The 119,106-nt window shown below is 43.2% G+C and overlaps 5 protein-coding genes across 6 annotated transcripts; 2 read left to right on the forward strand and 3 right to left on the reverse strand.

Moving 5' to 3' along the window:
- Positions 1-15,540: 15,540 nt before the first annotated feature.
- tbx18 (T-box transcription factor 18) lies at positions 15,541-24,383 on the reverse strand. Its single transcript, XM_068753596.1, has 8 exons — positions 24,167-24,383; positions 22,813-22,981; positions 22,396-22,497; positions 21,193-21,364; positions 20,801-20,968; positions 19,701-19,765; positions 18,442-18,536; positions 15,541-18,020 (listed from the first exon to the last, which is right to left on the reverse strand). Exons 1-8 carry the CDS (start codon positions 24,381-24,383, stop codon positions 17,479-17,481), a joined length of 1,530 nt encoding a protein of 509 aa, XP_068609697.1. The 3' UTR covers positions 15,541-17,478.
- A 26,500-nt stretch (positions 24,384-50,883) lies between these two features.
- LOC137909604 (hormonally up-regulated neu tumor-associated kinase homolog) lies at positions 50,884-58,781 on the forward strand. The gene is made up of 10 exons (XM_068754068.1): positions 50,884-51,129; positions 51,805-51,927; positions 52,034-52,203; positions 54,529-54,584; positions 54,701-54,839; positions 54,955-55,082; positions 55,681-55,816; positions 56,696-56,873; positions 57,652-57,946; positions 58,027-58,781. The coding sequence occupies exons 1-10, from the start codon at positions 50,884-50,886 to the stop codon at positions 58,779-58,781; spliced, it is 2,226 nt and encodes a 741-aa protein (XP_068610169.1).
- A 5,648-nt stretch (positions 58,782-64,429) lies between these two features.
- Positions 64,430-69,791, reverse strand: selenoi (selenoprotein I). The gene is made up of 10 exons (XM_068753776.1): positions 69,735-69,791; positions 68,535-68,603; positions 68,063-68,171; positions 67,345-67,419; positions 66,165-66,427; positions 65,857-65,965; positions 65,723-65,771; positions 65,458-65,638; positions 65,188-65,367; positions 64,430-64,537 (listed from the first exon to the last, which is right to left on the reverse strand). The coding sequence occupies exons 1-10, from the start codon at positions 69,789-69,791 to the stop codon at positions 64,430-64,432; spliced, it is 1,200 nt and encodes a 399-aa protein (XP_068609877.1).
- Positions 69,792-70,204: 413 nt separating this feature from the next.
- Positions 70,205-71,224, forward strand: ost4 (oligosaccharyltransferase complex subunit 4 (non-catalytic)). 2 transcript variants are annotated; one of them, XR_011105997.1, is made up of 3 exons: positions 70,205-70,296; positions 70,819-70,957; positions 71,104-71,224. XR_011105997.1 is itself a non-coding variant. In XM_068753991.1 (2 exons), the coding sequence occupies exon 1, from the start codon at positions 70,820-70,822 to the stop codon at positions 70,931-70,933; it is 114 nt and encodes a 37-aa protein (XP_068610092.1). In that variant the 3' UTR covers positions 70,934-70,957; positions 71,104-71,224. The 2 variants fall into 2 exon arrangements, 1 of the variants encoding a protein (XP_068610092.1); XM_068753991.1 differs by lacking the exon at positions 70,205-70,296 and having other exon boundaries at positions 70,820-70,957.
- An 840-nt stretch (positions 71,225-72,064) lies between these two features.
- Positions 72,065-79,702, reverse strand: agbl5 (AGBL carboxypeptidase 5). The gene is made up of 16 exons (XM_068754069.1): positions 79,488-79,702; positions 79,215-79,386; positions 78,958-79,124; positions 78,642-78,819; positions 78,352-78,530; positions 77,187-77,712; positions 76,863-77,032; positions 76,450-76,585; positions 75,921-76,138; positions 75,545-75,747; positions 74,906-75,082; positions 73,211-73,341; positions 73,045-73,097; positions 72,637-72,827; positions 72,214-72,338; positions 72,065-72,142 (listed from the first exon to the last, which is right to left on the reverse strand). Exons 1-16 carry the CDS (start codon positions 79,700-79,702, stop codon positions 72,065-72,067), a joined length of 2,919 nt encoding a protein of 972 aa, XP_068610170.1.
- Positions 79,703-119,106: the final 39,404 nt, after the last annotated feature.

The raw sequence follows: 119,106 nt of genomic DNA on the forward strand, positions 1-119,106 counted from the left end.
TGGTGGTTTACCTTTTCAAACTCCACAGATCACATTGTGTTAATAAACTCAAACAGATTCTGCAGCTCAAGCGAAACCTGACAATAGGTTCTGTTTTTTAAAATCTTTGATGGTGTTGAACATGCATGTAGTAGGGCTGCATTGTGCGTGTTTACATGATGATAGTGCGATGGTGGTTTCATAATATTACACCCCAAAACGAAAAGGTTTGCACAAACAAATGACAAAAAGACAGTGTAATTTTACCCTGTTTGGGTAAAACAGTTGTCTAAAACTAAAACTGACTGTATGTGTGTGAAGTGATTGTTTGACAACACGCCCGCCGCTCTGATGAGCCTCACAGAATTGACGAACCTGCAGCCAGACAATGACGGCATGACTCGACTTTAAGGATTATGATATCCTGCAGCCTTATAACCAGCAGCCGTTTGCGCTTGCTCAGATTAAATAGCTGCTCCGGACAGAATTGTTCTTCCCTAATAAGAAAGACGTGATAGATTTGTTGGCCTCGGAGCGAATCAGAGTATTTTGCTAACCTGAAATGGACCCTCAGGCTTAAGGAAGAGTGGCATCTGGAGACTTCTGGAAACGTGACCTAATTCATTACATGTGCCTGTTGAAATCTCCTGCCCGCCTCTCCTCTGGTCACTCTGTGGGCCCCCGTGGTCTTACAGAGCATGAAGCCTACAACAGTCGAGGGAGTCGTAGCCGAGCGCCTAGATTAAATACAACTCTCACAGGGGAGAGTGCTCACGGCCACACACACGCTTCTACCATTGTCAGACGAATCTGTGTCGAGGGTACACTGTAGTTGAGCACACACACACACAGATAGGGAAGTACAGTTTGTCTATGAATGGGCGTCTTTTCTGTTTGTGTTAGGGGAAAACCACTGGATTTATCTGTTAGCGCTCTGAGGCCAGTGTGTGTGGGATCCGAACACAGTGGAATTATGGGAGATGAGGCCAAAGGTCAAGGCCAGTAACACACTATGGTGTGTATTGTGCACAACTATCTGTTTGTATTGGAGGACTGATGAAGCTTTCTCATCAGGGAGGGCGCCGTGCACGGATCATCAGGCCTGTGATGGAAGGTGTTCACGAGGAATTTAGATTAGCGCTCAGGGAAAACAAGTGAGAAGGGAGAAAAGAGTGAGGAGGGAGACGGGGAGTGTAAGGCGACCAGATCAGTTCCAGAAACGACCATTTCAGCACGGCGTTCGACCCGCTTTCCAGTGCCGAGGAGTAAATAGGCCCGCTTTGATATCTCCACCAAGGCGGTTGTGTTTCTACGGCTCTTCAAATCTGTTTGTTTTTTTAATTTTTGCATGATTTGTCAAAGAAATTATAAAAGGTTTTCAAAGAAACTTTGAAGCGAGGTGGTTCCTTGAACGGGAAAGAGACAAATAGACTTTGAGGTGGATCTGAATCAAGCCGCCCATCCAGGGAATTCTTTACATCCTTTGCAGCATGCTCTTCTGGTTTTGTTGTTTTCCTAATTTTTGGTCGGCACTATTTACACAAAAATGACCCAACCCATGTCACTTTGGTGGAAGGGACGGACCTGAGCCGAGGAAGAACCCAGTAAAGTTTGGTGTGATCCAGATGCATGGGGTTTAAATAGGAATCTTTAACATTGTAAGATTTGTTTGCACAAACTACTGAAGTGATTTCCACATTTTTATGGAGGGGTGGGGCAATGGCAATGCAAGATAAATGGAATCACCCAGCCTTGGCGGTTGTATGCACATGCATCCTCCCAAGTAGATGTGTTGTCATTTAACGGCTTGGACTAAACAGTGTTATCATTTATCAAATGTTCGTGTGTTAACTGTGCAGAAGCTAATGCCATTTTCTGCTTCGTTATAATGATAACCGTGCAAAGGGTGCTTATTTAGCAGTTCTTCTTGCTGAAGTTTTTAGGTTTATTCTGGAGAAGATTGATCAAAAACATCTTATAAGCCATATCACTGAGTAGATCTCTTGGAACATAAGCTGTATTTTGCAGAGGAAATGCTCACATTGCACACTTATCAGCTAAAAATCACAGCAATAACATTTCCTCTGTACAGCATCCAGGTGATTAAAAGCATTTTTCTTTGTATGTCTGTTATGTTGAGCCCTACAGGTTGATATCCCATTACACCATCCTGTAGTTAAACACACAAATGCTTCAAGTGAAACCGGATGAATTTTGAGGCTCATAAAAGTCCAGCAACAATTCACACACAAGACATGGATATTTTCATTGCACACTAAATATACATGTAAGAGGTCGAAATCATGTGAAAAGATGTGTGTGTGTGTGAGAGGGAAGGAGAGAGAGACCATGACCATGACTTTTGGTTGAGTTGGATTAATAGTGCATCACCAGAACCGCCAGGTTGTGACCTCGGCTCACACTGTTTTATTTCAATTACACACACAAATGTGTGTGTGTGTGTGTGTGTGTGTGTAGATGTTGTTTATTTGGTCATGGATCTAAAGCGGATCAGAAGGTGTGGGTTATTGCAGCGCTGGGAGATGATATCGTTAACATACATTCACTCACACACACCCCACATGCATGTGCAGCCATCGGTAGCGTAGCCTTGCCGGGACTGGACCTCATGCTACATTGGCGTCCGAACGCCGTGTCCTTCCCAGCAGTGTCTCCTGCAGCGGGACGGTCGTGGGAACAAAGCACGCTCAGACGCGGCTGCTGTTAGGCAGGCGTCTGTCTCAAACATGATCTGAGACTTGATTTTTAATATCTTCCCTCTGCTTTTATTTTCTCTCACTTTGGAAGAGCCTTTACAAGTTTTTTTTTTTTTGGGTCACTCTAGAATAAACAATCAAGATAATAAAATCTCACTTGACATAAAATGCATGCATATTATGCTATATATAAGTATGTTTTCAAAGGTGCCTTTAATTTCCTTCAGCTTTTCGCTCTAATTCCACTCTTCCTTTCATTATAATAAATACTAATATCTTTCTTAGCTCAATAAACAGGTTATTCTCTGATTACAGACACAGCATATAAGATAAATGAGTTACCTTCTATCAGAAGCTTAGTATGTACTTGATGCCAAGAAACCCAGTGTCACACAAACAACCTCAATAAACTCAACATCTTATCAAGAAACAAGAAATCAGCCACATAACAAACTTGCTATGGATGAAGCAGATGAAGTCATGAAGTCCCCCCCCCCCCCCAGCTGGCCTCATCGATGCTCCTGCCTCCGTGAAGATCCCGACTTGGATAGTCCTGCCTCGCTGCAGGTGTGAGTGTGAGGTGTGAGTGGAGGAACCCAGAGCGGGAGCGGCACACACCAAAGTAGAGGGGGGGGGGGGGGGGGGAGATTTGTGATCAGATTAGGATCATCCTTGGCGCCTGTCTGTGGTTCCAGTTAACTGACGTGTCCTCCGGATCTGGAGGGCGATGACAGCAGGGAAGGGAAAAAGAGGTTGTTGATGCTACTTGGAGCTGTTTTGCTTTTTTTTTTTTATTGATGTGGGAATCTTGGCGAATGTTTTGTCCTTTCAGTCAGAGGAAGAAGAAAGTAGTGCAGCTATACTTTATAACAGAAAGTTGTCAATCTTACCGCAGAAACAGCCAATGAATTGGCTTTGATCAAATTTTATTTCATAGCCTTGAATATTTTATTCTGATTGGTTGATGACTTATGCCTAGAGGCTGATCCTCTGTTCAGCCAAGTGGATGTTCATTTTCAGCACAGATTGCGGTCAATTTGTATATTTTTTAAAAGTCACGTATCTTTCAAGCCTTTTGACGCTGAGACAGAAGTCGTTCTGACAAATCCGGGGAAAACTGTGCATCGTCAACGCCCTCAGCAGCACACGTTGGTGAGCGTTTCGAGCTCAAATTAAATCGGCTGGCAAAATAAGGGTAGACTCTTGCCTGTTTTTTTTTTTCTGTATCCTGTCTTGATTTGCTTTGACATGGACAGACAACATCCCTCATTGATTTGCGTTAAAAATGCCCAGTGGGGATTAGCGGAAGAGGACTATGTATAATCATATCAATCCATTGCAAGTAGTCATGTTATTTTACATTTCCTCACTTGGCAACAGCTTGTGGGAAAAAACAGCAAAACCCTAGTAAGGAGGAAAAGTAGAGATAAATCAGGACAGTGATGTTTTTTTTATATCAAATATCCCTTTCACCATGTTCAAGTTTGTTAATGTCCACCATGAAAAAAAGGAGTAGGAGGAGGACATGAAAATGGGTTTCTGTTGTCCATCACAGTTGGTTTCCAGAACACAATTTTCACACACCCGTGTGTGCTGAAGTGTTGCTTTTTGATATTTAGGCTATTTAAGGTTGAGCATTTTTACATTTTAGTTTCACGGCGGGCACCTGATTCCTATTGTGATGCCAGTTTGAATCATGGTGGAATTCAAAAAGGACCTGAAGTGTGCTTCGCGATAAAGTAAGATGCATTCAGGTGCATGTGAAAAATCCCAGATTTGACCTTTTCTTTACGCCCATGTCTGTTTCTCCTTTTGCTTCTAACTCTTTCTCCTCATCACCTGTGCCATATGTGCACATGGTTGCACAAGTGTAAGGGTGTAGATATGTGTGAGAGTGTGTGTGCGTTCCTGAGTGACACACACATGGTTTTCACATAGCTCCCTTTACAGCCTTTTGCTGTGTAACTCTGACCAGTGTTTAACCATCTGTCCTGCTCTCTGGATGCCTGTAATAAGCAGTTACCCTCCTCCGTCCACTCTGCCCTCCCCCCATCTCGGACCCCCATCCCTCATCCTCTCATATATGACAGGCCAGAAAGTTCAAAAACAGAAAGATCCTGGTGACTTTTAATTGACAGGTGACGTCTTAAAAGTCAGCGGTGAACACAGATGGTGCACAAATTAAAAAAGAGAGCACACAAACAATAGACCTGCACAACAATTTTGGGGTATTTTCTCACACACACTTACTTCCAAAGGGTCTCTCTCTCTCTCTCTCACACACACACACACACACACACACACACACACACACATACAAGTGTTGGGAGGCAGTTTATTTCATTTCCTTCACACCTTCACACTTGCAAGGCTGACACTGACCTTGGTAGATGGTTCACACAAACACACATACATATGCTTTCTATAGCTTGCAGTCATGGAGACAAAGACGTGCATTCACATCCTCTGAGTTATCAAAAGGAGCCGACCAGGAGAAGTAACAGCTGTAGGGAGGCACCCACAAGTCTCCTTGAAGAGATAAAGGCCAATACGGACACCCGGATCCCGAAGCTGATGTTTGAGAGTCTCAGTTTTCTGTGTGCTGCAAGTGTATCGATTTAAAGGTTGCATCGTATTTTACAGTATCCCTAATTCAGCTGAAAAAACGTAAATGAGTGCAAAATAGCTCTGAATTAAATACAGACCCACATTCAGGAGCAAAGTAAGTGTGAACGGCTTGGATGTGTGAACATGTCACATAACTCTAAAGATAAGTGTAATTTAAGTCAGCCAAACAAAAAGTCTCAGTATTGCTGCTATTTACTACAGCCAATTAAACAGCTTGGAGTGAGATGTTGCTTGGCAACAATCTAAATAAATGGTGCTGTTGTGTACAACTGTTTTGTAGTTGGGTGTCGAATTGCATCATCTGATCCCAACCAGGATACTGGACATACTTTTCTGTATCTATTTGTGGCCACACAGATGTGTGTTTTGCTGGGGCAGGGGGGGGGGGGGGGGATGTGATTCCAATGGAAGTCAATGGGAGCAAAAATCTCCTCTTCACACCTCGCACTGGAAGGACAAAAACAAAATTCCTGACCACAGTAACCTTTTAAACTATTTATAGACGTATAGATATTTAGAATACAAAAATAATTACATCTAATAAGCAGTTAATAACACACGGGACTACGATGGACATTTTTTATGCTCATTTTATTTCATGTTTTGTCATGTCAGTTGAGGAGAATCTTTTTCAGTTTGACACCAGAGGAGTCGGTTCCAAAGAAAGGAACCGACTCCTCGTCTGATATGTACACATTGAAGCAAAGTTCACTTCTTCTTCTTCTGTGGCTTCTCTTCAGGTATTGGCCTCTGAAGATCTTCCAGGGTCCTCCTGGCGTTGTCTTCCTCTTCTTGCTCCTCTTTGTCTTTCTCTGAATGAAGCTCCTCCTTCAGAGAGTCTTCCTCGTTCTCCTCCGGAAGGGGAGCCTCATTAGAACCCGAGGTTCTCTCTTTGTCATTTTGCTGGGGTGTGGAGGCCACGTCTTTCTCCTGTAACTCTGGACGTCTCCATCTCCTGTAGCAGGGAGGCGGTTGTTGTTACAGGGTTGATAATTTCCCCGCCCCCCACTCTTCTCAGTAGCAGAAATGTGAGGTCATGCCTAATCTCGTGTCATGAAATTGTGGATTTAGCCCCCCGTCAATGAGGCAACGACTCACCAGATTGCCCTTTTTTTGTTTTTTTCATGCCTCCATTGTAAGTAAATGGGGAAATCCAGATTGTTTGTATCCAGACGGGTATCTGGATCACTCTCAATATTTAATGCATTCAAAATATAATCAGATTTTTTTTTCCCCCCATCAAGTTCCATCCAGCAGTTTGTCAGTAATCTTGAGAACAAACAGACAAACAAACAAACAAATAAATGCCATCAAAAACATAACCTCCTTGGCGGAGGTAAAAGTGGATTAAACCTCCACAATCCATGGATCATTATCAGCTGTAGACAGCCAGATGAATATCCCATTTATTCTTTATATAAGTCATCCTCCTTACGCTTCAGTTTAAAATGCCGGAGCACGCTCCTAAATGGACGAGCTTTGCTAAAAGCCAATCACCCAAACACCTCCAAACTAATGTTCTGAACAGCCATCCATTAAGTGAAAGAGGCTTTTTAATTAAATGGACACAATAGGACACACACTCAGACAATCTGTGTTTGCTGCAGCAGAAACACTTCATCCCCCTTTCATGTCCCTGCATTGTTTAACCCGCGTCTCGTCCTACACTCATCTCCGGGTCATACGGTCAGTCAGTGCGATCTCCTTCAGGCTCTTTGATGATTAAGTTCCTAATCTGTGATTTTTTTTCCCCCTCCTGTGAGCGGTAGATCCCTCAGTTGTATCTCCCAGTTATTATCAATAACCACGGCATCTTTAATAAACTGATGAAATGTTGAAATGTAAGTGCAGGTTTTGGGTGGAGTTGCTGCAGGGAATGAATGTCAAATGTCAATATACAATGGCTGATGAGAACCGGGGCAAAAACAAAAGACAAACAGGACGCGAGCAACCTTAAATAACAAATTAGACACTGATTGACATATAAATCGATGTGGTGTAAGAAGTTATAATAAGATATCAGATATCAGTGTACAGTGGAAGAAGATAGGTCGGCCCTCTCTTTGTGAGTTTACATGTGACTTAAATTAACAAGCAGGCTTTGTTTTCGTCCCATTTAAAAGTTCTACGGAAATCCAATCTCCTTTCTTTCTGCAAATCTCGCAGTCAAAATACACTTGTTTAGGCTTCGTAGGGATTATACGACGGTTAGCCAAGACCAGAAGACTATTAGCAGATGGGTCAAGGTTGATGAGGTGCCTGGAACACTTTGGGGGGTGGGGGGGTTAAGAAGTTGATTTTAGGCTTCCTCATGCTTCCTCATCCCATCGAGATGGATTTTTCAGGAGTTGCACTGAAAACTTGGAGCTCAGAAAAATATTATCTCCTTAGCTAGCACTCGTGATATTTGAGGGAGGCTCACATTAAACCTGGACCTAAAGAAATAACGTGTAAATACAGCAGGGGGCGGGTGTTGCGGTGTGAGCGAGTGGCTGCTGTTCTGGCCCCAACAATGAGCGGTTGGGTTAATTAGCCGTATCAGACACTAATCCCTCTCCGGGGTTCCTTCTGCTGGGGTCAGGCCTAAAAAGAGAAAGGTCACAGCAACATCCGGCTCAACGCATCAATGATGGGTTCATTCTGTAAAAGTGTGCGCGCCTGCTACTGTATGTGTCAACACGTGCGTGCCGTCACTCAAATTCATTCATATTAAAAATGTATTTAATAATAATAAATTAATTAATAATCCACAGTGAGGATTTTGTTGTTGGGTTTGTTGTCTTCACGCTATTCAATCACGTTGTGCATCCACAGTCCACGTGTGTGTGTGTCTGTTTACATTCCTTAAATGGTAGCAGATGGCACAGTATTGATGATTGGGCTTTGATCACTATTATTGATCAGTCATTAACAGTGAAAAGGCTTGACTGTATTCAGCTGAGCAGAGGGGAGCATACTGATGGAGCTACTGTAGCCCACGGGGGACACACTACTCTGTGTGTGCACAGCAGTGTGTGTGACCACTGGGCAAGGGCGGGGATTAGCACAAAGCACATACAAATGCAAACACACACACAAGAAAACGAATCCACAACAATGCACATGATTTACGAGACCAAAGGCTGCTGTGTAAAAATCTATGTAATCATTATTAAGATGTAAGTATGAGGTTATTGTTAAAAAATAAAATAAATATAGTCTCTTCTCTGTTTGTGTAGTCAAACACATCAAGACGTTTAATGAAAGTGATCAACTCGGGTGGCGAACGCCACAACTGTCCCACGCAAATGGATGAGTAATTCATTGACAAATACGAAAGCCCTGATTGGCGTGTCAGATATGCCTCAACTCTAAAATATAGCCTCTCAGTATTTGTGTTTGCACCAGGACCTCAGGGTCTAACCCTAACCCTTTGTCAAAAGCCTAAAGTAACTCAAATTATTACTTGTTTAAATGAAAATGACGTTCAAAAAACATGCTGCATATACTGTGCTAAAACGTACTTACTGAAATGTGTCATAATGATAGGCTGGGTTGAAGGAAGAAATAGATTGAACAGCCGCAAATGAAGCATCCACGAACTGGATATGACCGACCGTCTTCAGGCAAAAACAATTGCTGGTTGAATAATTGCTGTTTTGGATTTTAACATTGAAATATTTCCATGGGGTGATGTTTATCTACTGCACAGGACAAAGATCCTTCGATCTCAGTCTCCACTGAAAAGTGTGAGTGCTGAAGACTTTCTGACAGATCACATATCACCTGATGTAATAATCAGTCATGGATACTCCAACCTCTAGTCTCTCCTGAAATCTATACAGAGTGTGCTTCACACATAATCTCCCCTGGTTTTTCTCTTTTGAAGCCAGATTGTCTTTGTTCAATCTTTTCTCAAGCCATTGTTGCTTTCCAGCTGTTTAGCTGTTTTCCAGGTGTTGCAGCTTTGTTCTCTGTTTTTTTCTTTGAACTTCACCTTTTGTCCTGACTCATTCTCTGTACCAGAGAAACCGGTGTTGTTTCCAACATAAAGCAGACGCACTATAAACGTTCTTTTATTTCTAGTAAAAGAAAAAATATTTTTTTTCCAAAACATTCTTTCTACTTTCCCGTATTATGATCAGACTATTGGTAATTTCTCATTCCGTCTTTATTAGGATTGTTTTAGGGTCGGGCCTGCGTGTGGTTGGCCGGCAGCCAGTGTGATTGACAGCTCGACCTGGGTGGTAGAAGGCAGTGACAGCTCTGTCACTGTGGAAACAAACACAGCAAGCCGGCCAGCCAATCGGAGCGGAGTGAGAGCCCCGGGGAATCTTTGAACACATGCTTAAGATTTCCTCAGGTCCAAAACACACATAAACACACACACACACATACTCACAATCTTCTATTTGCTCTCGTTTGTGTTGGGTATATGGGTGGATTTGTGTTAAAGTTTATTTGTGTGTATCAATGTGTGTATTAATGTGTGTGTTCTCCCCGTGTGGTGTGGTCTTCTGTCGACACCGTCTCTGGGTCGTTAATGTAGTTGTCATGGGAGAGTGCTCTCTGGACCTGTGTGCGCGCGCACACGCACACACACACACACACACACACACACACACCTCGGGACAGAGGTTAGCTTATATTAAAAGAACAAAAAAGCAAAGCTTTCCACACGACCAACCCAGCACAGACAGAAATAAGAAAATGCAACAGGAGGAGGCTAGTGTGTGTGCGGGGGTTGGCATGGATGTCCCCTCCTTAGAGGGGTCAGGCACACACCTGCATTGGTGAAGGTGCCATCGACCTCGCCATCAGTCCAGTTGTTTACCACAATAAGCGCTTTCATTAAACCATCAGAAGGACGCTGTTGTGTTCTGGTGTGCAGCCGCTGCCTACTTTGCTTATTGGCTGCAGATTTATTCTGCTATTTGCTCAGCTGCCCGTCTTGATCGCCCCCTCAGGCGTGACCTTGGAGCTGGTGAATCTGACAGTGTTCATCAAGCAGACGATCATCTGCGTGCATTGTGGACGGGAGCATCAGGATCATACATGTGTGTGACGCACATCGAACAATATGCAGATGTGTTGCCATTTAATTGTTATCCTGATATCATATTCTAAAAATACTCCAGCCTGCCATCTTGTTCTCTTTATTTTTTCATCACTCTGCCTTTTCTCCGTTTATCTTTCTTTCTTCTTTCATTTTTCTTTCTTCTCCTAACCCTAACCCCACACCTCGTTTCAGCTAATCTCTATTTACTCCTCTTCGTGCTTATTTTATTCCTTCTCCCTCTTTTTGCATGTTTACTTCACCTTTTCTTCTGCATCCTGCTTTCTCTCTGTCCCTTTCTCACCCTCTCCCGCTGTCATAAATTGCTGTCTTGTTGGCTGTTGAAGTGTGAGGAATGGCTGATCCAATGGTTTCCCACAGCTGTTGCTGGTTTTCCCAGGTTCACCTCGCCACACTTTAGCTATTTTCTGACCTGTTCCTTTATTTATCCAGGCTTGCTCCCCATCACCTCTCTCTCTCTCTCTCTCCGCTAGATCTGCTACAACAGCTCTGTCTGGATCACATGTCCAGTTGTATCTAAACTGTTTTTGTTCTCCCTATTTAATTGTACGTTCTATGCTGATTGTAAACAAACCTATTCTTAGTGCATTTTTGTCTCGAGAGATCAAAAAGTAGCAAGAGGCCAAAGGAATCTGAGCTGTAGGCGTCCTCTAAAGTTTGGTGCAAATACCCAATTTGAAGTTTGCAATAAACAATTTGGAGGATGACTCGATCAGATTTAGATTTGTCTGGTATAAACAGTAGGAATGATTACCGTGACCAAAACGGTTTGAATGCATGTGTGGGTAAAGTTTAAGATGTGGTGGAGTCATTGGATTTACATTTTAAGCACATATTGTTTCCGCAACGGATCCAAAATGTTTTTTTTTAACCCCCCTTGATGTAAAATAATACCAAACTCCAAAAGACAGACCTAATCTGTGAATGATTAATGTAATTAGAGGCCTCTCATATCTTGTCCACTGCAATTGCTACTTGCTTAGCCTTATTTGCCGAGCAGTGTCAAGATTAGCAGGTTAGCACCTTATCTATTAGCAAGTATAAATGAATAAATCTCTCATGGTCTTCTTGCTTTGACGCGTGACGGCGCTGCTGTTGTATGAAGATGCGGTGTCCTGTGTCAGAACTGTCTTGCAGCACATTGCCAAATATCCTCTTGCCATTCCTCGCCTCTCAGCAGACCTCCTACCCCCACTGCCCACTGACACACACACACACACACACACACACACACACACCCATTCCAGGTCAGGTCTCAGAGCACACTGTGATCTATTTAATGCCTGCCATGTGACCCATTCAGCACTGTGGTTGACATTAGAATGCACCAGTCAACAGACTCTCTGCAAACTTTAGGCTTATTATAATAACAAATAAAAGGCTAAGAGTGTGTATGACATGCTCATGCGCTCTCACCTCGGCCTGTTCAGCAGATTTCATGTGACCTTCAGCTGTCGAAGGAACTCCTGGTTTGAAGACATTTTCGACGGATGTTCTTCCTCTTTGAATTAGGGGCCAACGGCTTGTTAGCTCCTGGGGTTGTTCTCGGTCTTCTCACCTCTCCTTCATACGGAGGTCTGATCTGGTGGCGTTACCATCCCCCTGACCCCACCACTGTCGCAGGAGCGGAACAATACAGATCAGGGTGTATAAAAGCTCCTACACGCAGTGACGAGATCACATCATTATAATCACCAACAAGGATAAACAATTCATGACCTTTCTCTTTCTCACCCCATTCTTCCTGCCACTCCCTCCCTACTTTCACTCCCTCTGTGCTCCCTCACCCAGCCTCTTCCATCTCCACTCCTCTCATCCCCCCCCCCCCCCCCCCCCCCCCCCGTTGAGTGAATAGTGATCATGTCTTGCATTTCGTCAGCTCTTTGCACTTCTCTCCTCTATTAAGATTGATGGGCTGCTCTGCTATAAATGAGTATGCTAAGACTTGGACTGGGCCTTGGCCGGGAAGGGGGTACACACTCACACACACACACACACACGTCAATGATATATTTCCTTACGTTTGAAAATAACTCTTTTTCAACTCTCTACTCACACACATATCCACACAAACAACAGCTTCAGGACCCTTCAGTCTATGGGAAATATACATGACCTCTGTTCAAGGACATAGCTAGCCCACAGACACAAGTCAACATGGGGGGGCTCTGAAAAGCCAAAATGAAGAGGAGTGTGATCAGTGTCAAGCAAGAGATGAAGTGACTCAAAATTGCAACCAAAAATATATTTTCTAAACAATATGTGCCAGAGAATTTATCTCCACACTTACACATTACAAAAAGCGCGTGCTTCTTACTGATGACGTGTTCATGATGACTTCATCAGCCCTTGACCTTCAGGGTGCCCTGGAAGTGATTCGCAGCTGTGTGGAAGCAGCCAGCATGAAAATTAGTCACTCAACATCTGACAGGATTCCCTGCTTGGAAATGATCAATTGCCTCCAAAGGAAGTGTCTGGGGATCTCATCCTCTGATGATTTGAAAACGAACCATGACGCGGAGAGGACGTCCGTCAGTAATTATGTAGACAGTTAGACAATTCTTGAACTGTTAATTGAAAACACACTAATTATGTGTAATACAGTGTCCATTCAAGTTCCGCCTAAAACAATCCTCAGTTCTTAAGCCTGTCCTTCCTAAGGCAGCTGTGAATAACTGTCCTGCACTGGGTTATGTGTTGACCGGAGGGCTCATGAGGTGCGTCGCTCGTATCACATGGCTGAACGACTGATGGACATTTACAAGGCATTTGCACGCCTGCATTTTCCTTTTGGCTCGACACTCAGTCTGTGAGCCCATCTGTGGGTTTCACACAAGAACACCATTACTGAGTATGACGTGCACGCTTGTGCATGAGCATTTGTGTGTCTGCGCATTGCAAAACTAGAAAGAGGCATTAGTGGTGCTCGTGCCCTTTTTGTTGACATGGAAAGATTACAGGAAAATATTGTGTCATAATTATTTCTCAACGCGTCCCTCGTAGATCAGAGTTCATGGGGTGTCGAATACGGGGGTACCGAGAAACGCGTCCCACGGAGCCGCCCATAAATCAGCTTGGCAAGGAAGATTTGATGACAAAGATTTAGCGGCTGTAAAAGGACACCCTGAGCATCAGATTCTTGCAACTGTCATCAAATACTCACTAGGCCGTTAACAGGTCACGCGGCAGTAGCTGAGCTGAGGCTGCAAGATCATCACCAGCTGACCCCCCCCACCCCACCACCAGAGGACAGGTGCAATTTCTGGAACAACAGGGGCAGAAGATCCTTTAAGTTCCAGTTTTCAGTCCTGTCCTCTCTCCTCCATGGAACTCGTGTTGGAGAGAGGCAGGAAACATGAATGGAGAAACTGCGCAGCATTAAAGCTTTAGGGGAAATGTTAGTTTTAATAGCCATCTTTCACTGATATTAAAAATCAAGTGTTTACAGTGTTTAAGAGAAGAAACTATCTTGTTATTCTGCCTTCAATAAACCCGAGCATTTTCTTTCTTGGAAGTGAAGTTCGTCATAAGTATTTCAAACATTTGGGTCATCTGACACTTTTGCTTTAGTACTTATATTTTGAAATGATTTCTTTTGCTTCTTAAAGCAGCAGGATTTTGTGCCAAACTTAACTCTGGGCTCTCGTGAACTTTCCTGTCACCTGCGGACTCCCCAGCTCGTATGTCTCGTCACGTACAGCAGGCCACAGCTCCCCTCTGAGCAAGAGCAGTCATTCGGTCGCGTTGTCGGCCCATATGTAAATGCCCACTTCAATCACATAGCGTGCAAGAACCGCAAAATTGGTTCTTCTGTGCTGAGAGCCCGGTGTAGCCAAGTCTCAGAGGGAAGAGGGGAAGTGGGTGGAAAGACATGGTAAAGAGGTTTATTCCAGTTTTGCCAAGACTCACAATTTGAAAATGCCAGAGTCCATCATTTTATACATGAGGAACATTGTGATTGAACAGGTTTGGTTCAATTTAGCGCTACTTCTCTTGCATTTATCAGCTGTAGTCATTGTTGTTTATCTGCTTTAAGCAAGGGAAGAACAGTTCAGAGCAATTTCATTTCGTGTCCGAAGGTTGGAGGGTTTTACGAACTTCAAAATCTGTAATTGGATTGAAGCTAAAGGACTGACGAAACCTGCCTAATCTCAAAAGACTGTTCCTGCCCTCTGACATCCTTCCTCCTCTGTCCTTGTCCTCGTCCTCGGGCTGGTAGCGTGACAAATCTGTCACTTTGGCACCTGGTCGAACACAAGTGTTAATGTCTCCACCTCAGCTGAGAATCCCTGGACCCCTGACACCATGCTTAAATGTGTGAATATATGAGTGTGCGTTTTTCTGCTTGTGCAGCTTCAATCGATTTGTTTTCTTTCTAAATCCTCAAATATAAAATCACAGCAACACTAACCTTTAAAACAGATTGGGATTTAGCTAGTGTTGCGTTTGCGTGTCTCTCTGTGTGTGTGTGTGGTACGGATGCATCAGGCGGGGGGTCCGTCTTCTGTCACTCAGAAACAACAGGCCAATCATTCCTGTGTTCTAAAATAAGCTCTCCTCCCCCCCCTTCACTCCTCTCTCCCCTCGTCTTCCCTCTCACATGTGCTCCTCTCGTCAACACCTCTCACCTTCAGAGTGACAGGAGGCAACAGAGGAGGAGCCAGGGAGCTAAGGAGAAAATGGATGACGGTGGGATGGTCAGGATCCTTTGGAATGAAAATGCCTACTGGCAAAATGCAGTTCATTAGGAAACAGTGGTGGCACAAGACATTTTGTTTTGCTGGTGCTATGGGGTTCCTCGAGCCTTCAGAGAAGGTGGTCTGAATTTTCTTCATGTTTCATCATTGTGTCTGTTGCTGGGGGGGTGCTAAGTGGGTTCTGTGGTTATCCAAGGGGTAGCTACAGCCTTACAAGCGGCGCCCATGTTGGAAAACTGCAACAACACGCCCCCACCTCTCACGTGGTTATTGTGTTTGCAGCCTTATAATTTATGCATGGCCAGAACACAAAGTGTTATGATGTTGATTTTGAAAAGTTACGCTGCCAACTAGTGGCCTGGCATGCATACTACAGGGAAAACCCTTTTACTCAAACCCTTGTCATGCCAATGTGCTAAAAGGAAACCATCAACTTTTTGCGTAATTTTAACAGCAAGGAGTTTACAAATTAGCAAGTTCTTCCTGGAAAATCTCCACTATGTTGCTCATTTGTCAAAAGGTTAATTTCATCTCACATAAAAACAACAACACTTGCACACGGAGCAACGCTTTATGAAAGTCTTATGTCACTGAATCACAAGAGACTGAGATCATTATTTGCAGGCTCACATACAGTAAATACCTCTTTTCTGAGTTGTGTCAAGTCAAAGCATCATATTTTATTCCAAAGCAATGTTTTAATACAATTTCTCAAGTCTCCATGCAGACAAAAGCTCTGTCTACTGTCAGTGAAAAGAGATAAAGTTTGGTGCACTTGACTTTTTTTTTTTTTTTAATTCTTCTTCTGGAGTCTTTATAGTCAGACACTGTTTGAGGTGGTAAAATAAGAAAGATAGAAAATAACGGCTTGTGCTTTCAGCAAAGTAGTGTGACTTTGGATAGGTGCTGTTTTGGGGGGGGGGGGGAATCTCAAAGATCTACATGAACTTTGGGACTGTGAGGTCATACACTCGCTGACAGCTCAACCACCTGTTACCACACACACACACACACACACACACAGAGGCATGTAACACATGTCTTCATTGTGTAGTGACCAAGCAAACTAATACCTAAAACACAAGGCAGGGTGTGTGGTGAATGTAATTACCGTACTGTGTGTGTGTGTCCACCTGCTAGAAGTCCGTTCTCCTTTAATATTCTTAATTTCTCGTCCAGAGTGTGACCGATATGCCTTTATCAAACCAAAACACACCATCAACACACACTTGAATGATGATACTAAAGCATACAGTCCTCTATCCTTCGTTTTTTTAACAAGGAAATATTAAATTGTAAACATTATGATTTTTATGATTAAAAAAAAATCTGTTCACAATCTCCTTAATAAACAATACAAAATCAGTTCAATTAGTCGATGCTGATTACATACTGACATGAAAAAAATGAATGTGTTTTATTTGGCTGTGGAAGGTGAGAGACGGCCGTGCTGATTTAGGGTTTGTGGTGTTTGCAGAGAAAAGCTTTTCAGTCCCAGTCTAAAGAGCGGAAGCAGGTGCATTGGGGTTTATAAGTATGAAGGGTCACACAGCCCTTTATATACACCCCCCCCCCGCCCCCCCCAACTATATACAAACGTCTATGTCAAGGAAATATGGCCTGACATCGAGTTGCATCAAGTAAGCATCTGTCAAACTACACATAGCTTCTGTAGCTCAGTTCATCGTTTGTCTTTCTCGTACTGCTTTCACCTCATCGGTTCTTAACTGTCACTGGGAAATCTGCCACAGACGCGGTGTTATCACGCCAATATGAGACGGGATTTAAGCTACATGTCTGTTCTTCCAAAATCATAATGGGGAGAACCATCAGGCATGTGAGGATAATGAATTTAATTTAGTCAGTATATCCTTTAAAATAGGTTTTAAAGTCGTGTTCCAGTAATTCCAGCCGAAACGGGCCGGATCAAGGAGGTGACGCCGACTATTTACTGTGTTCAATAGTTTCGTTTAGGGTTGGAAGTGCTTTGTTTAAGTGACTGGGCCAGCCCAGTTTCTGCCCAATCCAGTCAGTTCCAGATCAATCACTCAATCAATCAGATCAATCAATCAAGTTCTTTCATTTTGGACTCCTTCATCCAAAGCCCGTACGATGTTTCTTCCTTAAGTGACCACTGCAGCTGCACGAGCATACCTGGATAACACACGTAAAAATATTCCCTTCAATTAAAGAAGCTGTGACGAGCTCTTCGTGCTCACAGATGCTGCGGCTCGATCTGTCACTCGTTTCTGTCCGCAGCTCAGCCTGATGCTGGTTCAGGTGATTGATTCTGGATGATTGATTATCAGAATCTCCTGAACCAAAACCAACTTTACACCGTTTCTAGGGTGTCATTTCAGTTTTTTTTTTTCGTGACAACCCTAGACGTCCAGAGTCTAATTCAGCCCATGTGGGCGGTAACTTGTGAGACTCCGCCTCCTATCTGACTACCTGCCAGTCCAAAAGTCCGAGAGTCAAACAAGAAGCCTTGCTGTCCTCCGCTTAGCACACCCAGACTGTCTGTTAGAGTCCCACTGGGAGACGAGCCAAGAAAGGGGCTCTGATGATTGGCAGTGGCAGCGGCAGCCATTTTATCAGGGCTGGCAGCGAGGCGCGGCGAAGTAGGGAATGTGTAACCGTACAGGCTGTAGGGCGGAGAATGAAGGCGAAGCCCAGCGTAACCCTGTGGGGTAGCGTTGGATAGATAACCGAGTTGGGAACCAGAGAGAGGCAGGGAGCAGAGTCCTTCGCTTTCATACATTGACGGCCCTCTGGGTGGGGGGAAAGGCTCCGGGGGGTTTCCATAGCGATGGAGGGGGTGTGTCGGTCGGCTACAGGTGTAATCAGGAGGGCTGAGGGCGCAGACCTGGAACGGCGAGGAGCACGGTGACGTGGAGAGAAGGTGAGGTGATGCTGTGACCCCTCCATGAGGTCCTGGGACCCCTAAAGAAACAGAGCCAGAAAAGTGAAAAACTAAATTCTCTGGAATCGTTTGGTTATTGGTTCAAATGCCAAAATCAAGCAGGGTTGCACTGAACTAATAAACAGATCCAGAGTAGATGCTGCTCCTCTGTTTCTCATTAAAGTAGAACTTGATCATTTCTCTAAAACTGACATGCTGTAATCCTACAGGGGTATAAATATGTTTTGGGGATTGGAGCATTGTCAAAAATCAACCAATGGCTCTGTTTTCTTTGAGGGTGTAGTTGTAGTAAAACATGGGCGAACAAGGCCCGACTTTGACGTGGATAAATGTTTTAGCCTTTTCCCATAAGTTACGTCGTACTCTGCCTCCCCTAACCGATCCGTCACCATAGCGATGACAGATCAGGATATTGGTGCCAGAGACGTGCGTTAAATCTACCTTGCTTGGCCATGCCAGGGATGTCCTCAAATGTGAGCGTTCGCAGAGACGGACGCCAGAATGCATAAGATTCAACCAGCGCCTCCAGACCCATCCTGTAAAAACACACAAGCACCAGTCAGTTGCTGCCGCTCTCTCCCAGCATGCCTCGGTGCATTTGCACACCGCTCTAACAATCCTGGCGGCCATCTTAGTTCCCCGCGGGGCCTCTTTTGCCATTTCTACAGAGGCCGCAGGTAATGAAGGGGCATAAACGCCACGTTGTGATTGGCCGCTGCCAGCCGGGTGCTTGGATGTAATTGCTTTCACACGGCTTTTACGGGCGAATCAGGACGAAGGAGCAGGAAGCTGCAGCAAGGATTTATGAGGTGGGACTCCCCATCCCCCTGAATTGCATCTCCCTCCTCCCTCTAGGTGGGGCAGAGGGTTACTGTGGCGGGGTAATGCGAGCGCTCTGTTACCTCTCGTTAGCATGAGGATAAAAGTCTTCCCCCCGTGGGGCTGTAGTCACGGTGATAATTTAGACAAGCTGCCCGGCGTGGTTCTGTGTGTGCCGAGGCAGACCAGCTTATTTAGCAAACTGCTTAACTCTTCCTGTAATATTTAAAGGGAAATTTTTTTTTTTTTAACCTTCCTGAGCTTAACTTTTATAGGGTCAACTGTTAGGGTTACCCAGTTTGCCATGCTCTCTCTCTCTCTCTCTCTCTCTCCAATGATTTCTGTGGGGCCTCGGGGCAGTGGCCGTTTGGAGACTGTTGGGAGTTTCACTGCTGTGTTGTTTTAATACTGTGTTTATACATGTTTAAAAATGTGTTTATTATTATTTTGCTGTTGATGTTTATGTTTCCGAGGCTGGGTGGAATCTGATGCTCCGTCTAGGGTTTGCATGTAAGGTTACATTTCCCCCCCTCTCCAGGCCTTTTCCTGTAGCAGTGCCAAATGCAGGAGTTGATGAGCCTTTTAGTGCATTAGCGTGTTTAAAAATGAAGATGAGTCACGATTGCATGATGATGAACTCAGAATGCGTCCCTTGTCTGCTCAATTCAGCAGATTCCTTGTTTATACTTTGAGGGCAGATTTGTCTGGAGACTTTTCCATTTGAAGAAAAATAAATACACCGCTTTACTCCCCGTAAAATCAAAATGAACTAGCTAAAACAAAAAACCACAACCAAGCTAGAATATAAGGCAGGCATGCATCCCACATTACCCCTAATGCACCAGATAATGTGACAATCTCTGTGGTTTAAATCAACTTACCGGTTTCTGCCAGAGTCTCTGAAACCTTTTGCGAATGGGTTTCTGTCAATTTTCAGCCTCGTAATCTGTAAAGTGAAATAATACAAATTATTTAGGAGGGTCTACTTATTAATCAAACCACAATAAATACTCCCCATATATATATATTATATTATTTATATATAATACTATTATATTATATTGCTTAAACTGATTATATAAATGCTCTATGTGTGTACTGTCAATTTTGTATTGCTGCGTCTTGTTGAGTGGAGCAATAGATAGAATTTCCCTCTGATGGGATAAATAAAGTATTCTGATGGATAATGGATAACACATGCAGTATGATGACCCCCCCCCCCCCCCCCCCTTCTTTGCTCACTTTTTAGCTGCATTTGTTCAGTCACATGTATAAATAAACACATAATATACATAATAAATACAGAATGCTGCATGGTGTTTAATGTCTGTGAGGCGTTCCTGGGACTGGCCAGGCTGTGGGTGGTGGCGGTGAAGGCCCAGCTCTATGACCCGCATCCAAAGCAGCTTTTATAGGCGCCGCTGCTCTGACTTTAGCCAGCTAGCTTCCTGCTTTAAGGCTCACATTGGCTAAGTCGTTGCAAAATAAGAAATAAAAAAAATCCAGAGAAACTCTCCCCCTGGTAAAACCGTAGAAAAATTCCCAAAATATGAGCCTCTCAATAACACAGAAATTAAGATCTTAAAAAATCCACAACCATTATTTCTTAACAATCACCCCAGTAAGCGTTACATTTGGGAAAACCTATTGGACAGAGTGCAGGACTGCTCTCTCTCTCTCTCTCACACACACACACTCAAAGAGCTTTTAAAGAGCAGACCTGACTACAGCTCAAAACATAACATTCTTAAGATTCTCATTTTTTGTCTTATATAAAGAAGTCACATCATATATCTGAAGATGTGATCTGTAGAAACTGTTAACATCATTATCAGCCGTCACTTTCTGTACAAAAAGGTCAAGAGAATCTGGATACTGCTGTATACGTGTGTGGGTTTGTTGCCCATGGTGTTTGGGATGTTTCCTTCATGGTGTTGGTTTTAAGAGTAAACGTGGTGGCGTGGAGGCCAGCAAGCCTTACCTGTTGATTCTGGTATGCTGTGACGGTGGTGAACACAGTCTCAGGGAAGGAAAAGGTGCGAATGCCTTCCCCAGCCGGGACGGCTCTCACCGGGGATAACTCCTCTCCACACTCCTTACGGATCACGTGGACACGGGGCTGGTACTTGTGCATGGAGTGAAGGATGATCTGTGCAGGCATGGGGGGGGGGGGGGGGGGGTATTGTTCCTGAAATCTTGTTGCAACAATTTCATACTGTTCACATTTATGTGAATACTGGCCATGCATCGATGCATGAACCCAAATATACACTTTTATCCGAATTATACTGAAAATTTAGAATTAAAAGAAAACAAAATAGAACGTGCACACTTGAGATGTAGAAATATATTTACAGTCGTTGCGGCTCTTACATGCCCCTGGTCGTCCAGCTCGTTGTTGGTCAGTTTCAGTTTGTCGAAGCTGACCACCTGACGCATCCACGTCTCTCCCGAGGCCGGGGAGTCCGGGTGGATGTACACTCTGGGCGGCACAGGAGAGTCCGCGTTCCCCGCTACCATCCACTTGGAGCTGTGGTACACGTACCTTCACAATGCGCACATGAATAACGCTTTGAATAGCCAATAGAGAACTAGCGATGGGCTTAGATAATAATAATAATAATAATTCCCTCATTCATCTCAGAATTGTAACATCACTTGATTTTATTTTTATTTTGATATATTTCGCAAATTTAGCTATTTATTGGAATAAAAACGGAGGCCTGGCGTACATTGTCCCACAAATTCCACGTATCACGCACATATTTTTTCCCTCTCTCTCTCCTGTATTTTACATTTCGTGGGAATTTGTTAAACGACTTGCCTGCCAAGTCCAATATTCGCACACAGGCTTTTCAAACAGGCCTGGAGGGCGTCGCACTATTGTCGTAGTTTAAATCGACACGTCTGTGATGGCCTTCAGCTAAACACACACTAATGAGTTGACTGAAGGTGTGTTCAAAGCCTGCTGTTAAACGGCCGGTTAAAAACTTTCTCCGCGGCGCTTTACGCAGAGTACACGTGATGGAAACAACGCCGCGCTATATATACAGGCCGGGTATATCAGACGGGTTGAATAACATGCCCTCATGGGCGGCCACTATAAAGGACTTCGCGTGGGTTTGAACGTGTGAAATGATTGACCCACACGGTGTGTGTGTATGGCGCACGTTCTTGGCAGCGTTGACGCCGCGCAATAAGACGCGCCTTTTGGCTTGACCTTCCAGGCTGGAGAGGTCAGGCGTCCAAAAGGCCGAACCTCCAAACGGCACGGCAAACCCGCCGTCACACGCACGACAGTGCACGGTGCCAAACGCCATTTGTGGAGCCAGAATGATTGGAGAATCTTGTGTTGCAGCAGGAACGGCGGAAACGTGGAGACTGAATTAAGAGAGTTGCTGAAAACTCCCATTGCTGTGGGACGCGCGCGCGTGCGTGAGGTCTTACACCAATCACAAACTCTGATTATATTTCGTTTTCATTATTAGCTGGACAAAGTTCTGCAGCCGAGCATCCCCTGTGTGTGTGCGTGTGTGTGTGTGCGTGCGTGCGTGCGTGCGTGTTTGCGCGTCTTACCTATACCGTTTGTTGTCCACGGGGATTATATCCATAGCGATGTAATACTGCTGATGCGGGTCCAAACCCGAGATCTTGACGCGCATCGCGGGGAACATCCGTCTGCAGAGGAACAGCAAATCAATCACCCGCATAGATTTCAGATCAACCGCAGGTTACAATTTATTTAATGCACGGTCAGGTTATTAGAAAATTAATAATGATAATTAATAAATCCACATTAACATGAACGAGACAACAAAAATCCGTCGCTTGGATTGGGTTTATTTTATAATAAATCGCCCAATCAGCTGCTTTATGTTGTCTAATATTTTACACTTGGAATAATATTCTTAAACTAATATTCTTTTTTTTATACACGTTTCGTTTGATATCACGCCACTTGTTTCCCCCTCTTGCATGTCTCCGCCATCCTACCGTCCGGCCTTGGTAATGATCATTTCCGTGCCAATCTCGTGGAACCGTTTCCACAGGTCCGATCCCTGCAGGTCCACTCGGGTCTCCTCTTCTACGGTGCCGTCGACCGGAGCCGCGCACAAAGCTGCGGGCGGCTGCGGGTTCTCCAGCAGCGCATCTTCGATCTCTGCTGCACGGATAAAAAGGAAATGAGCACGATTTCAAAGCGACAAACCCAATCCGAGCATCGCGTAATAAAAAAAATAAAACGAGTTGTCGCGCTGCAGACGATCTGACTCACAGAGAAGAATAATTTTAAAAAGCGCAGTAGTAGTTTATTATCAGGTGTATTATTGTAACGGTCCTTTGCAGTAAAATGTGCAAGTCTGGAACACATGTTTAAAATTAATTTTGCAAGCATTATTCTGCAAGTTATTTTATAGTCATTATTACAAAAAAACGTATAGTAATATTCTCTTTAATAGTTAATTGGTACGATTATTATATTGTATATATAAGGTCATTCCGCACTCATTGCTGACGAATATACTCAGAGCACAATAAAATAGTTAATATACACATGAATACAGTTTAATTTAATTCCAGTAAGCAAATGTATGACATTAATCACTTGTTTAAATAACACTTTGTGCCCCACGACTGTTGTTATTTGGCCTGTCCCACGCCGGCCTCGCCAGAAGGTGCAAATTTATGGATATTCGGCATGGACCTAACAAGCCAAACCAACACACAGACCAGTCCCGATCAGCCAAACGCGTTTGAAACGTGCAGCACGTTTTAAATCCGCATGTCAGGTCCAATCGGATTCTGCTTTGCGCAGACCTCTGAGCATCCCTTTCTGCTCCCTGCTTTCAAAGGCTGTTAATTGGCGTGTTTATGATTGCAGCGCAACTCATAAAGAGTCTCATATGAGCCACACGCATATGTTTACCAGACCAGGGCCCCGGCACCATATCACATTTCCGCTGTGTGCATCTGACCAAACCCTATATATAATTTATTGCTGTATTTCTGTCGGGAAGGAGGTAAGCATCACGCAAAATTACGATTACCCCCCCCCCCCCCCCCGCCCCCACTTCTCATTAAACAAATAAATAAAGGCCTGCTGTTGAGTATATTTTCTTTAAATTCTTTATGGTTGTGGGATACAGAATGCGTGTGGTGACTATTACAGGTAAAAATCATTTTCTATAACCTCGTAAAAGCATTTAAAAACAATTACAGCCTATGATAAGAGGTTAGTGATCAATTATTTGGTTAAAATAAATAAAGGGTATTTGTGTTGTTTAATAACTTTAAACGCCTCAGTGGGGTTATTAGTTATTATAGTTTTTTAATGGTTTTATTTACTTACGGGATCCGTCGCTTGCGCATTCTGCCTCGCTGCCCCGGTCGGGTTGAGGCCCCGGGCTGCTTGTCAGATCAGACACATCTGTCCGGTTGTCGGAGCCCGGGGACGCCGCGTCCTCTCCCGCCGTCCTGCGTCTCTTTCCCTCTCCGATCAGCGCTTCTACGGAGAACGCGTGCGCTTTGACGCTGAGCACGCACGGGGAACGCCGCTTCTCTGCCATTTCTCTGCCTCTGGAAGGAGACGGCGACGCGACACGAGCGCGCAAGGAAAGTTAACAATCGAGTCAAACACAAATCCACAATGACAGCCCGGTGAATGGCCGTCCTCCAGCCGGACGGAAGGGACCGGGACGAGGCGTAATAAAGTCGTTGTTATCCTGCAGACTTTTTGGAGAGTGTCAACACCCGGAGCTTAGAGGGAGAGCTGGAGAAGAGGAGCTGTCAGTCACAACGCGGAGCAGCCAATCACGAGTAATCACAGCCCTCATAAGTTCCCCCTGGTCCCGCCCGCTATGGGGGGCGCTCGTGCCGCCTTATGTGGTAAAAGTCAAGCCTGGTGATTGAATCACGTCTTGAGGCGAAGGCGCACGAGGAGCGTCCGTGAAGCATTGCGCGCATTTTCACGCAGCGGCGCGACATGTTTTGCATATCTGCCCCCATTAGTGCCTCCAGCACGGTGAACACTTGTGCCCCCCCCCCCCCCCCCCAATCTCGGAAATGAGTATGTCTTACATGCATGAAGGTGTTTCTCTTAAAATGCCTCGAAACGTCGCGCATGTGATAATCATTAAAACCACGAGCGGCCAAAATATACACGCAGTTAGGCTGCTGCTATTCATTATGGCCGCGGGGCCTATAGAAGGGAACTATATGTTTGAAGTTCGATTTTCCTTTTTGTGCCCTTTAAAGGACATTAAAATCCGAGCTCTGGGCAAATAGGTTTTGTGTGCACGAATGCTCTGTGCGTCCTCCAAACGCTGCCATCCAACTTGTGGCATGTCAGAAGGACAGTAGGTTATAAACCACGGGGGATTAATTTAGAACTCAAGCTATACTAATTTCAAAATAAAAAATAAAATACAATAAAAACAGAGCTATTAGTGACATTGACTTCAATGCACAAAGTCCAGTGTTTTATTGCAGACATGACGAATATTCAACTGAAAAAAGGCATGAAAATAATTGGGAAAAAAAAGTACAATAAAAGACAAATCAAACGTTTAATGATCTAATGAAGGTAATGTATTTGGCCAAAATAGAATTATTAATTAAAGATGCTAAATAAATAATTAAAATTTGATCTATTGAGTATAAATTGTAATTACATATTTCGAGTGTGCGTGAGTCAATAGATTCTCCATGATCAAGCAATCACGTGACGTGAATTGAGAGATGAGCTGGATTGTCACGATTGGAAATAATCTTCCGCACTTCCGAACGAATCCGAAGCCGTGTAAATGACCGTGCGATTACGCGGGGAATGCGTGTCGGCGCGCGTGGAGTCTATAACATATGGAGGGAGACAGCCTGGCTATAAATAAACAAGGTAGAGACTGCGCGCATGTGGTTTGCGCTTGTGCGGCTTGTTGTTACGGGCTCCAATGAACACACACTGACCACCATATATTGGGATCAAGGACACTTCAAAAAGCAACGTTTTAATTGGAAAAACTTGTAGTCAGGTGTCGAACAGGTTCATGATCCAATCACTACAATTTATGTAATATCAATAGTGCCATCAAATTATTATTATCATTATTATCATTATTAATAATACCGTTTTCTATTTGGTTCAAGGATGAAAGTCAAAATTACAAAAGCCATGGCCTCTCGTTATTTGTTGGTCACATAAACAACACGTCACTATTGTTTATTGGAAAAAAAATTCAGATCCGGATCCGCGTGGGTTATCAGATCAAACGCGTTGTGGTTTACTTCCCGTGGGGTTTTAAAAATGTGCTGTTTCAGTAACCCCACGAGAATTAACTCAGGATGAAAAGGATTTGAGATTAGATTTAATTTAACTGAAATCTAAACATCTAAAATCGATGCATGTCATCAAATGTATAGATTAAAATACATGTTTGGTGGACGCACGTAAGATGTTTCTGCTTTCTTTTCATGACTTACGTTATTATAATCATCATTTACCAAACACTGATATTATCAGTTTATTGATAATATAGGTGCATTACTTCTATCTTGTATTACGAGAGCTGAGTTCACATTATTATCGGGTTTCAGGCCTTAAGTTTCACTGTTAAATTAATAAATCTTATTTTTTTTCATGTTCAGTAACACGACACGGAGGAAAGAGTGAATAATAATAATAATAAAAATGTATTATTGGTATTTGATTACGCCTACGATATTAATTGACCTATCATTGCCTAACTCACTGAACAGTTAAAACAACCTAATTAAAACATTTAACATATAACTATCGCGGCCTTTTCAGCTTTCACCAAATAAAACATTTTCGTTGTAATCCAGTTCTGCTTTATCAATCAACGGATCTTTGAAGTCAAATCTCCTCCATTGTTCCACATAAATCCCCTCCATTCATTATTTTTACGCGAGCAGGTGCATCGATCCCCGCAGCATCCCCGCGCACCGTGTCAGCGGCGCACCATCCTATAAGAGGCCTATCCTATACACATTTGCACTATAAATGTTCTAACACCTATAATCAAGACGCATCTATAGGCCTGTGAGTGGAAAGTGTTTGTCGAAAACGTTCATCCGGCCTTCTAGGAGATGTTTGTGTCTGTGGTCGGGTGATCTGTGTAAATCCGTGGACCAGAATAAAAACTGTCGCCGAGGCGCTCTCTTGTAGATTTGCAGTCTGGACTGACCGTTGCGTTTTGCACATAATTAACTCGAAAATATCCTGCGGGCCTTTTGGGTGCAGTGTTTCACGTCGCTGTGCATTTTTCCCATTCCGCGAGTGTGCGTAAAAGACGCTCCACGGTGTCATTTGTGTGTTTCGTGTCTCAATTTGTCAGCACTTGAAACTGCATTGAAGGATTTCGAAAAAACAGAAAGAAAGGCCAGTTTTCAGTCTATAAAAGGTGAATATACCCCCGTGCGTCAACGACAAGGCTGGATTGGTGTAAAAAAAAAAAAAAAAAAGAAAAGGCAAACGAGGTTTTAAACCTCGTTTGTTTTGTATTCAACAGTCATAACGATAATAAATTCATTTAGGCCTAATAAAAAAAACAAGTGCAGTCTATCAATCCAATGTTAATCTGAGCAATATGCTCGATTTATTTATTAATTATTGATCGCGTTAAAGGTTATTTCTGCATTAGTCAGTGAATTATACCGACCGTCACGCGTAACTGCGCGTTTTCCTGCCGATTTTTGTAAATCAGCCAATCAGAACAGGGCAATGTTTGTAGTAAGTCACTTCGAAGGTTGATGTAAACCACTGCACGCGCACGCAATAGGCTGTTTATTAAAAATCCTTTGGCACGATTACCTGTGCGCTTTGATGGGGACGCGCTGAAGGGTGGACTGCCAGAATGGGGGGGTTCTGGGTAATACATTGTTAACGGTTCTTTAGCTCGTGCTAATGTGCACGTGGATCACTGCCAGACTTTTTATGGCGGAAGTGGCATGGGCGGCAGGGAAGGTGCGCAATGCGCAGCGCGCAAGTGCGGATGTGTGAGCGGGGGAAGGAGTGTTGGTTTCCATAGCGATCAGTGCCTTGGTTTTGTAAAAGGCCATTTTGATCTTTACTCAGGAGGTTTTAGATGGAAGACAGAGGAAAGAGAGATATTTTCATATAAACAGCTTCGGCCATCTGCCTCCCCCCAGATCCCCTCCTTGAAGCGTCTTGGGGGGGGCAGAATCTCAGACAATAACTGCCGGATCCTCTGCATGGCTCCACTGGAAAAGTCATAACTTGAACTCAGTGTCTGTCTGCAGTTGTGCCAACACTGCAAAGCAAATGTGCCGGGGCCCCTGATAGCACATCCTGCTTATACTGGCCGAGAGTCACTTTTCATCCAAGTGAAGTGACCCCTACTGCCTTTCATAAAGTTAACCTTCCATTGAAAATGTGCTATTTTCTGACACGCTTGATAGGAATTGATGGATGGATGACATTTATTGATTTTTTTTTTTTTTTTTTACGAGGCAGTCCTGGTCATGAAGCCGTTTGTTCAGGCCTCCATGCGTCTCGGATGTTATTCACGTTGAACTCCTTGCTCTGCTCTGACTGACAGAGATTGTCTCAAATTCACAAGACAGACGGAAAGAGAGAAGCGCTTGTTCATGACTCGAGCTGCAGCTCCAAGTTACGGGCTGGAACGGCTGAAATGGTGTTTAATCCCCTTTTTCACAGATCAAAAGTGTGTCGCTGATAAAAACCAGTTCTCGTCATCGTTTTGATGAGATCCGAATGAAACAAGGCGACTTTTTCATGGAGCGTAAATATGTTTTATTTTTAAATCAATCCCACATGTGTCATTGTTTAGAACTGGAACATGGAAGCTGAATGACGGAGAGAAGAACATGCAGGAACTGTGGCAAAAACTAGTCAGTCCATAAGCAGCTCATGTTTTAATCCTTCAGATTTGACACCATTAAATTGACATTTGCTGGGCGTTAGACCGTGGTGTGTGCTGCCAGTAAACAGCCACAGTTAAGCTGCAGAGACTGTCATTAACACACAACCTGTCATTTATTTGTCACACAATCAAGCTGTGGCATTTTCATTTCAGATAGATCTTCTCATCTCCAGTGTCTCTCTGTAAGTTTTTTTTTCCGTGTTTTGTTATTCTGCTTCTTTGGCTTTTTCTTGTTTTTTTATTTGGATTTCTTTCATTTGACCTTTTGTTTTTTGAAATTTATTTGCGCATTTTTGGATTTGTTCTTATTTGTTTCCTCTCCATTGTTTGCTTAGGCTTCAATCTGTTGTTAACTCCTTACTCACCGTCTCTGATTGATTGAGCTGCAATTGGGCCGTCATCTGATTTTGCTACACTATTAGCCTATCATGTTTCACCATCAAACATAATTCTCCAGTTCATTCATGCTGGTGTTATGTGCACCCCTCCTCCCCATCACCACATAGATGCTGCAGCTTCATCACATTTTTTTTATTCACCTCCAAAGTCTCAGCAGAGCCATCAGCCACCACCACAAGTTTCTGTTCCTCATATCTTGAAGCTGCTCACTGAGGAGTCCAAGCGCTCGTCCTGCAAGACTAATTATCACACATCAACCTGCTGTAAGAAACAATTATGGGTTGCTTCATTCACTTTTCTCTAACTATTATGAATACTGGTCTTGGCTGGTGAGGAAGAGAATTGGGGTGATATAAATATTTTCAAAACTCTAGTGTAGATTGTGACGTATTTAAGGGGTTTTCTGGATCTTGTATGCGGAGAAAAGTCTGTGTACATTTTCCGATCGAATACTAGCGGTAGAGCTTTTATGACAAAGCATCAAAATGTTGTTTTTCTTTTAGAGTCAAAAAGAGGTTGAAACATCATTTGCAAAGATTATTTAGAAAATCTGGATAAAAATTACTGTAGTAAGTGTCAACTTCTCCTTAAAGATAAAGGCGCTACTGTGCCCAAATGAAATGGCTATCATGGGTTCCAGGAAAACGAATCTGTGTTTGCTGCCTGACTGTGCTGGGATGCAAAACTAACTACAGAGTCACACCAAGAGGGTTTTGGTTGTGCAGCAACTGTGTGCAGTTAAAGGAGCGGATGAAAGATGTGAGGAGTCTTTCATGATTATCTAGTTATGTAGCTGCGCTGAATGTAATTGACTTTGAACTTACATCAGGTCAACAGAGGTCAAGCGCTCTGCAGGATCGGCTCCAGCCATATTTACCCGAGTCAGCAGGAGACACAGTTAAACACATTTCTCTGGCTGATCTAAGGTCTATTCATTACTAATAATTTGCGGAAGTAAAACATTAAGCTGCTGGCAATGGCCACGCCATAAAACAGGTTCATTGTTTCTGCCAGGCCCAGAATAAGTTCTGCTCTATATGCTGCAGCCAAAGTAACCTGCTTATTTCATCAGCTCCTTCACCTGGATGATTTACACACGGGTGGTGACTGGTGGCAGGGTGGCCCACCAACTGAAGGTGCTATAACTTGGCAGGCTCGACCCCGTTCTGTCCTTGAGAATGTGCCAAAACCCTAACCCTAATCATTTTAAGATGCTTTGGATGAAAATGGGTTATAATTCAAATGTAATGGGTTTTATGCTCTTACACTGGAACAAAACATCTAATCTCATTACCTCACCGCCATTTTATTCTCTCTCCCTTCAAAGACATGCAGAGAGAAGGGGTGGTCAGGATGGGGTGGGGGGTGGGGGGGAGCGAACCAACGAGCAGGTGCTGTTTTTATGGCTTTCTCCATCCAGCGAAGAAGAGGTGAAAACATTTTCTCCCCTCACAACTAAAGAAACCACAAGATTTCATCTGAAAGGTGTGTGCATGAAGCAATTAGCAAGAGGGCTGTTTATGCTGAAGTTTCACCGTATTGTTCACTGCCAGGAAACATGCAAATTCATAGGTGTATACATATACTGTATGTGTATACTGCATGTGTATACTGCATGTTGTGTGTAAGCACCTCCACAGTTTCCTGCCGCTCAGCTGCATAATGAGCTGCTAAAAGTTGCTCATGTTATAACCATGGTAAGTTAAGCTCAATTTTCTTCATGTGTTCCTCTCCATGCATGCAAGCGCACACACACAGACACACAGACACACACACACACACACACATACACTCAAACAAGTGCAAATCTCATCACGGAAACACTGCGATGTGAAAATAACAACAATCATAAAAAAGGCATACAAACATCTGCAGCTCGTAACCGACGTCTCGGACCAACCCCAGCGCACGTGCCTCTTAAAACTGGAGAACAACGGTTATTTTCATCTCTTAGAAGTTGGCGTCTTATTTCTTCTCTCCTTTGGCTCAACTGGAAGCATTTAAGCATTTTTCCCCCTTTTTTTTAATCAAAGAACAAAGTCGTTAAATCAAGAATTGGCGTTAAAGGCGTCCGGTGAGCCCCGCCTCTCTTCCCCGCCTGCACTCAGGGTCCAGCCCAGGTCTAACTAGCACTTAGTGCAGATTTAAGGAATCCTGTTTTATTACCATATTTAGGCAACGTCTTCATTAAATCAGGCATAAAAGACAAATGTATATCCAAAATGTTATTACCTCATTACATGAAAGTGCTTCAATGTTTTCTGTGTTTTCTCGCCAGTGACTGTCTATCTTTAAGACTTTAAGAGGATCTAATTGGTTGCAATGACACGGCTTTAATTGTGGAGATTCTTTTTATTTTTTTAAAGCAGCGACTCTGAGACTCAGGATATCTGAAGTTTCAGGAGCATTCTGCAAACGGTCACAATAATGCACAAACTACTCCAAAAACGGGATTCATGTCATCATCAGTGGCCAACTGTGAGGAATGAACTCTTATTACATTTTAGATTTCATATTTCTGTAATATAGACACTATACGCACCTTCACACACATTGATTACTCACTTTTTACACACAAACAAAGATGTACAAATATGATTGATGTTAAGACATTCTTCTTCTTCCTCTTCTTCGGCTTGTCCCCATGGCTATATATATATATATGAATATATATGATCAGGTGATCAAAACCATGCATAGAGGGATGAAATACAGGCATGGAAAGTAATCATTATTATACACTATCCTGGTCCAACGTTGGAGATCTGCTGTTTCTTCTTAAATCTTTATAAGGTGTGAAAACATGGCATAAATAGTTTGTTTTTTTGCATGTTTTTAAAGTAAAAGAGTTCCATGGATATCATTTTTAGCAGATTGATAACCAACATGCAAACTAACATTTGACAGCAAAAGCAGGATTAAGTTTGGCCCTGTTGCTTCCTGTACCTGTTAATGATTGCTCAAGTCTGTCAGTGTCGTTTGCAGATACGCTCAGCCGCATTCACAAGTGTGTGTTCGTGTATATACTGTGTGTGTGTGTGTGTGTGTGTGTGTGTGTGCACATGTCTTTATTTGTAGTCGTATAGCTGCAGTGATACAGCCTCGGGCTGAAATGTGTTTTTGATATAGAGTCTCTTCCTCTCCCGGCATGCCTCTAATGCTCTCCCTCTTCCCAGGATAACAGGGTCACAGCATGGAGACCCCAACGACTCCACACCTGGAATAACACCACCCAGAATATCCGCTCTGCTCCGCCTGTGAGCTGGTTTGTGTGTGTGTGTGTGTGAAGGGGGGGGGGGGAGAAGCGAGGGAGGCTTTATGAATGACAGGGAGATGGAGACTGTGTGGTGCAGGCAAGTCATCCGTCTCACTAATTTCTTTTTCTCTGCCTGTCTCTCTCTCTTTGACACATACTCAGGCACAAATGGAGCGCTCTGCTGTTTTTCTGCAATGGCCTGTTTTGCAGCGGTGGAAATATGAAACACCCCGAGGTATTTGTCAGTGGTCAGTTGGATGTTTTTGCTGTTGTGTGCACTTTCACTTGAAGCTCACAGACCCTTGTGCATCACTTCCACCCCCCCAACTGAAACTCTGCTGAGGTCTGATGAATAAAAGATGAGTCTAGGGGAAGTAGGACTGTTTTGATTCCCCCCCCCCCCCCCCCCCCCTTGCCCTGCGACGAAAGGAAAAGATGGGGATGAAAGATGGGAAGAGAATGAACGCGGAGAGGGCAGGGTCCACTCTGATCGCTCCAGGATCACACTGTGAATGGGCCGTTCATCCGGAGAGAGAGAGAGAGAGAGAGTGATAAACAGCAGGAGAAAGGAGAATTCATGCAACCACCACTGTTTGATGCCTGCAGATTGCCTCTGTAACTATAGCCCTCTTTCTTTAGTTTGCTCTCGCTCTTTCCCTCCCTCCTTCAGATCCCCCTTCACTCCCTCTTTTTTTATATCCCTCTCTTTGCCCTCTTCCTGCTGATCTGTGCCAACCACCATGAAACCACCGCCACATTAGAGCCTTTAACGGGCACTGCCTGGCATCCTCCTCTGTCCAAATATATTATAGCCTGGACGCGGACGCACACGTAAGTGTTGTGTGTGTATGTGTTTCATACACTCTCTGAATTCACAACTATGGGGTTTTCACCATATATTAAAGACCAGTGGATATTTCTTTTTTATCCCTTCAAAACTGCCACGTGTCATTGTGGCTCCAAATAAACTGCAAAGATGTTGACTGCTTGTAACAGCTTGTGGATGGAGGCGGCGGCAAATAAATGGTTCGCATATATATACCGACAGAATAATTATATTAGAGCTGGAAAATTTACTGGGAATATGGCTTGGGCTGATGTTTATAAGGCGGAATATTATTAGAACATTCCTGCTTTATTCTGTTGGAGTACAGCAGAGCTGAGAATTAGGCCAAGGTTTGTCTTGCATGGCTTTTAGTCCTCTTTTCTTATTCTGTGCATCTGCACATTCGTCATTACGCATCCATCCCTCTATCAATTATGTTTATTGGCCATCTGTGTATCCATCATCCATTCATCATTTATATATTTTCGAAAATTAAGAGCTGCTGACTTTATTTTACCCGCACACCAGCTGAGGCGCTGGCAGTCCTTCACTCAAACCCTCTAATTGCACCACAAAACTACACATTTTGACACACTCGAGCTGTTAGTGTGTACGATTCTGAGTACTCAGCTGGCTGAGTCGCTTACTCTTTCATCTTTCACATCAATTGACCATCTGAACATTATCTCACGGGTACAGCACACATGCCCATGCGAGCATTTTATGATTTGTTAACGAGACAGCAAGGATGTTGCTCACACCTGCAGGGGAGGATGCATCTGGACGACGGCGCACACACCTGGTGACATCACGCCGAGGCGCTGCTTGTTCATTGGCCTGTTTTGTTTTTCCTCTTTTGATTGCCGGAGATGAGATAATGAAAATTATTTTTACCATGTGGAAGCAGCAGGCCTCTTAACGCTTTCAATGCCATTGGCGTATATCTAAACCCAAAACATTCACTGCCATCCCTGACATTGTATTCTGATTCTCTTCAACGGCCCAAAACTCCAGAACGAAAGATGGTAGGGACACACTTTTCTTTTCCTGATGAAAGAAGAGACTTTAATCTTTAAACATGGCAAAACCGATCATTTAATAACCCTGTTCCATGCATGGCGGTAGATCTCGTCCTCTGTTTGAAGGTTACGAACACTGAGTTGCTTATTGCTCGTGGCTGATTTGTCATTCTCATGGTTGCAGGTCATTCGCACGGCTTTGACAGCTTTATACATTTATTAGTGGTGTAATCGCCATTGTTACGACCTCAGTAATCATCAGTCCTGCCTCGGACAGGCTTTGTGAAAGAGACAGCGTCTCATCATGTCTTGAGCCGCTTATCCGAATCTGGGTCATGGGTGTACACTGGAGTCGAACCTTGCTGGGTGCAGGCGAGAGGAGGGGTACACCCCGGACGAGTCGCCAGTTCATCGCAGGGCCCCATATGAAGACAAGCGCCCACTTAGGCTCACATTCATACCTACGGATAATTTTGGAGTCGCAGGCAAGACGGCCACTTATCCGCCTTGCGGGTCACAGGTCTGCTGGAGCCTATCCCGCTGGCTATGTCAAACACACAAACAAAAACAGTGTGTATATAAATGTACACGCCATCTTTTTTACAAATGGATCATGACACAAAGCCACAGCATAACGGCATGGAATGAGATGCTCTTTGCTTAAATCCATCCTGACTGTGTGCAGCAATGAAAAAGGCTTCTAGCAGCGCTGAGCCAAGGAAAAGTCTTTTGGTTTGACACACACATATTATCAGCAGGAATTACTGTCAGGGAGCATCAGTGTCCTCGCCTTCTGACTTTATGTAAACAGCATTTCTAGGTTTATTAGAGACACGCCTGTAACTACTGGGGGCTGTAGAAATAGTAAATGGTGTATGTGACAGTTTTTAGTTTTTGCCCTTTCAGAATGGGCTCTGAGGCGAGCAGGTAATTATAACGGGCAGTCAACTGGTCCGCAGAGGGATTAATGTTGCCTGGGCACAAGTGATGTTGGAACCTCAAAGTGTGTGATACAGTAATAACAAATATATCAAGCATATCTGACAATAGAATAATGATATTCACTGTGTAAACAGCATACTGCATGTCTTTATGTTTGTCTGCTTTTGCCCTCCTGCATCTGTTTGTTTACCTCTCGATGTTTCAGGGGTCTTCATTAATTGGTGTTTTTTTTTTTGTGAGTGTGTCCGGTGCAGGACAGGAATCTAATTTCATAGATCGTGTTTTTCCCGTGCATTTCTATGCAATAGTTTTCTCGCATAAAAACATATTTGAAAAGTGTAGCTCATAGACAGATCACATTGGTGGGCAGAGCTACAGAAAGCCCTTTTGTGTTGATGTAATTACCTTCTATTGGGTTCTTGACATTGGACATTCTCAACTCTAGTAAACAACATTAAAAAGGTCATGCCCAGCAGCATGAAATATTTTTTTTTATGAGCTGAATGTTTTTTTTTTAGAACTGTGATTTTATGATGCACTTCAACTATTCTAGGATCGGCTTGCAACACAACTGACAATGGCAGTCTTGTTAGAAGTCATATTGAAAGACAGTCATAGACACATCTTCACCATGGAAAACTGCGTGACTGATGGTAGCAGCTAAATATGATGAGGTGGCGAGAGGAGCAAATCCGTTGAGCGAGCAAAACAGTGAAAGGGGGCGACAATGGGAAAGAGAGAAACAACTCTGTGGACACAGCAAATCTCCTCCTAATAGACTATGACAAGGACCCATTTTTAGTCCAGTGGCTTTGGTTTTGAGTGTGTAGACAGTCCAGGAAAAGAGATAATTGTCTTGTGATGAAAGATGAAGCCTGTGTGTGTGTGTGCGTACACGCGCGCGCGATACGGTCACGCTTAACCTCAGTCACATGTTTATCCATGAGTTCAAATTTTTATATGGCGCTTTGAGCAGCTCCCATGTCTTTTTCTTCCACGATACGAGGGGATTTCTCAACAAGCTTGACGGAGATCTTTTTTCAAGCATAGTTTCCGTTGTTAAACAAACTGTTCAGCCCTGCCTTGAAGCCATACTCTCCTCTTTTTATTCCCTCCTCTTTTGTCCTTTATTTTGTCAACACAGTCTGCTAGAAGAGCAGAGGAACGAAGCACAGGAAGGCTTTCATACAGACATTTCTCATTTGCCCCCTTTTGAAAGATTTTACACCCTTGCCTGCATCTTTCTCGCTTTCCTCCCCCTCCATCTTCTGCCCTCAACCCTCCCAAAGTTTGTTGAAAGCATTTATGCATGATGGTCTGAATTTAATAGATGCTCAGAAGTCATCGTGTGAGCATCAGCATTTATCCATGCATGTGAATGATGAAAGAGATTAACTGTTCCCCCTGATTCGGTTTCATATGTGTTTTTATTTATCTTTAATATTGTGTTTCATATATATATATATGTGTATATAAATATATCTCTCTGATCTTTCTGACTTTCATCTCCTGCTCTCACTTAATTCTCATCGACGGCAAGGAATGTGTTAGTTTTATACGAAGTCAGCACAGATGCCAGCAGGCCTGTGATGTGGATGCCAAACCATGACAACTTTCCTCGGACTAACTGTCCAACATTAACTCTGGCTAGACATGACTTTGTAATTGAAGGGAAGTAAAAACCTGGACAAAGAAAATGAGACAGGGACAAAGTACGACATTTGTTTCATATGCAAATCAACTCTGTTTGGAGAATCCCCATGCCCAGCTACATACTCCTGATGTAAAGGGTCTCCATCCCGAGCTGACTGAGGATGTGGATAGATCCTTAGGACCAGTCACGCCAGCACATAGACACACTCTACTGTATATTTGGTGACAGTGTGTATGATCACTTTGAAACTTGTTTATGAGTACGCCCCAAGTGAAACATACCCGATTGGTTATTCCATATGTACCGGAATGACTGTGGGACACCACAGCAAAAAGGCAGAGTAGTCTCAGGATCCTGGAGCCAACACCAATCCATGACGCAAAAAGAGCTATGTAGAAATACACAACAATGTGCAGATCTCTGGCCTCACGAGACTTCCGGTCACCCAACGCTGGCACTGTGTGTTTGGGAGTGCGACACTACCTCCTAGAGCCTCCCAGATCCAGCATTATTGATCACTGGTTATGTGACAATGGACTAGCATGCAAAACAAAACTCTGTGAAGGAAGTAGATGTCACATAATCTGTAGGTTCAAGTCAGGTCGCTGTGTAGACAGAGCTTATCACAGAGTTACTATGCAGAACTCAGACACAAATACCTCTTTCGCAGATCTCCATGGGTAGAGTAAGCCCACATCTTAGGAGGCGCAGATGTACCCACTCCTCTCGACATGCAACATGCAGCACTGGATAGTGGTTTATCTTGACACTTCTGTGCATGCACACAAGGAACCAGTCAGTAACCGTATGGCCTGCTTGGCACAGATGTATGACACAGTGTCATAAACCCAGAAAGGGACAGACTGTTTGATACATACAACAAAACCACAGTGGCCCGAGTTCCACGCTCATCCAATACATAATTGGAAAATGATGTCCTTGCAGGTCCAGAAACAGTCTCTGACTTTGTTTTGATCTTTCAAAGCTGGAAACAACCAATGTGAAAGTGGGCCCTCGCCACCCATCAACACGACACAACGCTGCCATTTGTATTAGTGTGGTTTCTTTCCACTGCGTGTAGCATACACAGGGGAGATGCTTTTATCGACAATGGAGTGAGCGCCACAACACTTCCCAGCTGCCAACATTGTGAGCAACAATGATGATTTCCAACAAGGATTCTTTTTCTGTATTTTCTTTGGACTATGGCCCTGAGCACATTCTGCACAAACCCTGATACATGGTTAGGACTGTAGAGCTACGCTGAAAGCACATAAATAGAGACACACACAAAAAAAGGAATTCCAGTGTGCTCAAGACTATATTACATTTCTTATTTAATTCACAACTGTATCAGCCTGACAATGGTGCATGCACAGAGCTCTCAACTGAAATGTGTAACCTGGAAATATATTTCAGAAGCACACAGCATGTGATTACTGCGTCGATGTGACCAATAGTTTCACTGAAGCATACCGGTAGTTAATCTAGAGATGTACATTGCATAAGCTGTAACAGTCAGGCTCCTCCAATGCATTTTCCATCCTGCTGGGAACAACACAAATAAGACATACAACGGCACACCAAATGAAGCAAGACACCATCCTTTCACATGTCAGTGTATCTTGTTCTGTTTTTCTGTATCTCTGTTTTTGTCACCCAACGGTACTCCGTTCAATGCATGCTACAAATAAGCTCTATTTTCCTTAGTTATGCTAAATCTTCATTTTTAAATGAGCAAAATATAAGAAATTTCACCCCAATACAGTTTTCATGTAGTGAGGAATTGGGTCTACCGACCAAGACCATTTTCTTTTTGTTTTCCGCAGTATATCTGAAAGTTTACAGTTTAAGGAGTTCATAAATGCCGGCGTAGTGCAGATGTGTAACAGCAAAAGTTATGTGGTTTATAATGAAAATGTTTCAGTGTGTATGTGGCCTAAGCCTGTCATTTCCTAATAAACATTAGCTTGGTTATCCTGTGTGTGTGGGGGGGGGGGGGGGGGATAAGACGGGAAGACAGAAGGGTGGGTTGAGCTTGGGCTGTGTAATTTCGACAGGGTGATTTTTTAATGAGGGGAGATCTCTGCAGGTAACTTCCTCTCCTTCCTCCTCTGCCTCTCCCAATTTTCCACCAGTAAAGGGGGTAGAAGCCCATCTGGTTGGACTAAACAGCAGATTAGCACATTAGCACCGAAAGACAGGCAGGCAGGCACCGCAGGAAAGGCCCAAGATAGCACAAGACTCATTAAAGGCAGACATAAAAGTTGCACTAAATTAAAGGCAAACTCCATCCGCCTTCATTAGCAGATGCTAAAAGTTTGACTCATGATTAATGCTTTTATAAACGACTTGTCCGCAAGCGAGCTGTCTTTAAGCAGCTCACCTCTAAAAGCTCTACTGTTGACATCAAGCAAACACAGCCCGCGGGACAGTAGTCGCACAGTTTCACCTAGCACGGTGAAGCGTGTGGGGTTTCCCGTCATGTTCAGCGGTGTGAGATTTGGAAAACCATGCCACCTGTTCACGTAGGAACAAAGATTAGCCAGTAAAACAGCCACATGTGAGGTTTCAGGTGCCTGAATATATAATTTTCTTTGTTCCGGGTGATTACTGGGATCAGGGACACGACTGCCGTCCTGCCTTCCAAAATCTGCTGCTACATGCTCCATGTCCGACACCTTTCTGACCACATTGGGTCAGATGCATGTATGAGGTGATGAATCGACGGTTATCACATGTCACTGCAGCTCCTCTCAGAGTTACGCACCACTCGGCTCGTCATTTGCTCTTACAGCTTGCAGCTTTATGGTCTGATTCAGTCGCAATGGTTTCCCACAAAATCATTTTTGGGGAAGTCATATATATACCTTAACACACCTATAGCTCTACCTTCATCTGTGAAAGCCTGATGATGCCTGAGTGCCCATCTTCCTCATGATCTGCACATTAATTTGCAACCCTCACCTTAATCAATAGGCTGCTGTTAGCCCGGTTTAGCGAAGAGGGGAACAAAATTCACAAAGTAGAGCTGTGTATAATGCTGAAGTCTCTACTGCTGAAACACAGCTGTGTGAAGGTGAAGCAGTTCTCCCTCACACACACACACACACACAGATCTGTCTTTAAGATATAGTACACAAGCATAGTTGTACACCAGTTTAACAACCTCATTTTGCCTGGCCAACGAGGTGCGCTATTAACAACATAACACATGCTTATTAAATAGACTCACACGTACACACACACGCTGTCTCAACACACAAAATATTACCTAGTTAACACAAACAGTCAAATTCACCCCCCCCCCCCCCCCCCAACACACACCAACACAAACTAATTTTATTTTTCTATGCTGCTTCAACACACTAATGAAAGGGAACAGTTTTTATTAGCTGATTTTAACGGCCAACACCCCACAAACCTAATTACAGTCACACGCACACACGTGCGCGTACACACACACACAGAGAAACACATGCTTATTTTTAAGTGAGTCAAAAGATACAGACATGTAAGCTGAGATTTGATGCTGCGAGGAGTGTGAATAATTGCCTGAAATTCCATTTCCTGTTGGTTGAAGTGAAGGAACTCATTGACATCCAGGCATCTGTCAGGTTTCCATTTGAGTCTTGGGACACTTCTTTGCAGTGATACCACTAACAATTCTACATGATGCATACTATGAACAGCTCCTTTAGACCATGGACAGCAATTTAAACGTTTTTTTTTAATGGTATGCGTCTTATTCAAGTGATGCAAAACATGCACATCATTAATTCAATATTTGCTCGGCAGTATTTGTGTCTTTTTCTCATGCAACTGCACAGTTTCCCTCCAGGAATTGCTTTAATTCCATGCAATCATGTTTTAGCTTATCTCATCCTCAGGCAGAGTCAGAGGTGCTGGTAGCCAGCTGTCAGCTGGGACAGCAGAGGGCCTGGAGGGACGGACGGACGGAGGGACGGATGGGGAGGGATGGGAGGGGGGGGGGGGGGAATGAATGGGACTAATCAAATTCAAGCTCTCACAGAATAAGTCATTTGAACTTCTGGCTCAGATGGCCAAAATGCTTTTGTGCAAATAATGGAGGAAAAAAACACATGAAAGCATAAATATAAAAGCACCATTGTTTTTGACAAATGTACAGGTTGAAACCCCATCAGAATTTAAATTAACCAGATTTTTGAACATCAAGTAGGTTAACAAAAATGTCCAGTATTTATTTTGTGATTTTGAGGTTACGAAAGTAGCACAGCATTAGTTTATAACAGCATATTTTTTGTGTTTCATTTGCTCTGACTTTTCTTTCATGTATTTTAGACTTGGTCCTCATTGCAATCCTTCCACCTGATTTTAAATTTTTATTTTAGATCTTTCTTTTTTTTTTTTTATCAGGACCTGGCATTCAACGCCAGGTCCTGCAACACAAACCTCTTCGCTGTTCCTCAGTATAAAGTTAATTGTGTGCTTGTCGTCGTGCTTACCTTGGAGACATGCTTTTATGGCTCTACTAAGAGACAGAAGTGATTGAGTAATCTTTTTGCAACCATTCTTTTAAAAAATATTTTTGTTTAATAGGTTTATATTCAGGGACCTGACTTCTGTGGATTGTGTACACAAATAAGGGCTATAATTACCTCTGCCAGAGCGGTTATGTTAGCCCGTGTGTGTGTGTGGTTGTTTGGTTGTGTGTCTGTAGGATTATAAGAACACTTCTGATTTCCATAAAACCTCATCGAGGGTTGGGGTGTGTCAGGTAAAACCTGATCCAGACTGACATTCTTTGGCAACTGTCAGACAGACCATTTTTAGACATTATCCCTAATTACGCAAAGATGAATTGATTTCCTTTAAATGTTGTGGAAAGTGGGGACTAAAAGAAGTCTTACATTTTTGTTGTGGATCCTGAGAGAGGAGCCTGTCCCGGAACCTTTATACTAACTTTCCACATTTTGATTATATTATTATTTGCTGAATTAAAGGTTTTTGTTTAGACTAGACTGCTGTATATTTTAAAACGTGTGACCACCTCAATTAAGTTGTTTAAATCTTTATGTTCTCCCAGCATCAGTACTGGTTTACTAAAGCACTGCAGAAAATGCAAGGAAGAAGAAGAAGTGCATTGAGTTTGGTTTTACAATGCATTAAAAGATTATTCACACCCTTTAAACAAAGACTCCTCATTCATGGCGCATTTTGATCTTGGAAAACAAATTATGAGTTGAGCTTTTACGGCCAAGATTCGTAAAACAGTGTGTGTGTATGTGTGTGTGTGTGTGTGTGTGTGTGGAGCCTGCGGGGCTGTTGTGCATGGGGATGAAGTTAACATTGTTAAGTGGTCACGACATCACTGTGGGTAGAGCTAGCAGCGCCTTTACTGTCCAAATTAAAAGAGCAGAAATCACCACAACAATTGAGAACAGATTTTCACCAGGTGCCTTAATGACATATCTACCCCCAAAAAGACGGACAAACACATGCTCACACTCACGTGGAAACGCAACACATACGAACCCTAATGATCTTCTAGCCCAACGCTTCAGTCGTATCTCATCAATGAACAGGTTGTAATTCACAACACACTCGCTCTGAAGTTGTCCTCTGTCTCTGAACATGTGTACACAGATATAAGTACATGTGTGTGTTTCGTAGGCATCAGAAAACACACACACACACACACACACCCGCTGTTCCAGTCTGTTTCCTTCCCATAAAAAGCAACACTTAGCACTTCATTCTCAAGCAGTTCTGACAACATTATGCAGGTTCGTTTAAGAGAAAAGAGGAGGAAAACAAAGCCAGGGAGAAAGAACGAGGGAAGAAGAAGAAAAAAACGGAAGCCTGGTCACTCACGTGGGACTCTTCAGAGAATTGTTTTTAATGAGTTAAATAAATAGGGGGGGGGGGGGGGGGAGGGTGATGGGGAGAGGTAGAGAGTGAGAGAGAGAGAGAGAGCTAAGGAGGGAGGTGAAGTTGTGTCTTTGGCGTGGTGTTGGGAATATTTTACAAGCTGCATTAATAGCCGTTCTTAAAACACTGCTATTAAGGAATGACCATAATGTTGTATATCATGTGTGATTATGTTTATGAACACAGGCTTACACAGCTAAACACTCTCTCGTTACACACTCACAAAGACACGGACAAGCCAAAGCCGTAAATGTGTGCCGGTCCAACACCTTTTTTTTTTGGTAAATATCAGCTTCCTCCTGCCCAAACAAGCTGCACCTCTTCTGCAGCAGCACAATGTGTCCATTGACATTGCGCTGCTGCTGCTGCTGCTGCTGCAACATATTGTGGAGCCATTTCTGGCTTACTAAATATTGCATTCATATGCAGCAGCTGACGACACAAGTCTATCAAAGCCCTGATAGTCCTCTTGTGGTTGAGTGTCTGCACATGTAGCTGTGTTCTGAGAAAAAAAGAAGAGCAAGTGTTAGCATGTTTGTGGCTCATTTACGGCCACTGGAATCGATTGTGATTTGGGGTCGTGAAAATGCAAGCTGGGCTGTAAGCGTCGACCTCAGTTAGCAGCATTAAAACAAGCTCTGGGCCTGTACTCTGGTGCACTAGCGTACTTTTATCCGTTGCCGATTGAATAATAAACCTATTTTACATACAAGATTTTTTTGGGCATCATGGGAATGCAGGATTAGAGTTTAGTTTAGATTATTTAAAATCATGGATTCTTATTTAATTAAGTTGCAGTGAATTTCTGCTGTTTATCTCTCCAATCATTGTGATCAAAAATAAGTCATCGCCATGGTAACTGTAGTGGCAAAACAACATCTAGAGTTTAAGGTGAATTAAAAATAAAAATTGAGATGAAAAAAATGGAACTTGTGAGTTCTTTTTTTTTAATGGCCAAATAAAATAAATATTTCTGCAAGTGACAAAGAGAAACAAAAGAGATCGACGTGGTTTATTAACTGTGTGTTCTCTAACATGGACATGATATGTAACAGATAACAGAACAGACATTCTGGAGCCCGTAGTATGCGTAGAACACAGTGATCATATCAATGTGTCATGGTAAAAGTATTCAGCTGCGAAGTCTGCCCGATTCATTAAATGATTTTATATGGTAAAGCAGCTAAGAAAATATAGTGACAATAAAAATAATAAAATTGGTGTAAATATAAAAAACTTCCCAGCGTCTTCCTGTCTGTGATTTTTTAATCTGCAGATGGGGTGAGCTGTATTTTACTAAGTGTTAAGTACAAACCTGCAGTCAAAGGGGGATTATCTTATTTTAGTTTATATTTTCACAATGACAGGAAATGAAAGTATAAAAATCTGTTTTCCAACACCTCTGAAGCTCACTCATCAGGATAATGTAACCCTAGTCTGGGCTTTTTAGCATCTTAAAAGTGGCAACAACACTCAAGGGAGAAGAGAAAGAATTGTAGCTCCGCTTAAAATGGCATATTAATTACTCCTTAGCTAATTTAATGGTTTAAACTTTAAACAATGGAGGCATAGTGTGTGAATTGTGAACTTGAGAGGATCCATGTTTGACGCTTCCCCCCATTTCCAGTCTTTATGCTAAGCTAGGTTAATCACATCCGTACTGTAGTTGAGAAGTAATTGGAGTGATGCAGATTGTTCTCATCTAACACTTGGAAATAAAGTGATTACGTACTTCTATAAATATGAAACTTTATATAAGCTTTTATAGACTCATAAAAAAAAAACACAAAATATTGTTTACCAGCTCATAATGTGTTACCAATCCAGTGTTCTGTTGATTTATCCCAGGTCTCTGTAGGGGTTGCTATTAATATTATTATATTCTTTCAAAAAGGAAGAACAAAGTGTCTGCGTACGCCATTATGACAAGATGGCGTGGAAACGAAACAATAACGGCAACAAATAATGATGCTCAAATGTGCTTTCCATCTCCCTGCAGAGCAATTGCTTCATTATGCTTTGAGGATTTTCAAAATTGTTTCATCCGTCCAACTTGCATTGAGCTTTAACAATGAATTGACTGTCTGCCCAGTAAATATACTGGACCCACGCTGGCCTTTGACAGAGTCTGCTACATCGCGCTTCGTTTAACAAGCAGAGGGTCGGCGGAGCAGGATCGAATTGTGTTTCTAGTCCGTGGATCATTTGTGCATGAGAACAGAAGGACTGGAAATATTAAGACATCAGAGAGTATGGAGCTGAATATTTTCTTTGTTATTCTGGGCGCCAGGGCTTGCTCCTGGAGGAAGTGGTGGGCATTGTGGTCAGTAGCTAAGTACAATATGGAATAGGCCCAGTGTGTGTTTGTGCGTGTGTGTGTGCGCGTGTGTGTGTGTTTGCATCCCGAGTGGTGATGAGAATATATGAATGTGGCAATCAGCCTGTCAAGCTTCGTTTCCTCACTTTCTCCAGTGCTGCAATCTGAAAACCTCCAATAAAAAAAAGAAAACCCCACACACCCCATCCTCCTCCAAAACACACACTCACCTTCATTACCCCAGCAAACACAAACATGCAACATACACATTTTTGTTCGCACAGGTAAGCACACATGCACAAAAAAAAACCCATCCACCTCCTTTTCCCCCGCCTCCCCTGGTTAAATATCCTTATTAAAGAGAAATGTGCTGCAGGTTTCTGAGGCTCTGTGTGCGACACATCTGGCCTGGGCCCTCAGGATACGACTGGTTCACTTCACTCTTGTCATCACCTTCCAACACGTTTCTTTCACATTTCAATCTGAGAGCAGTGCAGCAGCCTGCTCCAGTGTGCGCACGTGCACGCACACATGCACACACGCACACACACCCACACACATCTGCACTCAGGCACAGAACCACACACGGTCCACATTAGCGACAGTGGGAGTGGTGTTACAACACGGTTTTCAGCCTCTCGGCTCAGAGGGGTGGGTTCTTTCTTTTTAATCCCCCTCTTTCCCTCTTTCTGTATTTTTATCTGAGCTCTCTCTCTCTCTCTCTCTCTCTTTCTCATCAATGTTTTGTTGACAGCTCTAAAGCAGTCGTAACAAACTCCCATCTCAGGGTCCAACAAGATTGTGTGGGATTAGCAAAGAGTGGTGGACTGAAGCTGTGGGAAAGACGTTCTTTATGGAAATGTGTGTGTGTGTGTGTGTGTGTGTGTGTGTGTGTGTGTGTGTTATTCACAATAGTCTACAGACAGTACATTTTATGCAGCAAACATTGACTTCACAAAGCCGAAAAGCTCACATTTTTCAGGATCTGTCAGAGATGGTGTTGAGATTCAATGTGTGTGTGCCCCTGCCATGAACTGGCGGCTTGTCCTGGGTGTGCCCCGCCTCTCGCCAGTTGACTGCTGGGAGCACGACCTGCGACCCGGTAATGGACAAAACGGTCCAGAAGATGAATGAATGAATGAAATTACATTTTTGTTGGTGTGCAGAATTCTCTGACAAAAATGTGTAGGGAGAAAACATGTCTGGAAAAAATAGATAGATAGATCACAGCGTTAAGTTTCAATGCTCTTATAAAGCAACCAGATCTCATTGAGTTGTTGCGGTTTTGGTCTTTAGGGTGTCGTTTTTTTTGTCTGTTTAGAAACCACGGAGAGCCATTTCTAATCAGCATCTCTGAGGCAGAGACCACAGAACAGCACGCAGGCGCTGACTGACGACACGAAGCTGCTGACTGATGAAGACTCCGAAGAGACAGCGTCTGTCAGACACTGACAGACGATGACACGTCGAGGAGGCCACGTGGACACGGATGATGTCATCAGGGATCGACAGCCAACTAACAGCCCTTCAATCGTTCCCAATCCGGATGAGTGAGCAGACAATGACAGTAATATTACGAGATTAAAGTGGTAATATTACGAGAATAAAGTAATAATATTACGACTTTAATCTCGTTATATTATGAGATTAAAGTCATAATATTACGAGAATAAAGTCATAATATTACGAGATTAAAGTCATAATATTACGAGAATAAAAGTCGTAATATTACGGGAAGAACATTGAAGAAAGAGAGCCTACGCCCCCTTCGTCAAAATGAGTAATGTTGAGCATTCTTTGAAGCTTTAGTTTGGTAAAGTTGCAAAGTTGGTTCTGTAGTTTTTTTTTTATTGATCTGTTTCCAGGTCTCCTGCATGCCCTCACCTTAATATAATAACCGGACAGTTCAAATGTGTCATAAACTGCATTCCTTGTAATGGTCAGCAGAGGGCGACGACACTGATCCAATTCTGAATAACAGTAGGGTATGCTCCTTGTATTTGACATCAGTATCTAGGTCAGATACAATAATTAAGTATAACAGTGCATCATAGGCCTCAGTCCGATGCGAGCCAAAGAAAACTACATAATTTGAAATGAAAGAATGACAACAATTAAGTGCCACAAGCTTGTTGCTTTTATTTGTCCCTGTTATGTCCTCCAACCGTACTACGATATGTATAAAATCTCGTAATATTATTAGAATAAAGTCATAATATTACCAGAATAAATTCATAATATTACAAGAATAAACTCATAATATTACGACTTTAATCTCGTAATATTACAAGAATAAAATCAGAATATTACAATAATTAAAGTTGTAATATTCCGGGAAGAACACTGAAGAAAGAGAGCCTGCGTGCCTTCGTCAAAATGAGCAATGTTGAGCATTTTGTGAAGCTTTAGTTCAGTAAAGTTGGTTGTATAGTTCTTCTTTTATTGATCTGTTTCCAGGTTTCCTGCCTTCACCTTTATAATAACCGGATAGTTCAAATGTGGTGTAAAACTGCATTCCTTTTATTGGCCAGCAGAGGGCGGCGACACTGTTTTCAGAAAGAAGTATTGTATATCAGTTTATGAGAAAATGACTACATTTCTCACTTAGTCTGCAGCCACACTTAACAGAAGTGATGTGCAGTACTGATCCCATTCTGAGTAGGGTATGCTCCTTGTATTTGACATCAGTATCTAGGTCAGATACAATAATTAAAGAAGGATAACAGTGCATCATAGGCCTCAGTCCGATGCGACCCAAAGAAAACTACATAATTTGAAATGAAAGAATGACAACAATTAAGTGCCACAAGCTTGTTGCTTTTATTTGTCCCTGTTATGTCCTCCAACCGTACTACAATACGTATATTATAATCATGTTATTTTCAGCTCAAGTATTTTATTAGTATTTCATCATCTTCAGATTTAAAAAGTGCCTTCTATGTCATCACTATAAAAAAAAAATGCAGAATCAAATTTGCAATGAGAAAAAGCTCAAATGCCTCCACTGAAACATTGAAGAAGGCGTGAGGAAGGCCGGCTTTAGTAGTCAGTGCTGCTGCCAAGAGTTATAACTCTCATTAAACATTCCAGCAGACTACAAAGTGCGACTGTGAAGTACATCATGCTGTGGCTCCAAAAGGATTTCACTCCAACATTTAGCTTCATGCACTTTGTGTGTGTGTAAAGGCATGAAGACTGACAGAGAAATGAAGGAAACAGAGCAGAAGACAGAGAGGGTGAAGGAGATGGTGAGAGGCTGGGGGGGGGGGGGGGGGTCAGCTGCGTCTGTTCTCGTGTGGTTTCGGGGAGTTATTTGGTGTTAAAATATGCCTTAATGGTTGCTGGGGATCCATTTATTACAGGCAGGAAGCAGAAGGGGGTTTCTCTTCTCATTTAATGTGACCGCCGAGAAGGTCGCCAAGTCCTACAGGCAAGCCAGCATTCCTCTGCGCCAATGCAACGCGCGCACACACACACACACACACACACACTAATTAAACTATAAGGTATGTGAGTGAAATATGCACGTGTTGATGCACACGTCACACTGCTTATAGAAACAGCTTTCATGTGTGTATGCAGAAAAGACAACTAGAATGAGATCTCCGCTGGTGAGAATGACCTTTTCTGAACCATGGAAACACACATTAACGCGTGCACGCGCACACACACACACACACACACACACACACACACACACAGAGAGAGAGAGAGAAACCTCTGCAAAACATTGGCAATGCCAAGGTTATATAAAATGCCCTTGAGGTCTTATTAATCCACATTTGTTTTTCCCTTGTGAAGCTCGCTTTCTCTCCTTTTCACTCATCCCATCCCAGCGGTTTCCAGTTTTCCCGCTCTCTTCCCAACACTCATCCATCGCATGGCCGGACGTGGACGGCGCACACCTCTTTGTCACGCTTCGTTCCTTTTCTCTTTCTTCTGCTGCTTCCGTCCAGTGCATAGCCAGATACAGCTTGACAACCTTCCCAGCACTATGGAGGCTGTGTTAACACCTCCTCCTCCCACACACACACACACACACACACACACACACACGCACGCCAGGGCCTTAAGACCTGTTTATGAAGTGTAGGGCTCCTGGTGTATGAGTTGGCGTGCAGACATAAAGAAGAGGCGGGAAATAGAGCTTGAATAAGTGATTTTCACGGTTGGTTGCAACTCAGCTCACAACGTTGTCATGGTGAACAAAAAGGAGAAGGACTGTCATGGCTGCTGCCACTCTGCCTCTGCAAAATTAGATTCTACAATATGTGAAATATTCCAGGAGCTCCACTTGGCTGGTGAAATCACCCAGTTAAAGGCTGCAGGAGGGTGTGTGTGTGTGTGTGTGTGTGTGTGTGTGTGTGTGTGCGCGAGTGTGTATCGAGTTACACGGCGGATATGAGCCTATATCCCCCTTTTCACCAGCAGAGTGAGGAAGAATTGGGCAACAACTCATTGCAATCTGACCCTGCCGGACGCACACGCACGCTTTAATGCACGCAGTAGCTGTAAAACTGTCATACTTCGATGGTGGTCGCCGGTCGTCATCATTAAAGCCTCGCTGCTTTCCAAAGACCGCAGCTAACACACACACACACCTCTGTGCCTCAATCCCATCTCGCCGGTACTATGTCATATCATTAACGGCATTAAAAGCTAAGAGTGTGTGTTATCATGTGAAGCCAACATTCCAGTGACGTCACGGTAATCGCATCATAATGAAGACGTTTTTGTCCCGCTGAAGCCTCACAGGACATCCTTTCCTTACAGACGATAATACCTGAGACAGTGCAAAGGGGGCGGAGTCTCTGCTCCCCTCATCGACCTACGAAACCCATTCATGTAATATATATTATTGTTGCATGAGCTTATTGGCAGGATGGGGGTTCAATGAGGAAAATAATACAGCTCTTAAGCTGGTACAGTAAATGTGATATTACAATTAGCAGTTTAAGATGTGCATTAAAAGGAGAAATAAATGTTTAGTCCAAATGGAATAAAATCTTGAAACTCGGATTAACTTCTCTCACTTGTGTCTTAATGATCTCATGTTCTCACTGATAATGTGTACAAAGGAGAATTTGCTTTTTGTACATGGTTCTTGTTACCTTTGGGACAGGCCAGCTGTTTTGCTCATTTTCAGCATCTGTGCTAAGCTAACGTCGGCTACCAGCTGCTGGTTGTTATTTTTATTTTTATTTTTATTGCGAGTGAATTTTCAATATAAGGTAAACATTTACAATCCCGGGTTGAAATGATTAAAAGCTCTATATTTTCAGTCCTCGTCCTCTTCTGTCTTTTACAAAGACCGGAATGCATGATAGCAACCCTGATTCTGTCAGCGGCCAGCTGAAATGGACAGAACTAGAAAATAAGATTTGAAAGAAGTCAAGTAAGGGTTACTGTGTGCACCTTTAGCGAGTGCAAAGGGGGGGGGGGGGGGGGGGGGGGGTAATTACGGTGTAGAATATCCTCTTCTTCGCTGAAGCTCACCTGAGTACACAACAGTTAATCATCCACTAACCAGCAGAGAGAGACAGAGCCAGCGACGGAGAGAGGAGCCAGCGTTGCATGCTGCACAGCGGGGTCGGAGGAGAGGCGTTCAGGCACCTGCATTTGTTCAAACTGAAAGAAGAGAAGGAAACTGTTCCATCAGACGGTCTGGAATAAAGGATGCTCACTCCTGAAATTGGAAGTAGAAAAACCTCTGCGTCAGCATTCTCTTCAGCCGGCCGGTTTGTTTTGCTTCTGTTTGTGTTGGTATGAGCAGCACTGTCCTGTCTGTGAATCTGATTGTATGTGAGTGAGAGGCGGCTGCATGGGGCCCGGGGCCCCGTCCGGGATGCCGGCTGCTGCAGTGAAGCCCTCTCTGGAGGACACGGTGGTAGAGGGAGGGGGCCGGTCCCAGGAGCGGCTCCCGCTGCCCTCCCTGAAGGTCCCCAGGGAGCTGCTGAGGAGCTTCCCCCACTCCAAACGGGTGGGGTCTTACCTGGTGGGGAAGATGATTAACAAGGGGTCGTTTGCCAAAGTGATGGAGGGGCTGCACATCGGCACGGGAGAAAAGGTCAGTCGAAGCGAGACGCCTGAGACGGATCAGGATCACACACACACACTACATTAGGATTACATGCTTACAATTTGGGCCTGGAAGACACGCATCTGATCATTACAGCCAGTTGTGATTGGATAAGAGGGCGGACTGTTATTATTCTCGCCATGTGTGACAAAATAAAATCCAGTCAGACGCATCTGTAATTACTTCATTTATCCAACTCTTAAAGGAACAGAGTCTCCTCCTGCTCATCTATGAAGACAAAATGTTGAAATGACATTTTAAAATTGTGATTTGATGCCGATCAATGTTATGCGTGGTATGCAAATAAAGACAGGCGAGGACCCTGCTTTCTTCAACAGACTGGAAGACACAATGCTAATGTTTCAGTTTGCTGAGTGTTGGAGACGTGGCGCAGTGTGAACCTTCTGTCACCGACTCCCTGACCCCGATTCATGTGTACCTGACCTGGTTGTCTTGGTAACGACAAACTCATCTCCGAGGGGGGGGTGTTTGCTCCTCTTAGCCCTTGTTAACCTCTGGCAGGTTTGAGAGCTGCTGAAGCAGAAGTCTGGCGATATTTCCGCACTCGCTGTCGACCTTTAAGAACTGGACTTTCATTTTTTCATCACGCATCACCTTTTATTCCACGTTGTGTTTTAACACTAAGTGAAAATGACTTCACAGGTGGCCATTAAGGTGATCGATAAGAACAAAGCACGGCAGGACTCGTACGTGCTGAAGAACATGAAGAGAGAACCTCGAATCCATCAGATGATCCGACATCCGAACATCGTAGTCCTGCTGGAGGTTGAACAATAATATACAAACACATGCATTCAAAACCAAAAAGAATGCAAGTACATTTTTACATCATAAAAAAGGAAATGAAATGTACTTAATGAATGCATGTCAGACTCTGGAGACAGAGAACAGCTACTACATGGCCATGGAGCTCTGCGCAGGAGGAGACCTGATGGACAGGATCTGTGACAGGAGGAGGCTGGAGGAGAAGGAGGTGCGGCGCTACACCCGCCAGATCCTCTCCGGAGTGGATCACCTGCACAAACACGGCATCGTACACAGGTGAGACCGCACACACACACACACACACACACACACGGGCCCTTTGGCTGACCTGATATTCATCAGGAAATTCAACAGTTCAGTTTGTTCCAGGTCCTTTTTAAAGCAGCCAAATTAATCAAATTAGTAAACTTGAAATTAAAAGTATTTTTTTTCCCAGGCCAAAATTAGAAATCATGTAATTTTATCGATAAATAATAATTATAGGGAAATTATTTCAAGACATTTGTTTATTTTAAAACAGCCTGACCCTTGCTGTAGGAAGACAGCTCATTGTATTATGTACAGCCCAACTAAAAAACGAGTAATTATCACATTTCTTCTGTTGTGGGGAAAAAAAACCCAGATGACAAGGGAAGTCCAGAGAAATGATTTAAAGGAAACGTTGGCTATTTGGACATCCTAACATCCTAGAGAAATGAAACCTACCAGACACAATCTTGGATCGCTCCTCTTTTCAAGCATCATCGTCCTGTTATTTAGTGAGCGTTAGAGGTGCTTGGAGGTTGCGTTTGTTTCCTTTGGATTGAGTCAGACTACCTAATTCCTCCTGTTGGGAGACTTTATACTAACCCAAATATCCACTGGATAGTAACACACTTTACAGGCTTTAAAGGGGTTTTCAATCCAGTCACCAAATTCTCACTATGAAAGTGGAGAAATGTATTTCCCTTTGCTTGATGAATTTTCAGATCAGATAAAACTCGGGTCATTCTAAACTGTAGACATTTAGACATCAAGGCTACACAGAGAAATAATTTAAATACCTTTGGATCTGTTCTTTAACCCAATGAAACACCATTCAACTAGCAATCTAGGACGCCTTCTCTTTACAAATCCTGCACAGGTGCTGGCAGGAAGTCTGCACATCTTTTCGCGTGCCATATATACCAAACCGCCGGCGAGCTTTAGCCAGAAAATCAAGCACGTGAGCTGCTGAGCCCAGAAAGAAAAGCACTAATGTGTTATATTCCTTAAATTTCGCGGCCCAGTACGGTGGAGCCAAATCTGCCTGCCATCGGTAGCTGTTTGTTGTATGTTTGAGTCTGACTTCACACACACACACACACACACATGCACACACACTCAGTTTACAAGGCATTAACAGCTTACATGGGAGGAAAGGGCGCAGTGCAGCGTGGGAGTTCAGAGAGTAATTTTATTGACATTTTAATATGTGTAGGTGTCAAAGACTCCATGCTCAGTGCGAGCCCCACAAACGAACACGAACATGCACAGCGCTGGGCTTTGGGTTTAGAACCTCGGCTCCTCTGTAGGTGGGAATGTGAGTACCAGGCAATGACCTCATCATCCTGCGCCGCTGCCATGATTCACACATCATCACAACATCATGGACTTCCTCTCTAACGAAGTCCCTCAACGACGCCATTCTCAACTCTTCAGTAGCACCTCTCTCTGTCACACACACACACACACACACACACCCACACACACCCACACCCACACACCCACACCCACACCCACACACACACACCACTAGTCCCACCCAGAGATTATTAAGTTGTACATAAATGGAACATTTTCACTTCAATGAACCGTCATGCCGCCCACATCCAGAAGGTTTACCGCATGCATTCTATCCTCGATAACAATGTCTGCTCTCACTCTTTCTTGCGCTCCTTCCCCTCCTTCCCCTCTTTCTACCTTCCATCCATCTTTGAAATCTCCTCTCGTTTTGCAAGTGGGGGCCCTTCTGGATTTCCTGAAACATTACGTGTCTGTTTGTTAGATGACGGCGGATGAAAGGAACATGGCTATAGTTTATAGGGGATCTCTCTCTCTCTCGCTCCCGACCGCGTATTTTCATTTAGCTGGGTACTCCCAGAGCAGGCCGCGTGGTTGGCGGTGAGGCCGGGGAGAAGGGGAGTCGAGCTACTTTTCCAGGTGAACTCACAGACGTTGCTTTCGTGGAGAACAGCGAGATCGAGATCGACGCTGGCCTGAGAATTTCACTCTGGCCCGATTTGGAAATCATGATAATTCCAAAGCAAACTAATTCCAAGTCATTATTTAAATGTTCATCCACATAAACCCTTTATAAAGTTTGAGCTGCACCCAAATCCACAGCAAACTTAGCTATTCATTTTCTTCTGTGGCTTCCTCATCTGCTCGTGAATAAACAGGCTTAGTAAGTCTATTCACACATTGCAGGAGTTTTGCACCGACTGACCTCCAAATTAAATTGCTCAGAAACAATAAATCTCCAAACTCTTGCGTGATTAAAGTCAAGGGCCATGAAAGTCAATACAGCAAATAATTTGCATCCTATGTGACCTGACGCCTCGCTCTTCCTTCTGTCTGCAGGGATTTAAAGATTGAAAACTTCCTGCTGGATGAACACAACAACATAAAGATTGTGGGTATGCTGGCGTTGTCTGACTGAGAGCGTAAAAGATGATGAATGAGGGACGGATCAGATCAGTGTGTCGGTGTCTGTACATGTGTGCCACTGTTAAAGTGATTATGCGTCCAACAGACTTTGGCCTGAGCAACACTCTGAAGGCTGAATCTTTGTCTCTGGAGCTTCTCAGCACGCAGTGTGGAAGTCCCGCCTACGCAGCCCCAGAGCTGCTCGCTCACAGGAAGTATGGACCCAAAGTGGATGTCTGGTCCATGTAAGTCATAAACCCTGCAGGCTGCAGCATGTCTGCTCCATCATTCCCCAATAAAATGCATGCTGCATTCATGTTGCACACGTGTGTTTGCTTCATACTCTGCTTGCGTGTGCAGAGGCGTGAGCGTGTTCGCCATGCTGACGGGGACTCTTCCCTTCACGGTCGAGCCTTTCAACATCAAACAGCTTCACCAGAAGATGGTCAACGGAGACATCAGCAGCATCCCTGGCGACGTCAGCAAAGGTAGCACAACACATCGGCTTGCAAAAGAGAAAGAAAGCATGAACATGAACGTGAAGCAAAACCGCGGAAAAGTCATAAGATATGTGATGAAGGCGGCAGATAAATGATTAACAGCATAAAATGAAGCTTAATAGATAACAATTATCGGCGACCAAATGGTTTCCAGGACATTCTCGGTCTCACAGTGTGAGTAAGACCTGGGCTCATCCTGCTCATGCACTTCTAAATCAGTCTTTAAAACATAAACTCAGACATAATCCTCCTACTTTCTAGACCTGCAGTGAGCTCAGTCCAGGTAGGAGGTGTGAAAAGTGGTGCCTATCGTAGTTGTCCTGAAGAGACACCCCTGCCGCTCTCCGTGATGTCATCGCTGATACAGTTTCACTGAGGTCACGATGAGTGACATCAGTCCAGCAGTCTAGACAACTGTTAGTTTCAGTCAGGCAAGAATAGGACAAACAGTGATAATGCAGATCGTCACTGCAAACTCAAGTAAAGCATAAACTAGTTGATAATTCCTTTTAATTTTGTTAATTCGCCAAACTATATGCAGAAATAGCAATATTTTAAATGAGATGCGAATGTGTTTCTGCTTCAGGGGCAGAGGCCTTTGTTTTGTCTCTCCTGGAGCCAGACCCGGCTAAAAGGCCCAGCATCAGAGCTGCGATGGAGGAGAGATGGATCAACGAGGGACATGCCAAGAAACCGCTGCACACACTTTCTTATAAGAACAGGTAGAGATCCACAGAGCTACGTAGCACAACTCTGTAAATGCTTTCTTTATTTCAACATTTCCTCTCGTATAATTGAGTCATGAGTGTTGAATGAGACCAAAAGCTGTCCTCCATAAAAGTTCTGCAGTAAACATTATACTGTCTGCAACGGAGCCGAGTTGGAAATCGCTGAAGGTTTTCTAGCAAATAGAACATTTTTGTGGTCGGTGGGGGAAGTTTTGTCTTAACTTAAAAGCTTTTCGTCACTTCATGCAGTGTGGAAATGAAATCATGTTCAGCTCTTCCTGGCAACAATGCATTTTCTGAAATCCACATAAATGAAGCAAAGCATGACTCGGTTCTGTTTTCCTCACTGTTGGAATATTTTCAAACCCAAATTGTTCACTTCATTTAACAGCAACCTCTGAATGGTGTCTTTGAGCTTCACTGTAAGAACGCCGTTTGTCTGTCCGTCCGTCTGTTAACGAGATAACTCAAAAACATCTTGACGGACCTTGATGACATTTTCAGGAAATATTGGGAATGTTACCAGGAACAGATGATTACATTTTGGAGATGATCCAGAAGATGGATTATGGATCACTTAGAAATGTTCTGTACCATTGCGGTCAATGGAGCTTCAAAATATTTTCCTCAATCTGACCAATGTTTATTGAATTGGATACAGTCATGCAGGGTGGGGGTCTCTATCCCACTGAATTCCATCTGGATTGGATCCAGAATGACTTCAGGAAAAAATATTTTAAAAAAATATTACATTTTAACATTGAAAAATGCACATAAAAAATACACCTCAACTCCGATGTTATGAGGGGAATGAGCTGCTCGGTGGAGGCCTGCGTTCTCTGAATGATTTTCTAGTTTTATATGCCATCGCAGGTTGAGTCCGGAGGATCTCAACTCATCTGCACTAGCGTACATGACGGAAACGCTGGGCTACTCCCTCTCTGACATCACTCGCACGCTCATCGCCAACCGGCCCTCCGCCATCATGGCCTCCTATCACCTCCTGCTCGGGCAGCTCAGCAGGAGTCAGAAAGGAGTCAAGTCCAGCAAGGTTCATATCTCATTGTCAAATAAGGTCTGTAGCTCTTAACATCATTCACACTTCATTTTCAGGCACAAGATTTATCGGCTAAAGATGGCCGATTTGTCAGATGCTGCATAACACATGGTTACACACAAATGTATACTTTTTAAATTCACAAGTAGGATCCCACACACAGCACAATGATGCGGAGTTCCTGATCCTTCATCCGTTGTCGAGAGGCCATCTTTTAGTGTGAGGAGGAAGTAGGTGGAAAAATGTTTGGTAATTACTTCTACCACAACTATGTTTTGGGTAAACTGATGAGCAGTCAAGTTAGAATTAGGATTGTATCATTTGTCCTGTGGTAGGGCTAGATTTAGGAAACTGTGGTAACCCAAACCTGGAAACAATTGACACAGTTTAATAGCATTTCAACATATATATCTATTTTTTATAACCCAAATGACCAATGACATTGCGGTTTCGAAGCTCTATCTTTTATTACATTCTTTACACATGTGGTTTGTACTTCTTCACCGACCTGATGTGACCGTGTCAGATTTGCTTACCAACCGATTCTCTTACTTTACTAAGGGTTGGAGCTGTTGTGTTCAGCCATGCATTCATTTGCTTCGCATGTATGTAACTATACAGTTTTTAATTGTAGATCCTCTTTATTTAAGTAGCTTCTAAGTGTAAAAGTAGATTCAACCGTTGCTTGCACTCCAGCCGATGCTTTGAACGGTGTGCAAAGAGAGAAGGTGCTCTATCTGTGTTAGGGCCTGTAATCCCTGCTTGTTTTTAGAATGAGCCGACCAGCGATAAAAGCTCAAAGCCGCCAGGCAGGCCTCTGAGAGCCCAGAAGACGACGACCGACTCTAAGAGCAACAGGAAGAGGCCTGAGGACATGCACAGGAAGGACCGCCATGAGGACGTGGAGAACCGCCCTCCCTCTCCCTCTCTACCTCGGCTTCCTCACGTTGGCTCCTCTTCAATACCCCATCGCTTTCCTCCCCCCTCCCCCCCACGCCTGTCTGCGGGGAATGGAGCCACTGATAAGGAGGTCGCCGTGGACACGAAAGAGACGCTGTTCCCTGAAGGTAAGGATTCATAGCACAGACGGAAACACAAGCTGCAACGCGTTGCCGTGTCTGACGTCTTCGTGGCCGTGTGTTTCCAGTGACTGTGTTTGGGGACGGGGAACATGTCCGACTCTCTCCTCCTATAAGCTCTGCGTCTCAACTCTGTGAATCCGCCCCTTGCCAAGTCCTCTTGCCCACTGAGCCAATGAGAGATGTCTGCACGTCCAGACCGACCCATCTCAGGACAACTCAATCCGACGGGGCGGCAGACCCCGGATCAGACTGCTTTCATGACATCCACCGCTGGGACGACCATTCCCGTGAGCTGAGCGTCAACGAGCGTCTGGAGACGCTGCAGACGTTTTACTGCTTGGAAAAGAAAGAGGCTTCTCCCAGGATGCTCTTGGAGGCCGGTGCACGATCTCCAGACAAAGATCACCTGGAGAGGACAAAGACTTCGCCTGCTGCCACACTGCCGCGCTTGCGCAACGTTGGGTTAACAAATGGGCGAGGGAAAAAGATGACATGGGTCGGGATGACTCGGCCTGGGCCCCCGGGAATCTCGGCGAACGGGGCAAAACCTCCTGTCTTCCCCATGCAGAGGCAGAATACTTTGGCTTTTAAGAGCCTCCGGCAGGAGCGGGCCAAGAGTAAAGATCTGGCAGCAGGAGACAAAGAGACAGCAGCAGGAGACAAAGAGACAGCAGGAGGGACAAATGAACCAAAGAGGAATTCAGTTCAGTTGCGTTCATCTCTCGATCGCCGGGTGGCGGATCTGAATCTGCCGTTTCTCCCTGCAGCTCTGCAGGGGAAGACAGACAAGAAGAACCAGCTCCACAGCCTGGACTGCTGATACCTAAACACAGAAACAATTAGAGCAGGATGTGGAAACTGCATAGATTTTGTTGTAAATGGCAGCTACAAGGAGATGCTAAAGTCATTTCCACATAATTCTACTGTTCATTTAGTTGTTGCATTGCCAAAAGAAATTCCTACTCTGATTAGATTAATCTGGCCTTTGGTAGCGAGGTTCTAGTCAGGATACTATCAACATTTGTCCTCGGCAGCTTCAACACTAGACTCAACCCATCGTAATGTGAAGTGCAGGACGGCTTCTATTTGTACTAACCGTTCTACAAATGTACAAAATAAAAACAATGAACAGTTTTCTGTATGTCTTCAGTTAACTTAACTGGCCATAATAAATCCTGATATTGTTCCTGCTTCTAGTTAAAGGTATTTCATACATGCCCAGCCATCATCTCTGTTTGGTGTGTTTATTTGTTGGTTGGTCGGTTTGACAGCAGGACTAACAAAAACTAAAGTCATGTTGATAATCTGGATTATTATCGAGATCAAGAACCTTTAAAACGATGCTCTGCCACTATGGGATGGCGACAACGCCATGATGGCTGCAATGCATAGGAGAAGATTTAATCGGAGGCATCGCCTACAAGAGCGAGGAAACATGAAAGTATTATGAGCATCCAAGAAAAACTTCAGATCTGGTGATCCAGATTAATCACACTGCTATGGTGGAAATGTGAACTCCAATCAAAAATGTAGCTGAAACGGTTCTGATTCTCCGAGGTGTCAAATCGGAATCACAGCCCAGCTATTCTGGTGTTTCATCTTCACTCTTCTCCTTACATTTTGCTTTATATGATCTGTTTGCTGTGATCGTGTAAAATCTGGTTGCTAAATCATTACCCCCCCCCCAATCTCTGCTTCCTGTGGCGTATAAACTCATCTGTCCTTGCATCACTGTCTGTGGATTATTATCAGTCAAGATGTGCTGCAAAGAGGTCCAGGAATCTGGCTGCTCTGTGTGGCTGCTGAATAATTTAAGAAATGCTATCTGATATTGTATGTGTGTGTGTGTGTGTATGCGTTGTTATGCATGCGCTAAATGAGGACAGATTGAACCCACTGAGGTGGATACACCCCCCCCCCCCCCCCCCCCACTTGAGTTACCTCTCTGGCTACTTGACACAGTGCACAATGGTTAGCTGTTAACGTGATCAGAATACGTACAGCATTTTTACTTAAAATACACTGACATAAACATTGATAACAGCAATCTGGATCCATAAAAACATTGAAAGGAAAGGAAAAAGAGAAAGACAAAAGAGACGTAGAGACATATTGATGGCAGAGATGCTCCCAGATTCCAGTCTGAAAGATGAAACCATCCTTTGATGTGTGTGTGTGTGACACATGACTATCCATGCCATCCTTTGATGGATTAATCCCTGTTATAATGACCGCTGAAAGACATTACCTTTGTGTCAGTTAGGAAATGAAACGAAAAGATGAATGGACAAGGGCATCAGCTAAAGAGATAAGATGTGTAGGAATGTCTTATTGTGACAAGATAAATCAGAAGTCGTGTAATTAGTTTAGTCTGGTTTAATGATTACACTGGTATTTATTCATACTGGTGGTCACCTGGAGGGCTTGCGGGTACATTATGGGAGGCAGTGTGTGCGTGTGTGTGTGCGTGTGTGTGTGTGTGTGTGTGTGTTCATCCGTCTGGGGTGTCCGGTTTCTAACGATCGACATCCATAATTGAGGTTCACCTCACAGCGGGAGCTCTCCAGGGTGGCGAGCTACAGTCTCCGCCCACTCGCCGTGTGCGGCAGCGCGTGTCTGCGTCCACGCGTCACGAGGGTCAGTGGCGCGGAAAACGTCCACACACACACACGCACGCAGAGAGCAGCAACTCGAGCCGAGCGCTGTTTAATTGATGTCACCTCTGATTAACTGTCAGCTCAGGATCAACGGCAGTTAATTCACTAAAAGAACATTCACCTTTCAGGAGGCCAGAAACGGAGACTCTCCAGATCACCCGCCCCCCCACCCCCTACCTTGACCCCCCCTTTTTTCCCCACCTCCATGTGTCTTTTTATTTTATTGTTATTTTGCATCAATGGAGTAATTTATTTTATACTTTATTGGTATTGTTAAATGTCGATGAATTATGTACGAAGGACTTTCAACGAAAACAAGAACCCTTTTTTGAAATGCTCCTCTTAGACAGGTTGTTTGACTGTACTTGTACTGTAATACATACTATTTTTTGACTGTACTTGTACTGCTCTAATATTCTATCTAATAAATGTATTCATCATCACACCCGGAGCGGAGGGACGCTGCGCCACGCTGCGCCACGCCACGCTCCAGAGTTTATAAATCCGTCACACTCACATTATGTCAGTATATTTAAGGCTTGTGAATCTTAGCTGAATCTTAAGTCACTTCTTAACACAATATGTGCTCTCTTGTACGTCATTGCACAGTTACTGCATATTATGTCGTTTCTTCATAATGCACTTTAATTTACTGAAATTAACTACAATCACATAAAACGTTTAAACTCTTATATAAAGGCTTTTAGCAGGAACATGAAACGTTTGAAATTCCAGATGAACATAGTTGTATTCATTTAAAATCAGCGCAGAATATACACTGTGGAGGCATGGTCATGTTTATTTAGGCTTGAAAATAATTCCCAACTCTATTTAACTGGTTTCAACGATCGGTTAACAGTTCCCGAAAATATAACATAAATAAAATATTAAGATATAAAACTGTTCTTTCAATAGATGCATGAAAATCTAAATTCCTAGAAGGAGCTGCTGCACAATCTGGCTATTTTCACAGGCGAAACTCCGCAGCCACACTTTCATAATAGAAGACATGCGGGGGTCTTTGCGTTCATACAGAACCTAATGACAAAGTCATTTAACAAAGGGCAAGCCTTCTTACTTTGGCATCTTATAGTTCACTTGAATAATCCCGATTTCTCTGTTTGAAACGACTCTCCCTGCAAAACGATTCAATCTCTGCAGTTGTCGTGAATTTCTGTGAAAGTGTAAAGATGATAAAAACAAACGCATGCTTCCGCTTGTGAGGAGAGAATCAATAACTAATGAAGTCTGTAACAGAAAGCAGAGCCAGGACTCAAAGGTGAGACGTTCAAGCACGCGTGAAGCCTGTAAAAATCCAGACTGTTTGACTTGTGAAACTTATTTTCATGAGAAATTCGTGCAGGAACATTTCTTATTCCTCAGGCCCGAAACAATCATCTCATAGCAAGAAAGTCAAGTAAAATGTAGTTCCGCAGCGACATCTGATGGACGATCTGTGTAATACAGCTCGTTTTTTTTTGATTCTCAAAACGTTTGGATTTTTTAATATTGTGGTTACATGAACTGCATGAAAAAAATGCTTGTATATTACAAATGTTACATCATAACAGTTCAAATTTCTGACAACGACACAGTCCAGTGGTTAAAGAAAAACAATGTCATTTATTTGTTTCCGGACACTCCATTCTTTCGCAGGTTAAATACAACATCATGAAACAGTCACGCTGGAGCCCTGGAGTTGAACGGCAGAGCAGCATTTATACAACAACTTAGTCACCATTTGAACAGTTTGTGTTAATTGATCTAGAGGGGCTGATGCCTGAAGCTGCGAACACTGCAAAAAATATGAAGAAAAAAAGATCTCAAAGTGAATAAACTGAATTAACAAAATTGTTTTCCCCCTAACATAGAACCGTTACATGGATAGTCTGGTAGCCCATTTCTGATCTGCACTTTACTCTGAAAAATCAGTGTCTGGTAAAACTATTTCATTTGCAGTTAAAAAAAAAAAAAATACATATATACATAGATATAAACACATTCAGGGCATGAGTACTACCCATACACAGACAGATATGCAGACAGCGCTATGAGCCCACCAGTTACGGTCAGGAAGTTGTTCTTGTCTTGGGTATCCAGAATTCCTTAAAATTGTGTTAATACATAAATATGTATTTTTTGTGTGTTTACGACCACATACAAGCAGAAACAAATGGCTCATTCAGACTATTACGGCAGTAGAGTCACATTTTTGCATCGTTTCTCCCACTGGTGACAGCACTACAGGGACGCGATGAGGCTGATCTAGATGGTCAGAAGTTCTCTGTAAATTGAGGGATGAAACATTTTTGGTAAACCACAAATATCGGTGTGTTTTCCTGTCGGTGTATCAAAACATTCCCTTCCTTTCAAGTCTTCAAGTATCATCACACTTCTTGCGACACAAATCTACGATGTGTGATAAATACATTCAGTTCAGCTACGGAACTGATACACACGATTCCTATGAGAAATTGAAAGTTTCCTGAACTGTTATTCTGGTCCTTTTCCTCCAGAACAACAAAGAGCCAGACATTGGATCAAATGGTTTAGCCAAAAACATCCACCCATACTTAGCTAAAAGTGCAGAGTGACCGGTTTATACGAGTGTTGGAGCGGACAGACTTGGCTCCGCATCCATCATTTACGTTTCCATCAACCGTCAAGTCTTTTGTGCAGCTGAAGCAGCTACCTTCAGCGTCAACAGATAAGAGAGAGAAGGCGAATCACTTTCAACAGCAAGCACGAAAGGATTAATTAAAGCTAAGCTCACGCATTAAAGAATATATTTCTCCCGGACCAAACTGCCCGTGCTGGAACACGAAGTCTGGGAGACGCGATAGATGATTAAGCCCCGTCAAATGTTCACTGGCCTGAGCGAGTCTGCAGACGCCGCAGAGTGGTCATCCTCACCGGGGAAACATTTGAAAGACACAAACGAAGACCTTAACAGACTGAGAAAAAAAGAAAAAAAAAACCCAGACAAGTTATATGACAGTCAGTATAAAAGCTGTGATATCTGTATAGCGGGCAGGAGAGTGACGCCAGGCGGCGCCGTGCTGTTTGTGGCGTCCTGTGCGAAGGCTTGTTCCCTCAGAGTGAGTCCGCTCCGGTTATGGCTTTTGGACGCACTCTTCATTCAGGCACAGCGCAAACTCACCACAAGCAGATGCCATGGCGAGACAAAACAAAAAAACCAAAAGGATGTATCGGCATGAAAACACGACACCTCGATGGAGGGCGAGCCGGGAGGCCAGCGCTCAGACACAAGTCAAAGTTAGCAGAGTTCGAAAGCTCGGACGATTTCGTTTTCCTTCCATAGATTTTCTGACCTGGAAGTCATCAGATCTACAGGACCACTCACATTTGAAGAAGAAAAAAAAAAACCCACATCTTTGAGGCATTCCTGTTAATATAATAAAAATTAAAAAGATTTGTTTTGCCCAAGGCAGATCGTACATTCATAACACTATGTGAGTTCAATTGTTTATGTGCGGATGCATTTTATGTCCGAGATAGAAACGTCCATGAAAGCAGAAACACACTCTCCTGTCCTCGTGACTGAAGCACATTTCCGTAGGAAACAATTGCACCTCATTGGCTCAACCAAGTCGGCCAATCACCAATTACGGAAGCCAGAGCCCCCTAGGCCCGCCCCATTGTTGGGACCAGAGATTGTTTTCATCTGTGCGTGTGTGTGTGTGTTTCAGGACAGTGAAATAACGGTCCATTTCATTGTAGATGGAGGGGAGGGGATGCAGTTTCCGTGGTGATGAGTGTGACGTGTTGATGAGCAGAGGAGGGGAGGAGCCTAAACCTCTGCTTCTTTCAAGCCGATTCGTTCCTCCTCCTGTCAGTCAGTGCCGGGCTTTTTCAGGGAGAAGGTGCAGATGTTGAAATGTCTGCTGAGCTGTTGTACCTAGAAATAAAAAAAAAAACCCAAACAAACGATGATTTAATACTTCATTCTTTGGATTAAATAACCAACTTGAAAAACGGTCGGACAGCTCAAACCTCCGCCAAGCAGCTCATTCCCCTCCCAATTAGATTTACACCGTCCACATGGTGATCTGGATAATCATCAAAAGGTTCTAAATTGTTCTTGGCGAATCGGCGTTTATGTGTATTTTTAACTGATTTCTGAATCCATAATTATTAATGCTAAAATGTATAATTTTTTCCTGACCACATTCTGGATCAGATCCAGAAGACATTTTACATGATAGTTCATATCGGACCCCTCTATCACTGCTTTTTGGTGAGTAAACTAAATGTGTATTTTACAATATATATATATACATATTAAAACTTCTATTATAAGTAAATGGGAAAATCTGGAGACATTTTTTTTTTTTAAATCCAGACAGGTATCTGGATCGCTCTCATAATTTAATGGTCAACAGACAGCAAAAAAACAGCCAAACAAAACCTCCTTGGCGGAGGTAAACATGTGGCCACAGATGTACATCCTGACTGATTTTTTAAATGGAGATGCGTCAGAGACATGAAGAAAATCTTCATCATTTGAACAGAGATGCCGCGAGCGTCTGTGTGTGTGTGTGTTCTCACCACTGATACACCGTAGTGCATGTGTGCTAATATGACAGCAGCTGTCCACAGATACAGCAGCAAGCGCTCGTTGGCGACCACCCCGGTCACCGCTAGCAACACCACCGGCGTCATGGGCAGCAACAACCAGCTCAGTGGTTGACAACGCGTGTTACTCATCTGACACACGATCAGCTTACACTGCGAGACACGCACATCCACACACATAAAATAAGGATTAGCACCCATAAGGAAGGAAAAAAATATAGTGAAGACTCGGCCGATGCTCACCGTGACATTAGCGAAGGCCGTCCCCACCATGAGGTAGAAGACCCTGGGCTGCAGCTCAATGATGTTGGATGGAGAGAAGACGACCCAGACTGTGGACAAGACGAAAAGGAGGACGGGAGAGAGGAAAGGCAGGAAGGCTTCGTACAGGCTGCTGTGCTTCAGACTGCCGCTACGGTGAGCCCTGCAAACCCAGAGAGATGAAAAGGTCAGCGTGCTGCGTGAGACGCTAGCACAATATAGCAATGGCGTTGAGAGGCTGACTTACTTCAGCACGTTGTAGAGGCTCATGGGTAAGGTCACGGTGAAGGAGCAAACTGGACATTTAAAGACATTTATTATTATGCTGCCAATCTGGTGAATAAATGGATAAATAAACAGCGTGGACCAATCGCAGCTCACCGATGATCATAAAGGTGAACAGGTCTCTGTAAAGGAAGTGCCACAGGATTTCATTATACCACGTTTCCACGCCGACCACGGCAGTGACCAGGTAAACAAGGGAGATGGTCTGGAAGGAGATGAAAAACAATGTCATCGAGACATTCAAGGCTAGATTGAAAATACTATTTCATCAAAGGTTGAGATTAGCTAGCTAGCTAAAGCATACATGTGTCTGGATTCAAAGAATTACTAGTAACAGTTTTTATCACAGGTGCAGTGTTTAGCCATCAATGCATTTCATTTCCTGTTCAGGCGTGTGTCCTTACCACTTGGCTGATATCGTATCCCCATGGCAAAAACAAGATGCCGGTGTTATATTTCTCCCAGTGAGACAGAATGAACGAGAACAGCACCACCCACAGGAAGTAATACAGCGTAGCAACATCTACGCCAATTTCCTCACGCCCAAATACGGAGTAAACAGTGGCCACAAAGAAGATGCAGGCCCAACTGTCAAGGCCGTGGTCAAACAGCTCCCCTAGAGGTGTGGAGGAGTTGGTGCGACGAGCCTGTTTTCCATCAACACCATCTGAACAAGGCGAAATAATAAAAAAATCATTACATGTAGTTCATGTCTTTGATGGTTAGCTTTAATATAAGAAACAAACACAAGTCATCCCATTTTAACTCAGTCAAGGCTGCAGCCCACTTTCACACAAGTGGACAAAGTCTTTCAACAGTCACATTCCTGCTTCCTAAAGTAACAGCAGCAGATCTATATTCAAAAGAAACACCACGAAGGAAGCTCATATTTTAACCATTCACAAAACGGTTGCCAAAAAATGTTTCCCGACCTCACTGTGGTTCACAGAGTACATGTCGACGTCACAAACAGAAGGAATATAACAGTCAAACTTTCTATTCCAGAGAGTCGGCTTGGACTGTGGAAAAGACTTTGGCACACTCGGTGAATGACCTATAAACAAGTATAAAAGCCCCATAAAAACCCATTCACTTGCAGGCACTTTATTTTTTATAATAGCTGAAGGGTCAATAAATAATTCTGGATCAATGCTATAAATGCATAAAGAAAGTTGTTTTTTAGAAGACGTGTCTAATCATTCATTAACCTGACTGCGTGAATCCTGGAAAGGTTTGCCTGGGTCATTAGGACAAGGATTAGTCCCGTTTCTACACCACATGCAACTGAACGTACATGAATTGACTCATCAGAAAGAGGAACATATTTACAGAACGACCCTTTTCACATTACACACCTTCATGATAGCCACAATCAATATGATTATTATTTTTTTTTTATATGCGCAGCATTTAATAACTTTTACACACGTGCATCCATGTTAGCTGTCAGTTACAGGTATTACAAAGATTAGCCTGGACCGCGTTCCGCTCCCACAGCTGAAACAAATCACGGTACAGAACACATTCCACGAGGAGCAGGGCTTGAAAGGATAACAGACGGGAGCCGCAGGGGTTGGAACTCACCGAGTGTATAGGCCAAGAAGTTGAAGATTCCTGCAGCAACCCAGACCCAACTCGGCACATGTTCATGTCCTGCGGCTGCGACACAAATCATGTAAACGTACAGCACATCACACGCAGAGCCACAGATAAACAGCAAAGCTCCATGTTTCCTCAACTGACCCAAACACCTTGGTAAAACATAAACAAATATATGTATATAAAAAAGAAGGATACACACAAGCAGCTCTGTAGCGATGTCCGGTGAACCATTAACATGGGTAAATATGTTGATTTTTGACATTCCTGCCGGTCTAATGTGTGTTTTGGCCTCCCTGCAGGGACTCTAGACTCTCACATCTACCTTGTTTATATCTTTCACTTATCTTAAGCGTGCAGAAGAACAAAATGATAGAATCTCTATGTTTACACCCGTCGTTTTTGTTGACGTCACAGAGATAGTGTTGCACGTGTAAACAGCAGTAACTCAGTGTGTGTTCGCAGGATGCAATGGATCACTCATTACCCCGAGCAGTCACAGACAGCCATGATCTGCCGAGTGATGGACTTTGCTTTGCATAAATCAACTGACCAACAGTAATGTCGGCGGCTTTTTTTTTTTTCTTCCTTTATCCGATGATGCCCATTTAACCGCGTTATAGGACGGTGGGGGAGATTCTAAAGTGCACAACGCTCCTAGCAGAAAAGACGAAAAGGAAAAAAAGGGTCGCGGGAGACTTACCAGAGGCCGTGAAGTCAAAATCGTAGAAGGCCAACATGAGGAAGTTCAACACAAGGAACATGAAGCCTGTAAACGTGATGAGGTTCGGAGCCAACCATGTGGGCAGATACTGGTGGTGAAAGAAATAGTGAGTTACAGTTAATGAACATCTCATCATAACTATCTGCTCTAATTACCCCGGAATTTGTTAAACAATGCAAATTTCGTCCAATCAATAAATATCAGCCTGCAGTTAACGTAAAGAAAAAGACTAAATAAAAAAGGCGTGTACGCGAGGAACCCAGAGTCATGTACTGTATCTAAAAAAATGTATTGTAATGACAACAAAACTGAACTGATGGGTTCAGACTGTTCAGACTGTTCAGTTCTGTTGCTGTGTCACGGCAGAAATCTACAACTGAAGTACGCACACTCGACACACACACACACACACACACACACACACACACACAGGCTAACAAGTCTTCCTCACCTTCACCACACAGTTCCAGAACGGGTGCATGACGTATATCGAGAGGGGATTCGTGTCCACTGCATTGTACTGCAAAGAGAGACAGTCCGATCAATCAGGACGGGGTTATAAAAACACAGATTTGATTGTCACGTAGGATCCAGTCAAACTTCAGGGGCATCTCGTCACGCTGCCTATTCTTTGTTACTGAGAAATAAATAAAGTATATTGATGAGTTTTTATTTATTGGTTTGTCCCAATAATCTTTGACGATCAACAGAACTACAAAGCAATCTCACGTGTAGACAAGTTTGAAAATCCTCCAATCTCTCACGAATTAACACAACATTTAAATTAATTTGTTTATTACTTTTGCTATTTTGCATAATCCAATTTGTCACCTTGCTTACTAATAATTCAATCTCTACTGTTTGCAGAGAAACACATCACGCTTTCTTCAGTCTTCCACTGTCAAGACAAGACAACAGACCCCTTGTGTGTGTTTGTGTGTGCGTGTGTGTTTTGCCACACACACGCACATATGAATGCAATTATGTGAATTTATGTGGCATGCAGAAGAAGGCCTGTGGTCAATGGAATGCTTGACCACACACACACACACACGCACAAACACGCACGCACGCACGCACTCAGATCTAGTGTGATCAACTCAGTGGGAGGAAACCGGAGAACGCGGACACGGGAAGAACACACAAATTCCACACAGATATGATTCATACCCGGTGCCTTATTGATGTGAAAGGACAGCGCTAACCACTGCGCCGCCGTGCCCGCCCATTCATCATCATCATCATTGTTTACCAGAAATGTTATTCATGTTGAGTGGCATCCCCATTGTTGTGCATTTCTCTTCTTTGGTGGTGCACATAAACACAAAGAGAGAGGTGGGGGCTGGTGGATACCTTAAGTTAAGGAAAGCTGTTTCTCATGAGCAGCCACTGACTCTGAGAAGCAATGAGCAACTGTTAGGGCAGATTATCGATCGACTGCATGAACAGCTGCCGTGAAGCAACAACCGTATACAAACTTACAGGACACCGAGACGAGCAGGTCATACCGTCCAAATGATTAACCGTGAATCTTCCGGCTAACACCGGGCACCTTACCGTCACACACGTATTTAGCAGGCCGGTCATAGCGGACCGTGGACCCGTTAGCTAAGTGGGTTCAGCGGCTAGCTGCTCCAGAACATGATCATACCTTATATTTGTCGAAGCCCGCAAGCTGCTCCTGCGTGACATATTCGTAAAGAGTCATGGTAGCGCCCTCTGGATTAACTATGAGACAACGTTCGGAATTTAAATCCCCTTATGTTCGATGGCTGATTCCAATTTGCATCTGGTTTGGTCACCACCGTTCACGCCGGGTGAGGTGTTCGGATCGCTCGCTGCACATTTGGGCCACTCCTACAGGATCTTAGCGTCCAGCCGAGAGTAGCTCACTACTGCCGCCTCTGGTCTGGATGACCATGATTACAATAACAAACAAAAAAAAGTAATAGCATCCTATGTAACGATTCAAAATGACATGATTTGAAATTATTAATGCGTATAAAACTAAATAATAGCGCTAATGGTTGTTAAGGAATCGCATATAAGTTTTGATATTCATTCATTGATCACTGAGGTTTGGCTCTATTATATCTATTTCTATGACTGTCCTAAACGTGACGTGGCTTTCCTCCCCGAACAGGAAGTGACAGACAGCGTTGCTTGTGCAGCTGAAACATAACCGAGAGCCAAAGTCTAACTTAAAGACCAATGTAAGTATTAATGGTAGTTAAGTCACGTTTTGATATGTGTGAGTTCGTAATTTTTACATGTGGCTCTATCCTTATTGTGCGATTTAGTCAGTGACCGCTCCAGCTAGCTAGACTTTTCTAGCCAGCTAGCTTGAATGTAGTGATTTTTACTGGTATTACTAGTAATACTGTAGTCGACTGTTTTTTTATTTTTTATTTTTAAAATACAATAAGATTTGCAGAGGTTTTGAAAGTGACATTTTTATTTGATTCTTATATAGCACTTCTCTGAGATGCATGTGAACAGGTTCTTACAAAATTCCTAATGTGGTTTAAAATATCCAGTAAGGCTAAATTGAAAGCGGTGATGCAGAGTAGATTTGATTTTAATGCAAAATAACTACATTGTTTTAATACCTCTGGGGTGATCCTTCATGAAATAGTGAATGCTACTATGAATGAATGAGTGATTAATATAGAAACATATCTGGTGAATCCAAGCAGCTTTCTTACGCTGGAACTATGTCCCTTTATTCTTGGCAGAATGGTGACAGACGTGCAGCTGGCCATATTTGCCAACATGCTTGGCGTCTCATTGTTCCTGCTCGTTGTGTTATACCACTATGTTGCAGTAAATAACCCCAAGAAGCAGGACTAGTGTCTGGACAGTATGATTGGAAAGGTGAGTACATTTAGTCTCTCTGTCCAGTTATGTGTTAGTCAGTTACTTATCGCAAACCATGTTTAGAAGCTCTTTCTGCAACTATGAATACTATTTGAAATTCTGTTCAAAACTTGCAGAAGCACTCAAGTCTTTTCTCCCGATAGGTGAGGTGGAATTCCCGCCCTGGAAACAACATTCCCATCCTCCAAACGTCCTCTTTTCCAGATGAATTTCTTTGTAACATTGCACAATAGTGTTTTTTACTAATAAAATATGTGACTTCAACTGTCATTCATGTTTCCGTACACCCCAGTTATTCTGCAGGCACATTACATGCAATATATATTTTCTATAGTTACTTCCTTGCAAAGAGGAACAAAACAGGCTTTTTGAAGTTCGTTTATTTATACTTCAAGTTCCGTTTCTCCTAAAGATAATCAGCACCTTGGAAGATTTGTTACATCTGACTTCTACTTTTCAGTAACGGCATCACCATTCTTAACGCATAGCTGAGCCTTCCAAGTGTAAATATTCATGTTATGGCTCACACAAGCTATCATTGTAAATTGTACAAATCTACAGTGCTGATTTTATAGTTGTGCTTTAATAGTGCGGTTGTGTATCATTTTCACAAAAACTGGTATCGTGGGTGAATTCCTATTCTAGGCACCATATACAAAGAACATCTGGAAAAATTACATTAAAATACACGCCACTCAAAGTCATCTCTGGATGCCAATGAGAGGTAACCTCCTAGTGAGTAAAATACTGGTGCAATCAGTGTGAGAATGCATAAAAAAAAATGTGGGGAAAAGGAGACGATAGAAAAAAGTGTGAGGTGAAAAGTGAACTGTTCAAGAACAGCTTATCTTACTCAGTTTTAAAGTTTGCTCTGCGGCTCAGCCGACGCTGCAGTTCCATTTAGCAGCTGCAAGGCACTTAACGCTCGCTTGCTCTAATAGAACTGCTCGCTACTGTAGGAATGAACACGTTTCAATAGCATCGGTTGAAGACACCGTACGTCTACAAATCTAAAAATGGTCAGGACGTTTTATTGCACGTAAAATTCTGTGGTGGTAAGTCGTACAGGATATGTTAAAGAGAAAATCCTCTTCCAGACAGTTCCTAGACTTCTCCACACGGGGTCTCTGTCTCGCACACGTTCATAGTCCCCGGCAGAGGCATCGCTGGCGCTTCCTCGACCTTTGAAGACAACGTCATTATATCAATCAGATTCTCTCTACAATCTGACACTGCGTCTGACTGTGCATCACCTGCTGCGGTGCTTCATCTATCTGTTTTGTTTTGACATCAGTATTTCCTTTGTCGCTTCTGTCTGTGCTCTTCTTCATCAGCGCTTTAGAAGCCATCTGTATAGCACCTCCTTTCCCCGACACGCCTGTGGAGTGATTTGGAAAACAATATTAAATAGTGACTTTGGTTCTTGTTCGCCAGCAGGAAAGAGGAAATCTAAAATTGTCAGGCACCGCTTGAAAATGCTAAACTTAAAATATGCTCGAAATATTTGTGAGACTAAATATGAAAGCTCAGTTGAGTTGTAAAAATGTGGAAATTGGGAAGTTTTGAAATTGCAGGAAATAGTGTGGAATTATGAATAACTCCCAAGTCACTAGGAAGAAATGGGGAAAAGTCATCCATTACATTAAAGCAACAGCAACACAAGCTCGTCTACATGCCTGACAGTGACAGGCGGCGATGGAGGCCAGGCCTCAGCAGCCTCCAGACCTTCATGGTGGCTGACATGTCATCTCCAGTTGAGTCTGGGTTTAAGCTGGTTGGGGATGTTTTACTGCTATGTGTAGGAGAGGTCTTGGTCGAACCCGCTCGCCGAACGGGAATACGGCTTGTATGAGGCTGCAGCTCACACCTGGGGGGCAGGCAACAAGGGTGTATTCTCACCGCACAGAAAAATGGCAGCAGCGATAAAGCCCGATGTTTATAATATAATATAATACACGTGTAGAACATTTCATTCATCATTTTCATCGTTACTGTGTAATGCTACTCAAGTGGATTCCATCCCGTTACTGACTTTGCGAGATATCAAAACTGCTTCTCGATGATTTAGACAAGCCTGGACTCACTTGCTAAATTTGATGGAGGAAAGGATGTGTTCAGGGCCCGAGCCTTTAGCAGCCTGTGACAAATGGAGACATTGAAGCGGCTTCACAAACTGTGGGTTTGCGCAGTACAGAAGAACTAGTAATATAAGAATGGATGAGACTTCGCTCTGAGCGTCTGCCAGCTAACCTCTGAGGGGTGATGAGCGACTGCAAGATTTCGGCACCCTCCCCCGACACGCGCGGGACGCTTGGGGAAAGATAATCTGGAGCAACTCGCTGAACTGGGACCGCTGGGCTGAATGTCTGGGCAGCTGACGCCTGTCAACAAAGGCAGGGACGTAAATCACAAGGAAGACACAATGCTGTCTGTTAACAGAACCTTCCGCTTATCTAACGTCCTGGTTTGTGAAGCTGAATAATAAAGACGGCACACGAACACAGCAGAGGTAAAGGAGACGAGAGGACCCACACGCTGCTTCACAAAGGAATATTTTTTTTTTTTATTCCAGAGGCTAAACAGAGAGACGGTAAAGAGACAGAAGCACATTCAAGAAGTGAAGACATCACAGACAATCGGCCTCATATAGGAGGTTAGCACCACGTTGAGTATAAAGCAGAGTGACTGGGCATACAGGGCGTTTCTGCCGAACAGTTTCGTTTGCCACTCCGGACGACAAAATCCAAGTTACTTTAAGTGTAGAAAAGCACTCATTCTGGATCTGATCCAGATGAAATCCGGTGCTGAGATAGAGGCCCCCATCTTACGTGACTGAGTCAAATTACATAAACATTGGTCAACAATCGACCGGGCTATTGAGGAACACATTTTGAAGCTCCAATGACTGCAATATTAACAAAGATTTCAAAGCGATCCAGAATCCAGGATGTGTTCGTTTATTTATTCATCTGTTCCTGGAAAGATTCTCAACATTTCCGGAAAATGTCATCCAAAAGCGTCCAGAACTTTGTGAGTTAGCTCGCTAACAGACGGACAGACGGACAGACAGATAAACAAACGGCAGCAAGAACAAAACCTCCTTGGCGGAGAACAACAAGGTAAAAGCAAAAGCTTATAATTAAATACTGCAGTAGATCAAGGATGTACTCCTTTAGTATCACATTTCATATATTAAGACTTACTGTGAATATTTATCATACGTTCTGAAATTTTAGGCAGCACTGGATATGATGAAGCCGAGTCGCCCCCTCTTGTTGCTAAACATTTTCAGTAACTACAGTTTGCTTTGTTCATGAAAGACCACCAGGAGGCGCCACAGGAAACGTTTGATTCAAGTCAGCAATGACATTTTCAACATTTTCTGCACATTGCAGTCACACTTATTCCTCTCAGGTTTCCTTATTCATCCTTAAGCCCCAGACACAACAGATCAATGCAAAAGAACGCTGTGACATTGTCACACATCGCATGTGACTGCGCTATGATCAATATATCTGTATTTGAATGATCAAGACAAAATCCAGCGCTGTCCAAGTACAGCTTCTTGAAGCCATCAATCGATTGCATCCCTCAGCTTCATTTCTCTTCTGATTCGTTATTAGCTAAACGACCAATCAGTGATGGTCCACTCTCCGACGCTGCCATCACGCCAGATCAATTAGTGATGAGGATATATTTTGTCCTACATGAGGAGCCAGGCAGGTTTATCTCGGCCCGTCCGGGACGCCACCCATCACTTATTCCACCCACCCAAGCTCCCGCAGAGGTTAGATTCAGTTCTGCTTGGCCCGGCTGGAGTGCTGGTGGCCGGCGGCAGACCTTGGAGGAGCAGGGGACTCAATTTGGAGAGCAGCCCGGGCCGGGGAAGAGCCTGCAGGGAGGGGAGCAGGGTGGAGAGGCTGGGGGGCTGGAGGGAGTACAGACCTGTCATAGCGACGCAAGCCGGGAGGGGACGGGAGCCTGCCGCGCACGCTGAGGAAGACGAGGAGGAGGAGGAGGACGGGGGCGAGAGTGGGGGGCGGGGAGGTGCGTGGCTGTTGCTGGGAGACCGCGGGATGGAGCGGTGATGGTGGGGGCGTCTCTTCTCTTGAGGCTTAGGGTCTACAGAGAGGGAGACAGACACATGCAGGAGTTGTGTGCCCACGCAAACACAAAGGCTAACCGCTCAAAGTGTCCTCAGGGAGGACACGTAGGGACAGACGAAGACGTCCAGACATGTCCAAGACAAACCTCCAGATCCAAGTCAGATGGAGGAATCTTCAAATATATATAGTCACAGCATGCCGTCTGCTACCCATTAGCAGACGGCAGGTTCATGCTAAGGTCATGCAGGGGTCACGCAGACAATCCAGACACCTTTCTATGTTTGACGCTCCTTTTACAACGTCAGCACAATAAACCTGTCCACAGACGCATCACATCAGCCACCTGCGAGCCTCTCGGAAAAAACAAATTCAGCAGAAAGAGAGGATGGGATCAAGACAAGAGAAGGAGGCGCGTCCGGGGGGGGGGGCAGAAAATACCAGCCAGCATGTAAAGCAGATGGTTGAGAGGTCCGCTTACCCCCGACAGGCCCGAGTGTCTTGTTGCCTCCACGCACGCCGGTGTGTGTGTTGCCGTGAGGGTTGTGGGTTCGAGGTGGGGGGCAGCCGAAAGTGAAGCTCGGGGAGTTTTGCATCTTTGGGGAGGGCGTCTGGCTGCTGCTGCTTTGGCTGTTGCAGCGAACGCGTCTGAAGGTGTTCTCCGAGGCCGAGCCGGACAGACAGCTGCTCGGAAATCACGACACACACGCACACGCACGCACACACACACACACACACACACACACACACACACACACACACACACACACACACACGCACACACACACAGAAACGATGATCCACGTTCCCTCCAGATGAAGTGGTGACCCGCGTTGTATTTCGGGGTTTAGACTCACCTGTTGAAGCTCTTCGGCGGCGACGCCCTGCTGCCGTTGTGGTGCATCCTGGGTGGAGGATGAGCCTGGGTGTGCGCGTTCAGGCCTTTGGTGTTGCGGACGTGCTTGAGGATCCAGGCTCGAAGGTTTGTCAGGCAGCTGTGCTCAGAGAGCACCAGCCGCGACCAAGGGTTGCACTCGGCTATGTCCAGGGCTGAGGTCGCCACGGCGCGCCCCACCTGATGCACGACATGAGCCAACTTCAGACTGTCCTTATTAAATGCTAAGTTCGTTATTCATATGATAACATTAACAGGGATGAGGGAGGGCATGGGTGGGTGGGTCATCATAGGTTTATGTGCTTTTATTTTTTGTTATCACTAATTGGAGAGCTTCTTGCAGAATCAGCTTCAGGTGGACGTACTCAGACTAAGAGGCTCATTTCTTTTTTTTGCTAAAAACCTCCAATGCTTTGAAGAAAGAAAACAACAACTATTGCGTTCCTCTGAGTCAGATGGAATACTTGCAGAAACCACTGTTGTTTTCCTACCTGCTCAAATATTTCTGGAGTGTATTTTGGGGGGAATGAGGAAGACGGAGGTGGGGTCGCTCGGCCGTTGTCGTGGCAAGCAGCCGGGATGGCGTTCATGGTTTTCCCTGTGTTGTAGTTGCACTCCAGAGTGTAGCTGGTGGGGCACAAACAACAGAAACACGTTAAAAATAAAATAAAAACAAAACAATATGCGCATTCAGGTTGTTTATTTTTAATATAGTGGCTGAATAAACTGCTGCTACAGTACAGCTGTTCTTTTCTGCTTCTTCTTCCTTCTTAAACGTAAGCAACATCACAATGAATGATTTCTTTCCTCATGGCTTTTACTTCAACTCTCCAGAAAAAAGAGATAAAAAGAAAAGTCATCTACAACTGTCGTGAACTCTTTTACATCTCCACTGAAGTCTCACCTGTGCAGCAGCCCGATGGCTTTGTGAATGGCCACTCGCCCGCTGCCTTCCTTCGACTGGCCGTCCCTCTTATCTCGTGCGTACATGTTCTTCTCAGAGAAGTTGCACCCGTGAAAATCAAAGTGGGCGGAGTTCACAGCGATCAGTCTCGGATACAGCACGTTCTCCACCTGCAGATGGAGGATGCAGGGGCTTAGCTGCATACGACACAAACTGTGACCATGATTGTGGCCACCATTAGGGGATAGAGAAATATGTCAGGGGCTCGATTAAAAGCAATTTAGAAAGAAAAAAAAACTATCTTAGTGAACTTGGAACTTTCACCTGCTGGCCCTCCTCAGGAAGGTTATTTCCATACATGAAGCATCCCCGTTTAGAGGCGTGGCCGTGCAAGTCCACATAATAAGCCACACCTCCCTCCTGAGCAGGAATGGCTTCCTGCTGCTCCACCTGCAGCGTGGTTACCTCTACAGGAGGAGCTAGGATTTCTGAGGAGCTTGATGTGATGTCAGGGTCGCTCTTCCCCATCTCTGTGTTGACCCAGAGGTTCTCCTCCATCGCCATAGGAACTTCTGGCAAAGGAGGGTTTGCCGCCTTCTCGGCATTCCGTTGGTTCAAGCTGATTTCAAGAGCGGTAAAGGAGGGCGGTTGGCGCCGATTGGCTGGTTTGATGTTAAGGGGGGCAGTGCGTGTTAGAGGGGGGTTACAGTGAGCGCTGGACTGAGACCTGTACAAGCGGTTGTGTGTGTGGTGGTAAAGCAACAGTGTTTTAGCAGCGTAGATGGACGGGTGCAGCTCCGGGCTGGGGTTCAGGTACTGTCTGTTCAGGTTGACGCCCCTGGAATCCGTCCTGCAGAAATGAGACAACACAATTAAAAGCAGCCGTTGGTGCCATTCAGGCTTAACCTTTGTCTGCTGGCAGTCATGATGCGACTTCCAAGCTGGCTCTTTGAGCCTCTGCTTGACCAGCAGTGTGTTCACATGCACCTAAATAACTGGGTTACAGTTGGCCTTTTGCAGCGTCTGGTTTTTAAATGTCATGTTTGGAACAGCCACTTTCTGTAATCATAGTGAAATCAATCAGTGGCTTAGAGACCGACTTTCCTGAGATACCAGATTTCATGTCCTTGTATACAGATAACCAAGAAACCCTTCTTAGGTGAGGTAATCATAACAGCAAGCAAGTGTTTTTATTTTTATTGCATCTCAAATTTACTGTATAACCTGAAAAGGTACTGAATAAAGTTGCAAGAAAAAAAAAAGCATAATAAACATAGTTTAGAGTTATAGTTTGGAAGATTATGAGCGGACAGGAATACAATTTTAACAGTAAGTGATGTGAATCTTTCAATAGAAAATGCTCTCCATTAAATCTATATTTTTACTGCAAATCATAATACAACACCACCCAAGTAAGTACCATTGCTTCCAACACTGCTATAATATAGCTAAAGGATGTTTACACTGTTGTTACACACGCCGTACTTGCCTGTAGTGCCCACGGATGACGCCGTCTGGGTTGAGCATGGGGATGAGCTTGAACACAAACATTTTCCGCAGCGCATGAGCACGAGGGTCGTCTCTTCTTAGGATAAAGTTGAGGAAACCGTTGAACACAAAGGAAGAGGGAGTCTCCCCCGGGTGCACTCGACTGCTGAGAAAAAACACCTGAAAGCGCAGGCCGAGGTTCAGGTTCACTCGCGGTGACGTCGTCCATTATAAGGTGTTACGTTACAGAAGGGAATGCTGATCGGGTGTTCCTGTGTGACGGCGAAATACCCTTCTGCCGGGGAAACGGTGTGCTCTTGGCGTGCTGGTGTCCGGAAACAGCTTGGGCAAACGGGGTTCTCTCTCCTCCTGCATCCCGCTGCAATTGGTCACAGTGAGCAGGTCCACCCTGTTGCCATCGAGGGAGTCGCACAGCAGCTCCCTGTGGTAATAAATGCTATCCGGAGCGCTGATGGAGAACAGGTGAGGACGGAAAGTGGTGAGGGACAAAAGCCAGAAATTGTACGAATTAGACAGAGAATAAATAAAACTACTCGTCGATGCGTGTGAGTTTGAAGCGCGAGTGTTTGTCTTTGTGGCGTTTCACCTGCTCGGACAGAGGTGATCAGCTTTGGGGTAAGTTTTGTCAAACTGCTGCAACATCTCCTGGCATTCACTGTAAGAGAACGGGTAACAGAAGGAGAAGTAGGCGGTCGCCCCTCGCACCTCCGACAGCCGGTGAGTGAATGAGAGAATGAACTGGTTATTGACCATCTGAAAGGTGAAAGACAAAAACAAACAAAGAGACATGTCATTAAAATGGCAATGCTCCCACATCCTTTCCCTGAAAACCTTTGTTTGTACCTCAGAGGTGGGTCTGTCCCGGACCCGCTCCCACCGGGTCTTGCCAGGTAAAGTGCGAACAAGAGGAGCCATGCCCTGGCTGTAGAGCTTCCTCTGGTTGTTCATGTTCATAACATTGATTTTCAGCGTCTTCCCAGGTGCTGCGCCGCGCACACTGAAGTAAAACCACGACCTGGAACATTAGAAACCCGGTCTGAGATGTGGTAAGTCATTTAACTCGTGCGCCCATGTAATTAACATGAAACACTTGCTACAGAAGCATTCTTTTTCGACCTGTTTCCATTCTCATGTTCTGTCCCACCGCAGTCTGGTCGAGTCCACACATTAAATTCATAGTCGGAGCTGAGGTTTGATGCTGAGGAGCCATTTCCACTGGGAGCAGCATCAGCAGGGGGGCTGGAGCGGCCCTTTTCCACCTTTTCCACGCGTGCCAGATTTCCTGAGTCAAATTTGGAGCTGAACACAATATTACCAAAGCGAGTTTCCATTTTTCTTAATTCTGGCCTCTCACAGAGCGCAGACCTCTGACATCGGCAACCTGGTGGGAAAAACAAACAAACACATTGTTAAGAGAAAAGACTAAATGCAAACATTAGTAATGCCCTACACTTAGTCATACCATGGAATTCCATATAATCTAAATAATATTACACAATATCAATAATATTTTATTACAAAGACGCAAGTCAACACAAAACAGCGACCTCGTGAGGCCGTAAAAGGGAATGCAAAATTAATTCAAAAATAAACACAACGACAGGTATTTTCCTTTATTCACTGACTGCACCGCTAACGCGGATAACGCGCATCACGGGTTGCTCGGTCATAATGTCCGACAACAGAACCGTGGCTCTGAGTCCCGTGAGATAAAATAACGGCTGCAGTTATATCGGTAGAGCAGCAGCAGCAACAACAACAGCTGACCAGAGCTCCAGCACTGAGCGAAGGAGCGACATTAGCATTACAGCCAGTTCACATGCTAGCTAACCTTCACGCTAGCTGGTCTTAGTTGTCCAATGGCTGAACGCCAATGTTGCTCACAGCTAGCTAACAGGTTTCTAAGCTACCGAGGCTAACTTTAGCTCCAACCGCGGCAGTCGATGCTGGAAACGACAGTCTAGTTACTGAAAACGTGGTTTTTTCGTCGCTACATTCTCGCACCGCTTCGTCCACGTCATCGCGTGCACTCGAGACAATGACATTTCGTTCTTACGACGCTATTTTCGATCAATATCCATGTTTTTTTCATCGTCCTTCTCGACCCCAATTCATTCCTCCACATGCTGCGTTCACGGCTTCCCGTAGAAGCGAAAACTGTTTTTTTTATTTCAGGTTGTCAATAGCAACAAGTCGTGCTGTAGTTTTGTTGACGGCTTTGTTCCGGCAAGAGAAGTGGAATTAAAAGAAGATGAGGAGTATTTCAATGATAGCATCGGTCAAAGATACTGATGAAATGTAATCCAGCATGGTATAGGGTGCAGATTTGTGACATTAGACTCAGTACGGTGTCCCTACAGTGCAAAACACAGACATCTTAATTATAAAAAAAAATACATTTAAAATTACATTTTCAGTTTGCACGTAGACCCATAAGCCAGCAGCTGTGTCACCTTTTGTTAGATCTGTTATTTTTTACAGATCCAATGAAGAAACACCGATTTGCCTGCACGGGAGAAATAAACCCATGACCTCCAGAGACTGGGTGCAAGGCTTGATTTTTGAGATGATCACACTCATTCAACCCTCCTGAGTCCTGCCACACCACCTGACAGTGGTGGTATGGCAGCATTGTATTTTGAAATGCAATGGTCAGGCATGGTGGCGCAGTGGTTAGCGAGTATGTGAGTATGAATGATTGTCTGTCTGTGTTTGGCCCTGCAATGAACTGGCGGCTTGTCCAGGGTGTATACACCGCCTCTTGCCCGTTGACTGATAGGATAGGCTCCAGCACGACCCGCGATCCAGAAAATGAATGAATGTTAAAGTTCTTGTTTTATGAACTACCAATGAAGCTGTTTAAACTCAAAAAGTGTCAGGAGTCTCATTAGTGAGCATCAAATTAAACCAACACAACTGCTATGAAAGTTCATGCAGTACTCTGTATCATTTTGTGTATTTGTGCTTAATACACTTTTGCCATGACTGTAATCGTCCTACATGCAGGCTGCAGAATAATTGAGGAGTTCCTCTGTCATCACACTTTTCAGAGAACCATCCAAGCTGGACTCAACAAGCACTGAAAAGTGGGTGGAAGTGGAACTACACACAACTAGTTAAGCTCAAGTTAATTACTAAACACTGAACAGGAGGATGTTTATAGCAGACTTGTCCCTGTGGCTCTGATGCGTAGGTTGCAGATCTGTTCTACTTTCTAAATGATAACTACTGTCTATAGTATATATACTGTATTTAGTATTCACTAGGGCATTCAGTACTGACTGTTATGTAGGGAGACGTAAAAGGGGACAAGCAAGAGATTTCAGCCATCGTTTTTTCTTGACCAAAACTCCTGTGTTTTTGTTTCTCATGCTTCCATGAACGATTCATTTGTCTCGCTACCAGGTCATCAATGCTCATAAATAAATGCTGCACAGGTTTACATCATTATATAACTTGTGCCTGTTCTACACAGGTGTCACCTGTTCAGAAGTTTATGTTTTGTTATTCATTTCTTCAAATGGTATTTAAAAAAAATCATTTAGGAGGCATCAGTAATATAAAATAAAACGTGGGTTTTAAAATTACACATACACATATATTATTTATTAGATTTTTGCACAGTCAATTTCCATGGTGTCTACTATAGTTATGGAAATCTTAAAGGATACTTAATGTTGTGAATTGTATTCTTTCTGGTGTTCCTCTGAAATGGAAATACCAACATTTGAATTATGTTGACTAAAAAGTTTCTTGACTCTGTGCCAGAGTGTCTGACTTAAATGTCTTGTTCCTAATTAAGTGTGGAGTCATTTCTACAACATGTCTTATATTGTTCTGTATAAATAAATGTACATTGTGCTCTGAACATTTAGACTGAACTTGGCTATCTTTTTTTTCTGGGGACGATGAGGAAGATGCGATAAAACAGCTTATGAAGATGGATTTTTTGGGTAAAAATTTAATAACAAATACTCACACCTTCATCGTCAAAACGGGGCCACATATATATTATCTTCTGTCATAAATGAATAATTTTTAAACTTCCTAATGACATAATGAAGACTAGTATCCATGTCATTGGCCTGCTTTAAATCCTGCTACGTCTATGCCTTTTGATTACTGTAGTTAGATTAATATTTAGGCGCGGTGCTGTGACATCGTTCTGTCTCGCATGCGTTAAGGCATTCCATGCAGCTACAGGGAAGCAGCATCTCGAATGCTGAGCACACAGAGCAAAGGAAATGCGATGCCACGTAGAAGTATAACTGGAACAAATGTAGACATTTTTTTTGTAGACAATCTTTTGTCTGTGGGTGAGAATACTTATTATTAATGCCTGCAGTTCTCTTTGAGGGGGAAAAACAGTTTTAATGATTCATTTCCATCGGCTGCAGGGCTTTCCTCTCTCTGAAAACTACATTTGGTTCACTTTGCCAAGCCTGGTGGAATAAAAAAAATAAAATCAGTCTCCTTGTAAGAGATCTGGAAAGAAATGAGCAAATTTCTCCGGCCCACAAAAATGTCTTTCACGGACACGTGGTCTTATTTTATACTTTAATTACAACAGTTATTGTTAATTTTTTAATATGTTACCCTTTTATAGTAGTCGCTTACTGCACATTTGTGTCCATTGTGCGCTAAAAGCTTTAAACGTTTGACATTTTGGTGATTAGACATGTTTTACCTCTATCAATCAACTTCTATATGTTTGCTGTTGCAGTGCTGACCTGGCAGAGCTCGGATTCGGACTCTGTCTCAACCAGCTGGGATATTCAACGAACCTGAAATCAAAATCACTGTTAGTTATAATAGCTTCTGATGTGATTCTAATGTGTTAAATGTCAGTTTTTAATTTTAAAGGAATTGTTCCACATTTTGAGAAATAGCCTTTTTAAGAAGATAAATACCACTGAAGCTCGGACAAACATCCACAAAGTCTCATCTTATTTGTTTCACATTTATAAAAACCCAAATTATCAAAAAGAAATTAAATGCATTTTATTAAAAGGTGCTGCACTGTAAGCCCATTGCTGTTACTTCCTGGAGTATCAATGAATGCTTCACTGTAATGACAAGACTCCAGATGTTTGCTGATGTTCACCAACAATCAGTTCTATAACCTCCAGAAAAAAGGCAAGAAGAGATTTCTACACCACTTTCTTTTTTTTTAATAGATTAAAACATTTGGAGATCTGTCATTCTTCAGTCTTCGTGCTAAACTAAGCTAATCAGCTGCTTAAGGCTTGGTTCGTGTTTATTGGACACATTCAAGAGCAGTATTGATGTTCTCATCAAGGTCTAGAAAGCCAATCAGCATACGTTCCATTTGTGGTGAGATGTAAATCAAAACAAGCTTTTGCTTGTTCTAAAATCGGAAATCAATGTCTGTGACAAAAGGCTCATTTGTCCAAGCATCCACATCGAGCAGACAAACTAAACCTCCGTGCTTCCACAAAAAGAGACTTTTCGGGTAAAAAAGATCATGAGGAACGAACTCTAATGATGAAGCCACCTGCTGTGAAGGGTCCTCTGCAGGTGCGTTCAAAAAGACCTAGTACTGTACTCCGAAAAAAATATCGACCTACAATGTGCTCCCAGACAAATCTGGTCATAGTTATATAATGTGTACCAAATGTAACATCTGAGGAACAGCTCAGAATTAGAAATGTCAGACTTCCCTCCAGCAGCACAAACGTTTTCACGTCCCCATCATTGTGACAGAAATCCTCACACGCAGCCTTCATGTCGAGAATCAGAGAAGGCCTGTGGAGAAACAGTGGAGACTGAGGAAGCTGTAGAAAAGTCACTTCTTTTCACCACAAGAGGGCAATGAAGCTTTTCTGCTGGCCTCTCTCAAGCACAGCCAAGCCACTGGGCACCAGACAGACAGTTCAAAGACGAATCACTTGGCGACAGTAAAACCTGACGCAGATCAGAGCTATGGAAGCATCTTTCACTTCAGAAAAAGTTTTTACGAACAGCAGTCTTTGAGAATAGATAATATTTGAGATGTGCTGATTAATATTTTTAAAATTGAGCTATCATGTTGTGTGGTTTTTGTTTGTCATGTTGTTTGATTGTTTTTCTGGAAATGCGGTACGCAGAAGACAACGTTTTGTCGGCTGACCTCGGCGATCTCTTTGCAAAGTGATGCTTTTAAGTCACTCGTGGCCTTTTATTACTTATAATTAATGACAGGGAGTAACGAACATCCCTCACTTTTGAATAGTAATTGTTTAGGAGTCTTTTTGGATGGAGAAAACAATATCAGGGCTTACGTCGCGCGAACATCACTTAATCTGCCAGCATTAGAAACCCACACTGTGAGATATAACTCTTCTCTTGAGCCAGGCTTTACATCATACGGTCTCCCAAAGCGTATGCTAATACCATCCTTAGAGGAAAAATATAATACAATGCCACATTGCCTTATAAGGTATTTTCATATTTTGACAAGATTTTCGCTCACTTTGTGATTTTTATCTCCAACCAAATGCAACATTTCTTACATTTAGTGCTCCCATGATGGAAATTCATGGACAGGACTCACTGATTAATTATATGAAATGGACATGAGACTTCATCAATACGCCTCGGCTATCAGTTTTCTGAGGAAACTGATCGTGTAAGATGGTTTCCGAGGGCTGCAGAATGGGAATTAGATAGATGGCTGTCCGGTTCTTGAACCTTGAAGCGCTCGTCTATCGTACAGCTTAAAAGGAATGAAAAATCAGACAGGACCTGTACCCCTGATGGATTCTGGAGCCCCAATTATGCGACCCATAATAATTCACTGATACTCTGAGCTGGAGGTCTGCTCAAAACACTTGAGATTTGGTTCAACAACACATCGCCAGCTTGCCTTTCTTCTTTTTATTGTTTTCTTTTTTTGTTGAAATACAGTACAAATCATTAGTTTGGGGATTTGTGCCAGATACTCAGCCATAGGGAGCAGACTCATAACATGGCCTAGTTAAAGGTTTTCTGTTGTTTGCATCCCAATCCGGTCAAGATTTCCCAAGATGTAGCTTCTAACAGTGTGTAAGTTGTTGCTTAGGAACAGTTTCTCCTGTTCCCCCAGTAGGTGGTCGTTTTATGAATATCATTACGGTATTTATCATTTCAGGGGAGTGGAGACATCTTTATCCCTTGCAGACCATGTTTCTCTATTCTAAATTTGGGAGAGGTGGCCGCACCATCTGTGGTTTTTGACCTTCATATATTTACTGATGGGTGAAGTTTTTGATCTTAAGTTGCTGGCATGAGGAGATTTTCTGTGTAAGGAGAAAATCTGTGACTTTAAAAACTTTAAAATGCTCATCTAATCATAAAGCGCTTCCTTTTTTTCCCTCACACAGCCATAACAGGGTATTTACATTTGTCTCTAATTAATCATGGACAGCATTAGGACTTCATCCAGAGGTGTATCCACAGGGGGTCCAGTCCAGGGTATGGGGTTCCCCTGTAGTTGTGGCCTCTTATTCTCCCACTGAGTGCACTCTGTGTGGGGCAGAGGCTCAGGGCATGGCCCCCTGTTTTCCTGCTGGGTCTCCATCTGCTTTGGAGGTGGTTAGGTCCCCGGATTGATGGCAAGACAATGCATTTATGACATGTGTCGCAATGAGTGACAGAGGGTCTTGTCCCATTTGGGCCTGCAGACAATCATGGATCCCACATTTGTAGTCGGCGCAATGCCAACGCTAATGGGAGGAGCGAACCTCCTGCTGTGGAGTGGGACTTGTCGTTTACAGCTGGCTGGTAATTTAGGACAAGCCGAAAACCTCTCCAGATCCGTTCTTTGGGATCTTCAGTGACACATTAGCGAGCTTTACATTAGACGGCTGAGTGTGAATGAACAATAATCTGTTGTAAAAGCTTGTGCAGCATCCAGAGAAGGTGTCTTGCGGACTAACTCGTGATTTGTACGTGAATGTTGCTGCCAGTGAGATTTTATGAAGCCTTCTAAACTGGTCTCTGAAGTTCTCCAGTTGACCCAGCAGCATTCCTTTCACATGCCTGTCAAAATGCTGTTTTTTCCACTTTGGTGGGTCCAAGTTAAAAAGAAATTGCTTCCTTCATCTCCCACTCTTCTCCTCGCTGCCCAAACTCGGAAGATAAAAGCTGGAGTTTCACATCTGACAAACTGCAACAATGCTACTGTACCTTCAAAGGAAACGATGCCACATTGTGAGATGACAGGGTGTAGATATGAAAGTTGTTGTTTCCTTCCTGGGAGAGATTAGAGGAGGCTCAGTAGATGTGCACATTCTGCTGCTTTGAGTGATCTGACCAGCGTGGTGGAGGAGAGTCATGGTGGACAGACATTTATACACGTAGCAAAGAACGTCTACAGCTGTCAGATCTTTAAAAGTCTGTATTTAACTTTATTTGCATGTATTATTTTTATTATTATTATTATTAATAATAATAATGCATATTAAAGTTTTCATTGTGCAGGGGGCCACATTTCTAGTGCTACAATACTGGGTGATATCAGAGGATTTCTGTTGCTTTGGTGTCATTCAGAACATGAATAGCTCATGATGACAAATAGCAACAAGATTTATATAAAATACGATCCACTGAAAAACCCCGACCTAATTCAACAAACAGCTTTTTCTTGTACTAAAGTTGTTTGGAAAATTATTTTGCTCCTTCCTGAATTTTATCTGGGGTTCAAGTGAGTCCCCAGCCAAACAAGAAAAAAGAAAAGAAAGAAAGAAAGAAGCATCTACAGTGTTACCTGGCGCCTCAATAGTGATTCTCTCTCACAGGGTGTTCGGGAAGGTGCAAGAGAACCTGATCTGAATGCCAATCTGTCAATATTGACAACGGCAGCCCATCAACAGAACCACCGTGGAGGAGAACAAACAGATACACTAAAAACTGTTCGCGGGTAACCAAACAGAATTCCGGTCTGAGGTGTGAAATGAAAATATTAGCTCACCAATTCTGACAGTCTATGAATTCAGTTTAAATATATCAAATATGTTCTTATATTTGAGGATGTGAGAAGCGTGTTTGCGTTGTAAATCCAATAAAAACCCATACCTTTAAATACTTTCTAATTAGATCATGACAACACTGAATTCTTGAGTTGGGGATTATTTTTTCATTCTGTCCTAAGCAGCATGTTTAGTGACTTCTCCGTCATGAGTTTGTTGTGACACTTCTTCCACAAGGATGAAAGATTGATTCCTCTCAAATCAGCTAATATTGTAAATAAACAGCCCTGTGATGAATTGGCGGCTCGTCCAGGGTTGTAATCCGCCTTTACCTTGTCAAGACAATAAAAACAAACATACCTAAGTTAGCAGAGGGCATTAAAGAAGTCAAAGACTGCTCTAAAATGTGGAATGAGAAACTGTTTGGCCCAGAGCAAAGCAGCTAGTGAACCTTTTGAAATGCTCCCAATTTAAAATCAACCTAAAGGGTGTAACTGAGGCCTACGGACACCATAAGCACAACATGGACGAGCACCTGTTCCTGGATGGCACCCTGCCACTGCTCTCTGTCTGCCTGCTGTGGATGCCAAGTACCCACTGATGAGGAATTAGAAAGTCATTAAGGAACACAAATAGCAGGATGGCACAGTCACAACCAACTCAAGACTAAATATGTCTTTATATACAGTATATATATATATATATATTTGTGGGTGCAAAAGTAACATTTTTGCCCCCCTAATTTCTGGTAATAGTCACATTGAAAATTCAGATTCAATCTTAAGGTTAGACATTTATTTTATTAAACCACCCCGTGGAGCATTTGTCATCAGTGCAAATCAAAAGATTAAAAAAAGCTGCAAAAGAAAAAAGCTATTATTTAAAGGTCAGTTTGAACTGGTCACAACAGATGTCTTTACCCAAAGAATCTTCATGGCAGTGTAGTTCTCCAGTGCCCATTAATTTTCAAAGATAGCCAGTACAGATAGCTGGATAAAAACTGCCTAATGCTCACAGGTCACAGTAGATGGTTAATCCACTCCACTACATATCTGCTGGATCTCATATGAAAGGCATTCAGTGCCCGAAGCAAGGCAGAAGCAACAGATAAAGTCATCTCCCATGACAATGCTAACACGATGATATTTAGCAGATATAATCTGTGTCCTGTTCACCATCTTATTTTAGTATGTTCACGTTGCTAATTAGCTCACAATATTCAGCTGGTTTCTTTTCCAGAAATTTCTTTAAAAAAATAAATAAAAAAAAGTTAAGGAGAAATTGCAATTTTGACCTGGATATTGAGCTAGATGAAAAATAATAGTGCTAAAGTGAACCCCCCCCAAAAGCTAAAAGATCCATGGCCATCAATCCAATGTATCTTGATATAACAGATAGACGAAATAATTAGATAATATTAGTGTGAAATACCTTTTTGTAAGTTGTTGTGACATCAAACAGTACAAGTCACTTTACATCATGGAATTCGATTCTTCTTTTTCATTTATTTTAAATTTTTATGTCTGATATATAATTGATACTATATTTGCACAAGCTAATATAAAATGTATGCTTTTTTTTTTTTGTCTAGACCTAGGATAAAATATTACTTGATTCATTTAGCCCCATTCACTCCCATTCATTAAAGAACACCCCCCGGACCGCCCTCTAGGGTCGGTGGTGCAGTGGAATTAAAACAGGTTTCGTGTAGAAAGGCTGCTCTCTGTGTGCTCTTTGTCTCCAAGCGGAAGCGTGATGCATATAGCTGCATTTCTTCTTCTATGACCTAGCAGCTAACTGCTACTGCCTGGTTTATAACAATCTGTCTTACCACCATGTGTTTGTACAGATGTCAATTGCTTCATTTTTCTACCGAGCGCTTTAATAGACTGTCGGTCACAGCAGACATCACATCCCCGTCATGGCAGGACGAGTACGAGTAAACGACAACATCAAAGTGGCTCGATACCATAAAGGTGAGCTCGCGCCAGCGTTCTGGCAATCGGCACGCTCACGCTCATTGGCATGACGTACTGGGACACTTGATTGAACAGAGCAATCGTTAATGACATTTGTTTCACCTGTGACTTTCCTGCTATGACAAGTTATCTCCATTGCCGCTCTGCTTAGCATGGCCAAAAAAATAATAAATAATGCTTTCAGTTCTTTAATATGATCAATTTCAGTTTGGTATCGATATCACTTGCCTCACTTGGGTGCAAAATGTATTGCTGTTTCCCAGGTGCCATCTGTCTGGCGCTCACTGGTCACATTATCCCCCCCGTATAAGTGCTTGTGGTACCTAATTAAAAGCTTCAAATGAAGTTGCAAATTAAGATTTTCAGTTTTCTCCACAGCTGGCAAGGCTGGCAGCGCTGACTCTCCAGGGGTTCAACTGAAGGGCACCGAGGCCTCGGGTTCACGCTGATGGCTTAGCAACTTCCCAGAAGTTTCGCCTGGAGCTGAATAGTTCTGTACATATACAGTAGTATGATGGGACAGATAACTATAAATTGGGGAGGGGGGACGTCTTTTTTTTTTAAAGATCATGTTAATGTCATGTTTTCCATGCGTCCTCCACTTAAAGGGAAACCTTGCACGACCCTTTTTATTACTTATTATTAGACAGTCAGTATACAGAAGCACTGACAACGGCTCTCTATGCCAGTCGAGATAGTTTGATGACACTTATAGGAGGTAGTTCATCAACACTGAATTAGTGAATGACTGGATGGGCTTATAGAATGTTGGAGAATTAATGTCTGAATGACTTTTGACTGAATCAATTATTCAAAGGCGATGGAAAAGCTCAATTAAATTGCAGTTTAACTTTATCACTGTCGTCTTGCGCCGCTGTTCTTTCACTGAAGAAGCGTCTTGATCAGATTTACACATTCATTCTGAGCTGGACAATGTAAATTAGATTTTTTTTCCATCAGTGTAGCATCTCCATTTATGTCTGTGCTAATTGCTATAATTTCTTTTTTTTTTTAATCATCAATAAATGTTCCATTATTACAATGTTCCACACATTGTACATTGTAATAATGGACACTGAACTCAACTTTTTAGCCAGTTGTTGGGTTCAATATAAAAACTCACTGTACCCTACTTTTTCACCAACAAAAGAGCACACCTAAAAAAAAATAGTGACCAGCTAGTGAGCATGGTGGAATATTTAGCAGCTGAAAAGGGAGCTATTTTCTCCAAATTGAAATTGGTCTCAATATGTAACTACCGGTATGCAACTGTCTAAAACGTGATGTTAATTCCACATTAATAGTTGAATATTTAATCATATCATTAATAAACATAGTGATAATGCCAATAATTAACACTGCCTGCGTATGTGGGGGATATAGACTTCCCTCTATGGGCGGAATGTCAATGGATCAGTGGTGGCCTCAGTGATTCATATGTCCAGTAATTCCAGCAGTCTGTCTGATTACCGCATGATGAATGTCTGTTTCACCGACTCCCTCAAATGCATCAAGTGCATTAAAGCCTGGGACTCAGTGTTTGAGAGGTCAAGGCGTATAGACATCTGACAGATATCATGAATGCAGCTATAACTCCTACCTTTTACACTCAGATTTGGAGCCATAATGCATTGTACTTTGCACGTTACCTCAAGGCTCACTACCTGTCTGAGCCATTGACACACCGGTGACTCTGACTGCACAGTCAATTACCCATCTACCTGTCATGGACCACCAGGAGTAGGAGACGGGGAATGAGTTCATCCATGCATTCAACCTATGCCAGCCATGCCTCCACCAGAGGTGAAAACCATGTGCAGACAGAGGAGAGAAGAGGATATTGGGTTAGTTTTTTCTTCTTCTTCTATGCGGAGAATAAAGGTTAATAACAGTCCTTTCCTGTGTCATATTTGACATGACCAGTCATCGCAGTAATTACAATCATTACACTCCAAAGGATGTCTAGTTATCCCTCTTAAACACAGGCCACACAAAGGAAATCAATTATTCAATCAGAGCTCTCCCATTCATCCCTGCCTGGGTTCACTTAATTTTGGGCCTGGGTGAATCTGCCGCAAATAAACCCCACGACCGGAGAAGAAAAGATGAACAGGGCCCTAATTTGTACCTTTTCAGACGGTCAATCACTTTTCAAAGGAATGCGAGCTTATTCTGTCAATCAGGGCGACGTCAATGGGAACGAGTTTCATCTGCTACTTTACATAAGTTATCTTGTGATAAAGAGGGCAGGAGAAGAGGGGTGTGTGTGTGTGTGTGTGTGCAGCCTGTGCCCCCCTCCCCTCCGCAGTTAATCTCTCAGCCCCCTTTCTCCTTTCTCTCATCCCCCTTTCGCCTCATCTCTCACCCATCCTCCGCTCCTCATCTTGCCCATGCCCACTAGGATTGGCAGCATGTAATTTAAGAGCATGGGCACAAAGACCAAATGCCAAGCCCATAATGGAAGCTGGATGTGTTCTGATTTAAATGGGCTTCTGTGCACAGGGCCCTGGGCCTGTAATTAAGATCACAGGGACAAAGGAGAAGAGACAGTCTCACAATGCATTCAGGACCTGGTTGAAGGAGAAGGAGGAGAAAAAAAAAACATAATCTCTTTCCATCTGAAAATGGAAATATTTTTTTTCTAAAATGGACACTTCAATGGTTATGAGGGGGGGCAGAAGTTAAAGTGAGGAACATATGGACTCAAATGCAGCCTATTTGGTGAAAATCTGCTAAATCTGTACTTGTGTTTTTGGCGTCCACGCTTAAAAAATGACAACTTGGACACATAGTTGAGATTAGTCTTGGCTAACTTTCAAAGATCCACAGCAGTGCATTCATCTCTTTGACTGCTTATGAAGTATGATGCGTTGCAAAGAGCAGCTTCAGCTTCAGAGAGAATTAGTATTACAGTACCAAGCACTGAGTCCATCAGCATTTCTGCAGGGATATTTGATCAATCCGAATGATGAAAAGACTACGAGAGGCCTTCATATCCGGACGGAGAGCTGGAAGTCTTCTTGTCTCTATCAATACGCTCTCTCCTGAGCGGTTTTAGTTCCAGAGGACACACTCTAGCTCCTAGTGCTCTGGGTGGTTGTGTGTTCAGACCTTTTTCCGTTTAATTAGATTTGTTAAAACAATTTTTGGAGTGCTTTATTCAGTAAAAGCTCTCAGGGGTTAATATCCGCAGAACACTTCTGTTCAGCTTCTTTTCACCAATGGAGCATAAATTATTTAAATTATTCTGAATTGTGCGACCTTTTATCTCACCCCCTTTGAAGGCAGCAAATTAAAAATGCAAATGGGCGAACTAATTAATATGCAAATGCATTCATTCCCAGTTAACAATTAGCAATTAAACCTGCAGTGTCTAGAAAGAGCACTGGCAAAATTAGCAACTTCTTTTTTCATTTGAAAAATAGGCAGTCCGAAAAAAAAAATTGATTGACGAAATGACTTTTACTGACAACCACCTGCCTCGATATAAACAACATTAATAGGATGCCATGTCGGAGATGGAGGCATCTGTGTAGAATCATGTCACAAACAACAGAAACGTACGTTATCCTGTCATGAGTTTCCTGCAAGACTTGTATATTCAATAACTCAATCAGAACCTAATTGAAACACGAAAGTCTGCAAATTGTACTTTGTGTGTGTGAGTGTGTGTGTGTGTGGGGGGGGTGGATTATGTTAAAACAACACAAACAAATAGTAAAATAGTCAGGTTCACAAAGATTTGATTTTAGAAATTGCAAAACACAAATGAAAAGCAGGTTCTTATACCGATGGTCAGATATTCACAGCAGAGAAAGACCAGCCGGAGCCATAAAACACCACGAGCTGTCAAACAGATTTCTATTTCCTTCAGCATGCTCAAACGCAATCTCGAACTTAACGGTATCTCCTATATTACACCTTATGATACCTAATGTTGCAAACTCGACATCAATCATGCATGCCAAGCCCCCCCCCCCCCCAACTGCCTCTCCAGTGACTGGATTTAACCACATCCAGATCTTGTGATGTGATAGCGGGAAGGTGCAGGGGCCGGGGGGAGGGGGGGGTTGGGAGGCGTGAACTACACCTCCTCGTAAAGGTTATCTGTGATACACAGACCCGGGGGCAGCTGCCTCATGCAGAGTTCACGCACGTCGCCGCTATTCAGCCGAGAACATACAAAGTGATGTATGTGTGGAGATCAGTCAGCTGTGGAGCTGTGACAATAGAGGTCAGCCAGTCAGTCAGTCAATCAGAGATCCAGGAAGTGAAGGGGAAAGAGAACAAGAAGGACTTTTATTAACAACCCCCACCTCATATACTGATAATCGTGATCTCTCGTCAACCTGCAACTTCTGCCAGAGGGCTCAGCGATACGATCATCGCCGTGCCACAAAAACGCGCGGTGATTGCCGCGCCTTTAAACTTGATTCCAGTGTTTCATTAACTTGCATTAAGTGCCCGCGTCCCCTGATGTTTGAATTTTTATATTGCCAAAGAAGGTTCATATTTTATTTATCTCAGTTTAATATTGTTTTTGAATATTTGCCGTTGCCTATAGGCCTTGCTCGTAGTCACGTTATGCTCTTTAATTTCTCTTTGGAATTGATTTGCTTATTGCTCGGAGTGACGTTTGATTAAAAACATTTTCTTGCATAAAAAAAAAAAATGTAAACGGACGCAGTTATTTGTCACAGCGCAGCTGTTTTGCTACAATATCTTCCGATTAGGCTCACATTTTATTTAATGCACCCCTAAATTAAATTGCTTCTTGTTTGTGTTGCACAGCCAAGGAATAGATTGTGCACCATTTAAGGACGTCTCACCTTCCTGACCATTTATGCCAATGGACACCCTGCAGCTCTAATTTATTCGCTGGATTGCATATACATACTGGTAATATACTAGCAACTGCATAATTACTGCACCCCACACAAGACACTTCACATGCATCTCTTTATCCGCTCACTCATGGAATAAATAGAACTAAAACACAAGAAATGCAGCAAAGAACCTCTTTCAAGTAAATAGGCTGGGGGTGGGGTAGATAATTAATTCTGAGATTAATGTACTGTAGCAGTGGTGTGTTATTAAAACGCTATTTTTAAATTACAGCTCAGAAAGCACCCCCTTGGGATTAAGAGTGTTAGCCACTGATCTCTGCTTAAGTTATGGATGGAAGGGAGCGGGGGGTGGGGGGGGGTCTGTTTTACATGCCTCGGTCCTCTCTTATGGTTCATGCTGTGGGCTGACACTGTGAATCTTTTTGGTGTTCACTCGCTTCAGTGACTCATTTAAAAAGCCTTTAGTCCCTTTATCAATGGAGTTGGAACTTGCCTTTCAATAAGTGTTTAGTGTTTGATAGGCAAAGGCCACCGTGGGATTACAAGTGGTATTTGATTAATGGCTCTTGCTGTGTCTGTCGCAAAACACTTGTTTGCAGACCAAGGGAATGTTGGAAGGTTGAAGTGTTTTACCGTGAACATGTACAGTTTAAATGTATACAGGTGAAAACACAACCGGCAAAGCTTGAAGAATGGAATTACACTTTTTTGTTTTCTAAAGTTCACCGTCAGCTCCATATATAGCCAACAACCTATGGAGCTGTCCAGTGCTGATCCTGAGCGCTATATGTAGCTGGCTACATATAGAGCTGTCCAGTGCTGATCTTGAGCAGCATATGTAGCCCGCTACATATGGCACTTAGCAAAAATATCATCCAACACAAGTTATGGCATTAACTTTGTTCAAAACTCTTTTGTCACAGTTGAGAGGTGCAGAACTGCAGCCAACAACCAACAAACGTGGGCTGTTAAGAACATGTGTGACAGATGCAGCATTTTACAAAAACAAATGTCTGCACACAGGTCTTGCGGGCCACAAAAAATGACTTGGAGGGCAACATCTAGCCCCCGGGCCTTGAGTTTGACACATGTGATCTAGATCATCATCAAAAGGTGACACCAACCATCAAAAGTAAAAGTGGATCAGAGTTGATGTGTATTTTTAACAGATTCTTTGAATACGTAAATGTGTTTTCAATGTAAAAATGTAATATTGTTTCATAATGTCATTTGGAGCCGATCCAGATAAAATTGAGTGGTAAAATAGGTCCCCACCCTACATGAATGTGTCAAATTCCATAAAAATCAGTCAATAATCAACCGAGAAATTTAATAATCTGTTCCTGGTAACATTTCCAACATCTCCTGAAAATTGCATCAAGATCCGTAAACAATCTTTTGAGTTATCTTGCTGACGGACGGATGGACAAACGCCGGCAATCACGTAACCCCCCCCCCGCCTTTTAGGCTGTAATTTGGTTCTTGTTGTAGGACGTAAAACCAAAACAAAGAGTTGAAAGTTGGAAAATAGTCTTTCAGACATAAGGGAAAAGCACAGTTTTCTTTTAAAAGTCAGCATTAAAACCTCCTCCCATTGGACTCGACATTTTCTCATTTGTCAGCATATAACTTGCTGATAAACAGTGTCTAAATTTAACATTACCATGGGAACAATACACGATGTCGTAAAATGTATTGCACTTTAATATGGCAAGATCTGGCTATAAATGTAAAAACAAAACAACACAAAGAAACCTTAAGTCCTCCAAAGGTTTTGGCGTTACGGGTTTAACATAGCGGAAATTCCCAATAAAAGGAATTTAAAAAAGGCTATCTGCCTGAGATGACCACAACGTAGTGGTCTCTGTCTAACAGACCACATGTTTGTGTGCACATTATGTTCTGTTTTTAACATTGGCAGCGAGAGCTTCGCACCTGTGGCTACTGGCAGACCATCCGGTGTGTTGCAGCTCCAGAGGGACCTTGAAGCCCATCTCAGTGGGAGAGGGGCGTCTGTCCTGCTAGCCATAATTAGCACAGGCCTGTTGATTCACTGATAATGAGAGGGAGTTCATTAGCACCACACTAATTGCTGCCTACTTCAACACCACTGCCACCATTGCCGCTGTGGAAGCGCCCCCCCACACACAGGCACACACACACTCCAAAAAAAGTTTGCCCATCTCACTTTAGAGATGAAAAAATGCCAAAAAATAAAAACCTGTAAGTTTTCAGGAGATTGGAGTGGAAACAGATGGAAGATTGTGTTTTGAGCATGTAACAGAGTCAGAGAGAGAAATTGAGGACGGGGAGAATTGTTTTGGTTTTTGAAATTTCAGTGTGATGAGCTGAGCCTCCTGCAATAGAGCAGATGCATGTACCATTCTGCCTGAGGACATGATGGGAGATTCAAAGGCTAATAGCCAGTGCAAGCAAACAGGAAAAACACACAGTCTGCCTGCTGATTCAGCTAAAGGACCACCTCACCTGCACCTGTGTACATACAACCACTGTGTCCCGGGCATCGTCATGTTTTATTCATCAAATGTACTCACAAACTTAAACTAATTGTTTGACAAAATGATTTTACTGAATAAGACCAAATACTTTTGGATTAAGTTTATTTCTTACAGTAAACTATACTGCTAATATTCACTCATTACCTTCTTGCCTTCCATTGTATAGAGTTGTATATTGAAATATAAGGAAAGATACTGGTCTTTTATATATATATATATATATATATATATGGCTTGCATCTATCTAAAGAATCCCCCCCCATGGTTCTGTCACGGCCTTACAGGCGGCACACCTTTATTGCTCGCCTTTCACCGTTCATTCTACAATATTGTTCTCTCTGCCTTCCCTTTGTTCTTGTTGCCGCCAAAGCTTCCCCTCCGCCATTCCTTCCCTTCCCAGTATTTTGCCAATTCATCAGCTTTATTATTTCATTAGCCTCGTTAGCATCAGTAATCAGTCTCAGTGGAGTCATCATGCCATCACCACCACCAAATTCTGGACTCTATGGGGATGCTGTTATTGCTCAGCAAAGACACGTCCTCTATCACAGACATCTTCTCATAGGGTACTAGTGCCAAAGCCAAGAATAAATCAAATCCAATCAAATAAATAAATAAATATCAAGAACTAATTGTCACATTTCATCTGTGGTAATAAATATTTATCTTCATTTTTCATCACTTGTCCTCAAGTGATAACCTATCATGCATACATACACAGACAAACTCAGCACTTATCTAAGGCCAACATTATTTTTCTGTTCTTTTTCAATACATTGTAGGCCTAAAACAACAATAACACTGTGTAAGGAGAACTTTTTGTGTCATCTTTCATTTTGTTCATCCTCTGCGTGTGATATTCTTTATTCATGGCCCCAGCCGAGCAGGAAAACATCTGCTCTGTATCATAAAGCTAGCTCCTCTAATGCAATACAGAAAAGCTGTTAGATCACACTGTAAAAGATGCCGTCATGGCCAGCAGATAGGGCTAGTCTTAGTAATGTTTAGATTTGTTTACATGCTGCTATCTGCAATTGGAAGCAACGTTATTTAGCAAATAGCTCATATTAGGTTTGGCGGTAATATTATAATTAAGTATGTATAAGTATCATGAACTATTTAGCAGATGTCTGTAAAAACTAAATCCCTTAAAATTTAAGTAGCTTGATGCAACAGAGTAAAATATTTCTCCACTTTCAACAGGACTGCAGATGAATGGTTTTCTTGGAGTGCCAAAACAAAACTATATTTTGGTCCCATGGATCAGAGATATACCTGCAGCATGGAGATGATAAGATGAATTCAAGTGTCAGAAAATGGTAGAAGAAATCTTCTCACCGTCTTTGAGGAAGCTGGAAATTTGGTTTATGTGACGCTCCAAAATCACAATGAACCAAAGGAGATCTCAAAGTCCCACCAAGGGTTGGCTGAAACATTTGTTGGCTGCTTCCTTCAATCCCTGAGAACATCTCTGGTGGGAACTGAAGGAAGCGGTGGCTACCGGTACTTAGAAACCCAGGAATCCATGAGGAATGGGCTAAGATTCATCAGGAAAATTCCAAGAACCAGATTTCTTACGACGCAGGTAAATAGTATCTACATAGAACCGTATTGCAGATGCACTGCATCATTTCAGCACTGAATCATATGGAGACTTTTTGTTATATTTGGGGAAAAACACTTGCAATGTCTGTTGTATTTGGCCTTTTAAAGTATCTAGGACCACAGCAACTAGGTCAGTGTTCTGTTCACATGTTGCTCTCAGGCCACCGAAAGATGACGTAAACACTTCATAAAGGCGACACATCTAATCAGCCTCCATTCATTACGTGGAGGATTTGTAAAGAAAATGTTTCTCTGTGTGAAAACCTCCCTCCTAATTGTCACGAGGCGTTAATCACTGATGCGGTTCTGCAGCCCACGGTCCCAAGAGAACACTCCATATTCAACCTGGGGAAATTGTGGAATATATGGAAGGATGGGGGATGAATGATGGAGGAAGGACTAAAAAGTCCAAAAGTGCTGTGGTAATATCCGTCAGTATTGTGTATTTCTACATAACAAGTGTCCATCCACAAGGCAATCTCACCTCAAGAGAGTGATCTGTCTCTCCTTTCCCCTTGCTAAGAGGCTGAGGCTTTATCAGTCAGGCCATGATGAATTCTCAACAGACATCCTCTCCGTATGGGCTCTGACTGAGCATGCATTTAAATGAACCCTCTCTTCCTCTGCCTCGTGCTACACAAGGATTTTTAAACTCTCTTTCTCTTGTCAAGCACTACATCAAACACAATAATAACAGCCGTCCTAGGCCCCCCTTCACCCCCCCCCCCCCCTCCCTTATCTACCTCTTTCTTTAAGTCGTTTTCGTCTCTGACATTTTTCTTCTTGGTCCACATCACCAAAGATTCTTTTCATCTGTTTTTTATGATGGACTCATCTACCTTTATTTATTATTTTTTTTAAAGCACCTTACGTCATATCCAAGTTTGTTCCTGCTCTCAGTCAAACCACAAAGAGTCTGAAGCCATCACTCTTTTCCACTTTACCTCTTGTATCTCTTCTATTCTCCTGCTTTTGAACCAGAAGGTGAAAGGCAGCATCCTTGGTGATTAGAGCATCAAAAACTGCCAGTCATCCCAGAGGCTGGTGCATCATACTCATGGAGAACTACTACAATATGAGAACTATTTTCTCCATGTCCACTTCAGCATGTCATCTACCGGTCTAATTACCATAACGTCACTGTGATCTTACCTGCTTTGTTCCTTTGAGTGCTCAGATTAAACGGGAAAGTTTTAGGAGGCCTTCTCATGACTTGAGAGATTGTAGAGATGTTAGACTAGGATGGGGTGAGCGGTTGTCTTCTCATCAAAATGTAATTGGTTAAATCCCCACCGCCCCCGACAGTCAACACATCAAAGTATTCTTGAGCAAGATCTGATTGTGCAATATCTCATCTGGACACGGACCTGGACAGAGAAGGATGGGTTTCCAAATGTATTTGGAAAGATCTAATGTGGCGGTCCTGCATGGATAGCAGCCGAAGTACTTCAAAGTACAAAATAGCAAGAGTATTTCAAATCATTATACTGTAGTTCCGACATGTGAAAAATCAAGTTGACATTAAATCATAAAGCGTAATGATTTATGGTAAGAGAGTATTACTCAAATGAATAACTGGACATAGTGCACTACTTATTAGTGAAAAAGGTAAGACATATCTGCGGAAGTTTACCAATTAATGGCCACTGTTCAAAGCTGTTCATTAGCTAAGTATGAACCAGCAGAGATTTCTTTAGGAAAGCTTTGTTTAAAGTTGCATTGACACCTCAGCCAAACAGAATCCAAGCCTTTCTCCTGACAGAGTGTATGTTCACTATGTTGGCTAAAACTAACAAGGCTCTTCGGGAGATCTGTCAGGTTATTACTAAGGGAACTAAGGAATTGTTGCAAACTACGGGCTCCTTCCATGTCTCCTCATTCAGGACGTGAAAACGCGAATAGGTAGCTCCTACTTCCAGCCGCTGCACGACGATAAATTCACGCCGCGTTTGGATTTTCCTCAATTAAACCACTGAAGTTATTGTTTCACAGGAAATTGAAGAAAGTTCCATAAAACGTGAGGTAATTATTCATAATCCTGACAATTTGAGTGCAGCTCATTTGGCTCGGTAATTTTGGCTTTTCTCAAAATTTCTTGCATACATTTGCACATTAATGCGGGCTGTTGTATGCAGACAGGGAGCATTTCCACTGCGATGCCTCACACCGTGGTGCGGCCCAGTTGGGAGGCAGGACCAGCTGAGACGTAAAGATTGTTTTTTGTTCTCCTTTCACCATAGAGCGCTTTAACATATTCAGTGTTATTACCTCTTGTCAGTCGAGTCGTGATAGTAAACAAACATCTTTTTGCAGTTGGTGTTTCTCTGCATGTGGAATTTTCTGTGCATGGTGTAAATCGGCACTTTAAGGAAATCAATTGCCTTACTTATTAATTGTTCCATAGCACATAGCTGTACATTCACACTGGAGAAATCCAGTCAAGTCTGAATGAGGTTGAAACACAAGAAGAAACACACACCAAATACCTACTTGCTGTTGGTACATTTTATTTACCACCAGCTGTCTGCTGAACTCCTTGACTCTGCCACTGTACCCCGAGTATTTAGCAGTTTAGTCTACACCTTTGAGCTTTTGTCGCATTTTTCAAACTAGTTGTTGTGCTAGCTGGGAGATACGGCCAGCCGTCTCCGTGGCCGACTCTGTGCTGTGACTCTCCCTGAGATTTGCATAAATATGCTTCTAGTCCCAGCATGCCCAACGTTGTTGTCCAGGTGCAAGGACATTTGCATATAGAGCTGTGATAGGGCTCCCCTGGGTCCCCTTGGCAACTGCAGAGCGGGTGGGGGGCCAGCGGCACCACAAATGAGTTCTGAATTGGAACCTCACCGTTGCCCTCCATTTTATGTGTGGAGGCAGGGTACGAGGCAGAGAGTGACCACAGCCAGAAAAGGGACATAAAAAGAGAGTGGGGAAAAAGATTGAGACAAGCATATGGCACAAATACGAAGACAAACCACTGGTTAGATAGGAGCAACTCCGAGGTTTGATCCCTAACTTGGTTTACTGGCAAGGCATTGACACGTGTTGTCTCAATCAGTTGTGTATCTACATCATATAATGAATCCCATGATGGCACTGTTGGTATATTACCCAAATATTGTGTTGGACATCGACCAAAGCAATAATTCCACAATATTTCTTGACTTCCTCTGATGAACCCTTCATGCTTTCCATTACCACAGAGTCTCATTGGCCTTTTGAATCAGCAGAATATGGTTTGGGGGCGCGAGGGAGGCAAGCCCAGTCCTGATTATTCTCATGGAGCTCCTCTGGCAATACTCTCCCCATCTGAGCTCTATCAAGCCATCGCTCATTGAGGAGATGACTCCTAACGGGACAGCCAGAGGCATCAAACACAAAACATAAATGTTATGCAAAAGTTTTATAGTAATATTATTCGTAATTGTCACATGACCCTTTTCTTGCTAAATCTGTTAGTACTCCAGTGTAATAACTATCAAAGCTTGTACAGTAATACATTTTATTACAGTATGTTTGTCATTGAACCATCTCAACAAATTCTCTCCGAAATGTTTCATTAAATATATTTAATGAGAATATAAGATGAAGAAATAACAATCGATGCATTGTTTGATGTCTTCTGCTGTAAAGGTGTTTTGACCTCAATTACTGCTTGGGTTGACCTTACAAGCAGCGAAAACTCAAGGCTGTATGTAGATTTCATTAACAACTTCCTTCTCATTCATCCCGCAAACATGGGGGACGTGGTGGGACTTCCCCTCCTACTTTGTCCAATTGACAAGCGCCCCTTTCAACCACGTGAGGCTGCTTAGAAAGTTTGCTTCGCTTTAGAAATCACAGTGTGAAAGCAGACCTTTCAAACAAATTATAAATGCAGCAATGTTGTGACTTTCAGCTCCCCAAGCGAACCGAGTCCGCTTGGTCCGGTGTGAAAATGAACTGACTGTCTAGAGTAAATCCAGAGCCTATTGGTGTTTGATTTCTGTTAGCGTTGGACAATGGCGAGGACTTCTCAGGTCATGGATAGGGGGGGGGGGGGGGCAAACAGGAATGAATCCTGACAAGCGATGTTGTAATGAGCACCAGAAGTGGAGCCAAGTGAGCGGGATAAGGCGCAGCCTCTGACACTGATGGAGGCCAGTTTGAAGAATGTGAATATAGCAGTAAGGTGTTTTACAGCTATTTCCACCAGACTCTGAGGCCAGGGGAGATGAAAAGAAGTTTATAGCATTTGTAAATGTACATCATAAAGTGTACAGATATGTCTGTACATTCCTTTTTACTATGGATTGAACAAAACAAATTGTGAGGTGTTATCTGTTGTGCTTAAAATATTAATATTGGTTTTGCTGTTATAATTTTCCTTAATAGCGTAATCAACTCACTAAATGTGTGTTATTACAAAATTATTGCAAAGGTTAATCATTTAAAATCAGTCCTAATAATGCGAGCTGACTGACATGTGAAATTGCATTTTGAATTTTCTTTTAGAATTTTTGACATTGTCGGAAAAATGGTAATTAAATGATTCATGTAAAGGAACACGTTCATTCCCAATGTGTTCCTTTGGACTGAACTTTATTAAGTGTTACTGCCCTCTGCAGTTGGTAGCAATGCGTGTCATGTCAACGCTGCGCTCAGGGTGTCTGTGTTATGGGAGAACATGCGATATTGTGTGGACTTTCCTCTGTCTGTATTCACACTGCATTTCAGTGCTCTGCTGGGTTCTTGTGTGCTCTATGAGGATGCAAGCTGTTCTTCTAATAGCTCAGATATATGGGAGCAGCTGTCCCCTGGGTCATGATTTTGGGGGGCATCCGTCAGTTATTGGACTAGGAGCAGACCTTTGGGTGTCTAAGGGCTTGTGCTTTGGAGGCAGGGTCACCCTCCCTGCTTCTGCATATCTAGATGGGATGGGTGTTACCTGACCCTAGTGGGTTTCTATAGGCCTCGTGGCTTCTGTATGTTTTAATTTGAAAATTTGTGTAAATGACTAGAAAGGCTTCACTGCAATGTTTCTCTGTACCAATACCTGCATTTATTTTTCAATCCCATGTGCCCATCATAATTATTAATGTTTTCACTGGTATTATTGTTATGAATAGTCATTAATTAAATTTAACTTGTAATCCTATTATTTTTTGTTCATTATGGATACAGAGAGAGATGAACTGACATTTGATGCTGCTTCTTGGTTAGATTGTGTCTTTTTATTTCCAGAAAAAAGAGAAAATCTCAATAAAGGTGTTTAAAAGAAACAAAAACAAATGAAAACCTGGTGGATCACAGCCTCGCGCCACAAAACCACTGGTGTTTACAAGCTGCTCAGGGTACTGTTAACGTGTTAATTGAGATTTAGCTCAAAGGTTAAAGCTATATGGAATAATAAATATATGATCCCTTGCTTAATGAATTAAAGTTGTGATCACACATTGTTTTCCTCCACATAAAATACCTCTGTTTACATTTCAAATTCCCTTTCTTTTTTGCTAAATCAGCCAAGAAGGGGTTGGATATGAAATATTCAACTGTGTGTATGATCAATCCATTTACCATGCATGATTGATACAGCATGCTTGGCCTTGTCAAAGTGTTTCACGCTGCCAAATGGGCTGGAAGCTGCTGGTCGCAGGCTTCGCTACTGAAGTCTGTGTGGCAGACATGACCTCCACTCCAAGGCTATTCATGGCATTTTGTGTGGTTCTTTGTTGGGCTCCAGACCCTAATGGCAATCAAAAGGGACATGGTTACCCCTCTCAGTCCTCAGCACTAATGACATTGGCACAGAGGCAGAACGACAGTGTTCATCAAATCGTCCGGCCTCCCAACGCAGTCTCATCGCCGAACACGATCCTCTTCAGAGCCTCTTCGGGGAGATCTCATTTAGCCATTCTCTGTGATTTCCCTCTCAGGAAACAACCAAATCATTTTCTCATAGACATGCTCATTAGCTGAAAGCCTGTTTCCTGCCAGTTTCAACATTTGAATATTCCCGTGTGTACCTCGGCAAACATCGGAGGTCCCATCGTTTCCAACCAAAGCCAGAGCTGAGCATGCCAGTAACACACTCCGAGGAAGAAGATCGAGTTGCCAAAGCAATAAGACGAGGTGGGGAAAAAAAAAGAAGGTCTTGAATAATATGATACCCAATGATATGATGAGAATATGTCAGAATGTAATTAGACATTTGGTTAGATGGAGCTGCATATTAGGTTACCATGGAGATAGTCCCTAACCTGAGAACACTGGTGACAAAATATAGGGAAACAATCATGCACAAACACACATGAGAATGCATATGCATACCACGGGTTTCTGTGAGTTTAGTGCCTCAGACTGATTTTTATTTCCCTAATATGTTCTGCAGTAAATCTGCATTGTCTGTGGCTATTGAAATACAGAGAAAGAGAGATCAATATAATAGAATAGGTTTGGCATTTGGCCAAAATCATCCCTGACAATGTGCGAGGCAGGCATTTGAAATCATTGGTGCATATCCGCCTGTTTGGGGGATAAAAATAATTCCTCGCCTCTTTGCCAGGGAGCGAGAGGCACAATGCCCAGGTCTGAAGGGATGGGTGCCACATGGGTCTGCAAATTGGCTCAGGCGATCAGACACGGGCATCTCATTTTGTAGAAGAAAAGAAGAAGGAGGGGTGGGGGCTGGAGGGAAGGCGTAAGATGGGAGGTGCATGGTGGTGGCATTTGGGGGTGGGTGTGTTGGGGTAAACAAGTCAAATGATTTCCCCAACCTGGCACAGTCCGGGATGGGGACGGCTGCACTGGAGAGGAATTGCGTCGGGTTTATATGGCTGTCTGTTTGTATCTTTATTGGGAGAAGAGAGAAAGAGTAGAAAGACAGAGGAGGGAAAAGGTGCCTTTCTTTTTTTCCAGAGCAGTCAGATGATGGAGGATGTTCAGAACAAATCATTTAATTCAGATCAACTGAAAAAAGATTTTGGAGCCACATTTGCAAATGTTTGCTGTGCGGGGTTGCCAAGCTACATTTATGAATAAAAAATCGTGATCGCTGCAGAGGCAAATTCCTTTGCTATGTTATTTTCAGGTGTGATGCCAATTATAATGTCACCCGTTTTAACTTGTAGATAATTATTACGTAGTTATGAGTTGAATACCAGATTTTAATACCCCAGTAGCATTTCACTGCACACACGTAAACAGCTGTAAACACATGTAAACACTCCGGTATTAGGTACTATTCATTACAGGGTGTTTCTTTCTTTTTTTTACTGCCGTATTCATGTGTGTGCCCTGACAGACACTCAGCTAAGCAGATATACTTGCACAAAAGCATGCATGTGCACGCACACAGGCAAGGCTTTCACGTGCACGGGCACCCGACAGTCTAGGCTGCTGCAGAAGAAGTCTCAGTGGGAGTGCTAGATTAAAAATGACAATCACTCGGGGTGCACGGCAAACACCACAGGAATTGCAGGTGCCTTTGTTAAGAGACACCCAGCGCTCTAAAGGGCCTAATTATCTGCTGTTATTTTGGCAGTTATCAGGCAGAGAATAACTCCCCTGCTCAGACTCAGACTCATGCAGCGAAAAATTACTCACTCACTCACAGTGAGGCGTTCTATTGCACCACTGACAAGGTATGCATATTATATGCCATGTTTGGAATTTCATTAGAAATTTCACAATAGAGCGTTCCGATTTGTCCTTTTTTTTTCTAGTACCAACCTGATCTTTTGAAAATAAATCCTAAATTAAAAGGTTGACGGGCGTGTGACATATTTTTCTAAACAATAAGACACAAAAATTGGACAAAACTCTTAATTAAGATATAAAATACTGCTGATTTAACATCAAGTTGCTCACGGGTCATAAAGATGAAATGCAGAAACAGAAGCCGATATTAATAATAGCTCCCCTCTGCTCTGAAGGGCTAGGTGGCACTGTTGGGCATGCTTTCAGTCACATGCACACATATCCTCCTCCTCCTCTCAGCTCATGAACAGATAATTGGACAGTTTTATGGAGGATATGAACTCTGAAGGGGAACTTAAGCCATCTAATCATTGGCATTCAGCGTATGCTATTCATATGCATAAATACAAATAAAACACATTCTCTGCCTGCACAAAGAGAACCCTCCCTGAGAAGGAAGTCGTACTACAAAACACCCATATTCCTATGAAATTGAAATAAAGATTATAAGCAGTCAGGTAGGAGAGCCTCCAGATAAATTATTTCCGCCTGTCTGAGATTGAGATTAATCAATATGTTGCAATATAATATACGAGGCACGGCAGCAGATCTCCTCCATTTGTCGCACTTGAACAATAGGAGTGCGGCGATGCTGAGCTCTGATGACAGTGGACAGAATTCAAAATATCTCAAGTGTTTGCAACCATTATATGTTATATCCAAATGTTTTTCAGCATCGCATATGTATTCAAATATGGCTTCAAACATTCTAAGTATTTGTACTGGGCAGTACTTGAAGCCAGAACAAGTTGCATCAAGTGCAGCACAGCATAAATGAAGCATTTATTTTCCACTGTGTTCAAGTGCGTTCATTGAATAAGTATCCTTTTTTTTTTGTGTTTACATTATCGCTTCTCCTTTCACCCTTTCGGAAGACTCCCTTCCTGCTTCCCTCGCTCGCCCTGTAGCCGGTAGCATAGCCAACGCCATAAAATATAATATGCAGATAATGGGGCATCGGCGCGTCTTCTCCATGTTGCTCTCGCTGCATTACAGTGGATCACACGACAGGGCCTTGCCCTGCAGGAATACAAGGCCCTTGTAATTGAAATGAATAAGAGAGGGAGGAACATGCCTACTGAGAACCCAAACTTCTCGCTCTCTCGTCAGTATATTCAGAGGGGATCCAGCCTTTGGTGGGCACCTCCAGTCTCGGCAGCTCTGTCGTGCGGGTTGAGGCTCGTCTGTGTGGCTGATCGGAAGTGGCACGGTCGAGGAGAGGAGCTCTCAGCCTGGGGTGCAGGAATGGGGACAGTCCCCTACGGTCTCCTGCTCCCTCTCCCGTTCCTTTCCTCCTTCTCTCTCTTGTGCAAATGCACATCTATCTCTTATGATCTCTCGGTCTTCGTCTTTTCCCTTCGCTATGATCTCCTTCTTCCTGATTTCCTCCCACTCGCTCGCTCGCTCCCTCTATGCTTCCCTCTATCTTTGTTCCGCTCACCCTCTCTTTCCCCACGGCACGTCCTGCCTTCATCTCGGTCCCTCTTCTTCCTTCGGTTTTCTAGTCACCGTTTCTTTTTATTTTCCCGTTTTATGAGAGGTGAGTTTTGGAATGATGAGGAAAGAAGAAGTCGTCCTGTTGTGGGTATTGCAGTACCTGTTTTAATCTCGCTGCACTTTGTAGGAAGAGCAGGCTAATTCACACCTTGCGTGCTTTGTGCTTGTTTTGGACACATACACACACACTAGTCTCCTTATCCTCTCTTCAACTTTTTCTCCAGTGCTCGCAGAAGTTTGAATATTTCAGTAACATTTTTTTTATAAACACAGAATAACTTATTTGCTTGAGGTTTTTTTGCAAAGCAAAGTAGACGCCGTACGTGCTGTACTTCTTGCACCCTTGGCACACACTTACTTCCTGTCTCTTCCCCACACCCACCTCTTGCCTCTTTACAACACAATGATGTGCCCGCCTCTCATCCCGGCGCAGCTCCGCGAAACCACATTCATCCCTCAGTGCACCTGCATCCCTCATGTTTCTAACAGTCCCACAATGCCCTCAGTCTAGCGGCCCACAACACCCCGGGTTCCTGTGAGAACAGATCATTGCCATCTTTCTCTTTTCTCTTCCTATATGCTCCTCTCTTTGGTGACACACACATTATTTATTTTATGACTGAGGACTCAATTTAAATCCCCTTTCTCCATCAGTCACATGCCACGCAGTGGCTTCCTCCTTATCTACCGGAGTGTCCCTTTTACAACACATCAGGGTACCGTAACCCACCAATAAATCCTATGCTTTCTGTATTCTTTCCTACTGACATCTGAGGTTTAAATTCACCCAGATGAGAGAAAGTGGCTGTGAAAAAAATTATTACAGTTTGCTCCGCCGTATGTTGGTGCGATGGTTGTAAACCAGTAGCTCCTCCCAAACTTTCATTCTTTTTTTTCTCGTTTTGTCAGGATTCCTGCAGGAGAGAGAAGAAGAAGGGAAAAAAAAGCTGATTATTATTTTTTTCTTGTTATTCCCGAGCTCACTTCACAAACTTTGGCTGCACAGAGGACAAACATGTACATGAGTCGGGGTGACATTGCTGACCATGTCCAGCGGCCCAATTACCTCTCTCCAAATATGGTGTACAACAACACGGCCGGCGTATCTGTACACACGGTGTCTGTTACTCCCCAATTATTCCTGCATAAGCAGATTGTGTGGAACATCAAACTGGGGATGTGATGGCTCGTGTGCGGGCTGCCTCCAGCAGAGTGCTCTTTCTTTCCTATCATTTGATCTCGTATTGTAATCCCAGGTGCTTTGAATAATTTATAGGATACAGCTTCTCGTTAAACAATAATTTATATGTGTCTATGAGAATTGATTCCACCAGAATGCACATCTAAATAATGAGAGAAACGGCTGCATTTCATCTATAAGAGGAAGCGGAGGGATAATAATAGCAAAACAAAGGCATTTCAACAACAACAACAACAACAACAGTAGCGGCAATAACACCAAATGCAATAATAATAATAATAATAATAATAAATTAAGTAATATAATTTACTTTCCCATTGCTGTAGATTTGATTAATAAGTAAGTTAGTACGTCATTTTTAAGTAATAAGATCTTCATCCGTCAAAAATGAAGACGTCTTCTGTGAATTTGGACATAAAATTTGGATATTTGGACATCCCGATGTCAGATCACCCCTTTTTCACTTACAGGCCAGTACACTGCACCCCCCCCCCCCCTCACATTCACTTATCAATCCGCAGGAGAGGGCCACGCTCATGCATGATAAATTTATTGTTAATGCAAAAGGCTTGTACCGCCCAGTGCCGATGCATTCGGAGAAATGATGCAACTGCAAATGATGCCTCCGATCAAAATGTTCATCAGAGGAGAAGATGTGAAAGTGTGGAGATGCAGTATGCTTGTGTGTGTGTGTGTGTGTGTGTGTGTGTGTGTGCAGTTCAAATCAAGTGTTTTTAATTTGTAAAATATCTCATCAAATGTTTCGAGACATTAGTTAACTTATTTTTATGTATTTATTTATTTAGTTTTATTTGAGGTTTTGTTATTTTTAATGTCCAGAGCTGTAGGGAATAACACACTCGGACAGAACGCTGCACAAACCAGATTACCGGTGAAAACAGACACTATTAAGACTCACACACTTGACATCCTGTTCTCTCATGCTTTCACAGTGCTGACTGAAATATGACCAAAAAAATAAAAAATAAAATAAATAAAAATAACACTTCCTATTCAGTTTAAAGCTACGATTTAAATAGCAGTGTGGCAAGCATGGCAGTGAATACAAAAATGCGGTGTTAGTAAAGGTGCAACACTGTGAATAAAGTTTTATTGGGACCTCTGTCAAGGAGGAAGTTTGCCCGCTTCTTACAGGAAGTGAACCAATTATCCAGAAGTGTGACGCTGTCAGAAGTCTCTAGGTTTTGTCAAGTCTTCCGACACCCTGCCAGTGTTGTTCTCTGGGAAATGGAACTGTTGAGATTTTTTCTCTCCCCCAAAACGGGATGGCAAAAAAAAAAAGAGAGAGAGACTGCATTCGTGAGTAGCCTAAGGGTCTGGATTTAACTTCTCGTGGTCGATACATTTTTAATTATCTTTTTTCTTTTTTTTTATATGTGATAAACCTTCTGTGTTTGTTTAGGATCCTCCCCCCTTTTTCGGAAATGTTACAGTGTCTTGAATTGAAATAACTGACATTAAAATGTGTAAACGTCCCTCATTAGTGACAAGATTCGAGTTGTCATTGCTATCACATGGAAATCAGAAAAATAAGATGATAAAACGTAGATTAGCATTTCAGAACTGCCTGCATCGAGTGCATCATTCTGCTTCAAAGAAGAAAAAGATAAATGATGATGCCATTAAAAGTGAACTAATTAAGGAATGCTTCTTTTAAAAACTCATTAACTGCACCCTCATTTACATAATGATGCATATTAATTAAGTTTTAATGAATCTGAGCTTCCATCAAGTCTCCTCTCCTTGGCAGTGGAGCCATCTCTACAAATGAATAAACACTTCTCTTAAGTATATTTCTCCATGCAAATGGGAAATGGGCTTTAAACAATAGCAACAAACAAACAAAAGCATTCAATCTCTGCTCAGTAGAACTGCATGTAATTCAAGGTCAAACTTCAAAAGAAAAATCTATGTAAAACTCCTATTGGTTAACACAGATATTTATTTTCTTTTTTTATTTAAAAGAACTATTAGGTATAATTCTTTCCACTGGGACATATTCATTGAAAGACATATTTCAGCAAATATTTTTTGAGGAAATAATTAATTCCACAATGTGTCTTTATACAGTGGAAGAATATAGTGACAGGCTATGGGTTGTTTCTAATGAGATGCATTTTAAATTAGAGCGCACCTCTCACATTGCCATCTGGTGCTTGCTCAGGTGCTTCTGTGTTGTGAATGACGGAATGCTCTCACACACACACACACCTACACCCCCACACACACACACACACACACCATCCTCCACTGTCCCTGCAATAACATTTAAACCCTACAACAAAAAGAGCTTCCCTCGCAGCGGTGGCTGGCTGCGGGGTCTGAGTGACTGGTGTTAATCCTGGCTTTAACCACACTTTAATTATGTCATTCGTCTTAGTGAAATTAAAATCAGAACAGAACTGTAAGGCAAGCTTTCCTCACCAAAATGAGATGGGGCTGTGTTATGAGCTGAGGAAAAATAGCCAAGAAAAGAAAGTTGTCACGCTGCAAGTTTCAAATTTTAGTTTGAGTTAATTTTGAGAAAAAGAAAAAGTGAAGCGTGCAGGGATAAGATGCAAATGCGATGCCTGTCCTCCAGATGAGCGCTGCGTCATTGATTTGTGTGTCTTTGCATGTCCTTGCACCTCGTGCGGTGGGAAAGTGGGTGGTCGGTCTGAAAACGGACAGGTAGGCGAGCTCGGGTGGGGTTAAAGGTCATCACGATCAGATGATTGGAACTACAGCGGGAAAAAGTGTGAAGCCATGTAGGGAAAATAGGAGAAGCAGATGCCCCTCAATTAGGGGAAATGTGACGGACAAGATTTGATCAGCGAGGGGTACGGCTGCCTCCTGCAGCACGGCAGCTGTTGCGAGGGGGGATGCTGTTGGGGCTGGTGTTTGTGTGTGTGTGTGCGTGCTTTCGCATCCCCACAGGGCACCGCCACACTTCACAGACATGCCAGGAATCGTCCGCAGGCCAATGCAGTGCCCTATGGAGAGATAGACTATTTACAGCACAATGCAATTCAACTCATTAAACTCTCAGATGAAGTTGTATTTGTCAGTGTTCACTCTTAGTGGGAAGCTTCACTCATTTCCGTGCCACTCCTACATCTGTTGTTTTGTTTCATTAAGTTCAGGAAATAGTTTCAGTGTGCATGCACTTCGCTATCAGGCAAAAAGAACCAGGGTCAATTTATGCTGTGAGAAGGATCCTTACAGCCTATATTTTATTCTTTTTGCATCACAGCAGGATTCAAATTGAACTTAACAGCATCTTGTGACTCCACCGCCTTAAAAAAAATGACTTGTGCCCAATTTTCAGATATTTTCATGGCGCTGTGTGGGCTCACGTATCAAATATTTACCATTTATCACGTCCGACAACTGCTTGGATTATTTACACTAACATCCAGGTGCTTTTGAAGATTATGCTTGTAGTCACACCCTGACAAAATAAAAGATAAAATAAAATAAATAAATCTAAAAATACAGTGCCTACACGTATCATTCTTACACATCTTTACTTTGAGAGTCAGACTTTGATTACGACTGACCGAGACATTTACCCACAGCCCTTTGCTTAAGAACTCATTTAATTCTATTTCAAAAAATGCACATATCCCACATTATTTTTTTGTCCTCTCAGTTGAATGAGGTGAGGTTCCATTTAGCCACATAGCTTCTCCACCAATGTCTCGCTGCCTGCCTGGCTGTCTGGGTGCCTCTGTCTGTGTGAGGTGTTCAAGCTACCAGCCCCTATACCGAAGCGCTAGTCTCATACGTGTGTAATTAGCATGTGCTGTGACACAGAGTCACATCGTGTTTGACAACACCGGAAGACATCACTGAAACAAAACACACGACTAGAATAGGATTTTTGAAAATGTCTTCCATTGTGAAGTACTAAAATTGTGCTGCTAGTTCAGCAATTATTTTTTTTATAAAATAGATAAATCACTCAAGCAAAAGATATGCTAAGTTACAAATTCTTGGTAATCTGTTTCATTGAAAGCCATTAAAAACAGATTTGACGCAATTGTACAGGAAGCGAGGCGTCAAAATGTGTTAAAACAAACGTTAGCATCCATGTAAGAGGGGTTATTGTGAGGACGGATGTGGTTTCCCCCATCAATGAAAGATATCATCACATTCACACCTTTGGAAAGTAACTAAATACCATATTGCACAAAAACAAGTGACATCGAAAAGTGTTCAAGTGAGAAACAGAAGGTTACGGCAAGTTTAATTACAATTGTTTGATATATGAAACTAATGAAATAGCAACATGCAACAACGTAAAAAAAATCACTATGTTTGTGCAAGTAAAAAAAAAAAAAGAATCTCATTTCAATTCGATACCTATGCTCCCGCTGATACCCTTTAGATGATGCATGTTAAATTTATAATTTTATTGTTACAAGCAGCAGAATATAGCATGCATAAAAAAATAGTGCTGCTGAGAAGAACTCCTCCAGTCCCCCCCGTCCCCCCTCCAACGCCCACATCACCAGCACCTATTAAAACTTATCTTTCTTTAATCAATTGTTAAATGTCATAGACAATCATCATTTAACACTGTCTTCCTGTGTGATTCTTTTTAATCTGGCTGTAAATAGGGCAGCCCTGTCTATCACTTCAGCTTCTGCCGTACACCAGAGACTTAAGGTGTTTCAACAATAGCTTGCGAAAAAAAACAAAGGGAGTACTCTTTTTCCTCCCTCCTCATCTCAAATCCCCGCAGAGAACACCAAAGGTATGAAAAGTGAAGAAAGGAGGAAATAAATCCAGGCAATGATGAATAATTTCAATGTAGAAATGAAGCTGCTTCAGGAGTGAGTGAGATACCGCACAAGGAGCAGCCATGGGGAGCGTGCAATTAGGTCACCCAAAATAAAACGCTATCCTCCAGAAAGTCTTTCTTGGAGTTGTCAAATTCAATATATTTCACTGCCAACAGAATTCTTGATTTGGCTCTGATGTGAGAGGGCGAAAGAAAGAATGAAGTCCTGTTTTTTGTGGGAGACGGCTCAGGACCGCCAACGTCTCATCATTTATGTAAAAATGGGACTTTTCATTTAAAGCCGCCGACTGTCCTCTGAGGAGGGACGGCAGAACGGAACCATACTGTCTGGCACGCGTTAAGGAGTGTGACATGTTTCTGCGACGATACCTCGCGTCCTGTGATTTCGAGAAAGAGTGCAGACACCCGTGGCTGTTTATTAGATTTAATGACACTCAGAAGGAGGCCTTGCCACGCGCGGAGCGGACGTGACCGCCGTGACGGCTCGCGCTGTGGAAACAAAACTTTAGGACGGGGGGGAGAAAGTTAACAAAGCGTCAGAGCAATGACAAAAGTCAACAAATAGACGCAGCCAGCATCCCTCTCTCTCTCTCTCTCTCCTTCCACGGCACCCAACAGGAAGGCGAGGCTCCGCCGCAGAGCGTGGTACGGCACACATCTCCAGGTGACACATATGTCACACCACCTAAAACCCTGTGGCACAATTATACCTCTGTGGCTCTGGAGGGAGCGGGGTGGGGAGTAGGGAGGAGTGGGGGGGGGGGGGGGGGGGGGGGGGGGGGGGGGGGGTTGGTATCGAGCAGGAGTGAGTGAGTGAGAGGAGAAGTGGAGGGTGTGCGAGGTTGGAGCTGCTGGATTCTTTACTCCTGGCTTATTCAAAGAGACAGCCCAAGGGATGCCTCTCGCTCTTCTAACAAAGCACTTCTTTTTTTTTTTTTTTTTTTTGGAGTATTGCTGGGTGCGCTCCAGTCAAATCCTTTGGGCCTCAGTCTTCCCCCACAACCATTTGAGGATGCCTCAGAAACTTTTTCTCTGAGACATTGGGCCTGTTTCAGTGCTGATGTTTCAAATGAATAATGCACTGCTGCTGCGGCCATGCAGAGGGTGACTTGGGGAGCGGGATGGATGGCTGTTTAATGCCACACTTACAGCTGAGGGAGTGTCACTTCATTTGTCGCAGCGAGCTGCGCGGCGTGGCAGTCGGTTTTGGTTGTTTAGAGGCTCATTTTGGAAAATTCTTGATGATCTTTTTCCGAAAAAAAAAAAAAAAAGCAAAAGAACCCTAATGCGAAAAATAAAATACTGCATTTATGTTCACAAACACACTGTTTATATTAGCTTCTTGTGACATGTGATGACTTGAGAGTGCCTAATATGGGCCCACGGCTTTAACAATGCATGAGTGAGGGAAAGAGAGAGGGGACGTGCTCGTACTCCAACTAGGTCAAACTGTCTAAGGAGCAAAACAGAACAGACCTCAAGTTTGCGGAAATCATTACAGGAAAACAAACTTGTCACTCGCTTGACACCCGCGACTGTTTTGCTTTCCGAAGCAGAGAGATAATAATAATAAAATAAAATAAAAAAATCTCCATTGCAAATTAGCCTCTATGGCTGTGAAGTTTTTCCGCGTTTGAAATGCATATCAAAAAGCCAGCCAAAGCCACAACTTACCTTGTCGTTGACATCGGGGGACAGGAGAAGAAAACGCACTTTTCTCTTCGAGAGGCGCTTTCGATTGTAGACACAAGCCCACAAAGGGAGATAAACCAGAGGCATACATTCATAAAATATACATTTGCTGCTTTGTCTTTCGTTAAGATCTTCAACAAATAGTGCTGATGCAAGAAGGACAAAAAGAGGGAAGGTTACGGGGTGTTTGGAAAATGGAATTGCAGCAGCATGACTTAACCCCTATCTAACTCTTCTATCTTTATAAATTAGTGTTAATCATGAAAAGAGATTCATTTATTCTTAAAGCAGCTTTAAGGGCATTTTCCGTGCTATTTCTTTTCCTTTTTTAATCTTTTTAGGTTACAATGTAGATGCTTTTCATCTTTGCCCCTGCTAATGCTGCCTTTCCTCAAGATTTCCCATCACGACAACAGACGTGCAACACTTAAATTGTGATGCGTGTTGATTGTGAGGTATCACCTACTTCCTGGTAGTTTATTAACACTTGTCACCTGGATTTATTCCTCCATTTGCAAACTCGCTGCCCAGCAAACCATGTAGGGCGCCTGCTCTTCACCTTGTCCATCCATGTCTATGTCGTGTGTGTGTGTATGTGTGGGTGTGTGAGAGTGTTTGCACGTATGATTGGCGTTACAGGAGAGAGAGAGGCAGGAGTGACAGCGCGCCCCTTCCCAAGGTCACGTCCAAGGAGAGGCGAGCCAATTACTATGCAGATCAGAGCTGATGGCGTTTAAGGGGATTGCTCCGATGCAATCACATTAGCTGGCCAGAGTGGAATCTCAAGGCTGACCCCAATCACAGGGGCGACAGTGCCCGGGTCAGGCAGAACGGAGGACTGCCGCCCATGTTTTCTTTTCACAAAACACTTTTTCCTTATCTTGAGCTGGCACGTGATTATCAAGCCAAATAACCCCCCTCTTCCTCCTCCTGCAAGCGTGCACTCACTTGTGTATTTTTAAAAGAATGCATATGGTAAACACATACAGTATAGAGTAGCACAGTGTTTTTTTGTAAAAAATAATACCGTTGGTAGAGAAACACAAGAGCCAGCAATGTTCACAAGTGACCACAATTATCCACGAACATATATTCACACTTTTTTTTTGCCATCCATTCCTAAAGCTCCTCCCTTTGCGCTCCCACTCATCTTGCAGGTGAACGCCTGCCTGTGATCCGCTGCGGTCTTGGAGGGCAGATTGCAATTTACTCTCTCCCCGTGGGTGAGGTGTGTGTGTCCAGGTTGTAAATATGCCTCCTCTATCGTTTTCTTTTTTTCCTTCTCTCTCTCCCTCTGCGGCACCCTTTCCCTGCTGCCCGTATGGCCAGTAATGAGACTGAGTTTGATCAGGTCGCCTCGGTGTTCTAGGAAAGATCTCACTTGAGCCACTGGCCCGTAATGGAATCTGCATCTAATGCATACATAAATCACACCTCTTTCAGGACATTTTCATATGCATAATGCCTTTCAACCCCCCCCTCCTTCTCCCCCTCCTTTCCATTGCTCTTTCTCTTTCCTCCCAATGAGCTTTGTATGGAGAGACGGGGGGAGAGAGGTGATGATGACGAGGGAATGGCAGAATACAGAGCCAGAGGAAGGTGATGAGTCCCTCTCTTTTTCTATCTTATTGTAAAGAACGAGAGAGGCCTTCCTGTAGTTCTGTCTTCTCCATTGTGCTGACGATGCCTGCTGATGGGGTGAGACGATGCTGAGGTTGGGGACGATCCCCTTCCGGTGGCGGCTTGACGTCTGTTCTCACTGTCTATATCCTGTGTGAAATGTGCGTGAAAGATAGAGTGAGAGAGAGCGAGAGAGAGAGAGAAAAACAGAAAGCAGTCAAAAGAAAAGGAATAAATAACAGCAGCCGAAATGAGTGGAGCATTTATCCCATCAGCACATCGATTGGACTTTGGGCAGACTTAGGGACGGACGCTCGCTACGGCCTCTTCCTCCCTCTCCCCTCGTCTACCTCTCTCTCCCTTCCGCTCTCCTCCGAGGGCTTTGTTATGCTAATGCCGACGGATGTGGCAGATTCACAGTGATTTTTCATCTGCCGGTGACGAGAGATAAAAGGCGAGTGACGAGGTGTCGCGATCATCCTCACTGTTCGCCTCTCAGTCACTAACAAGCTTCTGCATTGTACCGCCGCCATTTGCCACGTGCGCCATTTGCATGCGCGAGCCTCGGCTCCATCCTCCCGTCAGAAAGTTTATACCTTCTCGTTAGGGCCACATAGGTGTGAGATTAAAATGTTGGGCGCACTTTCATTTTCGGAAGCGTACTGGCTGCATGTGCGAGCGTGTGTGGGCTGCTTGTGTGTCTGCATGTGCAGAGCACACGTGCACGTGTGCGTGCTGCACAGGAGATATTAGCACACAGCATCCATGCAAGTGAATGTTATTTATTTATTTGAGTGCCTCTTAAGTACATGGCACTCCCCCCCCCCCGTAGGTGCGCTGCATCTCTTTAGATGATACAAGCTGCCATATCAGCACAGGCTAACCCATTCTTAATCACATTTGCATTTTTATTTTGAGATATTCCTCAAACGTTTGCATTATTGAGGATTTATGATGAGCTCCTCGCCTTATCCTCCATCAACTTCACTCATAAAGAAGGATCTCCATAACTCATAGGAGAGTGGAATATGCTGTCCCCCTGAAGTAATTAGATAGCAGAATTGTGATATGGAAAGTTTGAATAAATCACTTTGTTTATGGGTGTCGAGGCCTTGAGAACAGGGGTGTCAAAAGGAAGCCGTCATCATATCATTCCAAAAATGGGGGGGGAATCCCAGTGTTTTTTTTGTTTTTTTTGCTCCATTGCTGTCAATGTGAACAGTTTGCGTTTGATCTTTAAAGACTATCTCACGCAGAAGATAATGTTGGTTTAACACAGCTTGGTCTCATTTTTCGTAGTTGGATTTCTCTTTATTATAAAGACATTGTAAGTGATTGCAGATGTGAATATGGCCGTATCACTAACGGGATGCAAAGGGTAAAGTCACACATTTATGGAAAACTGACATGAATCACACGTTTGGATTTTGTAAATAGAAAATATTTAAGTTGAACCTGGATATTTTTGTAGTGGTTACAGATGGAACTGCTGCTCAGTGGACACAAAGAAGAAAGTGAACATTATTCAATAATGAATTTAAATGACAATTTAGGCAAATATAAATATTTAGCTTTATTAAAAATATGTTTTATTGAATCACTCAGAACTTAAAGCTATTGTTTAACGTATATGAATCAATTTGTTTTGATCCCCCCAAAACTTTTTTTGCCCCGGTTCTCTTCAAACCGTTGTCGCTGGAGAACTCAGCCAAGGGCTGAATGGTGCCCCAATCCAGTCGAACATAATTTACAAAATAAACCACTTCAATGATTAATTTAAAAAAAAGGCAACAAAAGAAGTGTTGCGTTGAACCGGTTCTCCTTCTCCCTGTGGATCCTCGGTGGACCCCTTGGCTGCGGTTTCTCATAGTAAGATGCCGACATGGGTCCGGTTCATCTCTTCACAGGAGCCACTCATTATACGATGAGGCATTTGTCACAGCTACTGCAACCATTTAGCTGCACTTCATTGAATTCAATTTTACTGGAAAGGTCATTGATATTGTGACATCGATGTTATGTTGAGATCCACTGTAAAATAAAATAAAAATCTGTCTGTGCCTACTTAATTACTGAGCCACAAATATAAAAGCAGATTACTTTTTCAGAAAATTAAAACGCTTGACGTTAGATTGACTGTGTGACAGATTTTGATTAATCTTTAAAAGTTGGGTTTTACGGTGGATTAATCCCGGGCTCTGACTATCGGATTTCTCCTTTGAATTCGGATTACATTGTGCTGAAGCTCCTGCGGATTGAGCTCAGCATAAGTCCAATAAAAAA

This window comes from Brachionichthys hirsutus, chromosome 20 (genome assembly GCF_040956055.1).
Source record: "Brachionichthys hirsutus isolate HB-005 chromosome 20, CSIRO-AGI_Bhir_v1, whole genome shotgun sequence".
Taxonomy (NCBI): Eukaryota; Metazoa; Chordata; class Actinopteri; order Lophiiformes; family Brachionichthyidae; genus Brachionichthys; species Brachionichthys hirsutus.

Coding starts and splice junctions, on each gene's coding strand:
- tbx18 (XM_068753596.1), bottom strand. CDS start 24,383: ATGGCAGAGAAGCGGCGTTCCCCGTGCGTGCTCAGCGTCAAAGCGCAC. Junction 22,982..24,166: donor ATGCGCAAGCGACGGATCCC/GTAAGTAAATAA, acceptor TTATCCGTGCAG/CAGAGATCGAAGATGCGCTG. Junction 18,021..18,441: donor CCCTGGCATGGCCAAGCAAG/GTAGATTTAACG, acceptor CTGTTTCTTTAG/GGGTCCCAGGACCTCATGGA.
- agbl5 (XM_068754069.1), bottom strand. CDS start 79,702: ATGGAAACTCGCTTTGGTAATATTGTGTTCAGCTCCAAATTTGACTCA. Junction 76,586..76,862: donor GCCATCGGGCTGCTGCACAG/GTGAGACTTCAG, acceptor GTGCCCCACCAG/CTACACTCTGGAGTGCAACT. Junction 75,748..75,920: donor CCGCCGAAGAGCTTCAACAG/GTGAGTCTAAAC, acceptor ATTTCCGAGCAG/CTGTCTGTCCGGCTCGGCCT.
- LOC137909604 (XM_068754068.1), top strand. CDS start 50,884: ATGGGGCCCGGGGCCCCGTCCGGGATGCCGGCTGCTGCAGTGAAGCCC. Junction 51,928..52,033: donor ACATCGTAGTCCTGCTGGAG/GTTGAACAATAA, acceptor AATGCATGTCAG/ACTCTGGAGACAGAGAACAG. Junction 54,840..54,954: donor AAAGTGGATGTCTGGTCCAT/GTAAGTCATAAA, acceptor TTGCGTGTGCAG/AGGCGTGAGCGTGTTCGCCA.
- ost4 (XM_068753991.1), top strand. CDS start 70,820: ATGGTGACAGACGTGCAGCTGGCCATATTTGCCAACATGCTTGGCGTC.